Source organism: Erinaceus europaeus, chromosome 13, assembly GCF_950295315.1.
Source record: "Erinaceus europaeus chromosome 13, mEriEur2.1, whole genome shotgun sequence".
Classification (NCBI taxonomy): domain Eukaryota; kingdom Metazoa; phylum Chordata; class Mammalia; order Eulipotyphla; family Erinaceidae; genus Erinaceus; species Erinaceus europaeus.
Window position 1 is genome coordinate 32,678,517 of NC_080174.1, and position 144,179 is coordinate 32,822,695.

At 40.6% G+C, this 144,179-nt stretch overlaps 3 protein-coding genes and 1 long non-coding RNA gene across 7 annotated transcripts in view; 3 read left to right on the plus strand and 1 right to left on the minus strand.

Moving 5' to 3' along the window:
* Positions 1 to 8,069: 8,069 nt before the first annotated feature.
* Positions 8,070 to 9,439, plus strand: LOC132542496 (uncharacterized). Its single transcript, XR_009553507.1, has 2 exons — positions 8,070 to 8,130; positions 9,272 to 9,439. It is a non-coding gene; the product is annotated as an uncharacterized LOC132542496 (long non-coding RNA).
* A 23,619-nt stretch (positions 9,440 to 33,058) lies between these two features.
* Positions 33,059 to 69,135, plus strand: GABRR1 (gamma-aminobutyric acid type A receptor subunit rho1). The gene is made up of 9 exons (XM_007533535.2): positions 33,059 to 33,470; positions 53,828 to 53,934; positions 57,145 to 57,212; positions 58,775 to 58,998; positions 59,935 to 60,017; positions 61,558 to 61,698; positions 64,321 to 64,473; positions 66,475 to 66,671; positions 68,857 to 69,135. Exons 1-9 carry the CDS (start codon positions 33,349 to 33,351, stop codon positions 69,133 to 69,135), a joined length of 1,374 nt encoding a protein of 457 aa, XP_007533597.1. The 5' UTR covers positions 33,059 to 33,348.
* Positions 69,136 to 83,622: 14,487 nt separating this feature from the next.
* PM20D2 (peptidase M20 domain containing 2) lies at positions 83,623 to 99,794 on the minus strand. 2 transcript variants are annotated; one of them, XM_007533536.3, is made up of 7 exons: positions 99,215 to 99,793; positions 96,585 to 96,733; positions 92,958 to 93,100; positions 89,968 to 90,122; positions 86,574 to 86,709; positions 85,335 to 85,442; positions 83,623 to 84,800 (listed from the first exon to the last, which is right to left on the minus strand). In XM_007533536.3, exons 1-7 carry the CDS (start codon positions 99,668 to 99,670, stop codon positions 84,646 to 84,648), a joined length of 1,302 nt encoding a protein of 433 aa, XP_007533598.1. In that variant the 5' UTR covers positions 99,671 to 99,793; the 3' UTR covers positions 83,623 to 84,645. The 2 variants fall into 2 exon arrangements, 1 of the variants encoding a protein (XP_007533598.1); XR_009553686.1 differs by lacking the exon at positions 83,623 to 84,800 and adding an exon at positions 85,995 to 86,156 and having other exon boundaries at positions 99,215 to 99,794.
* Positions 99,795 to 130,090: 30,296 nt separating this feature from the next.
* The window catches only part of SRSF12 (serine and arginine rich splicing factor 12), an 18,804-nt gene continuing 4,715 nt past the window's right edge, over positions 130,091 to 144,179 (plus strand). The window contains exons 1-3 of one of the 3 annotated variants that reach the window (XM_060205481.1): positions 130,352 to 130,544; positions 142,184 to 142,288; positions 143,576 to 143,679. In XM_060205481.1, coding sequence (XP_060061464.1) covers positions 130,480 to 130,544; positions 142,184 to 142,288; positions 143,576 to 143,679 — 274 coding nt within the window. In that variant the 5' untranslated portion in view covers positions 130,352 to 130,479. Of the gene's footprint in view, positions 130,545 to 142,183; positions 142,289 to 143,565; positions 143,680 to 144,179 lie in introns of all 3 variants that reach the window. The other 2 variants (XM_060205482.1, XM_060205483.1) reach the window with 2 other exon arrangements.

The following is a 144,179-nucleotide window of genomic DNA, read 5'->3' on the forward strand; positions in this document are numbered from 1 at the left end:
ATTCCTTGCTCCTGCCTGATTGCTATGGCAAGAACTTCCAACACTATGTTGAATAGTAATGGTGATAGTGGGCAGCCCTGTCTAGTACCTGATCTGAGTGGAAATGCTTCCAGTTTTTCACCATTGAATATGATGTTGGCTGTAGGTTTGCTATATATAGACTCCACTATCTTCAGGAATTTTCCACCTATTCCCATTTTTTGTAGTGTTTTGATCATAAAGGGATGTTGTATTTTGTCAAAGGCTTTTTCTGCATCTATTGATATGACCATGTGGTTTTTGGTCTTGCTTTTGTTGATGTGGTGGATCACATTGATTGATTTACATATATTAAACCAACCTTGCATGCCTGAGATAAACCCCACTTGGTCATGATGAACAATCTTTTTGATATACTGCTGTATCTGGTTGGCTAGAATTTTGTTCAATATTTTCGCATCTATGTTCATCAGAGATATTGGTCTGTAGTTTTCTTTTTTGGTTGTGTCCCTGTCTGCTTTTGGTATCAGGGTGATGTTGGCTTCATAGAAGCTGGCAGGGAGTATTCCAGTGTCTTCAATCTTCTGGAAGACTTTTAAAAGTAGAGGTATTAGTACTTCTTGAAGGTTTTGTACAATTCATTTATAAAACCATCTGGTCCAGGACTTTTATTTTTGGGGAGATTTTTGAGGACTGTTTCAATTTCATTTGCTGTGATGGGCCTGTTCATGTTATCCACTTCCTCTTTACTTAGTTTTGGAAGTTGGTAGGTATCTAGGAAATCGTCCATTCCTTCCAGGTTCTCTAGCTTGGTGGCATATAGTTTTCATAGAAGCCTTGCATGATATGTTGAATTTCTGCAGTGTCTGTTGTCCTCTTTCATTTACTATCCTCTTTCATTTAGTCTCCTTTCATTTAGTCTCTTTCATTTAGTCTCCTCTTTCATTTACTATCCGATTTATTTGGGTCTTCTCCCTTTTTTGTTTTGTGAGTCTGGCTACAGGTTTGTCGATTTTGTTTACTCTTTCGAAGAACCAACATTTACTTTCGTTGATCTTTTGTATGGTTTTCCTATTCTCAATGTTATTTATTTCTGCCCTAACTTTAGTGATTTCTGTCCTTCTGGTTGCTTTAGGGTTCCTTTGTTGTTCTTCTTCTAGGTCTTTAAGATGTGCAATCAGGCTGTTTATTTGTCCTTTTTCTTGTTTCCTAATGTGTGCTTGTATAGCTATGAACTTCCTTCTTAGGACTGCTTTAGCTGTGTCCCAAATATTTTGATAGCTTGTGTCTTCATTTTCATTGAACTCTCGAAACATTTTGATTTCTTCCTTGATTTCCTTTTTGACCCAGAAGTTGTTAAGAAGTGTACTGTTGAGCTTCCACATTTTGGGACTGTTGCTAATCTTTTGTTGATTTTTAAGTGTTAGTTTAATTCCACTGTGGTCTGAGAAGATGCTTGGGATGATTTCAATGCTCTTGAATTGGCTGATGCTGTCTTTGTGGCCTAATATATGGTCTATCCTTGAGAATGACCCATGTGGATTTGAGTAAAATGTGTATTCCAGTTTCTTGGGATGAATGACTCTGAAAATATCCAATAGTTCTAGTTTATCTGTCTCTTCATTTAGCTCCATTATGTCTTTATTAATTTTCTTCCTGGATGATCTGTCAAATTGAGAGAGTGGGGTGTTGAAGTCCCCTACTATGATTGTGTTACTGTTAATATATTGCTGTAGCTCTTTCAGTAGAAGTTTGATGTATTTAGATGGCTTCTCATTGGGTGCATAGATGTTAATAATTGTTAAGTCCTCTTGATTGACTGATCCTCTGAGCATTAAGTAGTGTCCATTCCTATCTTTTTAAATCTTATCTATTTTAAAGTCTATCATGTCAGATATGAGAATAGCTATTCTTGCCCTTTTGTGTGGGCCATTGGCTTGTATGATAGTTTTCCATCCTTTCACTTTAAGTCTGTGTTTGTCTTGTTGAGTTAGGTGAGTTTCCTGTAGACAGCGTATTGTTGGGTTGTGTTTTCTGATCCATCTTCCTACTCTGTGTCTTTTAATAGGTGAATTCAGGCCATTGACATTTATTGATATCAAAGATTGAAGATATCTTAACACCATTCTTGTAGAGTTTTAGAGTGTTTTGATATATGTCCTATTTGTGGTGGTCTGGTTGTTTATAGGAGACCTTTCAGAACTTCTTTCAGGGCAGGCTTGGTGATGGTTGATTCCTTCAACTGTTGCTTGTCTGAGAAGTTTTTGATGCCTCCATCTAGTCTGAATGACAGTCTAGTACGATATAGTATTCTTGGTTGAAAGCCTTTCTCATTGAGCACTCGATAGATATCTTGCCATTCTCTTCTGGCCTGTAGTGTTTGTATGGAGAAGTCTGCTGCTAATCTTATGGGTTTTCCTTTGTAGGTGACTCTGTTTTTCTCTTGCAGCCTTCAGGATCCTTTCTTTATCCTTATTCCTTTCCATTCTAAGTATGATATGTCTTGGTGTCTTTAGGTCTGGGTTAATTCTGTTTGGTACCCTTTGGGCTTCTTGAATCTTTATGTCTTTGATGTTGTCTAGACTAGAGAAATTTTCAGCTATTATGGCCTGGAAAATGCTTTCTTCCTCTCCTTCTCTTTCTTCCCGTGGTATGCCAATAATGTGTATATTGTTTCTTTTGAAATCATCCCATAGGACTCTGTTGTTGTTTTCAGCATCTCTTAATCTCTTTGAGATCTCTTACTTATTTTTTAGTTGTCTCTAATTCATCCTCGATCTTGCTAATTCTGTCTTCAGCCTCATAGATTCTATTCTCTCTGCCCTCTACTGTTTTCTGGAGTTCATCTATTTTGTTGCCCTGCTCTGATACTGTTTTAGCTTGTTCAGCTAGTTGCATTCTTAGCTCAGTGATTTCAGCTTTCAGCTCTTAATAACCATGAGATAATTAGTATTTTCTTCCATATTCTCATTTGTTGTTCCTGCATTTCTGATTACAATTTTTTCAAATTCTTTACTCACTCCTGTTATTATTTCCTTAGCTAATGTTTGGATGCTGAACTCGTTATTTTGTGCTTCACCCTCTGGAGGACTTTAGCTGGACTCTAGTCCTGGTTTGATTCTCCAATATTTTTTCTTGTTGTTTTAACCATTTTATATATTATGTTATGAGTTCCCTTTATTAGTACTTTTCAAATTATTGATCACTATTGCCTGGATTGATTTGTGTCTAAGTAAGTTAATTAAAGGATTCACAGTGGTGGAAATTAACAGTTGTTTCAATCCCTGAGTTGGAGCTCAGTGGTTTAAAAGCATCTTTTTTTTTTCTTCCCTGTAGGCTATGGGAGCCTGAAGGCTTTTAAACTATCAATAGGCTTCTTAGCTTAATCACTGACTCCTGACCAAGAGATAAAGCAGGGTGTGGCAGAGATAATCCAGTGGTTATGCAAAGAGACTTTCATAACCCCTCAGCTCTGCCACCGAGGTATAGGTCTTCTCCTGAGTTTCCCGGTTAGATCTCTGTCCCCTGGTGTCCCTCCCTGTTGCTGGTCCATATTCTGAGGGTAGTAGCAATGGAGACTCAGAGTTGCACTTGGTGAGTCTCTGGGGAGTCCTCTCCTCCCTTAAGCTGTCCCCTTGTTGGTGGAGCAGACTGGAGGTGGTATCTCCACTGATAAACTGCTGAACTGTTAGCAGTCACTTAATCTCTCCTTAGGCTCCTCTCTTCTCTCTGTTACCAGCCACATGTGTTTGTACTCACGGGTGATTTACTGGGTTCCTGTGGTCATTCTAGTCCTGTCTTGTTTTGGTCCTGGGTGGTCTCCTTTGGTATTCCTAGTTCATCCGGGAGAGGAAAGGAGAGAAGAGGAGACAAAGTGATCTGCTGCTCATAGTTCTGCTTCCGGAAGTCCGCACATCGAAAAGCTACCTTTTCATAAGCTATTATTAGATGACTCTGTAATTACCTGCAGCTGACAGCTTTTATTGAGGTATGACTTATATGCTATGAAATGCACTTATCTTAAGTATATAGTTCGATGGGTTTTGACAAATGTGTATACTCTTTAGTCCATATCTCTCTCAAGAGAATATTTCTGACACCTCACCACTCATTACATATGCCTTGTTGGGAGTTGGGCGGTAGCGCAGTGGGTTAAGTGCACGTGGCACTAAGTGCAAGGACCGTCATAAGGATCATGGTTCGAGCCCCCTGCTCCCCATCTGCAGGGGAGCCGCTCCACAGGCAGTGAAGCAGTTCTGCAGGTGTTTATCCTTCTCACCCCCTCTCTGTCTTCCCCTCCTCTCTCCATTTTTCTCTGTCTTATCCAATGACAATAATAACTACAACAATAAAACAACAAGGGCAATAAAAGGGAATAAATAAATATTTATATAAAAAATATGCCTTGTCACTTCTAAGGTGAAACCATAAGATACGTGCTCTTTTGTATTGATTTTTTTCTCACTAAATATAATATATATTTTCATTTATTTATTGGGGGATTAATGTTTTACAGTCAACAGTCTAATATAATACTTTTAAGATTCATTCATGTTGTGGTCCAGGAGGTGGCACAGTGATAAGGCTTTGGATTCTCAAGCATGAGGTCCTGAGTTCTATCCCTGGCAGCACATGTGCCAGAGTGATGTCTGGTTCTTTCTCTCTCCACCTATCTTTCTCATAAATAAATAAAATTTTTAAAAAAAAGATTCATTCATGTTGAATGTTTTTGTGATTTTGCTGTTGAGTAGTTTCCTTTTATAGGCATAAACCATGGCTTCCTTCTTTCTTTCTTTCTTTCTTCCTTTCTTTCTTTCTTCCTTCCTTGTGAGACCAGGTAGTGGTACACAAGAGCACACATTATCATGTGCAAGGACCTGGGTTCAAGTCCCAAGTCCCTACCTATGGGTGGAAGGTTCATGAATGGTGAGGCAGTGCTGCAGTTGTCTCTTTACCTCTAATCTGCCAATTTCTCACTGTCCTACTAAAATAAAAATGAATAAATTTAAGAATTGATCCTTTTTCATTACTTTATTTGTTATTAGTAGTGACTTATAAGGTTGTAAGATTGTATGTTATTATTCACAATGCACCCACCACCAAAGTTCTGTGCCCTTACCCTCCCAATACTAGCCACCATAGTTCTCTCAAAGTCTTTTTTTAAAAAAATTTATTTATTTATTTATTTATTTATTGTATGAATAGAGACAGAAAAATTGAGAGGTAAGGGGAGGTAGGGAGGGAAAGAGACAAAGAAACACATGCTTTACAACTTGTGGAGCTTTCCTTCTGCAGGTAGGGAACAGGGATTTGAACCTAGATTCTTGTGCACTGTAATGTGTGCACTTAACCAGGTACACCAATACCTGGCCCCTGTTCTTTCAAAGTCTTTTTAAAAAAATTTTTTTAAATCTTTATTTATTGGGTGGAGACAGCCAGAAATCAAGAGGGTGATATAGAGGGAGAGAGACAGAGAGACACCTGCAGCCCTGCTTCACCACTCGCAAAGCTATCCCCCTGCAGGTGGGAACCGGGGGCTCGAACCCAGGTCCTTGAGCATTATGTGTGCTCAACCAGGTGCGCCACCACCCGGCCCCCCTTTCAAAGTCTTAAAGACAGTTTGATAAACCATGATTTCTTTATCCACTCTCCTGTTGATACACACTTGAAATGACTCCTTTTAGGAGAAGTACAAACTTTTATACAATCATAGCAAGCAACTTAAATTAGTAATGCACTTACAAACAAGAAAGTGGCAGGTTTATGTGTACCTGATTTAGCAGTAAAACACATTCAACAGACACAGGTACCCCTTGAACCTTATAGATGGCAAGTGTATGGTTTGAAATTTGCTTTGGAGAGATAATAGGGCTGAGTGAGGAAGTTGTGATATTTGGTAAGACAAAGCAAGAATTATCAGTTCATGTAGCTTTCTAAAAATTGTTCTGTAACAATTGTCATCAAATAAGAGAATAAGCTTGGTTTGAAAAATGCAAGTTTATGGTTCAGAGATGAGTCATTCCAGATAGGTTCTTAATTGTTACAATTTACAGTGGAGAAAGACTCACTGATGCTTAGGTTCCTTGTGTGCAAAATAGAGGCACTAATTCCAACCTAGCAAATCCCATAAGGAGGTTGTGAGACTTAATGAGTGAACACATGACCTGTCAGCTTTAAGTCCTATAGAAGTATGAGGTGGTAGTATTATGTCTGACAAATTCACAAGATTTCCATTGAGGGACTATAGTGTTTTTATATGCATTATGTAGTCTTTTTTTTTTTTTTCCCCTACCATGATTATCACCAGGACTATGACTACAATTCCTGGTGGTCATTTTTTGTTGTTGTTATTGTATAGAGACAGAGAGAAATTGAGAGAGAAGGGGGAGATAGAGAGGAAGAGAGACAGAGAGACACCTACAGACCTGCTTCACCACCTGTGAAGCCACTCCCCTACAGGTGGGGAGCCAGAGGCTGGAGCCAGGGGCTTGAACCGGGATCCTAACCAGTCCTTGTGCTTTGTGCCACATGCTTAATTAGCTACGCTACCTTCTGACTCCCCCTGGTGGTCATTTTCCCCTCTTTTCTTCCTTTTTGATAAAGAGTGAGAGACAGACAGAGAGGATAGATACCTGCAGCACTGCTCCAGTGCTAGTGAAGCCCGCCCCCCACACCTGTAGTTGAAGACCAGGGGCGTGAACCTGGGTCCTTGCACAAGGTAACGTTTGTTTTATCGGGTGGGCCACTGCCTAGTTTCTGTATCATGTACTTCTGCTGCTTATTAATTCATTTCCCTTCTTAAGAAATAAGTACTGGGGTCCAGAAGACAGTTCACAGGTAGAGCACATGCACTGCTATGCTGTACCATGAACAGCACGAGGGAGAGGTGCTCCCCAGGTAGTAGAATAGTGCACTTGTTTTTTATTGCTAGTAGGGTTATCACTGGAGCTCAGTCCCGGCACAACAAATCCAGTTTTCCTGGTAGCCATATCCCCACTTTCATTTTTCTTTCTTTCTTTCTTTCTTTCTTTCTTTCTTTCTTTCTTTCTTTCTTTCTTTCTTTCTTTCTTTCTCTCTCTCTCTCTTTCTTTCTTTCTTTCTTTCCTTCCTTCCTTCCTTCCTTCCTTCCTCCTTTCTTCTTTCTTTCTTTCTTTCTTTCTTTCTTTCTTTCTTTCTTTCTTTCTTTCTTTCTTAGGGGTGTGTGTGTCTCCTTTTTCTTTATTTTGATAGGACAGAGAAAAATCAAGAGGGAAGGAGAGATAGAGAGGGAGCAAAAGAAAGACACCTACAGCACTGCTTCACTAAAGCTTCCCCCCTATAGGTGGGGGCTGGGGACTTGAGTGCATACATTACCATGCATAAAGATGATATTTTATTTACTTTAGAGAAAGTGGAGTCATCTTAGTACTATTCTACTGGGACCAGGTGGTAACTTAGCCACTTTCTCTAAAATAAATAAATAAGTAAATGGCTGGGCAATAGCCCACCTGGTTGACAGCACCCATCACCATGCACAAGGACTGGGGTTCAAGCCCCTACTCCTCACTGGCAAAGGTCAAGTTTCAGGAGTGGTGAAGCAGTATTGCAGGTCTCCCTCTCTCTCTTCACTTCTCTCAATTTCTCTTTCTCCTATCAAAAATAAATAAGTAAATAAATAAATGATGAAAAATTGGGCCAGGGAGGCCTCTCAGCAATATTGTTGATGTGCAAGTCCCTGGGTTCATTGGTGGGCACTACACAAAATGCAGAAATGTAAGTACTGTTGTTATGGTTCTCATTTTACAAACACAGAACTCAAGATCTGAGCTGATCTACCTCCTAGAGGGGTGTCAATACATAAGAGAGATTTGAACTGGCTCCAGTCTGAGCTGTTACTAGTGTGCCATCTGCTTTTTTTTTTTTTCAGAAGATGCTGGTACACCTCCTCTTAGCAGCTGACTTTACACTAAATGTCTTTGCCCACAGCTATGATTGCCTTGTGGGAGAGTTGCTATGTTTAAATTCTTGGGTGTGTTATCAATGAGATAGAACAGAAGGAGGCTGAATGTTTGCCTTAAATACAGAGTGATTTTTCCATTTTTATCTTTCTAGAGGCTTATAGTGAGAATCCAGAGTTAGCTGAATTCTTGGTACAAGCTTGTATTTCAGGAGGTAAGGTGCTTGTCTTGCCATATTCACTGCCCTACTTGGAACCCTGGCACCACAAGGGAGTGCCACAGCACTAGAGGAGGCTCTCTCTGCATTTGTGTGTCTCTCTCCCTGGGGGATAGTATTATGGTTATACAAAAGATGTTCATGCCTGAGGAAGCAAAGGTCCTAAATTCAATCCCAGCATGACAATAAGCCAGAGTTGAGCAGTGTTCTCGTAAACCAAACCAATAGAACACTATAGGATGGTATCACTCATATGTGGAATCTAGAGTGCTGAAACACATGAACTTTCAAAAAACAAACAAACAAAAGCAGAAGTAAACAAACTGTTTCTAGGACTTTCAGAGAACTATGATGAACTTTGGTGGTTATTACTGGGATGGTGGGGGCACAGGACTGTGGTGGTGAGTACTGTAATTATAATCTCACAGTGATCTAAACTGCTATTAATGGAGAATAGATGAACACAGAATACACACTCTCCAGATTCATGGAGGTCTTTTAATCTATGTGACTGGTAGAGAATTGTATTTCCTCCGTGATATAGGGACATAGAGCCTAAGTCAGTATTTCCTCTGTGACTGCAGCTACTGTACCTCCTCCCTCCACATTCCTAAGCTAATAGGCCCAGGACAACAGTGCTTAAAGGTAAAGATGACTAGGGAGGAATCCAGCTGTCTTGGGACTGATACATACCAGGCACTAGGTCTCCCCTTCTCTGTCCATACCAAGGTCATAGACAAGAAACATGTATAGTAATTTTGTGAAAGATTGCCTTTGTCTGTTTCCTGCTTACTTTGTAATACTGGGTACTTTTGAAAGGTTTGGGGAAAACTTCCTGGAGTGATCCAGAGTCTCCTATACACCAGTGTAATAATCTCCTCTCTTTCACCAAGAACTGGCTCTAGTCTTGTGCTTTGGGGATCATTTCTGCAACACTACTAATGACAAATAAAACAATGGCCAAAAATGAAAAACAAAACAACAACAAAAAAATTCAGAGGTTTCAGAACACAAGCTGTGGGGATTTTCAAGTTAGGTGAGGCTTAATTCAGTAGCTCCTGAAACTACTGAGTGTTCAACTCAAGAAGAGTTACCCGAGAAAACCACCTGTCATTGCTATCTTTTGCTCTTTCTACAGATCGCTCAGAAACAGAAGTCATCATCAGGCCATCACCAAGGACTGGCCCACTTTATCTCCAGCTTTGGCAAAAGAAGATAGGAAGTCAGTGGTTGTACTGAAATGAACTCAAGAAGAAACCACTTACACATTTATAGCCATGTGAAAAAAACAACCCACACCAAATTACCCATATGTCCCTGTTTTTCAATTGGTAAATGAGTTAGATTAATCCAGGGTACCTCAATATCCTCTCTTCTAGTTGGAGTATTCCTGGTTCTGTAAGATGCTCAAGATAAACTGGGACTACCAATAATCAATTATTGCACCCCCTTCCCTATTCCAAAGATAACCAGGTCTTCATACATTATTTGAACTTGACTCCAGCAGTTCATATGCTAAAACCAAGTCTGGAGACAGGACAGCCTTGGGGACTCAAACCCTGTTGGCTTTGCCCTCTTGAAACAACAGGAAATCATTAGAACCCATTAGGGGCTTTGTTCTAGGAGGAAGTTTGAGGAGTCATGGCAGGAAGATTTGGGGCCTTTTGAATCTTCCATGATTGTCCTGAAATCCAGCTCTATCTTTCCAACTCTTCCCCACACACCCATATAAAAAGTTGACACTCTTTGGAGGGTGGGATCATATAAAAAGTTGACACTCTTTAGCTGGTGGGATCATAGGTTCAATTTGCAATAATGCAAAAACTAAGGTGACAGTTTGGCTTTCTGTGGCATGAAACAGTGGTCCCCAATCATCTTTACTGTGATAGGTATTTCCCTCTGGGCCATCCTAGATGTTCACCTGGTTGTGCACATGAAACAAGTGATCAGGGTGATTTCAGAAAACCTTGAGGAAAGCCTATCCTTTTTTAAAAAATATTATTTATTTATTTTACCTTTTGTTGCCCTTGTTGTTTTTTATAGTTGTTGTAGTTATTATTGTTGTCATCATTGTTAGATAGGACAGAGAGAAATGGAGAGAGGAGGGGAAGACAGAGAGGGGGAGAGAAAGACACCTGAAGACCGCCTGTGGAGCGACTCCTCTGCAGGTGAGGAGCTGGGGGGCTCCAACAGGGATCCTCACACCGGTCCTTGTGCTTCGGGCCACATGCGCTTAACCCACTGTGCTATAGCCCAACTCTCTGACAAGCCTATCCTTAACCCTCAGAAGGTGGACAGATATCTACAAATATCATTAGTTTTTCTTGTTCTTGTTCTTGTTCTTGTTCTTGTTCTTGTTCTTGTTCTTCTTCTTCTTCTTTTTCTTCTTCTTCTTCTTCTACTTCCTCTTCTTCTTCTTCTTCTTCTTCTTCTTCTTCTTCTTCTTCTTCTTCTTCTTCTTCTTCTTCTTCTTCTTCTTCTCCTTTTTAGTTTTTATTTATAAAATGGAAACACTGAAAAGACCATAGGATAAGAGAGGTACAATTCCACACAATCCCCACCACCAGAACTCCGTATCCCATTTCCTCCCCTGATAGCTTTTCTATTCTTTAATCCTCTGAGGTGCGGAAGATGGAAGGTCTGGATTCTGTAATTTCTTCCCCACTGAACATGGGCATTAACAGGTTGATTCATACTCCCAGCCTGTCTCTCTCTTTCCCTAGTGGGGCAGGGATCTGGGGAGGTGGGGCTTCAGGACACATGGTGTGCTGGTCCCAGTTCCGGGTGCCAGATGCTGGGCTAGCTTCACAGGCAGGAGAGAGACGACCAGGGACTAAAGGCTGAGCTGGGAATGCAGTTCAATCTTTACTGATGAGCGGGGATGCAGTTCAACAACCTAATCTCTAATCACAATCCTGTCCTATATATCTTCTGAGGTGGAAGTGTTAGGAAGAGGAAGTACATAGGATGGGGATGGGGAGAAGGAAAAAGCACGGGAACCAATGGGGATTAAACCAGTGCGGGCAAAACAATGAGTATGTAAATAGACCACAGCAGCAAGCAATGTAACAGAAGGGGTCTTAGAAGCAGAATTTAGAAGCAGACCAACAATGGTGTGGACACCTGCCCTGGGAAGTCCAGTTGGCATCATGGTATATTATCTGGAACCTGGTGGCTGAAAAAGAGTTAAGACAAAAGCAAAGCAAATTGTTGACTAATAATGAACCTAAAGGCTGGAATATTGTGGATGAAGATTTGGAGTCTTTGTTCTGGAAAAATCTAGTAGGTCTATTTTAGGTATATTCCAAGGGGCCCATGACCCTACTAGTTTTTGCCTGATCTTGACATCTAACATGCAGGTGACCTAAGTTATTGTCTGGGGAGATGGTGTCATATCTGGATCAGGGAAGAGAGTAGCTCCTAAATATGGGAAAAGCATACTAATATTGTTAACTGTAAACTCCATTGATTTGATCTGGGGCTCACAGTCAGCACATGAGCCTATGTAACTTCTGCATCCCTGTAGGTCTCAGCTCACATTCCATGGTCACTGCTAGGAATATTCCAGGCTGTGTCAATTTCAGGACCCATCTTCCTCGGGTGGTAGGTAAAGTATGCTATCTAACCTCCCTTTGAAGAATGGAAGTCCCTACCATTGTTGATCCACATTGAGGGCAAGGCCATATAGGGGCTCACACAGGGGTTCATTGTGTTGTTTCTGATGGAGATAACCAGTGGCAGTGGCGAGAGGGATCTGTTAGAGGTCTAGGCCTATCATGTCTGTGTGGGAGTCCCAGCACTCCCTGATTAGGGCCCTAGGTGATGGAGTGGCCTGATAGTAACTAAAGAGTCACCATTAAAGTATGCCAGTCTCTTGCCCTTATTCAGCTTTTGTAGTCCTTACTTTGACAAGGTTAGCTTTGGAGTGGTTGAGGGAGGTGCAATAGAAGGTAGGTGAGGAGGGTATCTAGGTCTAAGTAGATGCCAGTCCCTGTTCAGGGCGCCATTATGTCAGACTAGCTTTACGGGTGGAGACAGATGACCAGGAACTCATGGCTGAGCTGTATGCAGTATCTCTTTATTCATGCAGAACACAGCACAATCTAAGCCAAGCTAAGCTAAACTAAACTAATATACTTGCCAAGTAGGGTGTAAACAGGATGTGACATAGAGAGGGTGGAGTGAAAAGTGACTGGTGCAAATCAGGGTGTACTACGAGAGGGGGTAGAGCAAAAACATCATGAACTAGTGGGGATTAAACCAATGCCCTATAGGCAGGGTAGTGCTTAGTTAACAGTGGTTATGTATATAGAATACAGTGTTAAGCAGGGGGGATTAAACCAATGAAATAGAAGGGGTTTTTAGAAGCAGAATTAGAAGCATACCAACAAGTAGAAACTATTTCATTAGGTACTTTATGGTGTCTTTTTAGGTGTTTCTACTTGCCTGCTACATTTATTGACTCACTGCAAACTACTGTGCACTTTTGCTTTAAGGTATATGTTTTCCCCCAACTTCTGAATACATGTACATATGCTTTAGCTCATGGACCCTGGTCTATATCTAGGTTTTGAGGTTTGTTAAGACGTGTACCACCTTAAATGAATTTAAGGAGTCCTATGAGCTAGGAAAGGTCTCACCAGAGTAATGAAACTGGTGGGTTCACATTCTATGCCTGATGTCTCTGGATGCAGTCCGAAGTGAAACATGTCTAGGTGGTACTGGTTGCACTGATAGTTTTTCTGATTCTTAGTATCTCCTGCATCTGGGAAAAAACAGCTCAACTGGTAGAGTGCGGGATTTGCATGCCTGAAATTCCTGGTTTGATTTTAGTGCAGCACCAGGATCCCTCCCTCTTTTTCTCTCTCTTATGCCAAGCTTTCTACCTCATATAAGATAAGATAAAATAAAATAAATGTTTTATTTTTTTTAGTTTTGGAGGGCAGGGAGTTATGTTTGTTTTTTGTTAACAGGTTTCAGGTAGAGTCTCCCCTTTAAAAATAATTTGTTATTGGGGGTAAGGTGGTAGCACAGCCGGTTAAGTGCACATGGTGCAAAGTGCAAGGACTGGTATAAGGATCTCGGTTCAAGCCTCTGGCTCCCCACCTGCAGGGGGGTCGCTTCACAAGTGGTGAAGCAGGTCTGCAGGTGTCTATCTTTCTCTCCCCCTCTCTGTCTTTCCTCCTCTCTCCATTTCTCTGTCCTATCCAACAACAATGACATCAATAACAACAACAATAATAATAACCATAAAAGCAACTAGGGTAACAAAAAGAGGGGAAAAATGAAAAGCCTCCAGGAGCAGTGGATTTGTGGTGCAGGCACCAAGCCCCAGCAATAACCCTGGAGGCAAAAAAATAAAAAATAATAAAATAAATATTTTTATTAATAATTTATTACAATATTTTAAGAGTACAATGTATAGTTCCACACCACACCCATATGCTCTATCTCCTGGAACCTAGTCTATATCTAGGTTTTGGGACTTTGTTAGGAAGTGAACCACATGGGATGGAATTAGAGAATACTATGAAAAGAAAGGTCTCACCCGAGTGATGAAGCTGAAGGGTTGTTGTTCCACACCTGAAGTCTCTGGACACAGTCTGAAGTGAAGCATGCTGGGGTGGCACTCATTGCATTGGTTAGTTTGCGATCAGCAGATGCAATATTATTTGATAAGAATTGGGAGAAGCATATGGGAAAGTGGGCCCTACCCTAGGGTCTCAGGACTGGGGGAAGTTTAGGCGCTATAGTGGAAATGTGAGGTTCCTACTGTCTTCGGGTTCAAGAAGACAATGGAATAGTTATTATTATCATCACATTATTTGGTAATTGGGTTAACTTTGAAAAGTCCTTTTGTTAGACAATCAATTTTTCCCCTCTCATATTAATTAAACAGTGATTTATATGACTACAATTTAATAGGTGTGTACATAAACACCGTTCCCATCACCAAAAGATTGTGTCCCATCCTACCCACCCACCCCTACCCCCAGCCCCCTCCAGCCCAGGAAGCCGCAAGTCCAGCCCCCTCACCACAGGGTTTTTACTTTGGTGCCCTACTTTCAATTTAGTCAGATCCTGCTTTTAGTTTCCCTTTCTGATCTTCTTTCTCAACTTCTGTTGATGAGTGGGATCATCCCATACTCATCTTTATCTTTCTGACTTAGCTCAATTAACATAATTCCTTCTAGCTCTGACCAAGATGGGTCAGAGAAGTTAAGTTCATTGTTCTTAGTAGCTGCATAGTATTCCATTGTGTATATATACCACGCCTTTCTCAGCCATTCATCTGTTGTTGGGTACCTAGGTTGCTTCCAGGTTTTAGCTATTATGAGTTGTGCTGCTATGAACATAGGAGTACACACCTCTTTTTGGTTGGGTGTTATGGAGTCCTTGGGGTATAATCCAAGGAGAGGAATTACTGGGTCATATGGAAGGTCTATGTCTAGCCTTGTAAGAGTTCTCCAGACTGCTCTTCACAGAGGCTGTACCAATTTACATTCCCACCAGCAATGCAAAAGGGTTCCTCTGTCCCCACAGCCTCTCCAGCATTTGTTGCTGCTGTCCTTTTTGATGTATGCCATTCTTACAGGAGTGAGGTGGCATCTCAATGTTGTCTTTATTTGCATTTCTCTGACAATCAGCTACCTGGAGCAGTTTTTCATATGTTTGTTAGCCTTTTGGATCTCCTCTGGAGTGAATGTACCGTTCATATCCTATGCCCATTTATGGATGGGGTCATTTACTTTTTTGGTGCTAAGTTTGCTGAGCTCCTTGTATATTTTGGTGGTTAGTCTCTTGTCTGATGTATGGCATGTAAAGATCTTCTTCCATTCTGTTAAGGGTCTCTTTGTTTAATAGTTTCTTTGGCTGTGCAGAAGCTTTTCGATTTGATATAGTCCCATTTGTTTGTTTCTGCTTTAGTCTTCTTTGCAATTGGGTTTGTTTCATCAAAGATGTCCTTGAGGTTTAGGTGGGAAAGTGTTTTACCAATGTTTTCCTCTAAGTATTTGATTGTTTCTGGTCTAACATCCAGGTCTTTAATCTATTTGGAGTTGATTTTTGTATCTGGTGAGGTAAAGTGGTTCAATTTCATTCTTCTGCATGTTACAACCCAGTTTTCCCAGCACCATTTATTGAAGAGAGCCTTCTTCTTACATTTAATACTTTGGGCCCCTTATCAAAGATTAGATGTCCATAGGTGTGGGGGTTTAGTTCTGGGCTTTCAATTCTGTTCCACTGGTCTGTGTGCCTATTTTTGTTCCAGTACCATGCTGTTTTGATGATGATGGCTTTATAATAAAGTTTGAGGTCTGGGAGTGCCTCCATTTCTGTTTCTTTTCCTCAGTATGGTTTTGGCAATTCTAAGTGTTTTCTGGTTCCAGATAAATGACTGTAGTTTTTGTTCTAGTCTCTTAAAGAAGCTTGGTGGAACTTTGATGGGTATCACATTAAATTTGTATAGTGCTCTGGGAAGAATATTCATTTTGATGATATTTATTCTTCCAATCCATGAGCATGGGATGTCTTTCCATTTCTTGGTATCAGTTTCTATTTCCTTGAATAGTGACTCATAGTTTTCAGTATACAAGTCTTTCACTTCTTTGGTCAGCTTTATTCCTAAGTATTTTATTTATTTTGCTGAAACAGTGAATGGGAGTGATTTCTGGATGTCTTCTTCTTCTTCAGATTTAGTGTTTGCATAAGGAAATGCCACTGATTTTTGTACATTGATTTTGTAGCCTGACACCTTGCTATATTGCCTAATAACTTCCAGTAGTTTTCTGCTGGATTCTTTAGGTTTTTCTATGTATACTATCATATCATCTGCAAATAGTGAGAGCTTGATTTCTTCCCTTCCAATCTGTATTCCTTTAATTTCTTTCTCTTGCCTGATTGCTATGGCAAGAACTTCCAATACTATGTTGAAGAGTAATGGTGACAGTGGACAGCCCTGTCTAGTCCTCGAGCTGAGGGGGGATGCTTTCAGCTTCTGTCCATTGAGTATGATGTTGGCTGTAGGTTTGCTATATATAGACTCCACTATCTTGAGGAATTTCCCATCTATTCCCCTTTTTTGTAGGGTTTTGAGCATGAATGGGTGTTGGATTTTGTCAAAGGCTTTCTCTGCATCTATTGAGATAATCATGTGGTTTTTGGCTTTGCTTTTATTGATGTGGTGAATGACATTGATTGACTTATGTATGTTGAACCAGCCTTGCATTTCTGGGATAAATCCCACTTGGTCGTGATGAACAATCTTTTTGATATGCTGCTGTATCCGGTTGGCCAAGATCTTGTTTAATATTTTGGCATCTATGTTCATCAGAGATATTCGTCTGTAGTTTTCCTTTTTGTTTTTCCTGTTTTGTGTCCCTATCTGCTTTTGGTATCAGGGTGATGTTGGCTTCATAGAACTCCCGAGTTCCTGTTTCTTTGATCTTATGGAAAAGCTTTAGAAGTATGGGTACTAACTGTTTCCTGAAGGTTTTGTAGAATTCATTTGTGAAGCCATCTGGTCCAGGAATTTTGTTGTTGGGGAGATTCTTAATAACGGTTTTGATTTCTTTGTCTGTGATCGGTGCATTTAGGTTTTGTAGTTCTTTTTGGTTCAGTTTTGGAAGGGCATATATTTCTAGGAATTGTTCCATTTCTTCCAGATTCTCTAGCTTGGTGGCGTATAGTTTTTCATAGATGTTTCACATGATTTTCTGGATTTCTGTGGTGTCAATTGTGATATCTCCTCTATCCTTTACAATTCTATTAATTTGAATCTTCTCCCTTTTTTGTTTAGTGAGTCTGGCTAGGGGTTTGTCAATTTTGTTTAATCTTTCAAAGAGCCAGCATTAGGCTTCATCGATCGTCTGTATGGTTCTCTTATTTTCGATGTTGTTTAGTTCTGCTCAAATTTTAGTGATTTCTGTCCTTCTGGTTGCTTTAGGGTTCCTTTGTTCCTCTTCCTCTAAGTCCTTGAGGTATGCAGTAAGGTCGTTTATTTGAGCTTTTTCTTGATGTTTAATATGTGATTGTATGGCTATGAGTTTCCCTCTCAGTACTGCTTTAGCTGTGTCCCAAATATTTTGATAGGTTGTGTCTTCATTTTCACTTGCTTCCAGGAACATTTGAATTTCTTGCTTGAGTGACTCTCTGTCCCAGTAGTTCTTAAGCAGTATGTTGTTTAGTTTCCAAATTCTGTAACTTTTAATAATTTTCTGTTTGTTGTTAAATGTTAGTTTTACTCCACTGTGGTCTGAGAAGATACTTGGGATGATTTCAATGCTGTTGAATTTATTGATGCTGTCTTTGTGGCCTAACATATGGTCTATCCTTGAGTATGTGTTGTGTGGATTTGAGAAGAATGTGTATTCTAGTTTTTGGGGGGCAAAGGGCTCTGAAAATGTCCAGGAGGTCTAGTCTAACCATCTCTTCATTTAATTCTCTTGTTTCTTTGTTGATTCTCTGCTTTGTTGATCTAAGTGTGAGAGTGGGGTGTTAAAATCTCCCACTATTATTGTATTACTATTGATGTATTTTTAAGTTCTTTCAGTAGGTACGTGATGTATTTAGATGGTCCCTCATTGGGTGCATAGATGTTAATAACTGCTAAGTCTTCTTGGCTGATTGATCCTCTGATCATTGCCTATCTTTTATTACTTTATTTAATTTTAAATCTATTGTGTCAGAGATGAGAATGGTTGTTCCAGCTTTTTTTGTGGTCCATTAGCCTGTATGATAGTTTCCATCCTTTCACTTTAAGTCTGTGTTTATCTTGTTGTGTCAGATGGGATTCTTGCAAGCAGCATATGGTTGGGTTATGTTTTCTTATCCATCCTCCCACTCTGTGCCTTTTGATGGGTGAGTTTAAGCCATTGACATTTATTGATATTATGGATTTAATGTATTGTAGTGCCATTGTTCAACAAATTTTTATTTGCTCTGATATATGGCAAGTATTATAGTGAAGTTCTTGTTTATAAGAGGTCTTTTAGAATGTCTTCCAGGGCCGGTTTGGTTATGGTTGCTTCCTTTAACTGTTGTCTAAGAAGGTTTTGATCCCTCCATTTAGTTTGGATGAAAGTCTAGCAGGATATATTATCCTTGGTTGAAACTCTTTTTCATTCAGGGCTCGATAGATATCTTGCCATTCTCTTTTGGCTTTTAGAGTTTGAGTGGAGAAGTCTGTTGATAGTTTTATGGGTATTCCCCTGTATGTGACTTTTTGTTTTTCTCTTGCAGCCTTTAGGATACTTTCTTTATCCTTACTTCTCATTGTGACTATGATGTGTCTTGGTGTCTTCAGGTCTGGGTTGATTCTGTTTGGAAGTGTCTGGGCCTCTTGAATCTTAATGTCCTCTCTGTTGTTCAGGTCTGGGAAATTTTCTTCTATAATTTCCTCTAGAATGTTTCCTTCCCCTTCCTCTCTTTTTTCCTCTGGCAGTCCAATGATAAGAATGTTGCTTCTTTTTAGATCATTCCATATGTCTCTGTTGTTGTTTTCAGTGTCTCTCAATCTCTTTTTGAGCTCTTTCACCTCTTTCTTAGTTTTCTCTAGCTCATCCTCTGTCTGACTAATTTTGTTTTCTGCTTCTGTTAGCCTGCTTTTCCTTTCCTCAGCTGCTTTCCTCAGTTCAGCTATTTCAGCTTTCAGTTCTCTAATTGCCTCAAGGTAATCAGTATTTTCCTTGAGGGTCTCATCTGTTGTTTCCCTAATACTGCCATTCCTTTCCTCCAAAGTTGTTTTCATTTCTGTTATTAATAAGTTTATTATTGCTTGCATACTTTTTTTATCTACGGTTACTTCTGGCTGATTTGTATTTTCTTCTGGGCTCTTGTCTTCATTCATTGTAGTAGCAGTTTTATTTGCTCTTGATCTACCCATTTTTTTGATTAATGTGTTTCTTATTTTTATGTTTTGTTGTTCCTCAGTCGTTGTGTTTTGAGTACAAGCAAGACTGTACTAAATACCTTTATGACAAATGCAAGCATCAACCTCATAAATTACAATAGCAACTGAAGCAAGGATTGAAGCAGTTTAACCACTAGCAGTTAGTTAGCCAGACAATTCCCCCGCAGGTGGGGAGCTGGAGGCTCGAACTGTGTTCCTTCTGCTGGTCCTTGTGCTTTTTGTCATGTGTGCTTAACCTGCTGTGCTACCTCCCATCCCCTGATTTTTTTTCTTTTTAACAATTCGTTGTTGCTTAAACTCAGAACTGGAAGTGGTGCAGCTCTGCCGCCAATCTTCCAGTTTGGTGCCAGCCATCCCTGGGCACTGGTTTTTAATCCTGGGAATGACTCCATCATCCCCTTTCTGTCCACAAGCCACATGTGTCTGTACTCACCTGTGGCTTATGTGATTTTCTTTCTTTCTTTCTTTCTTTCTTTCTTTCTTTCTTTCTTCCTTCCTTCCTTCCTTCCTTCCTTCCTCTTCTTCCTCCTCTTATTCTTCCTCTTCTTCCTCCTCCTCCTCTTATTCTTCTGTTTTAAAAAATTTTTTTTCCATTTTGTTGCCCTTGTTACTTTTCATTGTTGTCATAATTATTATTGTTGTTATTGATGTTGCTGTTGTGGGATAGGACAGAGAGAAATGGAGAGAGGAGGGGAAGACAGAGAAGGGGAGAGAAAGATAGACACCTGCAGACCTGCTTCACTGCCTGTGAAGTGACTCCCCTGCAAGTAGGGAGCTGGGGGCTTGAACCGGCATCCTTACTCTGGTCCTTGCGCCTTGCCATGTTTGCTTAACCTGCTGCACTACCGGCCGACTCCCTTCTTCTTCTTCTCATCCTCCTCCTTCTCCCCCCACCTCCTCCTCCTCCTTCTTCTTCTCTAACAGTTGTTTAACTCAGCCCAAGAAGTGGTGCACTTCAGTTGCCAACCTCCCAGTTTGGTTCCAACCATCCCTGAGAAGGCCTTTTAGTCCTGGGAATCTTTCCTTTACCACTTTTCTGTCTATGAGCCACATGTGTTTACTCACCAGTGGCTTGGTGAGTTTCTGAAGAGACTCTGGTCATGTTTTCTTGAGTTTTCAGGTGATTTTCATTGGCTTTTCCTAGTTGACTGGAAAAAGGAAGAGTCTGCTGCTACTCCATAGCTACACCTCAAGAAATCCAGCTCTTTTATGCACTTTCTAAAGTCCCAGGCTTCAGCCTTCTTTTCTAAGACATGACTACATACATAACTACTTCTGGCAATACTTTTAATTACTTTTCCTTCCCTCTAGGTAAAGGAAACAAAGGGACTGACTTCCTCCTTGTCCTCCAAATTCCCTTTCCTCTCAGTGGTAGAGCCAAAAAAAAAAAAAAAAAAAAAATGATCCTGGCCACAAAAGTTCTGGGTCCTAATTCAAAAGTGGGGAGAGGATATGAACAGAATATTCACTATAGCAGAGATACAGAAGGCAAACAGATATATGAAAAATTGCTCCAAGTCACTGATTGTCAGAGAAATGCACATAAAGGCAACAGTGAGATACCACCTTGCCACTGTAAGAATGTTATATATCAGAAACAACAGCAACAATAAATGCTTGAGAGGTTGTGGGGACAAAGGGACCCTCCTGTACTACTGGTAGGAATGTAAATTGGTCCAACCCTATAAAACAGTCTGGAGAACCCTCATAAGGCTAGAAATGGACCTTCCTTAAGATCCAGAAATTCCTCTCCTAGGGATATATCCTAAAGAGTTAAATATACCCACCCAGAAAGATATGTTTATAGCAGCACAATTTGTAATAGCCAAAATCTGGAAATAATACAGGTGCCCAACAACAGATGAACAGCTGAGAAAGTTGTGGTATATATACACAATGGAATATTACTCAGCTATTAAGAATAATGAACCCACCTTCTCTGACCCATCCTGGATGGAGCTAGAAGGATTTATGTTAAGTGAGATAAGTCAGAAAGACAAAGACAAGTATGGGATGATACAACTCATAAACAGAACTTGAGAAAAAAGAACAGAAAGGGAAACTCAAAGCAGAATCTGACTGAATTTGGAGTATGGCACCAAAGTAAAAATCTCTGGGTGCAAGGTGAGGGTAGCTTTTCAGCTTCACTAAAGGGATATGGACACAGACCTTTGGTGGTGGGAATGGTATTAATAATAATAAAAAAAGTTCTGAGTCCTAATCTTCCTCTAACTGTACCAAAATTTCCTCCAATGAAGTGAGGGCCAGGCTCAAACCTGGGTCACACACATGGCAAAGCAGCACATTTTTCAAGTGAGACTTATGTTAACTGGTTTTAAGATAAATTATGAATCAAGACTGCCACATACTAAAGAAGAGTTAAGTAGTCTTCCATCAAATTGCAGGAGTATTATATCCTTTCCTGCTATGCATTCATTTACCCACAAGTTCAGCTTAAGCCTGTTTACTATAAATCCAAAGTACATTCCTTTCTTCAAGACTGAAGAGTTCCAAATGTGGCTTCTCATTTTAAGATTTCATTCTTACCACTGCCAAAAACAAAACAAAACAAAACAAAACAAAAAACCCTCAGTTTCATTCAGATGAATCAGTTACTCTAATTAACAAGGAGTAATCTGAAGCTAATTAACTGAAAGAGCTGAGTTGCCATTTAAATATTTTGAACACCATGTTAAGAAGATAGACCAAACATTTCTAGAAGAGGAGCAAATATAGAGACAATGGATAATCACAGACCCTGGGATCTGAAGCAGACACTTTCTGACTTATTAGCCACATGTCCTGGGACAGATAATATGATACTTCAGGGCCCCAATACCCACACTGATAGAGTTGGAGGTGTAATTGCTACTTTTTTCTTATCAAGAATTTCTAAAACTAAGTCCAACTAGGCCCATGAGGCAATAAACAAAACCCACAAACAGAAAGAAACTTTATTCAACATGAAATAAAATTTTAGGGACTGGCAGGAAGCTTAGCTGCAAGAGCATGCATGCATGCAGGAGTCCAGGACCACCACATGGCAGCACCCACAAAGAGTAAGCTTCAGCAGTGCTGTTACGGTGTTTCTCTTTCTCCTTTTCCTCCTTCTCCTTTACTTTCTCCCTCTGTTTTCCCCCTTTCCTTTTTGGATAGAGAGAGAAACTGAAGGGGAAGGGAGAGATAAAGGGGAAGAGAAAAAGGGACTTCTTCAGGGCCCTTCTGCAAGTAGAGAACCTGAGGCTTGAACATGGGTTCTTGGACATGGCAACGTGTGCACTCCACTGGGTGCCCCACTGCCTGGTCTCCTCTCACTCTTATCCTCTATTTTTAGAAGAAGGAGAAGGAGAAGAAGGAGAAGAAGAACAGCTCAAACAAACAAAAAACACTGATGGAGTCATGCAGATACCAAATCACAGAGGGGGGTGGTAGTCATATTTTTTGGCCAAAGGGGGGGGGGGGACAGGGAACCTGTGCTTTTCAAAAAAATGGCTCTAGTGCTCTGCTTTGTCATAGACATGACCCAGGTTTGAGTCTGGTCCCCTGCTTTGGTGCGGAAGTTTTCCCCCTCTATCTTGATCTTTCTATGGGGGGAAGGGGCAGAAAAGAGCTGGCAAAAAGAGTTCACTTGGATAGTGTGCTGTTTTGTCATGTGCACTACTTAGGTTCCAGCCTGACCACCACGTGAAGGAAGCTATGGTGCTATGGTTTCTCACTTTCGTTGCCTCTCTGCCTGTCTTTACAAAATTGAGAATTTATGGTGTTAGAAGCAGCTTTCTTTCAGCAGTAATTAAGCAGGAAGAGGAAGAGAAAATAATATAGATACTAGTTTTCCAACACAAGGGAAAACTAGTAAGGTAATGCCAACCACTACATCGATGAGGGCCCTAGGCCCCTGAGATATCACCTTATCTGCCCAGAATATGGGGGGATGTAGAGGGAGGTAGTTTGCTCATAGGACAGTCAGGTCCTGATTGCATCCTCTTGTTCAAGAAATAAATCCAGAAAGACTTAGCTAGAAATCTTGGGCCGTGGTATGAGGGAGATACTTCTGGATCTTATTGTGCTTAGAGCTGCATGGAATACACTGGGAGTGTTTTGTTAATATATAAGGATCATTCCTCTGTAACCTGCAGTTGGATTGCTTTGGAAGACAACACAAATCGCTATGTTTTAGATTCGGCCCTCAGATTATGTATATAATGCTAAAAGCCCCTCCTGCCCCCTCCCTTTGAAGCAAGCCCAGAACAGGCTTGTCAGGTCACTGGTGTTAGGCATTGATCAATCTTGAGGTCTTTCCTCCTTTCCCCACAATATCTTACACAATATTTTCAATGGACTTACTCAGTCCATTGAAAATGAACTAGAGGATGTTTTTGTAAAGTTACACTTGAACTTCATGAAAAAATGCCCCAGAAGAACAGGTTGAGGAAGAGGGTGACTAGAGATTGGTGAGAACTCTGGGTGATCTACTTATAGGAACTCTTTTGTTTAATATGTTAAAAACTAAACTTGGATACAAAAACACAACTGAGTCTCTACTTCACCAAGTCCCTGCCAATCTTGTCCCTTCAAAACAACAAAGGTTCCTTAAGGTTTATTGTGGGTCTTATTCTGGAAGGACATTTGTGGAGTCATTCCAGGAAGCAGGAAGATCTGAAAGCCTTAGACCTAAGCCCCCATATCCAGCTCTGGCTTTCCAGCTCCTTTCTGCTTCCACCTGTGTAAAAGAAAATGCCCCTTGGGGGCGAGAGGGGGAGGTTGATTTAAGTAGTATATCCCACCCTCCTTTGTGGATTTGAATGGCAAAAAGTGTCCCTTCCTGCCCTTTGTTGTTGTTTTTCAAAAGCTGGTGCAACTGTCCTCCTCTAGAAGTCTGTGTATTTCTCTTAAAAACAAAGAGTACAAGCGGCCTTAAACAGTTCTGCTATGTTTCCAGCAGAGGGAGTCAGGGCTGCACAATTTTTGTACGCACTACCATGTGATTCAAAAGGCTGACCACACTGAAGATTATTTCTCCCTTCTTTCCTTTATAGTCAGAAGACAATGGTAGTTATAATCTTACTATCTCTTGATAGATATGATATGTGGCCAATGGACACATTCCAAAATACTTGTCAAATGGATGAGCATCTCTTTAAAAATATGTTTTATTTTTTTAAACATTTTTATTGGGGGTTAATGGTTTACAGTGCAGGTCTCTCTCTCTCTGTTTTTTGTGCTTCCAGGGTTATTGCTGGGGCTTGTTGCCTGCATTACGAATCCACTGCTCCTGGGGGTAATTCTTTCTCATTTTGTTACCCTTCCCCTTGTTGTTATTGCTGTTATTGGATAGGATAGAGATAAATGGAAAGAGGAGGGGTATACAGAGGGGGAGAGAAAGATAGACACCTACAGACCTGCTTCACCGCCTGTGAAGCAACTCCCCTGCAGGTGGGGAGCTTAGGGCTGTAACTGATATCCTTGCACTTTGCACCATGTGCATTTAACCTGCTGTGCCACCACCCAGCTCCCATATATTTTATTTTAATAAGAAAGATACAGAGTGAAAGATCAGAGCTCTGCTCAGCTCTGGTTTATGGTAGTTTGGCAGATTGAACCTGGGACTCTGGAGTCTCAGGCATAAAATGCATATTATGCTATCTCCCCTGTCAAAATTATCATTCATTTTTAGCATCATAAAAATACCTTTATTTGTTTATTCATTCATTCACAAGAGCACTGCTCAGTTCTTAACATAGTGGTGCAGGGAGGAGGGGATTGAACCTGGGACCTGTAGCCTCTGAATCTATTTGCATAACAATTATGCTGGACCATGGTAATATGCATTCAACCAGGTGTGTCATGGCCCAGACCTCTTTTGTGTTTTATTTTAATGAGAGAGAAAGAGAAAGATAGAGAGAGAGACAGAGAGAGACAGAGAGACAGAGAGATCAGAGCACTGTTAAGCTCTAGTTTATAGCACTGTTCAGCTCTAGTGCTGCCAGGAATTTGGGAACCTGGGAATTTGACACCTCGGGCTTGAAAGTCTCTTTACATAATTATTATGCTATCTCCTCAACCTGGATTAGCAAGACCCCTTACAGACATCTGTAGACAGCAGCAAAGCCATGTTAGAAGTCTGCCTATAGAAGCATTTCACTGATGTTTGGCATCTATCCTCTTAAAAAAAGTAAAGTCCTGTCTACTTTTATGAGAGACCAATACACTGCTCAGCCCTAGTATCTCATGGTGCCAGCGATCAAACCTGGGCACCCAGACACGTGAGACCTGTGCTCTAACATGCTGGGTTATCTCCCCAACATCCTGTCTTCCCTATTCTGAATCAGAGTCTCAGTTTTGTTCAGACATCTGCCCAATTCCCCCTTCAGGAAGAGTTTTTCAGGACCTGACTAAGCCCAGTAGAGCTGAACAGAATATACTAAGCTTCAGACAGAAGTGTTTCTCTCTCTTTCTCTCTCTCCTCTCTCATGAGAAAATCTGTTGCTATTGGCAGCCATATTGTTGAATAAGACTTAAGCCTGGCCAGAGGATTCTGCATTCCCTTCTGAGCCAATGCAGTTGTTAGGAAGTGGCCTCTAAACTTTTTTCCCTAAAAGTTTTCTGGAAGAGATTTCTCTTTTGTTGTGTTACGTATTTAAACTGAGGACTAAGGAGGCCGGGGGGCGGGGGGTAAAAGAAAACCTCTATTCTTTCCCCATATGTACTAAAAGTAAACAACAATCCTTCTATTTGCCTTTTTTCTTCATCTAAAAAGAAGTGTTTTTCTAAAAATAAATCAAAGTGTTTTTATTCCCCAAAAAGACCCTAGTTTGAGTTCCTTCCCTGCCCCTCAACTCCCAGAAAGCTCAGAAAGGGAGGGGCTCCTCCCCCCAACACCTATTTAACTCCTGTTGAGCTCTGGCTTAAGATTGCATAAAGTAACGTACTGTAGATTAAAGAAAACTACTGGAAGGTTTTCATATATTCCTATATGTGGACTGTAGGAAACTGAAACACATGAACTTAAAAAAAAGTGTTATCCTATACAGCTATCAAGAACAATGAACCCACCTTCTCTGACCCATCTTGGACAAAGCTAGAAGGAATTATGTTAAGTGAGCTAAGTCAGAAAGATAAAGATGAGTATGGAATGATCCCACTCATCAACAGAAGTTGAGAAAGAAGATCAGAAAGGGAAACTAAAAGCAGGATCTGACTAAATTGAAAGTAGAGCACCAAAGTAAAAACCCTGTGGTGAGGGGTAGACATGCAGCTTCCTGGGCCGGTGGGGGGAGGGGGTGGGTGGGTGGGAAGGGACACAGTCCTTTGGTGGTGGAAATGGTGTTTATGTACACTCCTAGTAAAGTGTAGTCATATAAATCACTAGTTAATTAATATGAGAGGGGGAAAATTAATTGTATGCCTCGAAGTTTTTAAAACACAGACTGAGTCTTTTCAATATATAGGCTGTGTATTTGATATGCAGACTCTCTCAAAAGCCTAGACCAAGTAGATCAGAGGCAACCAGTGGCACAGCTATTTACAAGATACTGGGTACTATACAGAAAACCCTAACAAAAGGACTTTTCAAAGTTAACCCAATTACCAAATAATGTGATGATAACATTAACTATGGATTGTCTTTTTGAACCCTAAGACAGCAGGAACCTCACATCTCCACGATAGAGCCTATATTTCTCCCAGTCCTGGAACCTTAGGATAGGGCCCACTTTCCCGCATGCCCCTCCCAATCCATATCAAATAATATTACATCTGCTGATCCAAACCTAATCAACACAAAGAGTGCCACCTCAACATGCTTCAGCTCAGATTGTGTCCAGAGACTTCAGGTGTGGAATGACAACCCTTCAGCTTCATTACTTGGGTGAGACCTTTCCTTTCATAACATTCTCTAATTCCATCCCAGGTGGATCACTTTCTAACAAAGTCCCAAAACCTAGATATAGAACAGGTTCTGTGAGAGAGAGCATATGTTCACATGTATCTATAAACAAGTGCAAAATATATACCTGAAAGCAGAAGTACTCTAGAGTTTGCAGTGAGCACGCCCCCCAATACTTCCTCTCCACTATTCCAAGCTTTGGGTCCATGATTGCTCAACAATTTGTTTGGCTTTGTATGTTAACTCTCTTTTCAGCCACCAGGTTCCAGATGCCATCAGGATGCTGGCCAGGCTTCCCTGGCACCAATGTATCCTGGAGCTCTGCTTCCCCAGAGACCCACCCTACTAGGGAAAGAGAGAGGCAGATTGGAAGTATGGACTGACCAGTCAACGTCCATGTTCAGCGGGGAAGCAGTTACAGAAGCCAGACCTTCCACCTTCTGCAACCCACAAAGACCCTGGGTCCATGCTCCCAGAGGGATAGAGAATGAGAAAGCTATCAGGGGAGGGGATGGGATATGGAGATTGGGTGGTGGGAATTGTGTGGAATTGTACCCCTCCTACCCTATGGTTTTGTTAATTTATCCTTTCTTAAATAAAAAATAAATTAAAAAAAAGAGAGGAAAAATGTTATCAAACTGTCTCTAAGACTTTGTGAAAACTATGATTACTGTTGGGGGGAGGGGAGGTTACAGAATTTCAGTGATGAGTGTGGTGTAGAACTATAGTCCTGTAGTTTTATAATCCTGTACACCATTATTAAATCTAATTGGAGGAAAAAAGTGCATGCGGGAGGACTTGGGAGTGGTGTTGGAACAACTCACTTGGATAGTGTACTTCAACCCAGGTTCAAGCTCAGCCTCTACAGCATTGAAAGGACTTTAGGTGCTGTGGTCTCTCTCTCTCTCTCTCTTTATCTTTATAGTTGTCCTCATTTCTCTTTATTTTTATTTGCAATTTTAGGGTTTAAACAGTAGTTGACAGAATTTTAAGATTTCAGGGGTGGAGTTTCACACACATGCATGTGACTACATCTACCACCTAAATCATGTCTCCTCTCCCCACCCCAGGCCATTATACTGTCTCTCTAGCCCTCCCTGTGGACTTAATATACTTATTGAGTCCTCTGCATGTCTGACTGACCTTACTACCCAAATTATTCAATGCGTCACTTATTTACATGATTTTCCAGAGTAGTAGGGTAGGCCAGTAAGCTAGAACTCTTGGGCAGGAACTTAAAATGTAGCCTTAAAGTTCAGTTTTTTTCTTTTGTGAAACCTCACTTTTGCTCTTAAGATATGTCAGCTGATTGAAAGAGGCCCAGGCATTATTAAAAGCAATCTCCTTGTGGCCAGGTGGTGGTGCACCTGGTTGAACACACATATTACAATGTGCAAGGACCTGGGTTTGAGCCCCCAACTCCCACCTGTAGGGGGGAAGCTTGTGAGTGGTGAAGCAGTGTTGCAGGTGTCTCTCTCCCACTCTGTCTTCTCTTCCCCTCTTGATTTCTAGCTGCCTCTATCCAGTAAATAATATTCACCTAGGTCCTTCTCTGCCATCATATTCTAGAACCTGAACACTCCGCCCCCCAACCCCAGAGTCCTTTACTTCGGTGCAATACATCACTGTGTGTGTGTGTGTGTGTGTGTGTGTGTAACCTTTTCTTACTGGAAATTTCTTTTTATATTGTTTCTCTCATTTGTTTGAAAGACACCACTGAAATTGTCAGGTTTAGGATTAGACTTAAGACTTTATTCTGTTTCATGGGTAGTATTGGACTTTGTATTTATTCCATTGTCAGTCCCAGTTCAGGGCACCAGTATGCCGGGCTAGCTTTGCGGGTGGGAGACAGATGACCAGGGACACATGGCTGAGTGGAGAAGCAGTATTTCTTTATTCATGAGCGAATGATTCAAAAAACTAATCTAATCTAATCACAACCCAATTCTGTCCTGCCTCTCTCTCCTTGGTGGAAGAGTCAGGAACCAAGGAAGTATGTAGGATAGGGGGCAGGGAGAAGGAAGAAGCACGAACTAGCAAGGACTAAACCAAAATCTCCCGGAGGCAGGGGGAATGAGACCAAACCAATGTAAGAGAATGACCATGTAAATAGACCACAACGTCAAGCAGTGTAACAGAAGGGATCCCAGAAGCAGAACTAGAAGCATACCAACAATTCCCCCTTTTCTTTTTAACTAATTGACCATAGTATCAGGAGTGTGGGGTGAACAGAAACCTATATCATACAGGCATTTAAAAAAAAAACTGGCACAAGACATGGAAAAACAAATAAAAGAGCAACAAGAACAGAACCAGTGTGATGCCAAGGGAAGGCCTGAGGGGGGCGTTTCTTGCCTCTGTGGGCAAGGCTTATCAAGCTAAAGGACATTTCCTGCCTCTGTGGGCTTCTCTTGCCTCTGGGGCGTTTCCTGTCTCTGTAGGCATTACCTAGCAAGTGGGGGGGTATTGTCTACTGAGTCCCAAGGCAGCTGCCTGCAGTCAGTCTTTGAGGAACCCAGCAGCATAAAGGGAAGCTGCTGTAGTTTCCAAGAGCTGTACCAGTAAGTCTGATAAAAGTGCCAGTCCAAAGCAGATGTCCACGGAAGAAATGCATGGAGTGAAATGTTGCATGATGAAGGTCAGCTGCTGGAATTCTGCTTTTCTGTAGAGAACTTGACAGCTGCAATTCACTTATTTGTGAAAAAAAAACAACTTGTAACAAGTTAGAATTTTACTATAATCGATTGGTTTATAATTGGTTTATAATTGGTTTAAGTATCGTTATAAATTTGGAAGGTCTTTCTCATTTCATTTTAAGCCTCCTTAATCAATTTAAGCACAATAAAATGTGGTAAGGCAAAGAACCATTGTTAGAGCCTGAGGCATGAGAATCATTAGCATAACCATTGTGCAATCTATCTTATGCCTGGGCTGGTTCTACCTCTAAATGAGAAGGCATTTGAGGCATTTGGGCTGGTTCTACCTCTAAATGAGAAGGCATTTGAGAGCATTATATCAGTAATGTCTTTTTTTACCTTTTGTTACATGCATACAAGATGAAGCCACACCCTAGGTGTGAGCCGGTTTTTTTTAGACCAAATTAGTTAAAATATATTGATTTTTAACTAATTTTTACCTCAGACTTTAAATGTAAGTTAATTTTACCTTTATGAGAATTATGTTGAAAACTTTTTTCATTTAACTTTGCCTGGTAAGCATGTAGCCTTAAAGTTACATTTATAACCTTAAAGTTAATGTTTAACAAACTTCAAACATACATATAAACATGGTCTTCAATACACAAGGAGAAAAACTTTTGTTACAAAGACATGTCATTTTAAACACAATTTTAGATCTGTACTGTCTTAGTTGTTCAGGGGGTGCGTTATCCAGCGGTGGCCTCTTGTCCAATTTCACCTCCAGGAATTGCAGGGGTGCGATCACTGCACGGATGTCTGCATATTCTAGCTCCTCTGCCTTCAGAGCCAAGCTGGGTATCTCAGCCAGGGGACCAGTCCCGGCAGGGAGCCCGCAGTCCCCAGGTGGTCCAGGATCTGCCCAGACATCATAGCAGGAGGGTGGGTGGGCCAGCCGTGCAGAAGGCGCTGGCCGAGGTGCCCCGGCGAGGTGCCTCGGGGCGAGGGCTAGGATAGGCTGCAGCTCTGCCCGCCATGCCCACCGCCCTGCTCCCAGTGGCCGAGCAGTGCAGAGGGAGCCAGCGCCCAGCACCCATGTCACGTGGCGGCGAGCAGGCTCCAGCAGGCCAGTGGTGGGCGAAAACCAGAGTGTGAAGAGCAAAGTGTTCCAGAGACAGAGAAACTGTCTCATGAAGAAAGGGCAGAGGCCTTTGGAAACCTCTTCATAAGTAGAAAAGCAGCCCATAGTGGATAGGTAGCCAAACGTCTTCACTTATCTGGGGGATGGGCAAGTTAGGTCCCACTTTGTTGTGCCATATGTCAGTCCCAGTTCAGGGCACCAGTATGCTGGGCTAGCTTTGCAGGTGGGAGACAGACAACCAGGGACTTATGGCTGAGTGGAGAGCAGTATTTCTTTATTGGCATGGAACACAGCGCAATCTAATCTATCTCTAATCACAATCTTGTCCTTCTCTATCTTTCTTCTCTCTCCTCTGGCAGAAGAGTCAGGAACCAAGGAAGTACGTAGGATAGGGGGCGGGGAGAAGGAAGAAGCACAAACTAGCAAGGACTAAACCAAAATCTCCCAGAGGCAGGGGGAGTGAGACCAAACCAATGTAACAGAATGACCATGTAAATAGATCACAACGTCAAGCAATGTAACAGAAGGGATCCCAGAAGCAGAACTAGAAGCATACGAACATTCCATCAGTCCCAAGGAGGACAACTCTTTTTGCTTTATTCTTTTGTTATTAGGGTTGGGCAGTGACACACTTGGATGAGTACACATGGTACAATGCACCTAGGTTTAAATCTCCAGTCCCCACCTGTAGGGGAGAAGTTCTGAGAGTGGTGAATAAAGGCTGCAGGTTTCTCTCTCTCTACCTGTCCCTTCCATTTTGATTTCTTTCTGTCTCTATCCAATAAATAAATAAAATTTGTTATTAGTGACTTAGCAGTGGTTTACATAATTAAAAGATTTCAGGATAATAGTTTCATATCCACACATGGTATGTGCAAGTTAACATACCCATGACAAAAATCCTGTGGTCCTCCCACCCCCCTACATCCCCCCTCCCACCCCATCCTTGATCACCACCACAATTCTCACAAAGCTTAAGAAAAAGTTTGGCTATTTTTTTTTGTATGTGCAAGTTAGTTTGCTTTAGTTATCTATATTTAACACATGAGCGAAACCATCTGATAGTTATCTTTAAACACTTTAATTATTACACTTAGCATAATCACCTTCAGTTCCATCCATCTTATAGAATGACAGGTTCTTTATGAACCCATGTAAATAACCATACTGCAATGAAAAGTAAAGACTAGCTAAGAGTTTCTGAATTTCAAACAGGGAAATTGTGTCAGGAGACTCAAGAGGTAGCAAAGTGGGTAAACATGGGGTCCTAAGTTTGATTCCTGGCATCACATGTACTAGAGTGATGTTCTGATTCTCAGTACTATACATACATACATTTTTTCAAAGAAAAAAATTGTGTCAGTGAAATTCATAGCTTTTAGAATGTTTCAGTTTACAATTTCACAGAATTTACAAAGTCATTTGAATGACAGGGTGAGAAGAACGTAAAATGGCCTTCTTTATAAAATTTTTAAATATTTATTTATTTATTTTCCCTTTTGTTGCCCTTGTTGCTTTATTGTTGTTGTGGTTATTACTGATGTTGCTATTGATGTTGTCATTGTTAGATAGGACAGAGAGAAATGGAGAGAGGAGGGGAAGACAAAGAGGGGGAGAAAAAGACATTTTCAGACTTGCTTCACTGCCTATGAAGGTGGGGAGCTGGAACCAGGATCCCTAGGTTGGTCCTGGCGCTTCGCCCTGCGCTACTGCCCGACTCCCTAAAAGGGCCTTCTTACACATTAAGGAGCAACATTAATACAAATCAGCCATGTTCCAAATAATCTCAGATTTTTTTCATACTTCAATTCTTTCAGTCCTATGTATTAATTTCTGTTTATGAGCTTTATGAAATTGCTTTACAACCATAACAAGAGTTAGAAATCCTGACCCAGCTTACTAACATGCACTCCAAATTACTCAAGTCACATCAACCAAGCTTTAAAGAGTCAATTGCTCGAAGTTCCTGATGTTGTCTTCATTCTGGCAAGGAAACCTAGTCATTCTGTGTAAAACAAAAAGCTTCTACTCCCACCTCCTCTAGCCTCACATCAATACAGACCCCTGTTCAGATGGGGAGTCTTGAGGTCCCATGGACTGTTAATTGGAAAGGGAGGGAGGGGAGGACAGAGCTAGCAAATCCATCCCTCAGCAAGCAAATGATGATGGCTGGAGTTTAAAATAGATCCAGCTAGGAGCTCATTGACATCTCATATGAATTGGCTCAGCCCCTTGCTATTTCTCATTTTGGACCTGGCTGGGGCCCCTCCCCCTTCCTTCTTGTCACTGGACCAGAAATCATAGATTGTTACTCACAGAGTCACTGTATCTGATGATGGACTAATTTTCACCGGATAAAATAATTGACAGGGACTTCAACCTCAGTTCTGAAAATCCCTAACATCTGACGTAGGAGGATTTGTAGGTTTAGTGGAAATTGCTTTCTCCTGCTCTCCAGATTGGATACTATGTGGGTTGGGTGGGTTTTTTTTTTTTTTTAGCTTGATTTGTTTTTTCCTCATGAGTATATATCCTTCTAACAATGAACAGACCAATAATGTCTTAAGAGAGAAAAAGAGCATCCTTTTCCTTTTTGCTTTTTTTTTTTTTTTTGAGAGAGAACTGTGTGGCTATTTGCAAACTTATGTTGACTGTGCACAATATGAAAGTTGGCATCTTCCTGCTGTGGTGGGCATGGGTCTGGGCCACTGAGAGCAGAGTACATTGGCCAGGAAGAGAAGTTCACGAGATGTCTAAGAAAGGCAGGTGAGTGGACTTTAAGGACTACAGGGTTTAGAGACAAAGTGTGTCGTACAAGCTTACATATTGCTCTGGAATTTAATGCATCGTTTTGTGTGGCTGCCCTTTCCCTCCTTTCTTCTGCTTCTCTTCCTTTTAGGAAATCAGAATACTGTTTTCCTTTTTAAATAATGTTAACTTTACTGACAGTTTTATAACACAATGTTAAATCACTAATAAAAATTAAATGATGCTAATTTGGCATATCCTATATGAGAATATATATTTGATTATCATTATTTGATTATCATATGTTCTTAAGTTCTTATGAATTGTCCCAAGTGAAAGATAGATCTTGGATGAAAGACTATATGCACATAGAAAAAAATATAAAGACAGTTATTTGAAGTCTGCATCCTAGGTTGGAACAAATATGCTGATTCTCAACCAATAGGATCTCTAACTAGTGAGAATGTCTATCCCAATTATTTCTGCTAGATTTTGTAGAATCCTTTTAAGATTCTGGTAACAGAAAGCAAAGCAACTTTATTCAAATTGCTAGCTAGAAGGATCATTAGATTATTACTATTTTAAAGTATTTGTTTGATTTATTATTGTTTTCTTTTTCATTTAGTTATTTATTAGATAGAGATAGAGAGAAATTGAGATGGGATGGAGGAAATAGCGAGGGAAAGAGACAGAGATAAACCTGCAGTCCTACGTCGCCATTTGTGAAGCTTTTCCTCTGCAGGTGAGGACCAGGGGCTAGAACCCAGGCCCTTGCACACTGTAATGTGTGCACTCAACCAGGTGTGCCACCACCTGGCCCCTTATTGATTGATTTTATTTGGTAGAGATAGAGAAATTGAGCAGAGAAGGGGGGAATAGAGAGTGAGGGAGAGAGAGAGAGAAAGAGAGAGATCTTTAATACTACTTCACCTCCCGTGAAGTTTCTCCCTCTGCAGGCTTGGATCTGGGCCCTTGTGGATTGTAGCATGTGTGCTCTACCAGGTGTACCACTACATAGCTCCAGGATCATTAGATTATTGCATACTAGGAAATTGGGAGGGTACAGGATGGATCTGCTGGTTGACCAGCTGCCTGCTGGTTGCTACCAAGGTATGTGCAGCCCTGGTTGTTTCAACCTGGGCACATAAAAGGAATTTAAAGTCCTGCTGCCCCTTTGGCCTCACCACGTGGCTCTGATGATAGTTCTGGTAATCTAAGTGCATATCTGTATACCTACTTTTTAGAACCTGATCAATAAAACAATATATTTAGATACCAGTTAATCCAGCTCTTGATGGACCTGGAAATGGAGTAATAACAGTATTCTTGCCTCTCAGTTCCTTTTCAACTGAAGATCCAACTTGAACTTCAGCTTGCTTTTTTTTTTTTTCTATCTCTGGATGTAGAAACGAATTGAGGTCAGAACTATCTATTAATTTGAAAGGAAAGGCAGCTGGCAGAAGTTGGGAACATAGTGGGAGGGCCAGTTGTTTATACACACGGTTATTCTGCTGTGAACTCCCTTATTTATGTGCTCTGGATTAGCCAGCTGTGGTTCGCAGCACTTGTTTCAAGCCAGTTTAGTGGCATCCCCAAGCTGGGAGCTGAAATATCCCAAGGTCATGGTGAGCCCTGGGAACTGAGAGAAAGCTGTGCGTGAGCCATCTGCTCTGCTCCTGTCAGAGGCAGAAGTTGTTTGGGAAAACAGTAGCATTTGTGGAATGGTGAGTCATAGAGGTTCCTGAAACTCAATGTGCTTATGACCAAAATCAATAATAATGGGCCCTGTTGGTTGTTATCACAAACTTCTTAGCCTCTTTCCCAAGTGGCAACCAAATAGTAAACATCCATAATAAGAAGTCTGAAATTTATCTTCTTTTCAAAAATTCTTAAAAGAAACTTTTTTCCCTTCTCATGAAAAACATATATAACCATTATTTGAACTAAAAAGTGGAGTGGGGAGAGTATCTTGTATTCAGTTGTATTCAGTTCTCTACTGAAGGCTCAATTCTGTCCTTTACTACTTACAGCTGTACCTCTTATCCTAACTTAGTGATCCCCATATTCTTCCTTCCTTTCTAGTAACCACTAATTTATCTTACAATCCAAAAACTTATTTTTGCTTTAACTAGTTCATGTAATCATGAAATCATACAGTAGACTCCATAGTACTTTTTTTCTCATAAACAATTAGCTCATTATTCAATGCATATAATTTTATAATCTTGTATTTGATATGATTTTGTCTACATGTTTACTTATCTGAAATCCAAAATCATCATTTCAGTGGCTGCATGATAATGCATAGTGAGTATATTAATGTTCAATCAATCCTTTATTTATGGACATTTAGTTGCTTCATTTTTGTTATTATAAGTATTCCATATGACTAACTTTGCACATAATAATAGTTGTTTATGGCACTTTGGAAAGTAGTTCAGTGGATAAAGCATTGGACTCTCAAGCATGAGGTCTAGAGTTTGATTTGTGACATGGAATATGCCAGAATGATGCTCTGGTTCACTCTTCTTCCTCTTCCTCCTCTCTTTTCTCCATCTTATTAAGAAGTAAAGTATTAGACTGAATTACTTTGTAGAATGCTGGACCCAATATATACCTCCCTACCAGGCAGGTTAAGTTTGATTTTAAAAAAATTTTAAAAAAATATTTATTTATTCCCTTTTGTTGCCCTTGTTATTTTTATTGTTTTTGTAGATATTATTATTGTTGTTGATGTTATTGTTGGATAGGACAGAGAGAAATAGAGAGAGGTGGGGAAGACAAAGAGGGGGAGAGAAAGATTGACACCTGAAGACCTGCTTCACCGCTTGTGAAGCGACTCCCCTGCAGGTGGGGAGTTGGGGGCTTGAATGGAGTTCTTCCGCTGGTCCTTGGGCTTTGCGCCATGTGCACTTAACCCTGTTCGCTACCGCCAGCCCCCTAAAAGCTTCCCTATTTTTTTTTTTGCCTCCAGTGTTATTGCTGGGGTTCGGTGCCTGCACTATGAATCCACGGCTCCTGGAGGCCATTTTGTTACCCTTGTTGTAGTTGTTATTGTTGTTATAGCTTCTGTTGTTGGATAGGACAGAGAGAAGTCAAGAGAGGAGGGGAAGACAGAGAGGAGGAGAAAATAGACACCTGCAGGCCTGCTTCACCGCTTGCGAAGTGACCCCCCTGCAAGTGGGGAGCTAGGAGCTCAAACCAGGATCCATACTCCTGCCCTTGTACTTTGCACCATGTGCGCTTAACCCGCTGTGCTACCGCCCAGCCCCCAGCTTCACTATTCTTTATCCCACTTTGGGAGTACGGGCCATAATTCTTTATGGGGTATCGAAGGTGGAAGGTCTGGCTTCTGTAACTGTTTCCCCACTGAACATGGGCGTTAACAGGTCAATCCATACTCCCAGACTATCTCTCTCTTTCCCTAGTGGAGAAGAGCTCTGGGGAAGCAGAGCTCCAGGACACACTGATGGGGTTGTCTGTCTAGGGAAGTCTGGTTGGCATCATACTAACATCTGGAACCTGGTGGTTGAAAAGAGAGTTAACATACAAAGCCAAGCAAATCATTGACTAATGATGGACCTAAAGGCTGGAATAGTGCAGATGAAGAGTTGGGGGGGCCCTCCATTTTGTAGATAGTTAGTAGGTATATTTTAGTTATATTCCAAAGGGTCTGTGGCTATCCTGGTGTTTTTGTTTGTTTGTTTGTTTGTTTGTTTTCTCTGAGCCTGAAATCTGATATGCAGGTAGATCCTAATTATTGTCTGGGGAGGTGATGTCATGTCTGGCAGAAGGACCAGAAAGCTGGATCAGGGAAGAGAGTAGCTCCCAAATATGGGAAAGGTGTATAAATATTGTTGACTATAAACCCTATTGATTTGATGTGATCTGGGGCCTAGATTCAGCTTAGGAGCCTATGTGACCTCTGCATCCCTGTAGATCTGAGTTCATATTCTGTGGTCATAAGTAGCAATGTTCCAAGCTGCCCGAATATCAGGACCCATCTTCCTCAGTTGTAGCATAGAGTATATTGTCCAGCCTCCCTTCGGAGGATGGAACATTCTCTACCATTGTTGATCCAAGTTGAAGGCAAGGTCCTATGGGGGCCCACAAAGGGGTCTATTGTGTTGTTCCTGATAGGAATGACCAGTAACAATGGAGAGAGGGATTTATTCGAGGTCTAGGCCCATCATGTCTGTTTGGGAATCTCAGGACTCCTCGAATAGGGCCCCAGCTCATGACCCCCAGTCTATTCTATCTTTCCTTAGTGGGGTAAGGCTCTGGAGATATGAGATTCCGGGAAATATTGGTGAGATCATATGCCTGGGGAGGTCAGGATGGCAACATAGTAGCATCTGCAACTTGGTGGCTGAAAGGTGGTAACATATAAAACAAATTGTTTAATAAACAGGAACACAAAGAGGAATAGAACAAATAAAACTAGGAGTCTTCATGTGGAAAGAAGCCAGGAAATCTATTTTAGGTGTGTGTTCTATGTGGCCCATGACTTTAGTAACTTTTGCCTGACCCCAATAGCTAACAGGCAGGTGTATTATCTGGAAAGTATTGTCTGGGAAGATGGTGTCAGAGTTGAGATTAGGACTAGAAAGCTGGATGAGAGCAGAGAGCAGCTCCCAAATATGAGCAAAGTATATAAATACCATTAACTATGAACCCATTGATCTGACCTAGGGCCTATATCTATTCATATTTAGCACAGGAGCTTGTGTATCCTCTGAGTTGCTGTCAGTCTGAGTTGCAAGTCCATGGTAATAACTAGGAACATTCTAGGCTGCACTCATTTCAGGACCAGTCTTCCTTGAGTGGCAGAGCATGTTGACTCAGTCTCCCATTGGAGAGTAGAGCAGAGAGTTTGATTTTTATGTTTTCTAAACTTTAGTTGATTTTATTTTTTCTGAAGAATTGAATGTACCAAGGGACTTGCACATGTATGAAATTATCAAGGGTACAATGTTTTTATTTTGTTTACTTAGAGAGGTAGAGAGATAGAAAGAGAGAGGAAAACATTCAAATGAACTGTTGCCCCATGCATAGAGTTCCCATTGGTGTTGCCCATAGTGCTCCCATGTGGTGCCATGGATTGAATGCAGGTCTTCATGGTGATTTAAACTTGCAGTCTACTCTCCTAGTCATCTCCTGGCCTAGACTTTGAAAGCACTGGTTTGATTTCATACAGACTCTAAGTTCTGGTAATTTATAGGCAGGCTTCTTTCTGTGGGTTATGCTGGTAACAAGGGGGCTGAAAACTGCAGGGGATGGTGAGCAAGCTGTCTAAGGCACACCATTTATTTATTTATTTATTTATTTATTTATTGTCACCAGAGTTATTGTTGGGGCTTGAAGTGGTGGAATGAGTTTTGTGTAGGTGTGTGTGTGTGTGTGTGTGTGTGTGTATGTGTGTGAGAGACCAGAGCCTCACACATGTACACTTTAACTGCTACTCCAACTTTTTCATTCCAATTGAAAAACAAAAGGAAAGACACTTCAGCAGCAGAGCTGTCCCCAGTTCTATGGCACTCCCATGTGGTGCCAGGGTTCCACATATGTGGCAGGGCATACACTCTTCCTGGAGAACAATCTTCCTGGTTTTCTTTTAAGTTTGCAGTGTTGTCTTATGTCATTACTTCATTATGCACATAATTTGCTTGGATATTTGACTTTCCACTCCCTGTTTCTTGTTCTTGTAAAGTTATGACAAGCCATTGATCTGTTCTAGTTCCTGAGCTCTCAGCTGGCCCCAAGAGAATGTGAATGGCCTCAAGCCCATCTCACCCTTTTCTTAACTTTTCCTGGAGCACTGGCTTTCTTCCTGCCATTTGAAGCAAAGATATCACCTTCTCTCAGGAGCCTTCTTTGCCCTCTCTCCCCACCTTTCAAATCTCAGCTAGGTGATTTGCTTCTGAGCTTTGCCAGCCCTCATCTATCCCATCCCAGTAAGCTAGTCCTGCTTTGGGCACTGGAGCTCAAAAGTGCTTTAAGCATCATAAGCATTATATATATGGCCAGGTGGTGCCACATACAGTTGAGTGCACACATTATCATGACACAGGCTCAAGACCCTAGTCCCCACCTGCAGAGGGAAAATTGACAAGTGGTGAAGCAGTGCTGCAGGTCTCTCTCTTTCTCTGTCTCTTTTTCTCCCTCCTCTTTCAATTTCTCTCTGTCTCTAATAAAAAGGAAAAAGAAAGAAAAGGAAAGGGAAAAATGTTCACCAGGAATGGTAGATTCGTCATACAAGCACTGAACCCCATGAAAACCTTGGTGGCAATAGGGGGAATATATATATATTCCACCAGGTTTATTCCTGTGGGCTATTTTTATAGAGGTGAGAGAGATAGAAACAGTTATAGGGAGAGACAGTGAGAAGGTGAGACACTGGCAGCATTGATCTACCACTTATGAAGCTTCCCCATACTGGTGTTCTTATATGATATCTAGGTGTTCAAACTAGTGTCCTTAGGCATGACAACATATGTGCTCTGCAAGGTGAGCTACAGAACTCTCCTCCTTGGCACACTTTTTTGTGCCTGTTCAATGTCTTAGAGTATATCCTTCTCCTTCCATAATTTGCACTAATCCTTGTCAAATCTGAGCTCTGCACACTGCCAGGAGCTAGGATTACAAGGATATGCTAGAGCTCCCCCTTTCTAGAGCCCCCCCCAAGTGAGAAGGTTCACCAGAAAGCCTTAGCCACACAGGTTGGAACCCATTCTAGTGAAGGCATGTGAAGAAAAGTATGGGCACCCATGGGAAGGGGGAAAGACTGGCCATCTTTCAAGAGGAGGTGACATTTGATCTGGGTGTGTAAGATGTTGTCTGTGTCAGAAGAGCTAACAAGAATTGTTGTAAGGGACTTACAGACAGGACAGCTGGAGCAAAGACACAGAGGTGTGCTGGGCAACTTTATGTGGGGTCAGAGCAGGAGTTGAGGCTGGGAAGATGGAGAGGAGTCTTACTGTTAGTGGCACCATTGCAGGATTCTCAGAGAAACAGGACACTGTTTATTAGTGCCAGAAGCAGTATTTACTAGTGCCAGCATCAGCTCATTGGTTCATATCCCAAGGCTGACCCTCAATCATAGCAACTCATAGCAATAAGCTTTTTATTTTCCCTTTTCTATATTTTTATTTTCTTTTCCATATCAAGAAAGCTAATTTTGTTAGGCCCAATCAGTTGGCAGATGTAGTAGACACTTTGATAGCTGACCAAGGTCACTTTGATTAGAAATCCCATTTATGTTGAAGGGGTGTGGGGTAGAGTTTGCCAGCCAGCTGCATAACCAAGAAATTAACCCAGGTTCTCTGTCTTATTAACTTCCCTGCCTCAGCATATGTCATTTCTAGGCTTCTGCTGTGAGAGTGTAGGGTGTGGCATAATTATGATTTTCACTCCATGGTGTTGGTAGGATCAGAGAAGAATAAAGGCAGAAGTGAGGAAGCTTGAAGCCCTACCACCCACCATGTGAGAGGAATGATACACAAGGTAGAGGGAGTGGAAAAGCCAGGATGAACGTGGGAGAGAGCAAGGTGGAGGCTCAGGCAGAACTGGCTACTTGGCTAGTAGCAGCAGAATCCTCACTGGCTGGTTCTGGGCCCCTTTGTGCATCAGACAAGGGGACCTCTGGTATATATAAAACCTGTGCCCCAATGCTGGGCACACCAGGCTGTTTTGCTTTTATTTTTCCTTCCTTTATTGGGGGATTAACGTTTTACATTTGACAAAGAATACATGTTTGTAAACATGCATAGCATTTCTCAGTTTTCCACATAACAATACAACCCTTACTAGGTCCTCTGTCATCCTTTTCCAGTACCTGTACTCTCTCCCCAACCCATCTCAGAGTCTTTTACTTTGGTTCAATACACCAACTCCAGTTCAGGTTCTACTTGTGTTTTCTCCTCTGATCTTGTTTTTCAATTTCTGCCAGAGAGTGAGATCATCCCATATTCATCTTTCTGTTTCTGACTTATTTTACGTAACATGATTTCTTCAAGCTCCACCCAAGATGGGCTGAAAATAGTGAAATCACCATTTTTGAGTAGCTGAGTATTATTCTACTGTGTATATATACCACAACTTGCTCAGCCATTCATCTGTTGTTGGACGCCTGGGTTGCTTCCAGGTTTTGGCTATTACAAATTGTGCTGCTAAGGACATAGGGGTGTACATAGATCTTTTTGGATGGGTGTGTTGGGTTCCTTAGGATATATTCCCAGGAGAGGAATTGCAGGGTCATAGGGTAGGTCCATTTCTAGGCTTCTGAGAGTTCTCCAGACTGTTCTCCACAGAGGTTGGACCAATTGACATTCCCACCAGCAGTGCAGGAGGGTTCCTTTGACCCCACAACCTCTCCAGCTTTTGTTGCTGCTACCTTTTCTGATGTATGACATTCTCACAGGAGTGAAGTGGTATTTCACTCTTGTTTTTATTTGCATTTCTCTGACAATCAGAGTCTTGGAGTATTTTTTCATGTGTTTCTTGGCCTTTTGAATCTCTTCTGTGGTGAATATTCTGTCCATGTCCTCTCCCCATTTTTGGATGGGGTTATTTGTTGTCTTGTTGAGATTTGCAAGTTTTTTATATATCCTGGTTATTAGCCTCTTGTCTGATGTATGGTATGTAAAGGTCTTCTCCCATTCTGTGAGGGGTCTCTTGGTTTGGGTAGTAGTTTCTTTAGCTGTGCAGAAGCTTTTAAATTTGATGTAGTCCCATAGGTTTATGCTTGTCTTAGTCCTCTTTGTAATTGGATTCGTTCCATTGAAGATGTCTTTAAAATTTATGTGGAAAAGAGTGTTGCCAATATTTTCCTCTAAGTATCTGATAGCTTGTGGTCTAACATCCAAGTCCTTGATCCACTTGAAATTTACTTTTGTATTTGGTGAAATATAGTGGTTCACTTTCATTCTTTTGCATGTTTGAACCCATTTTTTCCAACACCATTTGTTAGACTCTGCTTTCCCCATTTAATAGTCTGGGCACCTTTGTCAAAGATTAGATGTCCATAAGTGTGGGGCTTACTTCTGGGCTCTCAATTCTATTCCATTGGTCAGTGTGTCTATTCATGTTCCAGTACCAAGCAGTTTTGTTTACAATGACCCTATAATGCAATTTGAGATATGGGAGTGTGATGCCTCCAGTTCTGTTCTTTCTTCTCAAGATTCTTTTGGCAATACTAGGTCTTTTCTGGTTCCAGATAAACATTTGTAGCATTTATTCTATTCTCCTAAAAAGTGTGGTTGGGATCTTGATAGGGATAGCATTAAATTTGTATATGACTCTATGTAGAATATTCATTTTGATGATATTAATTCTTCCAACCCATGAACATGGAATATCTTTCCACTTCTTTGTGTCTTTTTCAATTTCCTTGAGTAGTGACTCATAATTTTCAGTATACAAGTCTTTCATTTCTTTGGTTATGTTTATTCCTAGATATTTTATTGTTTTTGTTGCTATAGTAAAAGGAATTGATTTCTGCATTTCAGCTTCTTCTGACTTACTGTTTGCATAGAGGAATGCCACTGACTTTTGTGTGTTAATTTTGTAGCCTGACACCTTACTGTATTGCCTGATGATTTCTAAAAGCTTCTTGCGGGATTCCTTAAGTTTTTCTATGTATACTATTATGTCATCTGCAAATAGGGAGAATTTGACTTCTTCTATTCCAGTCTGTATCCCTTTAATTCCTCGCTTCTGCCTGATTGCTATGGCAAGAACTTCCAACACTATGTTGAATAGTAATGGTGATAGTGGGCAGCCCTGTCCAGTACCTGATCTGAGGGGAAATGCTTCCAGTTTTTCGCCATTGAGTATGATGTTGGCTATATATAGACTTTGCTGTATATAGACTCCACTATTTTGAGGAATTTTACACCTATTCCCATTTTTTGTAGTGTTTTGATCATAAAGGGATGTTGCATTTTGTGAAAGGTTTTCTCTGCATCTATTGATATGACCATGTGGTTTTTGGTCTTGCATTTATTGATGTGGTGGATCACGTTGATTGATTTACATATATTAAACCAACCTTGCATCCCTGGGATAAACCCCACTTGGTCATGATGAACAATCTTTTTAATATACTGGCTAAAGGTTTGTCTAAATTTTCACTCGTTTGAAGAACCAACATTTACTTTCCTTGATTTTTTATATGGCTTTCTTATTTTCAGTGTTATTTATTTCTGTCCTCACTTTACTTATTTCGGTCTTTCTGATTGCTTTAGGGTTCCTTTGCTCTTCTTCTAGGTCTCTAAGGTGTGCAATTAGGTTGTTTATTTGAGCCTTTTCTTGTTTCCTAATGTGTGCTTGTATGGCTATGAACTTCCCTCTCATACTTCCTTAAGCTGTGTCCCAAATATTTTGATAGCTTGTGTCTTCATTTTTGTTGAACTTTCTAAATATTTTGATTTCTTCCTTTATTTCCTCTTTGACCCTGTAGTGTACTGTTGAGCTTCCACATTTTGAGACTATTACTAATCTTTTACTGATTGTTAAGTGTTAGTTTAATTTCACTTTGGTCTGAGAAGATGCTTGGGATGATTTCAGTGCTCTTGAATTTGCTGATGTTGTCTTTGTGGCATAAAATAAGGTCTATCCTTGAGAGTGACCTATGTGCTTTTTTTTGTTTTTGCCACCAGGGTTATCTGTGGGGTCTGGTGCTTGTACAACCATTTCACTGCTTCTGGTGGCCATTTTTTTTCATTCTCTTCTTACAGAGACAGAGAGAAATGGGGGGGAGTTAGACATTTGCAGCATTGTTTCACTGATTATGAAGCTTCCCTTTGGGGGTAAGGACCAAACGCTTGAACCTAGTTGTAATGTATGCTTTTCAATTCCAGACTATTCTCCCTGCCCTGGGAGTGGGTATTGGAAGAATCAAGGATGATTACCAGCTTTTTTTTTTTTTTTAAATGAGTATTGACTGATTGATTTAATAGAATGAGAAAGACCAAAACACACTGTATTCTGTCATGCATGGGGCTGCACGTATATAAGTCCTCCACTTTCTGAGCCACTTCCTTGAAAATTCTTGGTGGCATTCTTTTGTTTGTTTGGTTTTATAGTATGTCTTTATTAATGAGAGAAAGAGAGAGAGAGAAATGAGCTCCAACATATGTGGTGCTAGGAGGGAACCAGAGGCCTCATACATGTAAGTTCTATGCTCTCCCTACTGAGCCTGCATCTCCTTGGCTGATTTTGATGTCATTCTTGGATCATCCTTGAATCTTCTCTATGGCAGGTAAAGCATGACTAGGTGCGCTGTGTCACTTGGGCATCCTTGTCCCCTGGCTTACAGAGTTAGGAAACTGGGTTCTGGTAGGAGATGAAAAGGTAGGTGTCTAGTCCTCATTCTTTCTCCACCTCAGTGCCATGATCTGGGAATGTCTATGTTGCTCCCGTATTGTAACATCTTCACTAAGCTCTGATGGCACTATCTCACCTGTGGAGATATGGGTAGCCAAGGCTTCCTGCCTTGGTAGGCTTGGTTGGTTCCCTGAGCGCTGCCTGCCCACACAGGGAGGAGTCCTTTTTTAAATTTTTTTATTTATAAAAAGGAAACATTGACTAAACCATAGGAGAAGAGGGGTGAACTCCACAAAATTCACACCATCAGATCTCTGTATCCCATCCCTTTTTTGATAGCTTTCCTATTCTTTAACCCTCTGGGAGTATGGACCCAAGGTGATTGTGGGATGCAGAAGGCTGAAGGTCTGGCTTCTGTAATTGCTTCCCAGCTGAACATGGGAGTTGACAGGTCTACCCATACTTCCACCCTCCACTCTTTCCCTAGTAGGGTGGAGCTCTGGAGAAGTGGAGCTCCAGGACACATTGGTAGAGTTGTCTGTCCAGGGAAGTCTGGTTGGCATCATGCTCCTGGAACCTGGTGGCTGAAAAGAGAGTTAACATACAAAGCCAAACAAATTATTGACCAATCATGGACCTAAAGGCTGGAATAGTGCAAATGAAGAATTGGGGGGGGGGTCCTCTATTTTGTAGATAGCTTGTATGTGTATTTTAGTTATATTCCAAAGGGCCTGTGGCTATACTATTTTTTCCTTTTATTCTATTATTCACTAAGCCCTTCTGAGTGCAGTGTTTCCTGCCTGCACTGACACAGAGGGACATGTGGAGACCAGTGCCTTGGGATTATGTCTTTGGCAGCAAATGAAACAGACATGTGTGAGCTCTGCCTGACTGGGTCCCAGGGCTGGGAGAAGAGCTTGGGCTGGGGATGGATCTGCTCTCTGAACAGTAGGCCAAGACAAGTGAGGGTCAGCAAAGACAGGATGGGTGCACAGGTGACAAGTGGTGGACCCCTGTGTCACCTTATACATTTTCCAGTGCTGGATCCTCTGGGGACTCTCAGCACTTGTCAGCTGAAAAAGAAAAAGTAAATAAACAAAAAAAGAAAAGTGACTTGTCAGATGAGAAACCAGCCCCTTAAAAAGACTCTTAAAAAGGGAGGTAGGGTGGATCAGACCAGGGCTTGAACTGGAAATTGAGCTTGACCCAGTTCTCACTTGGGTTCTGGGAGAGCCCAAAATAGAATATGGCATCAGCTAGTTGCAGGTTTCCCTTTACCTTCATGAAGCTGGGCTGCCAGCCTAGGACAGACCAATAAGCAGGATCCTTAAAGCCTTTCTTATCATTGTGTAATATTTTAAGTGATGTCTTTGCTATACATCCACATGAAACATTTTGGAAAATAATTTTAAGATGAAAAGTATCCATTAATAGCCTGTGCCTTACCTCATAGATCTTTACAGTCCAGAGAGAGAGAGAAAGAGAGAGAGAGAGGCTATATTTATTTATTTACTATTTTTTATATTGCCACTAGGCAATATCACTGAGGCTTGGCACCTGTATAATGAATCTACCCATCCCAGCAGCCATTTTCCTTTCTTTCTCTCCCCTCCCCTCTCGCTCTTTCTCTCTCTCTTTCTTTCTTTTTTCTTTATTTTTATAGGACAGAGATAAATTGAGAGAGGAGGGTGAGACAGAGAGGGAAAGAGACAGAGAGACACCTGCAGACCTGCTTCCCTACCCGTGAAGCCTCACTACCCCCCACAGGTGGGGAGTGGGAATTCAAATCAGGTTCCTTGCATATGGTATATGTGTGCTTAACCAGGTGTACCACCACCTACCCCCTGTAATTTGTCTTTAAACTCAAGTAAAATACATCATGAAAGTTTTGTTTTGCTTTTGCCATCATGGCTTCACCTCTCCTGGCTGACTTTTCAAGATAAGAAAAGAGAGACTGAGATGAAGCAGAGTGTGAGGGGGATTACTATCACAACACCTAAACATCTTCCATTATGGTGAAGGCTGGGCTTGAACCTGGGTCACACACATGAAAAAGCAAGTCCACTGTCCAGGAAGGCTAATTTATCAGCCTCAATGAAATATTTTTTATGCCATTGGTATCCTTTTGCCACCAGGGACATAAAGCTTAGTCTTGAAATGAAGTCTGACACACAGTAAATAATAGTAATCATTAAGACTACTTATGGCTTCACTCCTGCTAAAAGTTCCAACTTGAGTCTGTTTTCACATCTCTGTGGGGTAGGGCTGATCATTACCCCTATTAGCAGGAGGAGACCAAGACATTATCTGTCTCAGAGACAAAGATACAGAGGGAAAGACACTAATGTATTGAAGCTTCTTCCCTCAACGTAGTGGGGATTGGGCTAAAATTTAGTTCAGGTGCATGGGAAAGCAGGTGCCTTCCCAGGTGAGCTGTCTTGCTGGCTTTGGGGGTATATACTTTGTTTAACACCTGTTTTCATTCTACCCTGTTGGGCAGAATGAAAAATGCTGACTTTTTAACTCTCAACCAGTTTGTATGTGGGTAATGCTTCCCCAAAACATCTCTTAGAGGCTCAGTAGAGAGGGGGCAGGGCCTGTTGTGATGGATCTGCTATGAGGCTCACTCAGTTGGCAACAGAGCACCTGGCAAGATTACTCTGCCTCTCGGAAGATAGAGAACTTAATTTTGACAGGAAAATGAGAACTTGGAAATGGGCTTCCTTTCTTGCCATTTTTAATATTTCAGGAAGGAGATCCTGGTATGTAGTTTAAAATACCTGAATTTTATAGCCAGGAAGGTGAGTGGCAGTGGAGCACTGGACTTCCACGCCTGAGGCCCTGTGTTTGAGCCCAACAGTGCATAGTCCAGAGCAGAACTCTGATCTCTCTCTCTCTCAAATTAATAAAGAAAGGCTAAAACCAACCAAACAAAAATGCCATCAAGAATGGTGGGGGTCTCAGGCCAAAGTTGAAAAACAAGATTAGAAAAGAAAACACAAGTAGAACCTGAAATGGAATTGGCATATTGCACCAAAGTAAAAGACTCTGGGGTGGGTGGGTGGGTGGGGAGAATACAGGTCCATGAAAGATGATGAATGATATAGTGGGGGTTGTATTGTTAAATGGGAATCTGGGGAATTTTATGCATGTACAAACTATTGTATTTACTGTTGAATGTAAAACATTAATTCCCCAATAAAGAAATAAATTTTTTAAAAAAGGTAACAGCAGCAAATGCTGGAGAGGTTGTGGGGTCAAAGGAACCCTCCTGTACTACTGGTGGGAATGTCAATTGGTTCAACCTCTATGGAGAACTCTCAGAAGGCTAGAAATGGACCTACCCTATGATCCTGCAATTCTTCTCCTAGGGATATATCCTAAGGAACCCAACACATCCATCCAAAAAGATCTGTGTACACATATGTTCTTGGCAGCACAATTTGTAATAGCCAAAACCTGGAAGCAACAACCCAGGTGTCCAATAACAGATGAGTGGTTGAGCAAGTTATGGTATATATATATATTCTACTCAGCTATAAAAAATGGTGACTTTACTGTTTTCAGCCGATCTTGGATGGACCTTGAAAAATTCATGTTAAGTGAAATAAGTCAGAAACAGAAGGATGAATATGGGATGATCTCACTCTCAGGCAGAAGTTCAAAAACAAGATCAGAAAAGAAAACACAAGTAGAACACCTGAACTGGAACTGGCATATTGCACCAAAGTAAAAGACTCTGGGGTGGGTAGGTGGGGTGAATACAGATCCAAGAAGGATGACAGAGGACCTAGTGGGAGTTGTATTGTTATATGGAAAACTGGGAAATGTTATGCATGTACAAACTATTGTATTTACTGTTGAATGTAAAACATTAATTCCCCAATAAAGAAATTTAAAAAAAAAATTGAGAACTACTAAATGATCACAAGACAAAATAAAATGTATTAAAAAAAAAAAAGAATGGTGAGGGTGGGTGGTAGCGTGGCTCAGAAGGTAGAGGACCCCAGATTCAGTCTTTTACCCCACCATGACAGAATAGTGTGTGTTTTGTTCTTTCTCATGCTAAATAAATAAATATTTAACATTAAAAAAGCACAATGGGGCCCAGGCCACCACACACTGGGCTAAGCACACATAGTGCAAAGTTCCAGTTCCAGTGCAGGGATTCAGGTTTCAGGTCCACACTCCCCACCTGCAGGGGGGTTGCTTCACAAGCCTTGAAGCAGGTCTGCAGGTGTTTATCTTTCTCTCCCCCTCTCTGTCTTCCCCCTCCTCTCAGTTGCTCTCTGTCATTTATTTATTTATTTATTTGTTTATTTATTTATTTCCTTTTGTTGCACATGTTGTATTGTTGTAGTTATTGTTGATGCAGTCATTATTGGATAGGACAGAGAGAAATGGAGAGAGGAGGGGAAGACAGAGAGGAGAAGAGAAAGGTAGACAACTGCAGACCTGCTTCACCACTTGTGAAACGACGCCCCTGCAGGTGGTGAGCCAGGGGCTTGAACCAGGACTCTTTTTTAAATTTTTCCTCCAGGGTTATTGCTGGGCTCGGTGCCTGCACCATGAATCCACCGCTCCTGGAGGCCATTTTTCCCCCTTTTGTTGCCCGTGTTGTTGTAGCCTCGTTGTGTTTACTATTATTGCCATTGTTGATGTTGTTAGTTGTTGGATAGGACAGAGAGAAATGGAGAGAGGAGGGGAAGACAGAGAGGGGGAGAGAAAGACACCTGCAGACCTGCTTCACCGCCTGTGAAGCGACTCCCCTGCAGGTGGGGAGCCGAGGGTTCAAACCGGGATCCTTATGCCGGTCCTTGCGCTTTGAGCCACATGCGCTTAACCCACTGCGCCACCGCCCAACCCCCTGAACCAGGATTCTTAGACCGGTCCTTGCGCTTGGCGCCACTGCACTTAACCCGCTGCGCTACCCCCCCGACTCCCAGTTGCTCTCTGTCCTATCTGACAGCAACAATAACTGCAACAACAACAGAAAAAATATGGCTGCCAGGAGCAGTGGATTCGTAGTGCAGGCAATGAGCCCTGTATGCAAAAGATTCTCATGCTTCAGGCTTTAAGACCCCGGTTGCCCCAGAGCTAAGCAGTACTCTGGTGCGGCTCTCTCTCTCTCTCTCTCTGTATCTTTCTCTATAGATTTATCTCTCCCATTAAAATTAAACATTAAAAAAAAAAAAGCAGGCAAAATAGCTCACTTGGATAGTGCACTGCTTTACCATATGTATGATTCAGATTTGAGGCCAGCACCTATGGCATTGAAGGGAGCCTCAGTGTTGTGATTTCTTTAATGCTCTCTTGCCTCTTTGTCTCTATCTAAATGAAAGGAAGGAAGGAAGAAAGGAAGGATGAGAGGCAAAGTGGCATCAGTTTCAGGCCTAGGTAGACCAATGGAAGAATAGGTAGTTTAAGTTGGACCTCTCTAAATAATGCCTCTAAGTTACCAATTCTCCAGTCTCTGCATCTGTGGGTACCAAGAAAATACTCATCAAAAATTTAAAGAATATAAATATATGTGTGGTGCCAGAGTCTTGCAAGATTCTGTCACTCCCCAGCTGAATTTCTCATCCTTTTATTTAGGATATATGTATGTATGTTTGTATAGAGAAAGAAGGAAAAAGAGGAGGGAGAGACCATAAAAAGCACTACACTCTTTTTTCTTGACTGCTGTAGTTCTTCCACATGGTATTGAGGTTCCAACCTAGGGTATCATGTGAGGAGCATGTTCTGCCAAGTGAGCTATTTCCTGGCCCCAGGTTTAAAAGAAATTAAAGGCCAGATCAGTGCCCTAAAGCTTGATCTTCCCAAACTGCTGCTGCTTCTCCTTCTTTTTCTTTTTTTTTTCTTTCATGTTTTATTCTGGTTAGATATGAGGCAAATCTGAGTGGTGAAGGATGTGTTGGTTTGTGCTCCTAGAATGCCTTTGTTTTAAATGTTCACAGGAGATGAGCCCAGAAGCACATAAAGCTGAGCACAAATTAGGTAGGCAGGGCAGTAAATGCACATGTCTCCTTCCCCACAGCTTAGCTGTTTAACAATGGTCCCACCTTTGGCCATGGAGCAGGAAGCAGAGGGTGGGAGATAAGAGGAAGGAGGAACAAAAGGTGTGGGTGGGTGGGGCTTCTCATTCCACTTGGGAGTAGGGGAAGATGTGATGAAGATGGGTCTTCTGCCTTACATGCATAGGCAGCATATATCAGCCCTGATTCATGAATTCAGAGTTTCCCAGAGCCATTTCCCCAACTGCCAGCATAGTCATTCACAAGGAAACTTCCTGCTGACTCAGTAATGACGGCACCTCCTCACCTATGCACCATTTTAGAAAATTACTGAAGCACACAGGGTCTCATTTACTCCTTGCTGGGTCTAAGAATTTCCCTTTTTCTTTTAAGATTTATTTATTCTGCCAGGTCTTTACTGGGGGGTTTGCACCTGTGTGATTCCATTGTTCCCAACAGACTCTTCTTCTTTCTGGGTAGATGGTGAGAGAGACTGGGAGAGAGAGAGAGAGAAGGGGAGAGAGAGAGAGAGAGAGAGAGAGAGAGAGAGAGAGAGAGCCCAGCTTATACTGGTGCCTGGGACTGAATTTAGGAACTCTGGGGCTTCAGGCATGCAAGTCCTGTGCTCTAATACACTGAACTGTCTTCTGAGCTTTACCTTTTCCTAGCTTGAGGAAACTGAATCTTGGCAAACAAGTGACTTGAAGACAAAGAGCAGACAGTGTCAGAGTAGCAGTCTGCATCCTGTGGTTGTCTCCCATCCACAGTGAGAGTAGTTTTCTTCAGTGTTAGAGACCCCCAATTTTGTGATGTCCATTACTTGTTGTTGGAGAACCTTAAATTATAATACCTCACGTGGCGCAAAGCGCAAGGACTGGCATAAGGATCCCGATTCAAGCCCCCGGCTCCGGCTCCCCACCTGCAGGGGAGTCGCTTCACAAGCGGTGAAGCAGGTCTGCAGGTGTCGTTCTCTCCCCCTCTCTGTCTTCCCCTCCTCTCTCCATTTCTCTCTGTCCTATCCAACAACAACAACATTAATAATAACAACAATAATAACTACAACAATAAAAAGGGCAACAAAAGAGAAAATAAATAAATAAATATTTTAAAAATTATAATACCTGCTACTTTTTCACTTGAGCTTATTTTCTGCTGTACTGTTCCTGAGATGCTATGTACAGAACAAAAGATGGATGACTATTTCTTTTTTTTTTTTATTTAAGAAAGGATTAATTAACAAAACCATAGGGTAGGAGGGGTACAACTCCACACAATTCCCACCGCCCAATCTCCATATCCCACCCCCTCCCCCGATAGCTTTCCCATTCTCTATCCCTCTGGGAGCATGGACCCAGGGTCATTGAGGGTTGCAGAAGGTAGAAGGTCTGGCTTCTGTAATTGCTTCCTCGCTGAACATGGGCGTTGACTGGTCGGTCCATACTCTCAGTCTGCCTCTCTCTTTCCCTAGTAGGATGAGTCTCTGGGGAAGCTGAGCTCCAGGACACATTGGTGGTGTCTTCAAGATGGATGACTATTTCAAGGGCAAGTCTGTCCTTCCTCCATAGGACAGACCTTCAGAGTCTGGGACCAAGTTCTGTCAACACACAGAACTTCTGTCCTCTAGTTCAAACCCTCTCCAAATGGGCAAGGCATATCTGGGGCTAGAGTTGCTAATAAGACCAGGGCCAATGATTCTCAGACTTTGTCACAAATGACAATCATTTGGGGGCCAGGAAGAGAGCATAACGGTTATGCAAACAGCTTTCATGCCTGAAATGGGGTCCTAGGTTCAATCCCCAGCACTACCATAAGCCAAAACTGAGCAGTACTCTGGTCTCTCTGTGTGTATCTTTATCTCTCACCCTCTCACACTAAAAACAAAACAAAACAAAATTCTAAAAAAATTTAAAAGGAAAATCATTTGGGAAACTTCTTAAAATATCAGTGTCTAGGTTCCATTTCTAGATTTCCCATATCTAGAGGTGGATTCTGGGATTACTGTTTCTTTTTTTTAAAATTTATTTATTTAAGAAAGGCGACATTAACAAAACCATAGGATAGGAGGATTACAACTCCACACAATTTCCACCACCCAGTCTCCATGTCCCATCCCCTCCCCTGATAGCTTTCCCATTCTCTATCCCTCTGGGAGTATGGACCCAGGGTCATTGTGGGTTGCAGAAGGTGGATTACTATTTCTAAGCCAATGCCTGGGAACCTTTGGGTCAGTTTGTTTATCCAGAAAACTAGAGAAAGGAAGAGGGGATACTTAGTAGCCTGGAAGAAGAGATACTATATATCTGGTTAAACTGACTGGTAAAGCATGTTTTTTGTCATCACCAGAGCCTCACAGTTCTAGCTTGACTTTTCTTGCCCTTCCCCTCCCCTTCCCTCCCCTCCCTGCTCTCCCTCTCCCCTCCCCGCTCCTTCTCTCCCCTCCCCTCCCTTCTCCTTCTCTCTTCTCTCTTCTCTCTTCTCTCTTTCTTCTTCTTCTTATTTATTTTTATTTTTTGTCATCCAGGGTTATTACTGTAACTTGGTGCCTATACAATGATTCCACAGTTCCTGGCAGCCATTTCCTCCCTCATTTTATTTTCTTTTATTTGATAAGACAGAGAGAAATTGAAAGGGGGGATGAAATGGTGATGGGAGAGAGAAACACTTTATTTATAGCTTGTGAAACTTCCCCCCGTACAGGTGGGGACTGGGAGATTGAACCCTGGTTCTTCCACACGGTCAGAAGGGTGTCCCACTGTGTGACCCTTGGATCAACTTTTCAACTAGAGAGAAACGGAGGTAGAAGGAGAGAAAGTTTTCTGCAGTGCAGTGGGGGCCAGGTTCTAATCTGGGTCACACTCATGACAAAGCAGGTACACTATGCAAATGGGCTTTCTTGCCAACCAACACGTGGCTCTTTTTGTTTTGTTTTATTGGTTTTTATTTTTATCTTAATCTGACTTTATTGAATACATAATTGGTATGTTGCTTTATCACCCACCCTTCTATTCTCTCCCCACTGCCTGCTCTCCTCCACAGCCCAGCTCTGAAACGAAGCCCTGACATCACCAAATCCCCACTGACCAAATCAGAGCAGCTGCTGAGGATTGATGACCATGACTTCAGTATGAGACCAGGCTTCGGAGGTAGGGAAGAACCTCTTGGTTTCTTTCTTAGGGTCTACCGAGCCAAAGAAATGCCCAGCTAACTTCACTTGCCCCTGAGAGGGCTATTCTAATCAGAGTGACTCAGGAGGACTGAGGCCAGGGCAACTGCCTCCTGAAAATGCACCAACATAGCTGGATTTGTTCCTGTCTGTCTGCCTGCCAGAGGCAGCTGTGGACCCATATCTGAGGGCAAGATGCAGTCTGTTGGGCTTAATGTAATGAGTGTGACTGAGAGAGTGACGGCTAAGTGCAGAGGCCTGGCTGTCGGGGTGCTTGGCAGCTCCAGCTGTATCTGCCAGATTCCAGCCCTCTTAGTGTCACAGAGGGTTTTCATCCTTACAGGGGATTTATTTTTCTGGGGCCTGGGGGGAGGGGTGAGGGCGGCACATGATTTTAGAACTCATTTTTATGCCTTTCATTTTTTTTCCAGTCCCCTTCAACCAAAGCATATACAGATTCTAAAAGGAGGGGGGATAGTCTCTGCTCATCCTTTTCACTCCTAATACACTCCAGGGTTCACTGCTCTGGGCCAACTTTTCCAGAGAAAGAGACAGAGGCAGAGAGACAGAACACAAGGAAAAAAAACACCATGGCATCAAAATTTGCTCCCATGCAGTGGGAGCCAGGCTCCAACTTGGGTTGCGTACATAACAAAGCAAATACACTATCCAGGTGAACTAGGTTGTCATCCTGAGAAGGCTTTTTAAAATTTCTTTATTGGGGAATTAATTTTCTTACATTTGACAGTAAATACATAGTTTGTACATGCATAACATTTCCCAGTTTTCCATATAACAATACAACGCCCACTAGGTCCTCTGTCATCCTTTTTGGACCTGTGAGAATGCTTTTTTAAAAAAAGCACTTGTAGTTATTAATTTTAAATTTTTTATTCATTTTTATTTCTTAGGACAGAAAGAAACTGAGAGATGATAGGGAGGGAGAGAGGCAGAGAGACTCCTGCAGCACTGCTTCACTGACCTTGCAAGTGAGAACCAGGGTCCTTGTGCATGGTAACATGAGTACTCAATTGGGTGCACCACTGTACAACCCCTATTTATTTTTCTAGATAGAACCAGAGTGCAAGAACGAGAAGACGAAAGAGCAAGAGAGACCACAACACCAAAGCTTCCTTCAATGCAGTGGGAGCTGATAGAACCCGAGTTTGAGTAGCAGAACTCACTATCCAAGTGAGTTATTTCATCAACCATGAAAGTACTTATGAACAATAAGGTTTTATGGCCCAGGCATGGGGGGGGAAAGAAGTTTGACATTTTTCAAGGCCACGCTGGCTTGTTTCTGTCCACCTAGGAGCTGCTCCATCGTGTGGTAAAGCCATAGATCACTGTTTCGTTCAATGGCCTGAATATAACTTTGGTTCTGTACACCTTTGACCAACCAATGCTTTTCTCATGGTATGACAGAGGTACTGACTTCCAGGAGCTGAGAAAGGGAACACAATTAGTAGGGCCATAGGATCAAGTAGGTGAGTTCATTTTGAGGAGTCAATCCCTTTGGTCACCTAACTGTGACTTGACGTTTCATCAGACCTGAGAGCGCACTCACTTTACCTTGTGTTGGGCCCTCCTCAATTGCTATAGAACAGGCCATGGCCGGTGCGCCGCTATGTTCCATCGCTGGGGAGCCAGAGACGACCCGAACTGCCCCTGCGGCTACAGACAGACTATGACCCACATAGTCAACGACTGCCACCTCTCCAGATTCAAAGGAGGGCTCGAAACTTTACATCAGGCTCAACCTGACGCTGTTGGCTGGCCCTGGAAGAAGGGCAAATGCTAGAAGAAGAACCATGTGTAGGGACCTGAGTTTGAGTGCCCGGCCACCACATGAGAACACCTGCATGGGGGGAGTGGAAGAGTGTTGTGGTATCTCTACTATCTCATTCTCTCTGTCCCACTCAATCACCCTCTCACCCTCTATCTAGGAAAAATAATAATAATAAGAGTCCATTGAAAATGCTGAGAGGTATCAATCACAGTGGCCAGAAGTAAGTGTTGTAGTTAAGAGCATGAGGTCCCAAGTTTAATCCCAGGTAGTGAATGCACCAGAATGATGTTCTGATCTCTCTGTCTCTCTCTCTCTCTGTCTGTCCCTGTCTCTCTCATTAATACAGATATCATTTAAAAAAAAAGTCCAGGCCAAATAGTTGACTTGGATAATGTGCTTCTTTGCCATGTACATGATCCATATTCAAGTCCTGCCACCACTTCACTGAAGGAAATATCATTGCTGTGGTCTCTTTCACTATCTCCCATTGCCTCTTTGTCTCTATTAAAAAAAAAGAGAGAGAGGAGGAAGAAGAATCATTAAGTGTAGTGCAATTGGGCAGGGGAAGATAGCACAATGATTCTGCAAACAGACTCTCATACCTGAGGCTCCACCAAGAGTAGTGCAATCATGGAGGCAGGAGCCCTAGCAATAATTCTGGTGGCAAAATAAGAAGTAAGATAAGGAGGAGGAAGAGAAAGAAAAAAGAGGGCATGTGTAACCAGAAAGAAATCCTAATAACTGGAGTTGGTGTTTTGCACCAAAGTAAAAGACTCTGGTGTGGGTGGAGGGGAGAGTACAGGTCCTGGAAAAGGATGACAGAGGACCTAGTGGGGGTTGTATTGTTATGTGGAAAACCGAGAAATGCTATGCATGTACAAACTATTGTATTTACTGTCGACTGTAAAACATTAATCCCCCAATAAAGAAATAATTTTTAAAAAGACTGAGGGAAGTGAAGTAGGGGGGAGAAAAAAGAAATCCTAATATTAACTTCATTATTTTAAAATCAACTGAACAATTCAGGCCTCCTCCCCCCATTTTTTAACTTTTGCCAGAATATTCTAGGGAACCAGCCCATGATTCCATCCTTTCATCTCTTGTTTGACTTCAGCTTGGAATATGGGAACACCAACCCTTCAAATCTTTTAAGATACCAAGGTCCCAGGAGAGAGGCTTCTGCACATATTATAATGTACAAGGACCTGGGTTTGAGACCCCCGTCCCTACCTGCAGGGGGAAAGCTTTGTGAGTAGTGAAGCAGTGTTGTGGGTGTCTCTCTGTCTCTTCCTATCTCCCCATTCACCCTTAATTTATGACTGCCTTTATCCAATAAATAAATAATAATAATAATAATAATTTGAAAAAATAAATGACTGTCTTACTATGTCCTATCCCCAGGCCCAGCCATTCCTGTTGGCGTGGATGTTCAGGTGGAGAGCCTGGACAGCATCTCAGAGGTCGACATGGTAAGTACTTCTCTTACTATGGTAAGGGTGGTGGGTGTCCTTGAAGGACCCAAGCCCAGTAAGACATTGTGCACACCTGAACTCACTGCCTCTTACAACTCTCTAGGCGGTGGAAATACCCACACTCATTTTACATATAGTTCAAGGAGCTTCAGACACTTCCCTCCAATTTTCCCATTGATCCAAAACAGAACCAGATGGTCAACTTGACCTTCCACCTTCCAGTTCCCAGGCTCTTTTCTTTTTAAAAAAAATATTTTATTTATCTATTAGATACAGAGAAATTAAGAGGAAGGAGGGAGTAAGAGAGACATCTGAAGTACTGCTTTACTACTTGTGAAGCTTTCCCCCTGCAGGGGGAAAACAGAGACTTGAACTATCTTTGAGCATTGTAACGTGTGCTCAACCAGGTGCACCACTTCTTGGTCACACCCAGGATCTTTTCCTGAGGATGCCTTCCTTCCTTGCTTCTTTGAGAAGACTCTGAAACATAAACAGTAGGTCCAAGCTCATGGCTGCCAAGTTTCCAAACACAGCACACTGCTGTGAATTCTGTATCTGGGTATAGAAATGCAGAAGAAGCAGAAAGTCTCTCTCTTTAAGAAAATTGCAGTGAGTTTTAAAGAAAAAGGGTAGTGCTTCACCTGGTTAAGTGCATACATTTCCATGTGTAAGGACCTGATTCACCAGTCACCTCTTGCAGGGAAGAAGCTTCACAAGTGGTGAAGCAGTGCTGCAGGTCTCTCCCTCTTTCCTCTTCCCTCTCAATTTCTCCCTGTCCTATCAAATTAAATAAATATATTTATTTTAAAAAATGAAATGTTAAACAACCACTTGACTACCAGAACTTTTTTTTTAATTTAAGAAAAGAGACATTGACAAAACCATAGGATAGGAGGGGTACAACTCCACACAAATCCCAACACCTGATCTCATAGAGAAGCAGACTGGGAGTATGGATCTACCAGAACTTTTTAAGGTCTTGTCTTAGGTTGAGTTCCTCAAGAAGCAGACCTGAGACAAGCAGTCTAACACAAGTAGATTAAGAAGGAGGTGACCCCAGGAAAAGGGAGAAGAGGTGACCCAAGAGAACTGCCATCAAACCAGTTATGGAACCTAGCTCCATTGGAAGTACTCAGGGAGTCAGCAAAGAACACACCTCAATGGTTATCCCAGTGGTGGAGCCGGGTATTTAGACTCCTCTTCTCCACAGATACCTAATCCCACCCTCCAGATGAAGGCAGCTTCCAGAGCAGACAATGGTGCTCTGACACTTCCAACTTGCCCTGTGTGGGTAGGGCAGCTTAGGTAGGGTAGCAGTACCCTTCATAGTGTGGAGGCAAATGCCAGGGACCAGGTGGCAGCTCCTGGCTGAGTTCTTCCTGGCAGCAAACCTCTAGAAGCTAGAAAGGAGATCTCAATTGGCCCAGCATCCTTCCTGGCTCTCTCTTTCTCTCTCTCTTTCTCTCTCTCTCTCTCTCTGTGTGTGTGTGTGTGTGTGTGTGTGTGTGTGTGTGTGTGTGTGTGTGTGTGTGTTTTCTCTCTGTTCCCGTGTGCCCCAGGACTTCACCATGACGCTCTACCTGCGGCACTACTGGAAGGATGAAAGGTTGTCCTTCCCCAGCACCAACAACCTCAGCATGACGTTTGATGGGCGGCTGGTGAAGAAGATCTGGGTCCCCGACATGTTCTTTGTACACTCCAAGCGTTCCTTCATCCATGACACCACCACGGACAATGTCATGCTTCGGGTGCAGCCTGATGGAACAGTGCTCTACAGCCTCAGGTGGACTCCCACACTCTCCTCTCAGCCCACTCCTGAAAAGCTCTTTATGGCCAAAGCAAGGGGAACAAGGCAGAGAGTCTGTCTGAATGAAGAAAGATATTGACTCTACAGGAGGCTTTATTTTTGAAGCTGGGTTTGGTATATTGCACCAAATCAAAGGAATCTGAGGAAGGAAGGCAGAGAGAGGACCAAAGAGGAAGAAAGTTGGGGTGCTTTGGGTTCCTGGTGAACGATGATGGAAAAGGACCTAAGTAGATGAGAGTCTTTTGCAGACACCTGCCACAGGGAGATGAGAAATTGTACCCATGTGTCACCGAGAGCACTGTAAAAGATTAATTTGTTCAGCGGGGAAGCAATTACAGAAGCCAGACCTTCCACCTTCTGCAACCCACAACGACCCTGGGTCCATGCTCCCAGAGGGATAGAGAATGGGAAAGCTATCAGGGGAGGGGATGGGATATGGAGATTGGGTGGTGGGAATTGTGTGGAGTTGTACCCCTCCTACCCTATGGTTTTGTTAATTTATCCTTTCTTAAATAAATAATAATAATAATAATAAAAGATTAATTTGAGAAAGAGAGATCATTCTGGCACATGTGACGATGCCAGGAATTGAACTTGGGATCACATGCTTGAGAGTTTAATTCTCAATCCACTGGGTCACCTCCTTGGCATCCAGCAATACCATTGAGCTGTCTCATGAAACCCTCCCTTTTTTAAATATAGTAAGGGGGGAGGGATAGCACTGCACTGCCCCATCATCCATGGAGCTCCCCTGTTGCCTTCCACAGTGTTGCTTTGTAATGGTAGGACTCAGACCCAGGCCTTGACACATGGTACTGGGTCAGCTGTCTCCCACCCCTGTACTTCCCTGAGCCCAGGTCATTCTTACAATAGTTTGGGAAAACAGAGAGGCCTGTCTTCTTGTGTTTCCAGGGTCACAGTGACTGCAATGTGCAACATGGATTTCAGCCGATTTCCTCTGGACACTCAAACGTGCTCACTTGAAATTGAAAGTTGTGAGTACCCATGTGCCCAGACCCTGTCACCCTTCTGCTAACTCACTTCCAACACTTCTGGTACTTAGGGGTGAGGAGAAGATATGCTTCTCATTTGTCTAAGCTTTTAATGATCTCTTAGAGTTAAGCAGAAACCAAGGTAATATAACAACTAGGAAGAATTAGGACTAATAATTCCTTTTATTTTGGCCACCGAGGTTATTGCTGAGGCTTGGATAACTCACCTGGATAATGTGCCTGCTCTGTCATGTACATGACCCAGGTTCAAGACCAGCCCCCACCATACTGGAGGAAGCTTGGGTGCTGTCCTATCTTTGTCTCTTTCTATCTGTCTGTCTTTGTCTATAAAAATCAATCTAGGGAGTCAGGCAGTGGCATAGCGGGTTAAGCACACGTGGCGCAAAGTGCAAGGACCAGCATAAGGATCCCGGTTCGAGCCCCTGACACCCCACCTGCAGGGGAGTCGCTTCACAGGCGGTGAAGCAGGCCTGCAGGTGTCTATCTTTCTCTCCCCCTCTCTATCTTCCTCTCCTTTCCTCTCTCCATTTCTCTCTGTCCTATCCAACAACAACGACATCAATGTCCACAACAATGTTAAACAAGGGCAACAAAAGGGAAAATAAATAAATAAATATAAGAAAAAATTAAAAAAAATTAATCTAGGGGCCAGAGCAGTAGTGCAGCAGATTAAAGGCACATGGTTCAAAGCACAAGGGCTGGTACAGGGATCCTGGTTCAACCCCCCGGCTCTCCACCTGCAGAAGGGAGGGTCGCTTCACTAGCGGTGAAGCAGGTCTGCAGGTGTCTTTCTCTCCCCCTCTGTCTTCCCATCCTCTCTTGATATCTCTCAGTCCTATCCAACAACAACAGCAATAATAACAACAATAATAAACAAGGACAACAAAAGGGGAAAAAATAGCCTCCAGGAGCAATGGATTCATAGTACAGGCACCGATCCCTAGCAATAACCCTGGAGACAAACAAACAAACAAACAAACAACAACAACAAAAGTTAATCTAGAGCAGCGGAGTCCTGGTGATGACACAAAAAAAATGCTGATGGTTGGGGATGCTATGACAATAGGGCCATCATTTCCCTCTCTCTGTGAGACACTAGAATATTTAGTAGAGAGAGAAAGAAGGAAAGAGAGAAGGAGAAAGAAAAAGAGAGAAGTAAAGAAAGAAGAGAGGGAGGAAGGGGGAGAATGAAAGATGAAAGAAAGATGAAGGAAGGAAGGAAGGAAGGAAAGATGGAAGGAAGGAAAGGATTTACTCCACCATCTATGGATTTCTACTTGTTTAGTCTCTGATGCTCCCATCTAGTCCTGGAGACTGAACCCAGGACCCCATGAATGGAAAAAACACACTATAGCTGAGCCACCTCCTGGTCCCCTTGCTTTGTTTAGACTGTGGTTAGCATATTTTGGCCATTTTAGAGCAATCCCAGGAGTTTGTGTGGGAAATGGGGATCAGCTTCTATGGAGCCCCCTCTATTGTCACACCTCTTTGCATGTACCTGAGGCTTCCCTCGTCTTTTCAGATGCCTACACAGAAGATGACCTGATGTTGTACTGGAAAAAAGGTAATGACTCCTTAAAGACAGACGAGAGGATCTCGCTTTCCCAGTTCCTCATTCAGGAGTTCCACACCACCACGAAGCTGGCCTTCTACAGCAGCACAGGTGGGCTGCCTGGAGCACAGGAGGACATGTACCTGGCTTTACTGGGTCATCCTTTGTCTCCAGAAAGGGTGGCTTGACTGCCCAGTGGGCACACTCTTGAAACCATATACAGAAGCCTGAATCAGGTCTAGGGCATCTCCAGCATGTCTCTCTGTCTTATCAAGTAAAAAGAGGGGGGGCAAAGGCAAAGAAAAAGTACAATATGAATATTTGGACTTAAACAGAAACCACATGAGGAAGTCTGAGATGACTGCATTGCCATCTTAGCTGCTGGCATGTTGCTCTTTGTAGCATTTCCAGAGCCCCTTCCTCTGCAGGCAACCAACAACCCACTTCCAGGTCTGTTACTTCCATTCCCAGTCTCCCTGCCTTGGTCAGTCCCTGGGGATCTCTACTGTCTAACCTAAACTGTCTCCTCCTGAGCTACTGCCTACACAACTGCCTTCTTCCTTCTTGTAAGCCTTGGTGTAGGAACTACTGGTCATTTTCCTATAGGCAGCATTGCTGCTTTTTAATAGCAAGATTCTGGACAATATTGCTTCTCAAATGTTAAAATACATATAAATCATGCTGGAGAATATTGTTAAAAGAAGATTCTGGCTTGGTTGATCTGGGAAAAAGCCTGAGGTTTTTGTTTGTTTGTTTACTTTTTGGGGGGTGGGGTTTAATGGTTTACAGTACTGTTGTCACATAGGTACAACCTCTCATCTCCCTGTGATAAGTATCTGCAAGAAACTGACCCTCAACTAAGACCTGCCCCAAGACCCCCAGAACATATCCATTCCATCCCTCTTCCTCTTTCTCCTTCTCCAGTCTTTTGCTTTTTAGTGCAATACACCACACCCAGTCTAAGTATCACTTTATGTGCTTGCTTCTTAATTTCCACCTATGGATGAGATCATTTGGTATTTGTCTTTTTCATTCTAGCTTATCTCACTCAACACAATACCTTCAAGTAAGGAGAGTCCTGGAGAACATTAGTGGTGATGATACTCAGTGGAGTGTGTTGAGAAAATTGATTTTTTTTAACCAGAAAACTGCTCAACTCTGGTTTATGGTGGTGCTGAGGCTTGAACCTATGACCTCGTAGCCTGGAACATGAAAGTTCTTTATAAGGGGCCTGAATTTCTTTTATTAACGATTTAATAATAATTGACAAGAATGCAGGATAAGAGTAGTACAATTCCATACAACCCCCACCATCAGAGTTCTGTATCCCATCCCTTCCATTTGAAGTTTCCCTAGTCTTTATACTTCTGGGAGTATGGACCAAAGATTTTTATGGGGTGCAGAAAGTGGAAAGTCTGCTTCTGTAATTGCTTCTCCGCTGGACATGGGTGCTGACAGGTCAATCCATATCCCCATCCTGTTTCTATCTTTCCCAACTGGAGTAGAGTTCTCATGAAGTGGGATTTTAGGACACATTGGTGAGGTCATCTGCCCATGGAAGTCAGGTTGGCATCATGGTAGGATCTGCAACTTGGTGGTTGAAATGCATTAAGATATAAAGCAGAGCAAATGGTTTGATAATCAGAAACCTAAAGGTAAGAATAGCAGAAGAGATTTGGAGTGTTTATGCTGGAAGAAGCTAGGAAGACTATTTAGGGTATATTCCAAGGGGCCCATGACTTTACTAATTTTAGCCTGAGCCCCACAGATAACATGCAGGTATATTAAAAGTATTGACTTGGAAGATAGTGTCAGAGTTGGGAATATGACTGGAAAGCTGGATCAGGGCAGAGAGAAGCTCCCAAATATGGGGAAAGTATATAAATACCATTAACTGTAAACCCCATCAATCTGACCTAGGGCCCATATCTATTCATATTTAGCACAGGAGCCTGTGTAGCCTCTGCATCCCTGTTGATCTGAGGTTGCTTTCCATGGTCGTAGCTAAGAACATTCTAGGATGCACTCATTTCAGGACCAATCTTCCTCAAGTGACAGAGTATGTTGACCCAGCCTCTTTTCAGACAGTGGGGCAGTTTCTACCATTGTTGTTCTACATTGAGGGCAAGGCCCAGTAGAGGCCCACAAGAGGGTTTATGATGTTCCTGATGGAGAAGACCAGTGATGATAGAGAGGGATATGTTAGAATCCCATCATATTTATGTGAGAACCTGACTAGAGGACCTGAATTTCCAACAAGTTCATGATGACAGTGCTGCTAGACCCAGTACTATCATTTGCATAACAAGAGTCTAAACTGACCTCTGGTTGGCAAGGGGGTTCCTATGTATAAGACAAGGGCCAGTGATTGATTGCTTGAGGTCATTTCACTCATCAGTGTGGGTTATCATGCAACCACACTGTTAAATTCTTTCAGAAATTAATTTATACAAGAGAAAGGACCACAGTATCACTCTGGTACATGTGATACCATGGATCCAACTCAGGACCTCATTCTTGAGAGTCCTTTGTTTGTCCACTGTGCCCACACACCACACCAGGCTGCCCACACAACCTCTCTGTTGCATAGTCTCTCTCACCTCCACTTAATACAAGTATGGTAAGTCTCTGGTGGACTATTGAAGGCAAATGTCTTTCTCCAAATGACATCTGTTTTGTGAGGTTGCTGGGCAGGTATAGTGTGTGCTGTCTTTTCTCTTCCTGTGTCACCAGGCTGGTACAACCGTCTCTACATCAACTTCACGCTGCGGCGCCACATCTTCTTCTTTTTGCTCCAAACCTACTTCCCTGCCACCCTGATGGTCATGCTGTCCTGGGTGTCATTCTGGATCGACCGCAGAGCTGTGCCTGCCAGGGTCCCCTTAGGTAAGGAATTCAAGTCCCTTTGCTGGGGAGTTAGCATAAAGGTTATGCAGAGACATTCATATCTGAGTCAAAAGAGCTTCCAGGTTTAATCCCCAGGACCACCATAAACCAGAGCTAAGCATTACTCTGGTAGTCTCTCTCTCTCTCTCTTTCTCTCTCAACATCTCAAATAAACACTCCAGGCACTCTTACAGATAAAACCATTCATTTAAAATTGGCTTTGTCTCTGGTGACATGGTAACTAAACGATACTTCAAGTTCTTTCACAGGTATACTGCTATTGAAAGAAATAAAGATAGCTGTTCCTAAAATTTTTTTTAGAATTATGGTGGTTATCTTTGGAAGGTGGGATGGTGAGGTGGTGAGTACAGTATGGAAATATACTGTTAATCACAAATAAAAAAATCTAGGTAGCCAGTCTGTTCCCAGATGTCCATAAAACCAGTGTGGTTCCATCTTGTGGAAGCCTAGTTCTAGGTTGGTTGGCCTTGGGAGGTGGATTCTGCTCTGCCCACCTGCTTGAGTAAATTGTATTCAAAAGGTATCCCAAGAGACTCTTGTGACAGATGCTTTAGGGGAAATTGTTTAAAATTAAGAATCTTATGGTTAAGGTGGAGACTGTGTTGGTCAGAGTCCAAGATTTTGACATGAAGAGGGCTTGCCAGGTGGGGGCATAGAAACTTCAGAAAGGCATAATCAGGGCTGGGTGATGGTGCACCTGGCTGAGCACCAGGTTGCAATGCACAAGGGCCAGGGTTTAAGCCCCCAATCCCCACCTGCAAGGGAGAAGCTTCTCAATCTGTGAAGCAGGTCTGTAGGTATCTATATTTTTCTCTCTCCCTCTCTATCTTCCCCACCCTTCTTAATTTCTCTCTGTCCTATCAAATTAAAAAAAGAAAAAAATGCCCATCAGGAGCAGTGGATTCATCATACAGGTACTAAGCCACAGCTATAACCCTGGTGGTAGTAACAAACAAAGCAAAATGAAGGAAGATGAGTATGTGCTGTCAGACAGAAATGGAATATTCTAGGCTGAAGGAGTAGGAGGAACAAAGGCATGAAGCTACCTCATGTATTTGGTGAAAGAGACTTATCTTCCCTCCCCTCCCTTCCCTTTCCCCTTCCTCCTTCCCCCATTCTTCCCTCCACCATCCTTCCTCCCTCCCTTCCCCACCCCTCCATCTCCCATCCTTTCCTCTACTGTCCTTCCTCTCTCCCTCCTCATCCTTCCCTCCCTTCCTCCCTCCCTCCCTCTCTTTCTTTCTTTCTTTCTTTCTTTCTTTCTTTCTTTATTTATTTCTTTCTGTCTTCTGCCTGCACTACTGCACAGCTCATGGTGGTCATCTATTTTTTGCCTCTAGATCAGGGATAGGAAACCTTTTTTCCTACCAGGGTCACCTGGGAATTTATAACATTCATTTGAAGGCCATACAAAATTATTTACTTAAAAAATTAGCACTTATTCAAAAATCACAAAAAAAATAGTACTTAATGTTGCTATGAAGAAAGCTCCTAGGTTTATTGAATTTTTAATCCTACCTGTCATTGCCTTGAGAGGGCCAGACCAAATGATTTCATAGGCTAAATAGGGCCCATGGGCTGGATGTTCCCCACCCTTATTAGAGAGACAGAGAGAGAGAGAGACCATAGTATCACTCTGGCATATTTGGCTGTGGAGGTTGAACTCAGGACCTCATGCCTGCAAATTCAGTGCTTTACAGCTACAGCATCACCTCACAGGCTGTGTGTATGTTCATGCTCAAGCACACATTCTCTCTCTATATATATCTCTCTATCTCTATCTCTATCTCAATACAATGCTAAGGAAAGATCCCAGGGTCAACATTTTCATTATTTTTCTTAGAGAGGAGAGATACCACTGCAATGCTTCAGTATCCAAGCATCTCCCCCCCAGTACTGCCACGTGCTCCCATGTGGTACTGGGACTCAATCTAGGGTCTCATGCATGAATTGCATGTGTTCCACTTGGATGGTTTGCAGGTATCACCACAGTACTGACCATGTCCACCATCATCACGGGTGTGAACGCCTCCATGCCTCGCGTTTCCTACATCAAGGCCGTGGACATATACCTCTGGGTCAGCTTTGTGTTCGTGTTCCTCTCGGTGCTGGAGTATGCGGCTGTCAACTACCTGACCACTGTGCAGGAGCGGAAGGAGCGGAAGCTGCGGGACAAGGTGACTTGATCATGCACTGAAGTATCCACTCAGAGATGTAGCCTGGCTTAGCCTTGAAATTGGGGCAGGTCACTTCTCTAAAGTTGGTTAATTACACCTCTCTTCCACCCACCTTACATAGGCACTAAGTGCAAAAAAAAAACTATGTGTGGAACTCATGTGAAATTTACCCTGGGATATACAGGCTTCATCATGCAGGTATCTTAGTGCCCCTCATGGAATAAGAACTGCGGAGTCAAGCTGAGGAAGGCATGGTTCCTTTCATCTTGGGGGTGGTGTTCATGGTTGAGGGATGGAAATAAATATCACACATGGTGGAACAAATCACTTATGAATATAGAGGTGTGAGGAAAGAACATTTCAGGGAAGCACTACCTTCATTCTAGAAAATTCTCCCTCATATATCTCCTGTTATTTCTCAGCTCCCTTCTCCTCCCACCTGCTTTTCTTCTTTTCCCCAACTTTATTGTGGAGGGGCAGGGTAGTGGTAAATGGTTTATAGTACAATTGTAGACTCAGGGGTACAATCTCTCATTTTCCTATGCTAGGTGTCTATAAGATACTCTCTTCCTCAACCTAGGTCCTTTTCCACCATCACCTCTCTATTCCCATCCCTTCTTCACCTTCTCTTTTACTTTGGTGCAATGCACCCAGTGCAAGTTTCGTCTTATGTGGTAATTTTGGGGGTGGGGTGGGGAGCTGATTATGGTTTACAGTACAGTTGTTGACACATGGATACAATTTCCCATCTCTCCATGATAGGTGTCTATAAAACAGTCTCACCCCCAACTAAGGACTCCAACCCCCCACTGCCCCTCTCTTCCCTTCCCTCCCTAGAGCCCTTTGCTGTGGTGCAGTACACCAAGTCCAGTCCAAGTTTTACTTTGTGTTTTTCCTTTCTGTCCCTGTCTAAGTTTCTTCTATGACTGAGGTCATCCTAATATTCAGGACTATTCCTTCAAGCTCCATCCAAGATGAGGCAAAGATGGGGAATGTTTTCTTCTATATATTTTAGAGTTTTTGGTCTAATATCCAAGTAATATCCATTTTTATCTGATTTTGATGCATAGTATTAATGGTGGCCTCATTTTGTTTTTGTACATGTGGCTGTCCAATTTTCTCAGAACCATTTGTTGAAGAGATCTTTCCCTGATTGAATGGTCTTGTCTCCTTTTAGGTGTCTGTGTATCTCTAGTCTCTCAATTCTGTTCCATTGATCCAAATACTGTTTTAGTTATTATTGTTTTGTAGTATAAACTGAAGTTGGGGAGCATGATACATTTATTTTAAAATCAGCTCTTGCTGCTGTTTTAGTTTGTGCTCTGGCCTCAGGAAACCTGCTGGCATATCCTGGGCAGGCCACACAGCTGCAGTTTTTGACCAGGGTTTTCCAATACATTTCCTGCCTTCTTGTCCCTGACCCTGTGCTGGCACCAGCTGCTAGCACAAGCTTTTTTTTCCCCCCTTTGTCCTAAGAATCTCTCTCTCACCTCTTTCTGTGCATGCCTGTACCCACCTGTGGCTTGGTGAGTTTCTTCAGAGGTCATAGTTTTAATTTGTGGAGGTTCTAGGTGATTTTCTGTTGCTTTATCTAGTTGATCATGGAGTGATCTTTCTATGGCTGCTACTCCATGGCCACACCTCTGGAAGTCTCCTGTCTTTGCTTCTTAAGTTCTGCCTGTGAGTGAAATCATCCAGTATTTATCCTTCTCTTCCTGGCTTATCTTACTCAGTGTGATGCCTTCACATTCTGCCCAAGATAGACGTCTGCTTTCCTGTCTGTAACTCAATGATTATGTGCTTTAGAAAACTCTAACTATATAGGAGTTAGTGCTTTTCAAACCCCCAGTCCATCTTTCTCTCTCTCACACACACCAGTGTTGTCTGTAAATATTTTTACCAAGTCTCATATTAGTTTAATGATAGTTCATGATTATCTGCTCATGGATGTTCTTGTTGGTCTCTGGTATGAAGGGTTATTTCTAAAGAGCTGCCATGTAAGCTTGAATTAAGTCAAAAATCCATAGCTCTTATTTTAGAATGTCTACAATGCCACCACCCTTATTTTCCACCCACCTCCACTCCTAACTAGAACTATAAGGAAAAAAGCATCTCCTCCATTACATACTGTCTTTTATTGATGAAGCCGAGCTCACTTCCTGACGTATGTTGGTTGTGTTCACAGCTTCCCTGCACATGTGGGCTGCCTCAGCCACATGCTGTCATGTTGGATGGTAGCTACAGCGATGGGGAGGTAAATGATCTGGGCAGCTACATGCCGGACAATGGAGAGAAGCCAGACAGGATGATGGTGCAGCCTGCCCTGGCCCCAGAGAGGAAAAGTCAGAGGAGCAACTATGTGAGCATGAGGATTGACACCCATGCCATCGATAAATACTCTCGGATCATCTTCCCAGCAGCATATATCTTATTCAATTTAATATACTGGTCTATCTTCTCATAGACGCCCTTGAACCTGTAACTCACATTCTTCATGGTATGTACTAACAGAGATACTCTTACATAATGAGAAATAATGTAAGATTATGATGAAAAATCAAGTTCCCAGTACTCACCTCTCTTTATCTTTCCAAAACTACATCAATAGGACACTTGTGGTTTAATTTAAACTTACTGTTATATCCACAGCATTATACTCAGTGCCTCAGGAATAGCAAACCTATAGATAGTAGATAGAGATTTTTGGGGATCTCCTGGAGTAGCACAGTGTTGGTATTGTGGGAACACCGTAGTTCAACCTCTTTTATACTCTACATGCTAATTCATATAAATGATTTTCTTTCTGTGAGTATCATTAGACCCTCTGGATTAAGGGGAATTGGGACACTCCTAAAGCCCATTTGCATTGAAAAGTCCCTCCTTTGCCCAAAAATTATTCTTTAGTTTATAACCTATGCATCTCTTCACGTTTATTTTCATAAAATACAGCAATAATATTAGTATTTTATGTATTTGGATGGTTCACAATATTTCACCTTTTAAAAAATTATTTTTATTTTGGTACAAAATAAAATTGAGAGGAGAGGAGGATTAGAGAGGGAAAGAGACAAAGAAACACCTGCAGCTCTGCTTTACCACTTGAGAAGCTTCTTCCCTGTAGGGACCAGAGACTTGAATCTAGGTCCTTGTGCATTATTACATGTACACTCAATCAGGTACACCACCATCCAGCCCCAGATTTCACCTCTTTATAAGAAAATATCTATTTTGGCTGGGAGTATGGATCAACCTGCCAATTACAGAAACCAAACCTTCTACCTTCTGTACCCCGTAACAATCCTGGTTTCATACTCCCAAAGTGATAAGGAATAGGAAAGCTTCCAATGGAGGGGATGGCATGTGGAACTCAGGTGGTAGGAATAAAGTGGAATTGTACCTCTGTCATCCAACAGATTTGTTGACCATAATTGAATCAATAAAAATTTTAAAAAAGACTTGAGGGATTTACAAGTTAAAAAAAAAGAATGTCTGTCTTGCTTTATTCATTTTAATTTCTAGAAAAGCTCAGTTTATTTTATAAGAGGCAGAAACAAGAATACCACACTGGCATATGCAGTGTTGGGAATTAATAAACTCAGGGCCCTGAGGTCCAGGAGGTGGTACAGTACATAGAGCATGGACTCTCAAACATGGCATCCCTAATTCAGTCCCAGGCATTGCATGTGTCAGAGTGATGCTCTGGTTCTCTCTTACTCTTCTCTTTCTCTCATAAACAGTTAAATAAATGATTAAATAAATAAGTAAACCTAGGGCCTTAGGATGCAAGTCTTGTGCTCTACCCACTAAGCCAATTCCCAGGCCACAAGAGAAATTCTTGGGTTAGTACAATTGGGTGGAAACTTCTCTGATATGGAAACTTCAAAGATGAGTTTACATGAATACAATTTGTCAGTTTTTTCAAGAGTCACTCAGGCTGGAAAAACTTGTGGAAATTTTGTGATCAAGTGTCTCCTATCTTATAATCACTGCTTCATATATCTATCCTGTCTTGGAGAAAGTTTTCATTCAAAATGAAATCTGAGGGCAGAAGATAGCTCCTGCAATATGGTGAACACTTTACCATACAGCTTGACTAGTCTTTTGAGCTGAACAGTTGCTTTGGTACTCTGCTGTTTGAACATTACTGTTCCTCTCTAAACTTTGTGCTTCCCCATTGTGTAAACATTCTGTAGATAAATCTAATTTATTATGAGCACTAAAAATAAGACAAGAATCACAGTGCTATTTTTAATTTTTTATATTTATTTATTTTCCCTTTTGTTGCCCTTGTTGTTTTTCATTTTTGTGTAGTTATTGTTGTTATTGATGTCATCGTTGTTGGCTAGGACAGAGAGAAATGGAGAGAGGAGGGGAAGGCAGAGAGTGGGAGAGAAAGATAGACACCTGCAGACCTGCTTCACCGCCTGTGAAGCGACTCCCACTGCAGGTGGGGAGCCCGGGGCTCGAACTGGGATCCTTATACCGATCTTTGTGCTTTGCGCCACGTGCGCTTAAGCACTGTGCTACTACTGCCTGACTCCCCACAGTGCTATTTTTTAAAAGTCCTCTCAAATTTTCATCATTTCCTTTGGTTTAAATTTTTGACTGTCAGGGGCCTGGTGGTGGCACACCCAGTTAAATACGCATAGTACTATGCTCAAGGACCCTCGAAAGAACTCGGATTCGAGCCCCACTCTCCTCCCCACTTGCAGCAGGGACACTTCAGGAGCAGTGAAACAGGTCTGCAGATGCCTTTCTCTCTCCCTCTTTATATCTCCCTCCCCACTGAATTTCTATCTGTCTTATCAAATAAAATATATAGAAAAAAGGGGGGTGGGGAATGGTTGCCAGGAGCAGTGGGTTTGTAGTTCAGGCAGAAAGCCTCAGTAGTAACCCTAGAGGCAAAATAAGTAAGTAAGTAAGTAAATAAATAAATAAATAAATACATAAATTTTAACTGACATTCATAAAAGTTGTATTAACAGCAGGGGAATCTTTTGATGCAAGAAAATACATTTTGTCAACAAATGTAAATAAACTCTAGTTTCTCGTTGCAATATAGAATCTATATGAATATAAATCTAAAATTAGATGAATTCTAAGGAATAAGGGTTTTTTTTTTTTGCAGACCAAGGTATCAATAGAATTATTTGATAGAGATTAGATAAAGAGGCTCAGAAGTTGCTTTATGAGATTTTGCTCACTGCAATAACAAGATTTCCTTTGTCCAAATGTTTTTTTAAATCTAGCTCAGGCATGTTTTTATAGGACTTCACTTGTAATTTTCCAGTAGATTTCCTTTTTGTATACCTTCTGTTGGAAGGTATACAAAAAAGGTATAATCAGCATTAGTATTACCCGGTGTAGTGATATGTCCCCAAATAGTTTAACTAAGTATGATAAAGAGGAAAAGCGATCTCTAGGAGTTTCTCAATCTTCATCTCAAATTGCCACCTACTCATGTTGTATCTCTGCTTTTATTCAAACATCAATGTTAAGTTTTCTGGATCCTACCCAAATCCCAACTCTCTTAATTTTGAAATATTTAATTTATTAATGAAAGAGAGGGTGGAGAGAGAGAGATAGAGAGAACACCAGAGCATCACTCTGACACATGCAATACCAAGGTATCAAACTCAAAAATCACATTTTTGTTTTTTTTTTGTTTTGTTTTGTTTTCACTGCTACCAGGTTTATTGCTGGGGCTGGGTACTGACACTACTAATCCACTGCTCCTGAAAGCCATTTTTTTGTCCTCTTCCCCCACTCTATTTTTATAGGACAGAGAGAAATTGAGACAAGTGAGAGATAGGGAGAAAGACACCTGCAGATCTGCTTCATGCATCCCCCCTGCAGGAGGGGAGCAGGGACTTGAACCTGGGTCCTGTATATAATGTATGCTGCCTATGACCACATGCTTTTAAGTCCAACTCTCTGCTCTGCCATCTCTCAGTAACCCACACATGAAGAAGTACCCACTCTGTTGGGTGAGACATTTCCCAGCCCCTGTCTGGAATTTTCTACAAATTCTTTTATTTTCATAGGAGACCTTTCCTTAAAGAATACACAACCTAATCTCAAATTTTATAAATTGAGATGTATGGTTAAAGTCTGAATTAACTAAGTAAGGTTCTTTTTTTTTAATTATTCATTTATTTACTGGCTAGACAGAGAAATGGAGAGAGAACAAGGAGAGAGAAACAGAGACACCTGCAGCATTGTTTCAGTGCTTGAGAATCTTGAACTTTGGGTCTTTGTGTATGGTAACTAGTGTACTCAACTGGGTGCACCAGTGCCTGACTCACCTAAATAAAATTCTTATTTAAGATCCTGATCTGATAGACTTTTTAAATTTATATTTCTAAGGTTTATTTTAAAGGCAATAACATATGTTGATCCACTGAATTACATTTTATTCACGGGATTGGGGAAGGACAGATTTGGGCTTTATTTATTTTTGGATAGAGTCAGAGAGAAGTTGAGAGGGAAGGGAGATAAGAGAGGGAGAGACAAAGACAGACACCCAAAGCACTTCTTAAGCACTATGAAGCTTCCCCATGTTGGTGGGGACCAGGAGCTCGAACCTGATTCCTTGTGCTTGGTAATAGATGCACTTAGCCAGGTGTACCACAGCCCAGGCCCTTGGGCTTTATTTTGACGGCTAGGTTAAAGAAAACAGATACTTGTAATTTTCCTCATATAAGGTAGTATTCTTTAGCTATTTGTAATAATCTGAGAAACCATATGAGAGCTGAGGAGATAGCATAATGATTCTGCAAAATATTTTCATACCTGAGGCTCTGAAGTCCCAGGTTCAATCCCCAGCACCACCATAAGCCAGAGCTAAGCAGTGCTCTGGTTCCTCTCCATCTCTGTATCTTTCTCTCATTAAAATAAATTAAAAAAAAAAACCATGAACAATTTGCACAACTACTTAAAATATGGGTCAAAGCTGAAAAACGTTTAAAGATAATTTAATATTCTGTTAAGTGCTTACCATGTGCTCTAAAACTAATGAAACATTAATTTTTGAACAAGAGGACTTAATTGTTCTTTGTAAAATTCTAATTACATAAATAATATTTATGGTTTAAAAGCAAACCAGTATCTATAATATTGATGAATTAATAAGACCATTGTGTACAGTGTACTGTCATATAAAATTTCATATATTTTCATTTTACTTGTTGAAAAAACATAAGACAGTTCAATTAGTTGAACACATATAGTAATATTTTAATTTTTATACATATTTCAATGCATTATTATGTTGAAATATTACAAAAAAACCTACTAAAATCTGACAGTAATTGTCACTTACTTGAAAATATTAACTTCACGTGTACCAAAGCACACCACACTCAACTATATCTATTACAAAATCATTGCCAAAACAAGTAAACAATTTTTTCTCATTACCTTTCAGCCTACTGAGTTGGAAGATGATTTTATGATAATTTGCTTTTGCTTAAAAGCTGGTACTACCTAGACCATTTTCCAGAAGAGAACAAAAGGATGCTTAAGGTATAAAGAGACGTATAACACATACACACACACACACACACACACACACACACAATCAGAAAGGCATTTTTAGAAAACTAGCTTATAAAACTAGATAATTCTTAATGTAGCACCATGGAATGAACTCATGGTCTTGTACAATACTACTGAGTGCAACATTCCTCAACACAACCCACCCCACCTAATTTTCCACTCATTTCTTCAGAGAGATGAGAGGGAAAGAGAAACTTGAGACTCAAGAACAATGCTCCAGCAGCCATAGGGTTTCCCCCGTGCTGTTACTTCTGCTCCCATATGGAGCGTATGCTCAAACCCAGAGTCTCGCTCACAGGACAAGCACTGTGCTCAGGGGAACTATCTCCCAGCCCCACACAATTCTTTTTTGTTGTTGTTTGCTTGTTTGTCTTGCCACTCAGTGCAAATCCACTGCTCCCAGTGGCCATTTCCCCTTTTTCGTTTTATTTTATAGGCTAGACAGAAATTAAGAGGGGGAAGGGAAAACGGAGAGAGTGAGAAACACCTGCAGCGCTGCTTCACTGCTTGTGAAACTTCTCTCCCAGCAGGTCTAGAACTTGGTCCTAAGGCATAGTACCATATGTGACTAACCAGGTGTGCCATCATCCATCCCCAGTTTCTTTTTTTTTTAAATTTATTTCTTTATTGGGGGAATTAATGTTTTACATTCAACAGGAAATATAATAGTTTGTACATGCATAACATTCCCCAGTTTCCCATTTAACAATACAACCCTCACTATGTCATTTATCATCCTTCATGGACCTGTATTCTCACCACCCACCCACACCAGAGTCTTTTACTTTGTTGCAATACGCCAATTCCATTCCAGGTTCTACTTGTGTTTTCTCTTCTGATCTTGTTTTTCAAATTCTGCCTGAGAGTGAGATCATTCCATATTCATCCTTCTGTTTCTGACTTATTTCACTTAACATCCAAGGTCCATCCAAGATCGGCTGAAAACAGTGAAGTCACCATTTTTAATAGCTGAGTAGTATTCCATTGTGCATAGTATTCCATTCCAACTTGCTCAGCCACTCATCTGTTGTTGGATACCTGGGTTGCTTCCAGGTTTTGGCTATTACAAATTGTGCTGCCAAGAACATATGTGTACACAGATCTTTTTGGATGGGTGTGTTGGGTTCTTTAGGCTATATCCCCAGGAGAGGAATTGCAGGATCATAGGGAAGGGCCATTTCTAGCTTTCTGAGAGTTCTCCAGACTGTTCTCCACAGAGGTTGGACCAATTGACATTCCCACCAGCAGTGCAGTTTGACCCCACAACCTCTCCAGCATTTGTTGCTGCTACCTTTTCTGATGTATGACATTCTCACAGGAGTGAAGTGGTATCTTACTCTTGTCTTTATTTGCATTTCTCTGACAATCAAAGACTTGGAGCATTTTTTCATGTGTTTCTTGGCCTTTTGGATCTCTTCTGTGGTGAATATTCTGTCCAAGTCCTCCCCCCACTTTTGGATGGGGTTATTTGTTGTCTTGTTGTTGAGTCTGGCAAGCTCTTTATATATGTTGGTTATTAAACTCTTATCTGATGTATGGCATGTAAAGATCTTCTCCCATTCTGTGAGGGGTCTCTTGGTTTGGGTAGTGGTTTCTTTTGCTGTGAAGAAGCTTTTTAATTTGATGTAGTCCCATAGATTTATACTTGCCTTAGTCTTCTTTGTAATTGGATTCGTTTCATTGAAAATGTCTTTAAAATTTATGTGGAAAAGAGTTCTGCCAATATTTTCCTCTAAGTATTTGATAGTTTGTGGTCTAACATCCAGGTCCTTGATCCACTTGGAATTTACTTTTGTATTTGGTGAAATACAGTGATTCAGTTTCATTCTTCTGCATGTTTCAACCCATTGTTTCCAACACCATTTGTTGAAGAGACTCTGCTTTCCCCATGTAATAGTCTGGACCCCTCTGTCAAAGATTAGATGTCCATAGGTGTGGGGCCTCATTTCTGGACTCTCAATTCTATTCCACTGGTCAGTGTGTCTATTCATGTTCCAGTACCAAGCAGTTTTGATGACAGCGGCCCTATAATATAGTTTGAGATCTGGGAGTGTGATGCCTCCAGTTCTGTTCTTTTTTCTCAAGATTGTTTTGGGAATTCTAGGTCTTTTCTGGTTCCAGATAAACGTTTGTAGCCTTTATTCTGTTCTCCTAAAAAATGTGGTTTGGTTGGGATCTTGATGGGGATAGCACTAAATTTGTATATGACTCTGGGTAGAATATTCATTTTGATGATGTTAATACTTCCAACCCATGAACATGGAATATCTTTCCATTTCTTTGTGTCTTTTTCAATTTCTTTGAGTAGTAACTCATAATTTTCAGTATACAAGTCTTTCATTTCCTTGGTTAGATTTACTCCTAGATATTTTATTGTTTTTGTTGCTATAGTAAAAGGAATTGATCTCTGGATTTCAATTTCTTCTAATTCAGTGTTTGTATAGAGGAATGCCACTCATGTTTGAATGTTAATTTTATAGCCTGACACCTTACTGTATTGCCTGATGATTTCCAAAAGCTTCTTGCTGGATTCTTTAGGTTTTTCTATGTATACTATCATGTCATCTGCAAATAAGGAGAGTTTGACTTCTTCTCTTCCAATCCGTATCCCTTTAATTCCTTGCTCCTGCCTGATTGCTATGGCAAGAACTTCCAACACTATGTTGAATAGTAATGGTGATAGTGGGCAGCCCTGTCTAGTACCTGATCTGAGGGGAAATGCTTCCAGTTTTTCACCATTGAGTATGATGTTGGCTGTAGGTTTGCTATATATAGGCTCCACTATCTTCAGGAATTTTCCATCTATTCCCATTTTTTGTAGTGTTTTGATCATAAAGGGATGTTGTATTTGTCAAAGGCTTTCTCTGCATCTATTGATATGACCATGTGGTTTTTGGTCTTGCTTTTGTTGATGTGGTGGATCACATTGATTGATTTACGTATATTAAACCAACCTTGCATGCCTGGGATAAACCCCACTTGGTCATCTTTTTGATATACTGCTGTATCCGGTTGGCTAGAATTTTGTTCAATATTTTCGCATCTATGTTCATCAGAGATATTGGTCTGTAGTTTTCTTTTTTGGTTGTGTCCCTGTCTGCTTTTGGTATCAGGGTGATGTTGGCTTCATAGAAGCAGGCAGGGAGTATTCCAGTGTCTTCAATCTTCTGGAAGACTTTTAAAAGTAGAGGTATTAGTTCTTCTTGGAAGGTTTTGTAGAATTCATTTGTAAAACCATAAGTCTGGGTTAATTCTGTTTGGGACCCTCTGGGCTTCTTGAATCTTTATGTCTTTGATGTTGTCTAGACTAGAGAAATTTTCAGCTATTATGGCCTGGAAAATGCTTTCTTCCTCTCCTCTTTCTTCCCCTGGTATGCCAATAATGCGTATATTATTTCTTTTGAAGTCACCCCATAGGACTCTGTTGTTGTTTTCAGCATCTATTAATCTCTTTTTGAGATCTCTTACTTCTTTTTTAGTTGTCTCTAATTCATCCTCAATCTTGCTAATTCTGTCTTCAGCCTCATAGATTCTATTCTCTCTGCCCTCTACTGTTTTCTGGAGTTCATCTGTTTTGTTGCCCTGCTCTGATACTGTTTTAGCTTGTTCAGCTAGTTGCATTTTTAGCTCAGCGATTTCAGCTTTCAGCTCTCTAATAACCATGAGATAATTAGTATTTTCTTCCATATTCTCATTTGTTGTTCCTGTAATTCTGATTATAATTTTTTCAAATTCTTTACTCACTCCTGTTATTATTTCCTTAGCTAATGTTTGGATGTTGAACTCGTTATTTTGTGCTTCACCCTCTGGAGGACTTTTAGCTGGGCTCTTGTCCTGGTTCGATTCTCCAATATTTCTTCTTGTTGTTTTAACCATTTTATATATTATGTTATGAGTTCCCTTTATCAGTACTTTTCAAATTATTGATCACTATTGCCTGGATTGACTTGTGTCTAAGTAAGTTAATTAAAGGCTTCACAGTGGCAGAAGTTAACAGTTGTTTCAATAGTATTTAAATCTCCGAGTTGGAGCTCAGTGGTTTAAAAGCCTCTTTTTTTTTTTCTTCCCTGTAGGCTATGGGAGCCTGAAGGCTTTTAAACTATCAATAGGCTTCTTAGCTTAATCACTGACTCCTGACCAAGAGATAAAGCAGGGTGTGGCAGAGATAATCCAGTGGTTATGCAAAGAGACTTTCACAGCCCCTCAGCTATGCCACCGAGGTATAGGTCTTCTCCTGAGTTTCCTGGTTAGATCTCTGTCCCCTGGTGTCCCTCCCTGTCGCTGCTCCAGATTCTGAGGGTAGTAGCAATGGAGACTCAGAGTTGCACTTGGTGAGTCTCTGGGGAGTCCTCTCCTCCCTTCAGCTGTCCCCTTGTTGGTGGAGCAGACTGGAGGTGGTGTCTCAACTGATAAACTGCTGAACTGTTAGTAGTCACTTAATCTCTCCTTAGGCTCCTCTCTCCTGTCACCAGCCACATGTGTTTGTACTCACGGGTGATTTACTGGGTTCCTGTGGTCATTCTAGTCCTGTCTTGTTTCGGTCCCGGGTGGTCTCCTTTGGTATTCCTAGTTGATCCGGGAGAGGAGAGGAGAGAATGTGATCTGCTGCTCATAGCTCCGCCTCTGGAAGTTGAATCCCCCCAATTTTTTTTTTTAAAGAAGAAAAACTTTTCATATCAGTTCCTTTTATTCAAAAAAGTAGACATGACTCAGGTATTTAAAAATATTTTAGAAACATTTATCAGATAGTGTTCCTTTTCTTCTATTTTTTTTTCTTTCCTTTTGCCTCCAGGGCTATCACTAGGGCTTGGTGCCTGCCCCATTGCAACTGGAGGCTATTTTTCCCATTTTGTTGCCCTTGATGTTGCCCTTCTTAGGAAAGAGAGAAATCAAGAAAGAAGGGGAAGACAATGAAGGGGAGAGCAAGATAAGACACTTGCAGACCTGCTTCACCACCTGTGAAGCAACCCCCTGTAGGTGGGGACTTAGGGGCTCCAACTGGGATCCTTACACCGGTCCCTGTGCTTAAAAAAAAAAGTTGGCCTGCATCAGCAAAATAGCTCACTTGGATAGTGTGCTGCTTTGCCATGCATAAGGCCCAGGTTTGAGTCAGGTCCCCACCACACTGAAGGAAACTTTGGTGCTGTGGTCTCTTTCTCTCAACTTCTTTCCTCTGTGTCTATTTAAAAAAAAACAAAAAACGTTGATCTGGAGCAGTGATGATCAAGTAAAATCCCACCCACCACAGAGAAAACTTTTCAATCTGTTAATTGAATTTAAAACCATTAATTCTAGTTATATTTTTAAAAGTCTATTAATTTAACATAGATAACAAGAAGCTGTTACTTAAAAGAAAAGGCTTTCAGTCCAGGGTGTGAAAAATGAAAGGGGGTAGATAGCATAATGGTTATGCAGACTCTCATGCCTGAGGCTCTCAAGGTCCAGGTTCAATCCCCTGAACCACCATAGCTATGCAGTGCTCTGGTTAAAAAACAGAAAATAGACTGCAAAAAGCATGGAATATAACCACTTTCCATAAAAACAAAGATGCAGGTCCACTTATATCTCTAGTTTATAGGTTTTTTTTTTTACAAAAATGAACTGTTTCCTTTCTTTCTCAGATTTATTTTTTAATGAGGGAGGAAGGGAGGAAAGTAAGGAGAGAAGGACAGGAGAGAGACAGGATGCACACACACCAGAACATGCATGGCACATGCAATGCAGGGGATCAAACTCAGAACTTCATACTTTAGGATCCACCACTTCCCGGGCAGCTAGCTCAATGCTTTAAAATCACAAACTTTAAAACTTTGCAGTAAATTAGCTGGATCTTTTTCTTTTTTTTTTTAATGATTCAGGTGTTGATGTATGTAAAGCAAATTGAGCATAATTCAATGACATTGACTCAAATGAATACAAACTCTATTGGAAAATAATCTATATGTATGTACATATAGATTATCACTGAATCTAAGTGATGACAAAATATCACGATTCAGAACAATTCAGATTGGAAAAACTTATAGTTGCCTCCCTCTTTAAAAACAGGATACATGTCAAAAATTTCTAAAATTCCCATTTGTCTGCCTCAAATAGGCATTCATCTTTTAAGATAGTTAAATAAAACTCTTAATTAAAATAGCATCATTATTCACCTATAAACTTCTAATGTATTTGAAATTTGATCCAAAATCATCAGGTGATAATTTAAACTAAATGTTTATGACAATTTATCATGTTTCTTGGAAAGTATGAGGATATGAAGTATGAGGGTAAAGAAGTAGCTTAATTCCCAAAAAAGCCATCATTACAGGGGAGTTAGGGAGTAGCGCAGCAGGTCAAGCCCACATGGCACAAAGTGCAAGGACCGCCGTAAGGATCCCAGTTCGAGCCCCCGGTTCCCCACCTGCAGGGGAGTCACTTCACAAGTGGTAAAGCTGATCTGCAGTTGTCTATCTTTTTCTGCCCCTCTCTGTCTTCCCTTCCTCTCTCCATTTCTCTCTGTCCTATCCAACAACAATGGCATCAATAATAACAATAAAAATAAAGTACATTAAAAAAACATCATTACAAAGGAAGCAGTTTCCTACATTCAGATAACATAATAAAAATGAACTGTATAGTTGTTCCTTTGGACATGAGAATTTGATTCTAGGACTTATTTATATTATCTATTTATGCTTTTTATAATAACATGGCCCTATTAATTCACTAGTATATAAAGTTATTTTCAAATCTGAATTATGAAAAAGAACCCCCCCAAAATCTGAATTAAGTAACTGTTAAAGTAAAAAATAAAGGTAAAATGTCCAAGATTTGAAAACAATAACCACCATACTTCTTAGCTGACGTTAGACTATCAGTTCTAATTTTTTTCTGACATGTTAACAAACCATAATATATTTCAATGGATACACCAATATTTTGATCAAAGTTTAAAAAATTGAAAGGGAAATTAAAATATTTCAGAACTCTAAAAGTGACACAAGCCTTAGTGTTACATCAAGATTAGTTCTTCACACTAGGTTGCAGTTAGTTCTAATTCAATATACCTGTTTCCTGAGCACCAGTTTCAGCTCCAGTTTGTTCTTCTTTGCATAAAACAATGCTTATCAGAAGACAAGTGAGTCAATAAGAATAGAATGCTAACCATGAACATTCTCTAATTTATATTTATAGAGGCACACCTGGGTAAATGCATGCATTACTATGGGTAACCTGGGTGAAAGCAAGGCAGCTACCTCTTTCCTTTATCTCCCCACAGACCCTTATTATTATTATTATTTTAATATTTATTTTATTTATTTATTCCCTTTTGTTGCCCTTGTTTTTATTGTTGTAGTTATTATTGTTGTTGTCGTCGTTGGATAGGACAGAGAGAAATGGAGAGAGGAGGGGAAGACAGAGAGGAGGAGAGAAAGATAGACACCTGCAGACCTGCTTCACTGCCTGTGAAGCAACTTCCCTGCAGGTGGGGAGCCGGGGTTCGAACCGAGATCCTTATGCCGGTCCTTGTGCTTTGCGCCACCTGCGCTTAACCCACTGCGCTACAGCCCGACACCCTATTATTATTTCTTAAAAGACTTTATTTAATCATGAAAAAGCTAGTCAGAGAGAGAGAAAAAGAACCATACATCACTCTGGTACATGAATGGCTGAGAATCGAACTCAAGATCTCATGCTAGAGAGTCTGACATGTTAGCCACCGTGCCACCTCCCTAACTCTCCCCCTGCTCCTCAGTTTCTCTGCCTTGTCAAAAAAGGAAGGAAGGAAGGAGCAATCACAAATTAAATATAAATACTCTGTATGAGAAACAGTTCACTATGACCTATCAAAAGACAGAATACCCAAAAGACATAATATGTTGAGTACCAGTGAACAATAACTGTTCAAGAATTTTATTAAGGAAGGCTTAAACACACATTCTTAAGAGTATAGCAATTTATATATGGAATTGAAATTTGTAGTTGATAAATTGATCAAAGTGATAATTAGGAAGTTAATTTTGTTTCTATACACCAGAGGTCTCAGACATATTCCATTTTAAGTTTGAGGCCTCCATAGATCTCTCTCAGCCTATAAAACACATGCCAACCATGACTATTTGAAATCAAAAGTAAAAAGACAAAAATCAGTGTGAATGAACAAGTTCTAAAAAACCTATAGGTGACAGATGACCTAATGGGGGTTATATTGTTATATGGAAAACTGGGAAATGTTATGCATGTACAAACTATTATATTTACTGTTGAATGTAAAACATTAATTCCCCAATAAAGAAATTAAAAAAAAAAAACCTATAGGAAGAGTTAGAGCAGCCAGACAGGAGGTTCACCAGCAGAGTGCAGAACCTGTCTATCCGAGGCCCTGAGTTTCATACTTTGAATTGCATGTGCCAGAACCATGCTCTAGTTCTCTTTGTGGTTAACAGATAAATAAAATATAGAGAAGACCGATTTGCATAGGGGAAAGTTTTAAGGCAGCAAGGCAGCCAGATCCCAGCATGAAGTAAATACTACAAGGAAACTCACAAAGTACCAGAACTTCAGCAAAGCAAGACATTACCATCTACATCTTTTTCCAAGGTTTATACTAGAAGAGATGAGTATAAGATAAAAGGAGGCAGCGTTTGTTCTACTGTTACCCAGAATAGAGATTAGTGAATTGCTTTTGTAAAGGGTTAGAATAAATATCTTAAATATCTCAGGTTTTTCAATTCACATCATTTGGTCTCTACTGTTTTCCCCATACAACCTTTATATTTAAAAAAAAAATCATTTTAGAGCACTAGTTACACAAAACCAGGCTGCTTGTCAAATCAGGCCAGGGGTTGCAGACTCTTGGTAGAAAAGGAAAGCAATTCAGAATGACCTCTCCCTAGGATCATCTTCTTTTTTTTTCTTTCAACTTGAAATAAACTTCAGATAGAACAAGAATTAGAGATTCAAAGGACTGTAAGAATAAGTGATATAACTTTCCAAATGGGGAGCTAAAGGCACAGGGTCCAAGTGACTTGTTTATAATAGATAGCCATATGCTTACTTTTCTCTCTCTCTTCCATTTCTGGAATGATCACATTCTAATTTGTAGATTTCTTTAAAACTTACAGAAACTGGGAGTCAGGCTGTAGCGCAGTGGGTTAAGCGCAGGTGGCGCAAAGCACAAGGACCGGCATAAGGATCCCGGTTCGAACCCCAGCTCCCCACCTGCAGGGGAGTCGCTTCACAGGCGGTGAAGCAAGTCTGCAGCTGTCTATCTTTCTCTTCCCTCTCTGTCTTCCCCTCCTCTCTCCATTTCTCTCTGTCCTATCCAACAACGACAACAACAATAATAACTACAACAATAAAACAACAAGGGCAGCAAAAGGGAATAAATAAAATAAATATTTAAAAAAAAACTTACAGAAACTTTCCTATATTCACAGTTTATTTGTTGCATCAGATACTTTTCATGTTCAAGAAATTCACATTAAAATAAGGCTACAGAGAACTTATAATACTTTAAAATCAGAATTAAACTAGAAAAAGACTTAAGGAGGCTTGAACTTCTGTTCTGTAAAATTCAACTTAATATATATTATAGTCAAGCTGGACAGGCTGGCTTCTGTTTACAGACAGATTATAGCCTGAATAGGGTTCCTAGGTTACCTAGTTATATGACATTAACTGAGTTTAGTGGGTGAAGCCACAAGTTCTCTCTCAGAAAGTCCTTCAAAAACATATCAGGCTACCAAGTAAACACCATACTGGAAGAGTTCAACAATACTTGCCTAAAATTTCTCTCATTATAGTAATATTGAATTATAAATAGCATCTTTATGCCACTTCTTAGAGTTAATTCTATAAAAAGAACAATGTCAATTTCCTTCAAATAGTAAAACCAAGGTTCTTTATACCTGAGTTTCCTGTTGTTACCCACAGCATTTCTGATTAGAAATCTACCTTAATTATAAAGGAAGAGACTCTATAAAAACAGGAAAGAAATGGACATTTAAATGAGATTTCCTTAAATTCAGAACTTGAGTTTTAAAACTACAGAATGTCACCACTCTATACTAAAAAAAAAAAATCTTTCACATGTCAACCCTCAATACAAGGTCTGAGACCTTGTGTATCTCTTAAAACACAATTAAAACATATGCATTTATAAAATATCACCAACAAACATGTCCACTAGGTTAAGAAATGTAATCATACATCTGCTCCTGAAAGATTACAATATATATATACAGGCTTTTGAAAAATTCTATTTTATATATCAACTGTGTTTTTTCCATGTTATGTCCTCACTTTTTTAGGTTACAGAAATTGATTCCTTTATGTTTGAAAAAGCAAGCATACCCCTCTCATTCATTAAAAAGAATTAAGGGGGGAAATCACTTCTTCATGGCTCATAGGTGGCTCCAATGTCTTCCTTTTATTCTACTGTATTTATATACTCTTCCTCTTGAAGTTTCAATTTAAAGTCTTCTCTAATTTTTTCTAGCAAGTCTGGTTTGAAAATAATATCCAATGCAGTCATTGCCAGAGCTTTCGCTGTACGCAAAGTGTAGAACTGAGCTTCCTGTGATCCTAAAAGGCAGAGACAATAAATAAATAAAATTATAGCCTTATTTATTGCAAAGTAACTGACTAATTTTCAGCTCAGCACTCTATTATAAATTGCCTCTGCAACTATCCACTACAATATGGTATTTTCTGAGGTAATATCAGGTAATGAATTAATAACAGGCTAAACCAAATAGAAAAGCAGCTACTACTACAAAAAGAGTACATGCCAAAACATTCACTTATTTATTTTTTTTAACTTTTAAAAATATTTATTTATTCCTTTTTGTTGCCCTTGTTTTATTGTTGTAGTTATTATTGTCATCATTGTTGGATAGGACAGAGAGAAATGGAGAGAGGAAGGGAAGACAGAGAGGGGGAGAGAAAGACAGACACCTGCAGACCTGCCTCACCACTTGTGGAGCAAACCCCCTGCAGGTGGAGAGCTGGGGGCTCAAACCTGGGTCCTTCCACCAGTCCTTGCGCTTTGCTCCACCTGCGCTTAATCCAATACACTACGGCCCGACTCCCAGAACATTCACTTCTAATAACACTCACCAGCAGCTTCTGTATACTCTTCTGTATGATTCAAGGCATTAGATCCAATGTAAAAATATGGATGAATACCAGGAACCACAAAAGTTACATTTCCAAAATCTGTAGACCCTGAAAAATAAGACAACCCATGAATTTCAAATTCAGTTCTATTATGGACATACTCAGTCTCCACAGCCCTCACATGATTATTCCCTCCCTTCCAGAAATGGTCTACTCCTTTGTTTCTCATGACTTTATTCTCTCCTGCTTTTCTGGCTTTCTCTCCAACCTATCTCCTTTTCTACACTACTTCCTTTGCCGGATGCCAAGTGCTGGTGATTTCCATTCTGTCTTCCATCTTTGGGTTCCTTTGTCCTGTGTACTTATGTAACTTCATCAATATCTGTGTATTCAATTACCTCTCAGACATTGACAACTCTTAATTGTGACACCTGAGAAAGAATTAAAATTCTGCTTCCCCTTTAAGTAAAATTTACTTTCAAACTAGAAATAATCAAATTATGTAAGTAAAATGCTGGCATTTAAAAAATTGTTATTAATAGTTTCTTATAAGATTATAAGATTAAAACATATAGTTCCACACCACACCCACCACCAAAGTTCTATATCCCCACCTACCCACCTCCCAAAGATAACAACCATAGTTCTCACAAGTCTTACAGTTTGCTTGCTTCTATTTTGTTTGGATTTTTTTTTTTGGCAAGTTCATGTAAATCAGATCTCTAAATTCCACATATGAGTGAAACCATCTGGTAATTGTCTTTCATCTCTTTACTTATTTCACTAAGCATAATCACCGCCAGCTCCATCTGTTGGCAATTTCTAAAAGTACGAGTCTACAGTCATTGAAAAGTTCAGTAGTTTAAGTTTGTATTATATCATATAATCTGTCTTCCCATATAAGTGCATGAAAAACTTCTCTCCCCTCAGCCCTCTCCCAAATATTACAGTAGAACAATTCTTGCTAGCATATCATAAAATTAAAACATATACTCCCTTCCAAATTTGATACTGATAATTCTATACACTAGCTTCTATATTTAATAATTTACCAATCTGGTATATTTTGCTTTATTTTTTCAGTAGTTCCTTTTCAAGAACTATTAAGTTCCTGAGAAATCATTAAAACATCAGCTGTACCTTTCTATTTCCAAAGTCATTAAGCAAAACCATTTAACCAAAGATCATATTTTTCTTCCTCAAACAGTTCAATGTAACCATACAGAAGAACTCTGTTACCTGAAGGGCCATTCAACATTGAACCTTCTGAAATGAATTCTATTCCCAGCTTCTTCCCATTTTCCATATAAGCTTTCCACAAGCTCTTATTGGGAAGAACATTGTAATAATCATGGGCATCACCTTCAATCTCTACCTAATTGAAAACAGTAAGCAGAAAATTCAAATTCACTAATTTTATTTCTCTCCTTCAAATGTTTTATTTTTTACGATAGCTTTATTGAGGAAATGTTGACTTATATGGCTGTTGTTGTCACAAGAATACAGTTCCACCCACATCTCCCTAAAGCAGCTGTTACCACCCTTCACCATGACCACCTCCTCCTCCTCCTCCTCCCCCTCCTCCCCCTCCCCCTCCCCCTCCACTACCACCACCACCAAAGGACTCTAGGTCTCCAACCACTCTCAATAACACCCTTCAAATCCCTGGATCTACTAAAATAGACCAGAATTCATTAAAGTTTCATCCTGCGTTTCCCTTTGTTTCATTTTTTTGCCAAAAATATGAGAGGGATGGAAGACTGAGGAGGGGGAGAAAGAAGGAGAGAGATAGAGGTGGGGGGGATAGTGTGCAAGTGAGCATTGTAGCACTGCATCACTGCTTGTGAAGCTTCCCTCTGCAGGTGGGGCCAGGGGCTCGAACCTGGGTTCTTGCATGTGTGCTCAACCAGCTGCACCACTGCCTGACCCTCCCCTTTGCTTTGTTTCCTAAGTTTTTTTGTTTTTTAAGTTTATAGGAGTGATATCATCTATCCTCCCTCTTCCAGTTCACTATATAATTTTCAATCCAGCAAAGTTTCTCTAACAGAAATGTTTAAGAGGCAATCTTTTCCCTTCCCAAGAGAAATTCTCTTAAATTATTTTACCTTAAAAACATATGTATCGGGAGTCGGGCTGTAGCGCAGCGGGTTAAGCGCAGGTGGCACAAAGCATAAGGACCGGCATAAGGATACCGGTTCGAACCCCAGCTCCCCACCTGCAGGGGAGTCGCATCACAGGCGGTCTGCAGGTGTCTATCTTTCTCTCCCCCTCTCTGTCTTCCCCTTCTCTCTCCGTTTCTCTCTGTCCTATCCAACAACGACGACAACAACAATAATAACTACAACAATAAAACAACAAGGGCAACAAAAGGGAATAAATAAAATTAAAAAAAATTAAAAAATATGTATCTTTATTGATCTATAATTTAAAGATTTGTCTATGAGAAAGATGAAGAGAGAATCATATCATCAGTCTGGTACATGATCATGATGCTGGGGACAGAACTCAGAACCCAATGCCTTATTTACTGTGGCACCAAAATAAACAAATAAGTACTTTTTTTTTTTTTTTTAAAAAAAAGAGAGTTCCTAGGACTCTTTCTCCTTTCAAATCACATATACACCAAACTACACAAGGTCACACTAGATGTGTCTGTGAGTCTCAACTTCTTTCACCTAAATGGGATACGGAGAAGGCTCAGGGATGTTTTGGGGTGTTTTATATGTCACCTCCAAGAAATTTTCACATAGGTGGTCTGAAAACTACACTCTGAGGGACACTACTCGAGGCTAGTCTCTAAAAGGAAGACAGCCATTGTTACTAGTATTCAATATACAAACCCAAACTGATACTTTTGTCAGTCTAAAACATATAAAAGACACCCCACAAGAAAGATTCATAATGAAAAAGGGTTAAACTGGACCTCACTTATTCATTTCAGTGCCTGAAATGCACAGCAATTTCTATATGCCCAATTAAAAGGATTTACAGATTAATCCTTATTAAATCAAAGTAAGCAATATTGCCACAAACTAAATATATTACTAGCAAAAGTCGACTATAAATGACAGAGGTATTTCTTCCATTCTTAGCAACATATACATTAGAACAATTAAAACCTAATCAAATGTTACAAGTCAGACAAAATATAGTTATTGAAAGATTATTGGGGCCAGGAGATGGCACCTGGTTGAGTGCGCACTTTACAATATTCAAGGACATAAGTTAAAGCTGTAGGGGAGAAGTTTCAAAAGAGATGAAGCAGGACTGCAGGTATTTCTCAGTCTCCCTATCTCCCCTTCCCTCTCAATTACTCCCTCTCTTTATCCTATAAATAAAATATTTTTAAAAAATCCATTAAGACTATTAAGAATATAGTTTGAAATCCAAACAATAAAAATAATATACCTTGAGACACCAGCCAATGGCATGTTATTCTATAGATCATGTACTTATTCTGTAAATATTTATAATTATACAGAGTAAATGCTTTATGTTTTAACTTTTTGGATACAACACAGACTATGACGATGACTCCTCAGTCTAGGAGGCAGGGGAAAAAAATGGAGGACCTAACTCTTCACAAATACTATTGAATTATTATCACAAGAACCCTAACATAGATTCTAATGTCCCCATTTCTCAAAGGAGAAACTGGAGGTCTAGAAGATATTAAATAGCAGTGTTTCTAAAGGTTACACCATCAGTGGGTGTGAAAGGCAAAGATCTTTCCAAAGCCTTCCCCCCCAACTACACTCCCTCTAAGATGAGATTCATATTTTATATAATCTGAAACTTCTTATTCCACTGTTCTCTACAGGATTATTACACAAATGTTACTTAAATTAAACTTCCTAGCTAAGTTCTGCATCTATTTTAACGTCTATTCCAGCAAACAGAATGTATTTACATTTCTACTACACATTTTTAATTTCAGCAAAAATAGTTTTGCTGATTTTTGCCATAAAATTCCCCACCTGGGGGGGTCAGGTGGTAGCACAGTGGGTTATGTGCACATGGCACAAATCACAAGGGCTGGCTTAAGAGTCCCAGTTCAAGCCCCTGGCTCCCCACCTGCAGGGGGGTCACTTCACAGTCAGTAAAGCAGGTCTGCAGGTGTCTATCTTTCTCTCCTCCTCTGTCTTCCCTTCCTCTCTCCATTTCTCTCTGTCCTACCCAACAACAACTGCATCAGTAACAACAATAACAACCACAACAACAATAAAACAACAAGGGCAACAATAGGGAAAAAATAGCCTCCAAGAGCAGTCGATTCGTGGTGCAGGCACTGAGCCCCAGAAATAACCCTGGAGGCAAAAAAAAAAAAATCCCCACCTAGGAATTATACAGACTAATTCTAAAAGTATAACTGTCAATAAACAGTGAACAAACTTGGAAAAGAGTTGGAACCATTTTAATTACTGCAATTAAAAAGATGACCACAGGCATCAAGTAGATATAAAAACAAATTAAAGCTTTCACATTAACTTTTCAGTCAACTGATTTTTACCTAATTAAGACATCACTAAGTGAGGAGAGACAAATCAGATTTTAATCTAACTTAATATAAATAACATCCGCTCACATACACACCACTGATCACAAAAGAAGATCAATTCTTAAAAGTTCTTACTGTGCATCCTGTAGCTGAAGCTGCAGCTCTGAAACAATCTTCTGCTTTTTTGGTCAAAACTCGAAGTTCTTTTATTGAGGGTGCACGGAAGTAATAGACCAACTCAGAGTAAGAGGGAATGATATTGGGTTTTACACCACCATTTTTTATTATACCTATAAAAATAAGCCCCAAATTACAGGAATTGAGCTTAGAAATTATTTCTTAAAGTTTAAATATATCCAGGTAAGTTTCTTAGCCAGTATATACATAAAGGAAAATAGTTTATATTTATTAGTTGCATACAGTGTGGGGTTCAGGCAGTAGGTAGCACAGTGAGTTAAGCGTACATGGTGCAAAGCACAAGGACAAGTGCAAGGATCCTGGTTCAAGTCCCTGAATCCCCACCTGCAGGGGGGTCGTTTCATAAGAGGTGAAGCAGGTCTGCAGGTGTCTATCTTTCTCTCCTCCTCTCTGTCTTCCCTTCCTCTCTCCATTTCTCTCTGCCCTATCCAGCAACAACATCAATAACAACAATAATAACCACAATAACGATAAAAACAAGGAAAACAAATAAATATTTTTAAAACTGTTATATAGTGAAATTTTCTATATATAGGGTGACATTTTATAACTGATAGAAAGATAATTCTTATATGTACTTTATTCCAAGGAATTTATACAATGTTAAGCAATTATGATTCTCTTTGGCCCATATACTCTATTTTCCCCTCCTCTCTCAATTTCTCTCTGTCCTGTCCTATTAAAAAAAAAAAAAGTGGCTGACAGGAGCAGTGGATTTGCAGTGCCAGCACCAAGCCCCAGCAATAACCCTGGAGGGGAAGGAAGGAATGAAGGAATGAAGGAAGAAAGGAAGGAAATAAGGAAGGAAGGATATAAGGAAGGAAGGAAGGAAGGAAGGAAGGAAGGAAGGAAGGAAGGAAGGAAATAAGGAAGGAAGGAAAGAAATAAGGAAGGAAATAAGGAAGGAAGGAAGGAAGGAAATAAAGAAGGAAGGAAGGAAATAAGGAAGGAAGGAAAGAAATAAGGAAGGAAATAAGGAAGGAAGGAAGGAAGGAAATAAAGAAGGAAGGAAGGAAATAAGGAAGGAAGGAAGGAAGAAATAATAGTCAACCCATGTCTGTGGCCTTGGGAGAACTACTGCAATTTTCCAGTGAAGGAAATGGGGACACAGAGTTCTGGTGGTGAGAACGGTATGGAATTATACCCTTATTGTCTCACAATTTTGTAAATCAATATTAAATAACTAATAATTTTTTAAATTATGATTCTTGAATATAAAGAAACTGTTGCCATTTTCTATAACTACAAAAAATAAGCAGCTCTATCTTAAACTTTCTTAAAGAATTTTATTTCTGTAGCTTTTATTAACTGTTATATATTTTGATAAACATAGCATAAATAAAAATAAAAGATTAGTGGTATAAGATTTGCTATTGACACTTGCACCTCAAGAATCTCAGGAATATTTTAAATGAAACTTGACTCTGGGGCAATAATTTTCACACCAACAATAAACCAATGCAGGTCACAGATCACTCAGTATCAGCAGTTTTCAAACAAATGCATTTATTTATAGCATAAAAATAATATTTACCATTCAAATTAATAATTTAATTGTAGAAAATCTAATTTTATGTGACCCATTTTTAAAATATATTACTTTTATATATCCTGCTTATTCCTTTTAATGAAATTCAGGCAGGAAATTAGTTAAAGTACAATCCCAGATTGATTTCAACCTACAACAAAATTATGTAAAGAACAAATATTAAAGTATAATAACTGGTTAAGATCCCATCCTCACAAGCTTCATGAGTGGTGGAGCAGGGCTTCAGGTCTGTCTCTTTCCCTCTCTAGTTCCCCCTCCCTTCTTAGTTCTTCTCTGTCCCCATCTACTAAATAAAATAAATAAATAAATAACTTTTAAAGTATAACTTTCTCAAATAATATGTAAATGAAAAATAAATGTATAAAGATAGTACTTTATTACTCTGTGTGTGTGTGTGTATATATATATATATATTTCTTTTTCTTTTTCTATTTTTTACCAGAGCACTGCTCAACTCTAGTTGATGGTGGTACGGGGGACTGAACCTGGGACTTTGGAGCCTCAGGCATGAGAGTCTATTTGCATAACTATTATGCTAGATACCCACCACCATATATATATACATGTTAAAAGTTACTCAAAAGTTAATAGCAGTTGAATAAATAAAACCAGTAATCATAAGGCCTATTTCTTAAATTGAGAAGTAACAAAATTTTGTAGCTAATAAGACTTGAAACTCGAGTCCCAATTTTCAAATACCCCAAAATATAGAAGAAACATAGGTCCTTATTACCATGCTCAACAACCTAGGTTCAAAGCCCTGGCCCCCACCTGCAGTAGAAAAATGGTAAAACAAGTCAGCAGTTGTCTCTCTCTCTCCTTCACAATTTCTCTCTGTCCTATCAAATTAAATAAAGTTAAAAAATCTTTAAAAAATAGATTATTAAAAAAAAAGTACTTACATAAAACTATCTCAAGGCTCACAACGACCAGTTCATTTTGTGTAATTTTGTCTTCTTGGCCAGTATACAACCATCCTAGTATACTATCACATGAATATCTGAACATTTATGAAAACTTTAGAAATTTTAGAAGATCTGATTATTTATTAATTAATGAGACAGAGGGAACTAGAGCATTTCTCTAGGATATTAGATGCTGGGAATTCAACTTACGACCTCATGCTTCAGAATCCAATGCCTTATCCACTGTGCCATCTCCCAAGCCACAGAAAACTTTAGGATATTTACATAAAGTATATTAAATGCCTCCAGAATTTTTTGGTGGTGCTAGGGGTTAAGGCTAGGGTGTCATATATGCAAAGCATGCATTCTAACAGTGGTTTACAGCTCTCCCAATTCCCAAACATTTAAACGAAATATTAAATAATCATTTTGCACCAGTACCCTCTATTACACAAAGTATTTAACATTCATACCATGAGCCCTCCATGTTGGTTTCATTTGCTGTCTAAGCACAGATACATTGTTGTAAGCAAGAACAGCAGCATCTAAGGCATTTACTCCTTCCCAGGGATAAGCAGCAGCATGAGATGCTTTTCCATAGTATTTCACAGTCACACTAGGAAACAAGACATCTTTGGTACAGTTTTTTTTTTTTAACTAAAGTAAGAAAATGCAAGCAGTTAAGATTGCCCAGCTATCATTTTAATTCATACCACTGGAACTTTTATCTGCAAAATGTTTGTAGCAAAAACCAACTTACATATGTTAGTTGTAGTTCATTATTATATAATACAGTGAATGTCACAAAGAAGTCATTCCTAAAAAGAGAACTTTATTCAACTGACCTCCTATATGAATAAACTCTGTACACAATTCAAATACACATGTAATACTTTACTAGATGCTAGAACTATGAGAAAGAGATACTATCTTTGCACTGTAACAGTTCTTTATCAAAGATCTATAAAAAGTAAAGATATCTGTGTTTTAAGGAGTGCAAGATCCAGGAAAGACAGAAAGGTGATTTATTTGAAATGGAATAAAACAAAACTTCTGAAGATAAAGTTAGGTTATATTTACAATGTAAAATATGTTAGCATTAGTCAGATGTTGTTTATCAATATTTTATAAAGTTCCAAACTGCCTGTATCATTACTACCATAAAATTATGTGAACTAGGGACAGGGGGATAAGCATAGTGGTTATGCAAGACTTTAATGCCTGAAGCTCCAAGGCTCCAGGTTCAATCTCTGGTACCACCATAGAGCTCAGCAGTGCTCTGGTTAAAAAAATTATAAAATCCTTAAAAATCATCCACTCCCAAATAGTCCTCAACCAAGTCTAATCAATCATATACAATTAAAATACTAAAGTTAAAATAAAAAATGACATGTTATCTATAGATTACTTGTTTAGATAACATTTTAAAAAAGATTTTATTTATTATGAGATCATACATACATACATACATACATACATATATGGTAGATAGATAACCAGACATTACTCTGGTTACATGTGCTGCCTGGGACTCAACTTGGGACCAGATGCTTGAGAGTCCAATGCCTGATCCACTGTGCCATCTCCCGGACTACTAATTACCTAATTAGTATTTCTTACATTTAGATTATTAAGCAATAACAACAATGTTCTAGACTTGTCTGATTTGTCTAAAGCACCACTCACCTCTGCTTACTGGTAGTTCTAAGGACTGAACTTGAGACCTCCCACATGTATGTCCTATGTACTGCCACTATGCTCTCTCTCCAGTCCTAAACTTGTTTTTATATGGGCTCTTTTCAGGAGTCCTTTAGAATACTTTTATTTCTTGACTTATTCTAAATAAATTGTTAACCAAAACTATAAAAATACATAAGAGCTTCCAAATACATTTGTAAGACTTTATATATACTTGTTATTTCCTCCATCTATAGCTTATCACCATCACCTTGAACTGGAATTTAAATAAGACTGGTGATAAATATTGTAAAATGGGGGATATTCTTTGTGAAATGTCTTTCCACTTCTTAAAAAGTTCAATTCTATAACTGAACGTCATTAAAGAATGGACTAGATACAGAAAAAGTGATCATTAGAGATGTCTCGCTTTATTTTACTTATCAGAGGTTAAGTAAGAAATAGTAAGAAATAGATTATTAGTTAAATGTTTTAAAAGTTCTTACATTTTTTTTCCAGTCTCTTAAAGATAGTAAATGGGGAAAAAAATCTAAGCACTCAAAACACACACACACACACACACACACGAGGTCAATGGGCAGACTTTAGGATCACAAACAAGAGGCCTAACCCTAATTACAAGAGTACTGACAATGAAATCTGTCTGAAGTTATAGGACCCTCTGGCAGAGCTGTAATTGCTAAGGTTTTCTAGATGTGTTCACTACCCTGAAGTCAAAATTTATTCTTCTTACTGTCATATTATCAACTCTCAGGGATAAGAACCAACATATCAGAACAGTTAAAATAATCACCTTCTATGTAAGGTGACTGAGTATAATTCAGAAGCACTGCCAGAAAAATCCTATGTGAAGAACACATAGTTCTTCATTTCCTGAGGCAGGTAAACAGTAGATATCTGTGACTGGCCCACTAGTTGAAGCATTAACTACTATATCTAAAATTTCTGATGTAAAAAAAAAAAAAATCAAGCCAGGACATAGTTCACTTGGTAGAGTGTACACTCTGTTGTGGCTGAGGCCCTGGGCTGGAGGTCCAGTACCATGTGAGAGCAACACAGATTGCACAATGTTACTGTGGTCACAGATTGCACAATATTAATGTGGTATCTCTTCTCTCTGCTGTCTGTCTCCCCCTTTCTTCTCTCAAAAAAAAAAAAAAAAGGAAAAAAAAAAGATAATGGGAAAAAATTAGGTCATGGAGGCAGTTCAATGGCCCCAGATTCATTTCCCAGTACATGCGAGCACACACACAGTGCAAACCACTTCAATGATGCACCCTCACTCAGTGAGGTATGTGTCTTGCCATGAGTAAGGCCAGGTGTAGTATGAAAGTGCCATGATACAGGGCAAGTTTTCAGTGCAGTGGTGTCTCTTCCTCCCTATGTAATTGAAGTAAAAAACTTGTGAGAGTAGTGAAATCAGGCATGTATAAAGCCCTAGCACATTAAATTTAAAAAAAGAAAGAAAGGTTTCAAGGGGCCAGGTGGTGGCAGACCCAGTTGAATGCATGTCTTACCATGCTCAAAGGCCCAGGTCCCCACCTGCAGGGGGGAACATTTCATGAGCAGTGAATCAGGTCTTCAGTGTCTTAACTTTCTCCCTCTCTCTGTCTCTTACTCCCCTTTCAATTTCTCTGTCTTATCAAATAAAAGAAAAAAGGGGAAAAAAGGGCTACCACTGGGAGCATTGGCTTCACAGTGCCAGTACTGAGCCCCAATGATAACCCCAGCAATAACAAACGATTTTAATACCAGACAAATCAGAAGAGCCAAATTAGCAAACTCCACTAAAATCAATAGCTACTCAGTTTCAAAATCTCTCTTGAACATAATTTAACCTTTTGTGCAGCAAAATCAAATTAAAGGATAAAGGATGTGGGGGTGAGGGTGGTGGCTCACCTGATTGAGTGCACACATCACAGTGTACAAGGGCCAGGCTTCAAGTCCCCAGTTCCCACCCCAAAAAGGAAAAGTTTCATGAGTGGTATTGCAGTGCAATATGTATATATCTCTCTCTCTGTTTCCCCCTTCTCTCAATTTCTCTATCTCAACTCAAAATAAATAAGTTATAAAAGCCTCTAAGAGAGAAAGAAAGTTTTTTTTCCTGTCTAGTAAAACCCTTTCTTGAGAGTCTAGTCAGTTGTAAAGATAATACATGTCAAAGGATTATTTTTCAGAAACCAGATTATTCTCAGTTCAAAACAGAACATATACTTATGCTTTTAAGGCACTATTTTAAGACCATCCATTCAAATAAGTTACTCAAAACTATTCAATGGAAACCAAGCAAGATACTACCTTGCCATCTTTCAATTTTTTTTAAATGTGCTTTTGTCTTCAATAGTAGTCTACAGTTTGGTTTCTACTATGAAGTGTATCTCATGCTTATCTTGAGTACTTACTCATGTTCAGCCACATCAGGTAGATAAGCAGCATTCTCTTGGGATGGGTGGGCCATAAAAACAACATCAAGATCTTTAAAAGCCCCTGCTTCAATTAAATCAATTTTACCACCACCATCTTCTTCTGCAGGGGTTCCCAAGACAATTACCTACAAGGAAAAACCAGTGTCAGAGCAAAACAATAATTTTAAAAAATCCTAGTAGGAAATTATGAAATGTGTCCCTTTTGTGTGTATTATAATCTATATTGATGTCCTTAAACTATGGAGAGGTTTGTTCTGACCCTTAAGTTAGGCAATGGACATAAATATACAGTGTTAAATTAATCACAATGTGAAGTTCACATCCTTACACCAGTTTGGCACTAAATAGCACTGAGCCGTGGTAGGGTACTTTTCCTAATTTTATAATTCAATTGTTTCTAACTAATGATAAAGAGAAAAATATTAAATAGTACATGTTAAGCTCCTCAAAATTCATTAGCATTTCTTTTTCTTAAATTGTTTTATTTGGGAAGTAATTTATAAGACAGTTGTCACATGAGTAAACACTTCTCATCTCCCCATGAAAGGTGTCTGCACACCACTACTACCACCACTTACACCATTGTAGACTGGATCCCCTGTGCCATTATAGCCCCCTCCAGCTCCCCGAGTCCTTGGCTTTGCTGCTACAAACCACACCTAATCCAAGTTTCACTGTTTTTCTTTTCTCTCCTTGTTTCTTAATTTTCACCCATATGTGAGCTTATTTTTCTTCTCAAGTCTTTTAATATGTGCATATAATTATTTATAAATACTTTACTGGCAAGGAACTTTCCAGTTATCTATTTGTTATCCTCACAACAACCCTGTGAGGTAGGTGAGCTATCTCTTTAAGGAGCAGGTGTTTGTGAAGCAGAGAATGAATGCCTCCGGTCACAGAACACTTACAGCTAGAGATTAAATGTCTGGGCCTTCAGATGCCTCTGATGCCTGATTGAGGTACCTCATTGAAAGGTCTTAACTAATTAATCCTTTGTGAAAAGCAATAACTAAATCTTAATACTACAGTTAGAAAAGGCCAACTATTACACAAACTTACTAATTCGATTCCACCAGTTCAACCAGGCAGATTTATTGGTCACCAAACACCTAATTAAACAAAAAAGAACTTTACAGAATAAACATTTTACTTTGATACTTAACCACTTCAATTAATGTTTTAAAAGCAAAGAAAAATTATCTATAAGCAATATACTTTCAAGGTCATGTAAAAGAACACAGGGAATCAAGCTGGTAAATGTCTTACCTAGCAAAAAGGGACTCAATATAAATTCCATTTCAGATAAAATAATATTGGAGAAAATAATCTTGCTAATATTAGAAGTGTGCTATAACAGTATTGCCATTCAAAATTTCCCAAAGCCTCTCTTTAAATTTATAAAGCAACAAACTCTTAAACTGTTCTTTACTCTTAACCCTGGGCTCATTAAATTTTTTAACTTCTCAAGTTAAATCTTGCTGACTTCCATGAACCTTCAAAAATCTGGTTAAAAGTAACTTTCTCCAAGAACGTCATGAAGTGAAAATGAGAAAGCCCAAATAAAACAAAGTCATAACAAGGAAAAAGAACAAAAAACAAAAACAAAACGAATGAACAAACAAACAAAATACCAGGTGCCCTGAGGCAAAGAAGAGAAAGCAACTAAAGAGGAAAGTCTCAAAGATGGAATTAAGAGAGAAAGACTGGGGTTGGGTAGTGGTGTACCTGGTTGAGCACACATAAGTACTAAGCACAAGGACCCACGTTCAAGCGCCCTGTCCCCACCTGCAGGGGGAAGCTTCATGAGCAGTGGAGCAGGACTGCAGGTGTCTCTCTGTCTCTGTCTCCCCCTTCCTCTCAATTTCTGGCTGTCTCTACCCAATGAATAAATAAAGATCATAATTTAAAAAGTTTGAAAGAGAGAAAGGTTTCAGGAGCTAAAGGTCATTCAAATAAACCATCAGTCTACCCTTTAATCTGAATGGTGATGACTTATTTTTATCAATAGCTCACAGAATGGAGACCATATACCATCTGGAAAAACAGAGTAACACAAGATTAAATATCCCCTAAGTGAAATGGAAACATTTTCCCACTTAAAGAATCGGGATACCTCTTACAATCAAATAAACATTAGCACTTGAAGATCAACACATCTGTGTTAATAAGCGTTCATTCATTCCCCGTTGTCTGTAATGAAAATTCCTACTCAAACACTTGGATCACAGCAGCACCAGATGAGTGCCATAAAACAACAGGTTTTTTTTGTGATAACTGTTGCCTCCCACAAGACTGCACAATCTCAAGTTGCAGTTGCCTGTTTCCAAAAATAAGCAGTAAACGAGAATCAGGTTCTATATTCTTTCCTAAGGGGAGGGCCCACTCCATGACTTCCAACTGCAGAAGAGGATACAAATAAATGCATGCAAAATGTCTTTATTTAGGTCGGCAACTCAGGAGATACTGACTTTTATTCTGGGGTCCAGCTGTGGGATGCCACCCCCTGCCCCAGGTGGAAGCTCACTGGAGGTGCCAGGTACGTTCGGGCCCGGGCACCCCGGTTTGGTCTGACCCAGGATGCGGTGCGCTTCCGGGCCCCACCTCACCTTCATGGACGGAGGCGGCCCAGGGAGGCCCTCCAGGGCAGCCTTCACGCCCAGCGCGGCCGCCGCCCCGACCTCCGCGATCAGGTTGTGGCCGCAGGCGTGCCCGATGCCAGGCAGCGCGTCGTACTCGCAAAGGAAGCCCAGCTGCAACGGGCGCAGCCCCGCCCTGGCCCCTGGCGGTTCCCACTCGGCGCGGAAGGCCGTGGCCAGGTGGTAGTGAGGCTGCACCGCCCAGGAGTCTGCCGGCTGCTCCAGCTCGAAAAAGCGCGTCAGGACGCGGTGCGCCTGGTGCTCCTCGTAGGCCAGCTCTGGCTCGCTCCAGATGGCACGGCTCAGGGCTCCCAGGCGCTCGGCCGCCTCGTCGATGCCCTCCGCCGCGCGCAGCTTCAGCAGCTCTACCTCGGAGCTGCCCGCGCACGCTCCCCGCTCTGCTGGCCTCTCCTCTCCCGCTCTCATCGTGCCCAGCACCTGTGAGTGTACAAAGTGCAGTGGTTCAATGGCTCCAAGGCTTCCACCTAGCCGCTCGCTGCAACTGCGCACGCGTGCGTGGCATCTGTGAGAACCCGGGATGCGCGCGCAGACCTTCTTCTTGCGTCCTGGGGAACCGACCCTGACCTCCCTGAAGCCACGCCCCCCGGTCTCGGTTCAATAGGCAGCTGCCAGGTGCTCCGCCCTGGGCCTAGGGTCCCTGGACGTAGCGCTGGGAGAAACACAGGGCTCAAGGACTTGTCTCTTGGATCTCCTTGGCTGCCCTCTCAGCTGTATAACGCTCTGAAGTCATTATTACTTTTCCGTGTTAGTTATTTCCCACCGCTGCAGATTGAGACCGATTTAATGGGTTAGACACAGACTAAGTGGAACACTGCTCTGAAAAAAAACTTTCTCTTTTCTAGTAATAGCAGTAAATAGTATACAACGTTTGAGTTGGTTACAGTTAGTGTTCTCTGTACAAAGAACAGACCTGTATACTTAAATTTGCCTTACTGCCCCCACTTTCTTCTCGAGGTTGCTCTGTTACCTGAATTAAGCAGCAACTATTCTCTGTGGCTTTCTTGTGTGAATCAAAACTTAGGTGAGGTGTCACAGTGGATAAAGCACTGGAATCTCAAGCATGAGGTCCTGAGTTTAATCCCCGGGAGCACATGTACCAGAGTGATGTCTGGTTCTTTCTCTCTTCTCCTACCTAATAAATAAATAAAATTTATTTTATTTTATTAAATAAAATTTATTTCTAACAAATAAATAAAATATTTTTAAAACTCAGCACTGTTTCAAACCCCACAATGGGCACTCGATATGGATAAGTCATTGTAGTCGATTTGAGTAGAGCTAAGAATTTTTAATGCGTTTTTTAATCCCAAAAAATTAGTTTAAAAAAGTATGAGATGTATGATCATAAATATTCATACTATTTTTGTTGATGTAGATGTTTGTTTTGTAGAGTAACAGCGTTGAAAGAGAACAGATGACTAATTTTTGTTTGTAGATTTAATTGAGGCTGAACTCGAGTAACATGATATGTGCAGCTGGTGTTCACATTATGACTGGGTTTTAAATTACCCCGTGGAGAAACTCAAGATGCTGTACTCTTGCTTTTCTCTTAAATGAAGCACAAAGACTGAAGTCACTGGTAGTTTACCTGTTAATAGCACTGTAGAATTTTACATTCTGAGGTATTCCATATGTTAAAAGCTCCCATTAACTTTTCACATTCTGCCATCTCTTTGCTCAGCTGGTCATAGCTCGGTTGAAAGGGACACAACAAATTCATACAATAGATTAAATTAATTAAAATAAAGGGTTAAAGGAAGTTAGCATATATGGAGACTACTACTGTTATTCACACTGTATATGCTAACAGTATGTTTCACATTCTAAATCTGAGAATACTATCATTCTCAGTCTACATGCTAACTGAAATTCAGCTCTAAAAGTGAAAAGAGGTAACATTAAATTCCTGGACTCCCTTGTCTATACTATTTTAATAAACCTCACTCCATATACTTGTGACACCTCCCTCCCCTCTGAGATTAACTCATTGTTTTCAGTTGTTTCACTTTAAAAAGATCTTGATGGGGCTGAGGAATTTGCTCAGTTGCAGAGCAAGTTCCTTAAGACTCAGGGTTTCATCCCCACATGCTATTTTTAGAAATATCAAAGTGTTGTTCTGTTTTGTTTAGTTTAGTTTTCCTTCTCTCACTCAATGAAAACAAAATGTAAAATAGTTCTTTAGGTCAAGGAAAATACTCAGCCTATTAGAGCACATAACTTGCTTAGCCCAAAGCCCCAAAGGCCACAAAGGCCTCATGTCTTATACCAGGGCTAAATAGTATTCTGATCGCGCTCTCTCTCTCTGAATGAAATATTATATTATATTATATTATATTATATTATATTATATTATATTATATATTATTATGTATAGTTTTTAAAGGAATATATCTGGGCACTGAGAGACAGCTCACTTTGGCATGCATGAGGGCACAGGTTTAACCCTGCCTCAGTACCACATAAGAAAACCAGTGTCAGCACCAGAAGAAGTTCCATGAGTGGTGGTGCAGTGCTTTGGTGTCTCTTTCTCCCTCTCTGTCTCTCTCTATATGAAATTAAAATAAAACAGAGTTCATCCAAGATAGTAGAAACACACATGTACAGGAAAAGGAAAGACTCTGGTAGGAAAAAAGGAGAGAGAGAGATGAATGGAAAATACTTTGAGTGAACAAAAACAATAGATGTCAACTGTAGCACCCTTACTCTGAGGCAGGCACTAGATGTGTGTACATTAACTCATTTAATCCTCATAATAATCTATGAAGCAGTTAGTGTATTTGTTTATTTTCATTTTTAAAGATATCGTGTGTAAGATTACACACAGCTAGTGAGTAGTGGAACTGTCCATAATATAGAACAGAAGGCAGTCTAGATTCAGTGGTCAGCCTTTACCCACCAGTCTCTATTGCATTTATATAAACAGACATCCAACTTCATAAATATACCTGTAGCCTTTCAGTTCACTTTAGAACCCACAACAATCACCCATTTTGAATAATTTTACTCAGCAGCTCTGGCTGTTGACATAGGAGAATCCATGATCACTTATTATCAGGCAGTAATAACAACAGAAAGGGGTTATAGTTCTCTAAAAGTTCTTTATAGAAGCTACTATTTGTATTGCTTGTTATGAATTAAGAAGCTGCTCAGAGGGACAGGTGGTAGTGCATCGGGTTAAGCGCACATTGCCACATTGAACCAAGCACAAAGATTAGCATAAGGTTCTAGCCCCTGGCTCTTCACCTGCAGGGGGGGGGGGTCACTTCACAAACAGTGAAGCAGGTATGTAGGTGTCTATCTTTTTCTCCCCACTCCCGTCTTCCCCTCTTTTCTCAATTTCTCTCTGTCCTATCCTATGGTGTGTATAATACAACAAATCCTAACAAAAGGATTTTTCAAAGTTAACCCACTTGCCAAACAATGTGATTATAGCAATAACTATCTATTGTCTTCTTAAACCCTAAGACAGCAGGAACCTCCCACTTCCTCTGGAGAGCTTATATTTCCCCCAATCCTGGAACCTCTGGGGTGGGGCTCACTTCCCTGCATGCTTCTCTCAAGTCATACCAAATGATATTGCATCCACCAATCCCAACCTAATCAATGCAACAAGTAACATCTCAGCATGCTTCACTTCAGACTGTGTCCAGAAACATCGGGCATGGAATGCCAACCCTTCACCATCATCACTCGGATGAGACCTTTCCTTTCATGGTATTCTCTAATTCCATTCCAAGAGGGTCACTTCCTAACAAAGTCCCAAAACTTAGATATAGGCCAGGTCCCATAAGATAGAGCATATGTTCACATGTATCCATAAATTAGGGCAAAATATATACCTGAAACCAAAAATACACAATAGTCTATAGTGAGTCAGTATCAAGTTCATAATGAAATAGTATCTACTTAGACTTGGATACCCTCCTCACCTACTTCCTATTACACTTCCTTCACTCACTATAAAGCTAACCTTATCAAAGCAAGGACTGCAAAAGCTGAATAAGGGCAAGAGACTGGCATATTTTAACAATGACTCTTTAGTCACTATCAGGCCATTCCACCAGCTGGGGCCCTAACTGGGGAGTCCAGAGATTCCCAAACAGACTTGATGGGCCTACAACTTGAATAAATCCCTCTCTCCATTGTTACTGGTCATTTCTATCAGGAAAAACAAAACAGACCCCTTTGTGGGCCCCCATAGGATCTTGCCCTCAACTTGGATCAACAATGGTAGAGAATGTTCCATCCTCCAAAGGGAGGATGGACAACATACTCTATGCTACACCTGAGGAAGATGGGTGGATACTAGGGCAGCATGCAGTGTTCCTACTCATGACCACAGAATGTGAGCTGAGATCTAGAGGGATGCAGAGGTCACACAGGCTCCTAAGCTAATTATGGGCCCCAGATCACATCAAATCGATGGGGTTTATAGTCAACAATATTTATACCCCTTTCCCATATTAGGGAGCTACTCTCTTCCCTGATCCAGCTTTCTGGTCCTTTTTCCAGCCATGACATCATCTCCCCAGACAATAACTTGGATCCACTGGCATATCAGATTTCAGGTTCAGGGGCAAAGAGAAAAGGGAAAAAAAACTAGTATATCCACAGACCCTTTGGAATTTAACTAAAATATGCCTACTAGCTGTCTACATAATGGAGGACCCCTCCCCCAACTCTTCATCTGCACTATTCCAGCCCTTAGATGATTAGTCAACAATTTGTTTGGCTTTGTATGTTAACTCTCTTGTCAACCATCAGGTTCCAAATGCTAGCAGGATGCCAACCAGACTTCCCTGGACAAACAACCCCACCAATGTGTCCTGGAGCTCTGCTTCCCCAGAACCCTTCCCCACTAGGTAATGAGAGAAACAGACTGGGAGTATGGATTGACCTGTCAACTCCCATGTTCAGCGGGGAAACAATTACAGAAGCCAGACCTTCCACCTTCTGCATCCCACAATGACCCTGGGTCCATACTCCCAGAGGGTTAAAGAATAGGAAAGCTATGAGGGGAGGAGATGGGATATGGAGTTCTGGTGGTGGGAATTATGCGAAGTTGTATCCTGTGGTATTGTCAATGTTTCCTTTTTATAAATAAAAAATTTAAAAAAAAAGTGAAGCAGGTACTCAGGTATCCATCTTTCTCTCCCTCCCCCCCCCCCGTCTTCTCCTCCTCTTTCGATTTCTTTCTGTCCTATCCAACAACAACAACAGCAACAATAACAACAACAAGGGCAACAAAACTGGGAAAAATGACCTCCAGGAACAGTGGACTGTAGTGCAGGCACTGAGCCCCAGCAATAATCCTGTAGGCAAAAAGAAGAAGGAGAAGGAGAAGGAGCAGGAGCAGGAGAAGGAGAAGGAGAAGGAGAAGGAGAAGGAGAAGGAGAAGGAGAAGGAGAAGGAGAAGCTATTCATGTAAAGTAGAAAAAGGATTCATTCAAGCACTATTCTGTATGTAAATGAGTGTATGTGCTGGTTGGGTTTCCCTTGTTGGACCTCTACATATCTGATACAAGGTACTTTGTGTCCTTAATTTATGTAATAAATTGTATGGCCTGATGAATATATATTTCTCCACCCAATTTTTAAATGTACATAGTTTTCAGTTTTTATTTTTATTTATTTATTTTTAAACTTTTTATTCTTAAACTTTTCATTCCTTTATGTATTTATTCATTTATTTTAGATTTCTTTACTGGATAGAGACAATCAGAAATTGAGAGGGAAGGGGGAGATAGAGAGACAGAGAGACACCTGCAGCACTGCTTCACCACTTGCAAAGCTTTCCACCTGTAGGTGGGGACCACGGGTTTGAACCTGGGTCCTTGTGTATTGTAACATGTGCACTCAACCAGGTGTGCCAGGTGGTTTTAAACCCTTTATCTTCTTATCAATTTCTCTAGAACTTAGCATGGTTTGGTTATAATATTTCCATTATGTTCAACAAATATTTATTGGTTGTTCTTATTAAATATATAAATTAGTTAAATAAGCATAGTAATTAACTACTATACTATGCCCACGACCTATAGTCACTTATATGTTGATGTTATGCTTCCTCCTACACTTCTCAGTCCTTTACTTGTGGGAGCTTTGGAACAAGAGTGATTTTTGGAAGCTGGTGGAGTTGAGTGTATAACTGTCTTGAATCTAGTCTGCTCAGTGACTCTTACTACTATTTTCATTTGCTGGAGATATTCACACAATTATCTAACTGAGCTTCTAGTAAGGAGTATAAAAGTTATTTTTGCTAGAAACAAAAAAAATGAGAATAACTCCTTCACTATATCCTGTGCTGTATCTTAAGAAATAATACAATATCCAGAGTTTAGTATTAATGCATTATTTTTAAAATCTCTTTTCCTTTGAAGGAGGTAGTGATACTTCTCATGAGAGGTGGTGTTATTTTTATTTATTTATTTTTAAGAGAGCTAGTTTTAAAGTGTGAAGACATCTCTTCCTTGCAGCTCAAAAACAAAAGCCAACCATCATAAAATATAACAGAATAATTTTAGAATAGGAAATTCATGACAAATGAGTGTTTTGGTGGAAAGATAGATCAAAGATTTCCTCTATCCAGTAAAAACATGTTATTCACAAAATACTAGTTAATTTATACAAGTCAAATCCATTTTGAATTTCAGATTCAAAATTCCTTTTTGGAAAACAGCAGAATTTGGTATGACTTTTTTTTTCTTCAACAATTCTTACTTTATTTTATTTTTCTTTATATTGATAGGACAGAGAGAAATTGAGAGGGGAGGTAGAAATAGAGAGGAAAACAATGAGAGACATTTACAGTATTACTTCAACATTTGTGAAGCTTGCCCCTGAAGGTGGGGACTGGAGACTTGAACCTGTGTCCTTGCACACGCAACCAAATGTGCCACTGCCATCTTTAACTCAATTTCTTATAAATATTCAATAAGATTAGATTAAATTAGCAACACAAATTAGCAATGTATACCCTAAATGAGAAAGAAAACTACTTTAAGAACATAAGAAAAATCAATGGAATTAAAGTTAAGTGAAGAAAATTAAAGGAAGCTCAAAGACAAACAGAAAAGCTAGAGGGGACCTTACCCTGACTACAAACTAACAAGGGTAAGGACTGCTCCACTCTCTGAGGGGAGGTTGGGTCATCCTACTCTGTCACTCAAGGAGGACTGGTCCTATAATGTTGGTAGTATAGCTGTAACCATGGACTGAGCTCAGCCTGACAGAGGTCCAGAGGTTATACAAGTTCTTGTGGTAAATATAAATATACATGGGCCCTGGGACAGATTGTTGTGGTACGCAGACAGTTGTGTTTATATGTTTTCAAGTTTGGGAGCCACTCTCCACCCTAACCTGGCTTTCAAGTTCTATTCTCCACTCAGACACCATCCTCCCAGACAATATTTATAGTCTACTTCATGTTAGCTATCAAGCTTCAGCAAAAACTACTAAAGTCTTGGGCTCCTAGGAACACACCCAAACTTTCCACTTTTCCCTACTCCCACTGGCTCTAGTCCTACTCCTTGGTCCCTGTTTCTTATACATTTTGTCCTGCTTTATATCTTACTGCCTTCCAGCCACCAACTTCCAGATGCTACTATGGTCCCATCCTGACATCCCTGGGCAGATGACCTCGCCAATGTGTTCCAGAACCTTACCTCTCCAGAGGTGAGGGGGAAAGCAAGGATATAGAACTTTGGTAGCAGGAATGGTGTGGAATCACACCCTTATTATCTTATAATCTTATAAATCACCCATATAAAAATATTTTTTAAAAAACATTTTTTATAAAAATGAAAAGAAAAATGTGAGAGACAATGGGAATAAAATGTGCTAAAATAATTCCATCCATGGATAGTGCAGATATTTTACCAGAAAACAAGACTTACAATTAAACTTTCAAAATAAAAAATAAGGGGAAAACTCCCCAAACCACTGGTGGGTCCTACATAGTGCCCTTTCATTTTAACAGTATTTGAATCTGAACTATTTTCTTGTTTCTTATTTAAATTTTTTTTGTTTATTGGAGGATTAATGTTTTACATTTGACAAAGCATACAATAGTTTGTACATGTATAACAGTTCTCAGTTTTCCACATAACAATACAACCCTCACTAGGTCCTCTGTCATCCTTTTCCAGGACCCCACCCCACCCACCCTACAGTCTTTTACTTTGGTGCAATACACTGAATCTGAACAATTTTATTCAGAACCAAACCCTTGTCACTGCATAATTTGGAGGCTATCACTGCCTGCAAACTGAATAAAAGACAATACAGTTTCACTTCAGGATACTGATCATTCACAGCACCCCCCTAATTACCCCAACCTACTCCAAATACTTAGTTATCTCCAGAGTGCTCTCTAGCTGAAATAAACAGGCAACTTGAAATAGGTAGCATATTAAGACATCACTGATCTAAGGTAAAGGAAAAATTGACTACACACATGGCAGAAAGCAGTAAACTAGCAGAGGTCAACAGAAAGATGCTTTTTTTTTTCTTTGAGTGCTGTCATAACCCTACTATTTTAAAGATTTACATATAAAAGAAAACATAGTATTTGTTATTCTCTGACTTGTTCCATTTAATATAATGCTTTTATAGTCCATATATGCCATTGAAAATCACAGAAAAAAAATGCATTTTCTTTTATATATTTATTTGTGGTTTATAAGATTATAAAATAGTGCATGTACAGTTTGACACCACTCCCACCACTAGATTCAAGTCCCTGGTTTGCACCACCAAAGTTCTGCACCCCCACAACCTCCCTTAATCAATGTGACAGGACACACAGAAACTGTACACATTACAAAGGAAATGGAATTTTACTCCAAAGAATGAATTTTACTCCAAAGAATCATATGTTATTAAACAGGAGAAAGACTAGGCTTTTATTCTAGAAGACTAATCCGTGACTAAATGGAGAATAAACTGAAACAGACAGACTGCTAAGAAACTATTGTGACAAAGCACGCCAGCTCACAATAGGAATTTGGACACAGCATACGGATGATATCAATCTGACTATGGAGCATACTCACAAGGGATTGTGGGTACAAGAGACTATATAAGCAAGGGCCTGGAGCAACTCAGCCTCTTTTTGGGACATCTCCTTTGCAGCACTCTCCTGCTGGCGTAGCTCCTCCTGATCTCTTCATGTTTGTGGTATTCTGGGTAGCTAGGTGAAGGACTCTTGGCTTTTGTCATTTCTCTTGGCTAGACTTTTCTTCTCACATATTCGCAGTGATTTTTATTGAACAAACCTCCTAGTTGTTTCACCCTGGATGAAGCCACATGTTGATTTTCAATAAGAAACAAACAAAAATCTTCCTATTAAGTTCCAGAATTCCAGAAATATACCCCAAGCAGAAATGCCTAATAGAATGCCTGCATTTGAAGGAATGGAGTAAGGTGGAAGAAAGAAGAAAAGATGGTGGAAGAGACAACTAAAAAAGAAGTAAGAGATCTCAAAAAGAGATTAAGAGATGCTGAAAACAACAACAGAATCCTATGGGATGACTTCAAAAGAAACAATATACGCATTATTGGCTTACCAGAGGAAGAAAGAGAAGGGGAGGAAGAAAGCATTCTCCAGGCCATAATAGCTGAAAATTTCTCTAGTCTAGACAACACCAAAGACATAAAGATTCAAGAAGCCCAGAGGGTACCAAACAGAATTAACCCAGACCTAAAGACACCAAGACATGTCATACTTAGAATGGAAAGGAATAAGGATAAAGAAAGGATCCTCAAGGCTGCAAGAGAAAAACAAAGAGTCACCTACAAAGGAAAACCCATAAGATTAGCAGCAGACTTCTCCATACAAACACTACAGGCCAGAAGAGAATGGCAAGATATCTATAGAGTGCTCAATGAGAAAGGCTTTCAGCCAAGAATACTATATCCTGCTAGACTGTCATTCAGACTAGATGGAAGCATCAAAACCTTCTCAGACAAGCAACACTTGAAGGAAGCAACCATCACCAAGCCTGCCCTGAAAGAAGTTCTGAAAGGTCTCCTATAAACAACCAGACCACCACAAATAGGACATATATCAAAACACTCTAAAACTCTAAAAGAATGGCGTTAAGATATCTTCAATCTTTGATATCAATAAATGTCAATGGCCTGAATTCACCTATTAAAAGACACAGAGTAGGAAGATGGATCAGAAAACACAACCCAACAATATGTTGTTTACAGGAAACTCACCTAACTCAACAAGACAAACACAGACTTAAAGTGAAAGGATGGAAAACTATCATACAAGCCAATGGCCCACAAAAAAGGGCAGGAACAGCTATTCTCATATCTGACATGATAGACTTTCAAATAGATAAGATTAAAAAAGATAGGAATGGACACTACTTAATGCTCAGGGGATCAGTCAATCAAGAGGACTTAACAATTATTAATATCTATGCACCCAATGAGAAGCCATCTAAATACATCAAACTTCTACTGAAAGAGCTACAGCAATATATTAACAGTAACACAATCATAGTAGGGGACTTCAACACCCCACTATCTCAACTTGACAGATCATCCAGGAAGAAAATCAGTAAAGACATAAGGGAGCTAAATGAAGAGATAGATAAACTAGAACTATTGGACATTTTCAGAGTCATTCATCCCAAGAAACTTGAATACACATTTTACTCAAATCCACATGGATCATTCTCAAGATTAGACCATATGTTAGGCCACAAAGACAGCATCAGCCAATTCAAGAGCAATGAAATCATCCCAAGCATCTTCTCAGACCACAGTGGAATTAAACTAACACTTAACAATCAACAAAAGATTAGTAACAGTCCCAAAATGTGGAAGCTCAACAGTACACTTCTTAACAACTTCTGGGTCAAAGAGGAAATCAAGGAAGAAATAAAAATGTTTTGAGAGTTCAATGAAAATGAAGACACAAGCTATCAAAATATTTGGGACACAGCTAAAGCAGTCATAAGAGGAAAGTTCATAGCTATACAAGCACACATTAGGAAACAAGAAAAGGCACAAATAAACAGCCTGATTGCACATCTTAAAGACCTAGAAGAAGAAAAACAAAGGAATCCTAAAGCAACCAGAAGGACAGAAATCACTAAAGTTAGGGCAGAAATAAATAACATTGAGAATAGGAAAACCATACAAAAGATCAACGGAAGTAAATGTTGGTTCTTCGAAAGAGTAAACAAAATCGACAAACCTTTAGCCAGACTCACAAAACAAAAAAGGGAGAAGAACCAAATAAATCGGATAGTAAATGAAAGAGGAGATATCACAACAGACACTTCAGAAATTCAACATATCATGCGAGGCTTCTATGAACAACTATATGCCACCAAGCTAGAGAACCTGGAAGAAATGAATGATTTCCTAGATACCTACCAACTTCCAAAACTAAGTAAAGAGGAAGTGGATAACATGAACAGGACCATCACAGCTAATGAAATTGAAACAGTTATCAAAAATCTTCCCAAAAATAAAAGTCCTGGACCAGATGGTTTTACAAATGAATTCTATAAAACTTTCAAAAAAGAACTAATACCTCTACTTTTAAAAGTCTTCCAGAAGATTGAAGACACTGGAAAACTCCCTGCCAGCTTCTATGAAGCCAACATCACCCTGATACCAAAAGCAGAAAGGGACACAATCAAAAAAGAAAACTACAGACCAATATCTCTGATGAACATAGATGCAAAAATATTGAACAAAATTCTAGCCAACCGGATACAGCAGTATATCAAAAAGATTGTTCATCATGACCAAGTGGGGTTTATCCCAGGCATGCAAGGTTGGTTTAATATATGTAAATCAATCAATGTGATCCACCACATCAACAACAGCAAGACCAAAAACCACACGGTCATATCAATAGATGCAGAGAAAGCCTTTGACAAAATACAACATCCCTTTATGATCAAAACACTACAAAAAATGGGAATAGATGGAAAATTCCTGAAGATAGTGGAGTCTATATATAGCAAACCTACAGCCAACATCATATTCAATGGTGAAAAACTGGAAGCATTTCCCCTCAGATCAGGTACTAGACAGGGCTGCCCACTATCACCATTACTATTCAACATAGTATTGGAAGTTCTTGCCATAGCAATCAGGCAGGAGCAAGGAATTAAAGGCATACAGATTGGAAGAGAAGAAGTCAAACTCTCCTTATTTGCAGATGACATGATAGTATACATGGAAAAACCTAAGGAATCCAGTAAGAAGCTTTTGGAAATCATCAGGCAATACAGTAAGGTGTCAGGCTATAAAATTAACATTCAAAAGTCAGTGGCATTCCTCTATGCAAACACTAAGTTAGAAGAAATTGAAATCCAGAAATCAGTTCCTTTTTCTATAGTAACAAAAACAATAAAATATCTAGGAGTAAACCTAACCAAAGAAGTGAAAGACTAGTATACTGAAAATTATGAGTCACTACTCAAAGAAATTGAAAAGGGCACAAAGAAGTGGAAAGATATTCCATGTTCATGGGTTGGAAGAATTAACATCATCAAAATGAATATATTACCCAGAGCCATCTACAAATTTAATGCTATCCCCATCAAGATCCCAAGCACATTTTTTAGGAGAATAGAAAAAAATGCTACAAATGTTTATCTGGAACCAGAAAAGACCTAGAATTGCCAAAACAATCTTGAGAAAAAAAAACAGAACCGGAGGCATCACACTCCCAGATCTCAAACTGTATTATAGGGCCATTGTCATCAAAACTGCTTCTCTTCTCTTCTCTTCCAATCTGCTTGGTACTGGAACATGAACAGACACACTGACCAGTGGAATAGAATTGAGAGCCCAGAAATGAGGCCCCACACCTATGGACATCTAATCTTTGACAAAGGGGCCCAGACTATTACATGGAGAAAGCAGAGTCTCTTCAACAAATGGTGTTGGAAACAATGGGTTGAAACATGCAGAAGAATGAAACTGAATCATTGTATTTCACCAAATACAAAAGTAAATTCCAAGTGGATCAAGGACTTGGATGTTAGACCACAAACTATGAGATACTTAGAGGAAAATATTGGCAGAACTTTTTTCCGCATAAATTTTAAGGACATTTTCAATGAAACGAATCCAATTACAAGGAAGACTAAGGCAAATATAAACCTATGGGACTACATCAAATTAAAAAGCTTCTTCACAGCAAAAGAAACCACTACCCAAACCAAGAGACCTCTCACAGAATGGGAGAAGATCTTTACATGCCATACATCAGATAAGAGTTTAATAACCAACATATATAAAGAGCTTGCCAGACTCAACAACAAGACAACAAATAACCCCATCCAAAAATGGGGGGAGGACTTGGACAGAATATTCACCACAGAAGAGATCCAAAAGGCCGAGAAACACATGAAAAAATGCTCCAAGTCTCTGATTGTCAGAGAAATGCAAATCAAGACAACAATGAGATATCACTTCACTCCTGTGAGAATGTCATACATCAGAAAAGGTAACAGCAGCAAATGCTGGAGAGGGTGTGGGGTCAAAGGAACCCTCCTGCACTGCTGGTGGGAATGTCAATTGGTCCAACCTCTGTGGAGAACAGTCTGGAGAACTCTCAGAAGGCTAGAAATGGACCTACCCTATGACCCTGCAATTCCTCTCCTGGGGATATATCCTAAGGAACCCAACACATCCATCCAAAAAGATCTGTGTACACATATGTTCTTGGCAGCACAATTTGTAATAGCCAAAACCTGGAAGCAACCCAGGTGTCCAACAACAGATGAATGGCTGAGCAAGTTGTGGTATATTTACACAATGGAATACTACTCAGCTGTAAAAAATGGTGACTTCACCGTTTTCAGCCGATCTTGGATGGACCTTGAAAAAATCATGTTGAGTGAAATAAGTCAGAAACAGAAGGATGAATACGGGATGATCTCACTCTCAGGTCGAAGTTGAAAAACAAGATTAGAAAAGAAAACACAAGTCGAACCTGAAATGGAATTGGAGTATTACACCAAAGTAAAAGACTCTGGGGTGGGTGGGTGGGTGGGGAGAATACAGGTCCATGAAAAATGATGAATGAAATAGTGGGGGTTGTATTGTTAAATGGGAATCTGGGGAATGTAAAAAAAAAAAAAAAAGAAGAAGTAGAAACGCAAAGCAGAAATTGACTGAGTTTGGAGTATGGCACCAAAGTAAGAAAGCAGAAGTATACTAGAGTTTGCAGTGAGTACCTCCCTAATACTTCCTCTCCACTTTTCCAAGCTTTGGGTCCATGATTGCTCAAAAATTTGTTTGGCTTTGTATGTTAACTCTCTTTTCAGTCACCAGGTTCCAGGTGTCATCAGGATGCCAGCCAGACTTCCCTGGATTGAAGACCCCACCAATGTGTCCTGGAGCTCAGCTTCCCCAGAGACCCACCCTACTAGGGAAAGAGAGAGGCAGACTGGGAGTATGGACCGACCAGTCAACGCCCATGTTCAGCAGGGAAGCAATTACAGAAGCCAGACATTCTACCTTCTGCAACCCACAATGACCCTGGGTCCATGCTCCCAGAGGGATAGAGAATGGGAAAGCTATTGGGGGAGGGGGTGGGATATGGAGATTGGGTGGTGGGAATTGTGTGGAGTTGTACCCCTCCTACCCTATGGTTTTGTTAATTAATCCTTTCTTAAATAAAAAATAACAATAAAAAAAAAATCATGTTGAGTGAAATAAGTCAGAAACAGAAGGATGAATATGGGATGATCTCACTCTCAGGCCGAAGTTGAAAAACAAGATTAGAAAAGAAAACACAAGTCGAACCTGAAATCGAATTGGAGTATTTTCTTCTTCTAGCGTTTGCCCTTCTTCTGTAGCCAGGCAACAGCATCAGGTTGAGCCTGATGTAAAGTTTTGAGACCTCCTTTGAATTGGAGTATTGCACCAAAGTAAAAGACTCTGGGGTGGGTGGGTAGGTGGGAAGAATACAGGTCCATGAAAGATGATGAATGACATAGTGGGGGTTGTATTGTTAAATGGGTATCTGGGGAATGTTCTGCATGTACAAACTATTGTATTTACTGTTGAATGTAAAACATTAATTCCCCAATTAAAAAAAATATATGCAAATGGAAAAAAAAAAGATGGTGGAGTTTCTAGAGTAAACATCTGGGTGTACAATAAAGTCATGAAACAAAATAGGTCCAATTAGGAATGTTGGAGCAAATGGATACATATGAGTTAGACATGTGACAGGTTTCAGCTGCTGTCTTTCAAGAAGATACAGGAATGCTAAAGAAAAATGTAAGAGCTAAAGAATAGGAGAGGGACATATAGAGGTAGTTATGATGTCATGAGTGGTTTAGAGGGAAAGAATTGAAGGATTGAATCAGGAAAAGAAGGGGCAATTTTGTATAAATGTGGACAGATGTAGAGAAGATGGTTGCCCCATGTCTAAAACTTTAGGGGAACTATGGTGGATTGCAGTGGGGAGAGTAAAGATTCAGAACTCTGTTGGTGGGAATGGTGTGGATTCAAACCCCTGTAATATTCAACCCCCTGTAATTCTGTAATATAAAAATATAAAAAATAAAAATAAGTAAATAAATAAAAAGAAAGTACATTTCAGGCCAGGTGGTGGTACACCTGGTTGAACATACTTGTTACAATGTGCAAGGACCCAGGTTCGAGCCCCCGCCCCCACCTGCCGGGGAAAGCTTTGCAGTGGTGAAGCAAGACTGCAGGTGTCTCTCTGTCTCTCTCCCTCTCTATCTCCCCCTTCCCACTTGATTTCTGGCTATCTCTATCAAATAAATAAAGATAGTAAAAATTTTTTTAAAAGAAAGTATATGTCTATGTCTCTAGTACGCATGTTGGTTATATCCAAGGAGAATAAAATCACTAGGAAAATACAATTATAACGTTGCCAATGGTCTTCTGCGTAAGTGCCTTTCCTCTTCTGTTTTGTTAAAAGGTGAGAGACAAAAAGGACAGAAGGGATACTGGTTTTAACACACGCATATATCTTCCTCTTTCTTTAAAAAAGTGAATAAAAATTTTCACTTCCATCCCCATTCTCCCTTTTGCTTTTATTTTTAAAATACCGTGTTTCTGATTTTTATTTTTTTTATCGTTGTTGTGGTTATTGTTGTTTTTGATGTCACTGTTGTTGGATAGGACAGAGAGAAATGGAAAGAGGAGGGGAAGACAGAGAGGGGGAGAAAAAGGTAGACACCTGCAGACCTGCTTCACTGCTCATAAAGCGACCCCCCTGTAGGTGGAGAGCTGGGTCTCGAACCGGGATCCTTGCTCTGGTCCTTGCGCTTTGTGCCACGTGCGCTTAACCTGCTGCACTACTGCCTGACCCCCCCCCCCCCATGTTTCTGATTTTTAAATGATACATTGGAAAAGTTTTCTCATCTGTAAAATGGAAATATAAAATATAACTTCAGCAGTCTCACAAGACATGAGAGTTAAATGAAATCAGTATATGTGAACACTTGGAACAGTTCTTGGCATGCTCATATAAACCCTAAACATGTTATTTATTGTTGGTGAAATTATAGTATCAACAAATGTGTTAGTTGTTAGTGGAATTATAGTATCAACATTATTTATCTGTTTTAAAAATATTCAATTAATTTTTATTTTTGAATAGAAAAATTGAGGGGTGAGGAAGAGAGGGAGAGAGAAAGAGAGAGAGAGAGAGAGAGCTACCTGCAACACTTCACTGTTTGTGAAACTTCCCCCTTGCAAGTGGGAGCCAGGGGTATCAATCTGGTCCTTGTGTTTGGTAACATGTGCATTTAGCCAGGAATACCACTCTGCCTCCAACATTATTTTTTCTACATGTTTACATGAAACACCAGTAAAATACAAAAGAATAATAAAGGTGATTTATGATCCCATCCACTAAATTATTATTATGGAATAATTACTAGTATGGTAGATCTCTCTCTCTCTGTGTGTGTGTGTGTGTGTGTGTGTGTGTGTGTTCATGTCTGTGTTACAAATAAGTTTGTAGCTGAGCCCCTTTTTCTGCTGCTTCTTTTTGCTCCGTTTTCATATTTATACCAGACTTAAGCAAATCCAAATTACCAGTGGTTATCACACATTTTACCAAATGTTTATACCTGCCCTATAAAGTGCCTTTGAAACATGTTCACCATTTCTATTTTCTTTCCAACTCTCTCTTCCTATAGCAGCTGTCTCATCTCTCCTTTCCCACCCATTCTCCTGCTTTCAGACATTTGGGCACCACTGATCTTCACAGCACAGCACAGCACAGCACAGCACAGCACAGCACAGCACAGCACAGCACAGCACAGCATAGCACGCCTCACTGTAAGCAGACTTGACTCAGTGAAGCATTCAACACAGGGCTCTTTCAGACAAATCTCTAACATCCTTGACTGCACTGGGGTAAGCCAGTTCATCTGTGCGCATGAACACTGACAAACACCAGTGAGAAAGGATGGTGTCAATTCTTAAGCTTAACGATTGTCTTTCAAATCAGGAGAAAAGAAAAAGAACCTGCCCAACCCAAGCAGTAGGAGTCAATGTGCTGATTCTCTGAGTTCTCTCTGGGATCTGCACAGGGAGGCACTTGCTTGGAGAAGCTTCATTAAGTGGTCTCTTCTTTGTCTCTATCTCCCACTTCATCTTTATCTCTGTCACCCTCTACCTGAGAAATAAATAAACAAGAGTCAAGTAGGAGTGGAGGAGTAGTGCAAACATAACCCTCCCTAGTGTTAACCTCCCTCCCCTGAAAAATTCTGTCATTCAGGTGAGGTAATCTCTGGTATTTTGCCTGAGATTAGCCTAAGAAGGAGAGTAATTATACATATGTACTTATGTCTAAATATTTTTACTTTAAAGTTGTCTGCAGAGGAGCTGGGCAGTGGTGTACCAGGTGATGTGCACATTCAAATGCAAAAACCTGCATTCAAGCTTCATAAGTGATGAAACATATCTCTGCAGGTCTCTCCCCACCCCCAACCCTTTACTTCTCAACTTCTCTCTGTCATATCAAATAAAAAATTAATTGGTTAATTTTTTTTAATTCCTTTTAAGATTTGACTTGGGAATGAATTTACACTTGAAATTTCAAAGTTGTCTGCAGTAATTACAATAAAATACACGCAAGATGCACATGTTTTATCTCATAAATTGAGCGCTGAAGGTAAAGTTTAAGAAAAACAAACTGAACCAGAGAGATAGCTCACCAAGTAGGGTGAGTGCCTTGCCATATGCACAGCCCAGGTTTAAACCTGGGCATCACTTGTGAGATGCCATGGCAACAGAGGGAGCTCTGATGCTGCATTTTTCTCCCTCTCTTGGAGTCTCTCTCTCTCTCTCTCTCTCTCTCTCTCTCAATAAAGAAGTAAGACCCTGGCTCCACATGCAATCAAAAACCAGAAGAACCAATTGACTTGAATGAATGAATGAATGAATGAATGAATGAATGAATGAATGAAGTAAATAGCATGAGGGGCCAGGCTGTAGTGCACCAGGTTAAGCCACATTGAACGAAGCACAAGGACCTGCACAAGGATTCCAGTTTGAAGCCCCAGCTCCCCACCTGCAGGGGGGATCGCTTAATTTCTCTCTGTCCTATCCAACAACAGCAATCACAATAATGACAACAATAACAAAAATAACAACAAAAATGGAAAAAAATGGTTTCCAGGAACAGATTTATAGTGCAGGCAAACAATTCATGATTAGCCTATTTTTCTATTTCAATTAATGGCAAGTTAGTTTTACATAATAATAGCATATTAAACCTAAGCTTCTACATTACATGGTACCCTCATCCACCAGAGCTACTAATCCAGTAAAGCCTGATCTTCAGATACCCACGGATGTAAAATAAACAAATTCTATATACTTTAACCTAGATTCCAATGTCAAAGTCACAATATCTAAAAAAATATTTTATTAGCTTATTATTTATTTATTGGAGAGAAACTGTCAGAAATCGAGAGGGAAGGGAGAGGAGAGAGAGAGAGAGACAGAGAGACACCTACAGCAATGCTTCACTAGTGAAGCTTTTCCCCTGCAGGTGGGAACCAGAGGCTTGAACCTAGGTCCTTGTGCAGTGTAACATGTGAACTCAACCAGGTGTGCCATTGCCCAGCCCATCCAACTTTTTTATATATATATAATGTGCTTCTCATGTCTCTTTTTGACTTCTGGAGAGCTAATATATTCTGTAGCCCTATTTTATATTCTTTAAATCAATGCAGAAACTTAGCAAGTACATACTAGTTATCTTTGAAATATCAGTTACTAGTTAACCTTCAGTAGTGTATACCAAAAATCACATTGTTCTATAAAGAATTAGCTGAAGCAAACTGTTGTTGAGACTATGTGTAAGCCTGACAGAGCTTAGGGAGAACCACACCCATCCTTGGATGGAGGTCTGAGAAGATAACCTCTTGGTAAGTCTCTCTCAACCGAGGTGAGCATAATGGGGGAAACTCAGACTTGGTTCTTTCCTTCTTGACTCTCAGGCCCACAGAAACCCCAGTACTTCCCTCCATTAACTGCAGGCCACATGGCCGCAGATTCACTTATTCAAAGTCACCTTCTGATCACACACCTTATCACACACCTTAGACCCCAGACAAGAGAAATTCCAAACTATATGGCTTTTTGATATTCATCTTCTCTCTGTCTCACCCTACGGGTTTAACCCCTATGCGTCTCTCAAATACCTTTGGATAATTAAGTTGTTTGTGTCATGGAGAATAACTGTCTTGTATCTCATCAATTCCTGTCATACCAGCCCCCTACCTTAGGGGCATGCCGACTGTTAAGAAACCTGTAATTTCTGACATATTTCAGTAATATTCCCTTCATTTTTTTTTCTATTTAACTCATGTCTACCTTGTTAATAAATGAGTTCTGAGTTCAGAGTTAACACGCTGAGGAGCTCCCTGGTGTCTTTTACTTTGTGTCACCCCTGTTGTGAGCGAGAAAGAACCAGTCCGTTGCCTTTCCCCTGGAGATCACCCCACCAGAGAGACCCCAATAAACTGTGATTCTTTAATCATATACCATGCCTCTGACTCCTCCAAACCTGAAACTTTTTTTTCATGCCCTGCCTGATAATTCTCCTCAATATAAAGAATTATTTGCCTTTTATCTGGCACCTCCCTGGTCCTTTTAACCTTTTCTCAGACAGCATTTATGTGGTTAATCTTATGCCCTGGTTGTCTCATTCTTTTGTTCCACCCTCCTTTCTCCATTATTAATTCAGGTATCTACCATCCTTACTAGTAGAAAAGAGCTCATTTATATCCAACATATTAGGGCTCACGGCCCCCTCCCAGGGCCCTTGTCACATGGTAATGCTGAAGCTGACCAGCTGGCCTCCATAGGAGTTATTACATCCTCCCTTGAGGATGCACAGTCCTTCCATGAATTAACACATGTCAATCTCAAGGGTTTACAATTTAAATTTCCAGACATCCCAATATCCCATCTTAAGAGAATTTTGAAAACTTGCTCCTCCTGTGCTTTTATAATTAACACTCCTGGTATTCAGAGCCCTGGGGTAAACCCCCAAGGCCTTAAGATTGATGTTACTCATGTTCCTAGTTTTGGTAACAAAAATATGTTTTTGTGTCTATAGATACTTATTCAAACTTCATGTGGGCCACAGCACAGACTGAAGAGAATACTAAGAAACTTGTGGCTCACATGCTTTCATGCTTTGCTGTTATGGGGTTACCTCAACAAATAAAAACAGACAATGGGATGCCTTTACTAGTGCATGGTTCAAAGACTTTTGCTCTCTTTGGCATATAATCCATTCCACAGGAATTCCCTATAATCCTCAGGGAAAAGCCATACTGGAAAAAGCACATCAAACTTTAAAACATCATATAATTAAAGAAAAAGGGGGAATATACCCCCAAAATATGCAATTAACCATGGCTTAACTACACTCAAAATATACAATTAACCATGGCTTTAACTACACTACACTTTTTAATATTTACAAAAATTTCGATCAACCTCCCATGGTCATTCATTGGCAATCTCCAACCACAAACCTCCCCCACAAATCTCCCCCATGGGTCAAATGGAAAGATCCCCTAGATGGCCTGTGGAAGGGGCCAAACCCCTTTCCTAACCATGAGAAGAAGGTTTGTTTGCGTTTTTACACAGGAACAACCAGCCCAAAATGTCAGACACCAGCCCACCTACAGACAAGATGGCCAGACTCTCCATAAGTCAAAAGCCCAAGAATTGGAAAGGTCAAAGGAAGACAGTGACCCAAGTGACGTGGAGGGACCTCCATGATCCCATCTCCAAAGCTAAGGCTATTTGCCCCACACCCAATCCTTCCCCCACTGTTCTTCTTGCTCTGATTACTACACTTAATGCTAATTCAGCCATGGCTATCTGTTACTCCCACATTACCTCCACCCTTGCTGGCACTCTAATTACCCTGCCTTCCCTGACTACCCCCTCCACAGTGCTTTATTGGCAGTTTCCGGTCACAGAGACTTATAAAAATGGTCAGACCCAGATCTCTAATCTGATTGGCACCAGAGACTGTTCCCTAGCAGGATGTCAGTCCACTGTTATTAACCTTATCACCCCCAAGTCTATTACCACAACTTACCAACCATTTGTCTGTTTCCCATTCAAGAATGAGGGCTCCTGCCTTAATGATCTAGAGATTTATGAAGGATGTCGATGGTGGACATGCACTACCCATGAAGGATATCAGGGGCAGTGAACAGGACTCTTTGGTATTACAAACAACAAATTCCTTATAAGGATTTCAGATCCTTGGAATGAACGATGGGTACAAGGAGTAACTTGCAAACTCTATAACACCAGCTATAGTTCCTACCCATCAGGGACCGTATATATTTCTAGAGAACTTGTCCAAGCACCCCCAGCATGCACAGCTAGCTCACAATATTTTGGTATATGAGAACGCCTTAGAAAAGAGTCTTGCTCCTAAGAAACGGACACCCCTCACATGGCCACAATACATTCAGTGTGCCCTTTCACTCCTTAACCTCACCTCATCTTCCCCTAATGCCTCTTATTGTTTTGTGTGTGCCTCTCTCCAAAGACCCGTTCTTGCTGCTGTACTCATTAATTCTTCTATTCCTGTCTCTACTAATCGCTCTTTTTGCTTCCCCCAACCACTTGATAACATTCCACTGTGGGAAATTAGGTCTCCAGAGGAGACGCAGCTTACATGCTATGTCCCCAGATCATTCATAGCCTCCCCATTCCTGTGCCTACGTAATATTACTATCAATGACACGACAGCTGCTACTTCACTGACAAAGTTCTGGTGCAATGGCACCCTCTCTCCATGCATTTACAGCTCCACCACAGGTTCCTGCATCCTGGTGTCTGTGGTCCCCCAATCCACACTCTATAGGGAAACAGAACTCACCTGGCTGCTCCCAGGCCCTAGGCGCCCCAGAGCAGTCTTTCTCCCTGTTCTGGTTTAACTGCCTCTGTGGGCTTGGCCAGTGGTGCTTTAGGTCATAGTCTCATTACAGCAGAAGATTTTACCATGAGAATCCAGTAGATAGTGGACTCCACTACAGAAACCCTGGCTTCCCTCCAGCACCAGATCACCTCCCTCACCAAAGTCAACCTGCAGAACCACAGTGCACTGGACCTGCTGACAGCGGAAAAAGGCATAATCTGTGTCTTCCTGCAGTAAGAGTGCTGTTTTTACATGAATGATTCTGGACTGGTTGAACAGAATATGCAGACTCTGACCAAATTGAGTGATGACCTTCGCAGCTGCTATGCCCTTGGGTCTTCCTCCTGCAAGGCATATTGAGCACCTAGCTCCTCCCCCTTGTGAGACCCCTGATTATGATTTGTTTGCTCTTTCTCCTTGCCCCTTGTCTGCTTAAGTTCATTTGGCTACGCATTTGTGACATGACTAGACTAATTGTTAATCAGGTCCTCATTCACCCCCATGAGCCCTTACCTACTGACCCCCAGAAATCCTTTTTTGACTCCGAGCTCTAAATATCTCTACTATGTGTCTACCCCTTCATTTTTTAATAAAAAAAAAATGGAAGACATGTTGTAGAATAGGGTCCACTGTCCTGGGAAGTCAAGGCCATTGTTTCCATTGAGGTTCAAGTGGGTTGACCCCCAACTCTCCCTTTAGGTTGAGAGAAGGGCAGGTTCCCCTGACCTCTTGAACTAATGATGCATGACTTCCCTGGAAAGGGGCCTACCTTTCTGCACATGCCTCTCCCCTCCCCTTAAAACAAAGGCAGTGGATTACTGTACATTGTGTTTGGCCTAACTTGAAAGCCACCACATACGTTGTTGCTCAACTGCCCTCTCCTCTTCCCCCTTCCTCTGAAGTGCTTGTAATTTACCCTGAGATACCTGTAATTTAAAAATATGCATTGTGAAGCTTGTGATCAAATCTTGTATGGTAATTCTTCATTTGTGATCAAATAGTTTATAGGTCAACATGCAGCTATGCATTGTGTTGCTCTGTGCTTGGGTTAATGACTACCTTGACCTTCTACTGGGCAATGGGTATATGTACTTGCTTTCTCTCCTAAATAAATGAATCACCCTCTGAGGCTTTTCCCAGGGCTGACTGAGAGTTTGTCTCCCTGCGCACATAGCCCTCAACATGCTGAGCTGCTCCAGGACCTGCAGGAGCCACTCTTGAACTCCGTTTCCCAAAGGCCGAGGAGTCAGGCAGATCCAGGGGTGGGCCTGCAATTCTGATGAGAAGGCATGACAATGAAAGTTGAAAAACCATTAAAAGCTGATAGAATAATCTGGTAGGGGAAAAACTTTATAAAAAATGTCAACCAGACTGTAAAATGAAAAATAAGTACTGAATTCCACTTTTATTAAAGATGTATTTATTTATTAACATGAGAAGGGGGGAGGAGAAGGAGAGTGGGAGAACCAGAGCATTACACTGGCACATGTGATGCCAGGATCAAACTTAGAACTTCATGTATTCAAGTCCAACACTCCAATCACTGCTCCACCTCCTGGGCCCTGTGATTTCCAGTTTTAGTTTCTGCTACACATAATGGAATTTGACTGCTATCCTTTAGCTAAACTGCCACTTTTTAAAATGACTATGATAAAATGTAGAATTGATAAAAAAAATAATAACTCTATTCTGAGGAAATTTATAAGACCAATAAGTGTATTTTTGGGCTGTGCCATGGAGGATAGAGGAGATCTGGAGCGAAGATGGAACACAAATCTTTATTCACACGGGCACCTCAGAGTTGGGTGAGAACACAGTGGTTCTGGCCACGTGGAGCTAGCAAAAATGGCCGCCTTGCATAGCACCCTTCCCTGCGTCTAATCACCGAGGGCAAGAGAGAGAGAGACAGAAATAGGAGGGCTTTATAGGGCAAAAACCAGAAGTGACGAGTTGGGACAGGGTTGGTTGGGAAAGGCACTCCGAGAATATCGTATTAACTCTCGTGGAACTGGCAATAACCTGAGGGGACAACATGGTGGCTGTGACTGCATCTGCACAATTTCCCAGCAGTGTATAAAATGTAGAATCTTTCCAAATGTGAAGGATATATAATGTGTCTTGTTAGATATCATATAAAGGCGAAGGATATGTATATATTTGGGAAATACTTCATATGTTAGAAATAAATTGCACTGAGAAGACGTGTGCATGATTCACTTGATCAGGATGTGTGTTGGTGGAGAAGACATTTAGGATCACAAGTCTATGAAAGAGAATGGGACTTCACATTCCTACAAACACAAGAAAGAAGATAGAATTTGGGAGCAGAATCCTGTAATTAAGATAAAAGAGAGAAGGCTGGTGAGATGTGCAGCAACAGTACACAGGATTTGCACTCAAGAGGTTCCAGGTTTTATCCCTAATACAACCAGTGCCATACTGGAGAGGTGCTCTGGTAAAAAACAAACAACAACAAATCAATCATGGAAAGGGATCAACCAATCTGTGGATAAGATGATATTCCCAAATCCTTTCTACTCAAGAATAATTTGAGCATACTGGCTTTTATGTCTTTTGGTGTTGTGGTTACAATACTGTAAATATAAACTCAGTGTTCCAGGATAAATCTTATTTCACTTTGTCCTAGCCAAAGGCAGCTATACTATAAGCTGAATGGAGTTTCAGCTACAGACTCTTTCCAAGACCTAGTAAGGAACTAGAAATGGTTTCACATGGTCACTAGTTTGAGTTAAATTAGCAGAAGATATCAGGTCTAGGGTAAAGAGCACACATTAACATGTGCAAGAACTCAGGTTCAAGTCCCTGGCCCCCACTTGCAGGGGAGAAGCTTCATGAACAATGGAGTAGTGTTGCAGTTATCTTTTGACTGTCTACTACCCTCTGTAAGAAATAAAGAGAAAGAAAGAAAGAGAGGGAGAAAGAAAGAAGGAAAGAAAGGAATCAAAAAAGAGAAAGAGGAAATAATGGCCACCAGGAACAGTGAAGAAATTTTCAGAAGATATTTCAATCACAATAAAGTAAAACACTATGTCTTTCCATTCTGACTTCCCCTCCAATACACTTTGTTATTCCCCTTGGTCATGTCCCAATGGAATAACGATCTAATTAATGGGAAGCTGGATGATATATACTTGGTTTGAGTTTAATACAATATCATTATGTGTCCCAGTCACTTCCAAATAGAGGTAAATATTACTAGCTATGCAGACTAGAAAGATGTTCATAAATAGCATAATTGTTATATAAAGAGACTCATGCTAGAGGCTCCAAAGTCCCAGTTTTAATTGCCAGAGCTGAGCAGTGCTATGGTAAAATGAAGGAGGAGAATGACATGCAGGAATATTCCTACCACTTGACATTCTGTCATGTGAAGATGCAGGATCAGAAGTCATACTGCAGTGTGAATTTGTCCTACAGTGGACAGCTCTGTAAGTATCTGAGAAGTGAAGAAGAAACAAAGTTTGAAATGGAGGGAAAGTCAGTTTATCAGAAATCCTTCCCAGATACAGCTATATAAACTTTCTAAGAAATAAGTCCATTTGCAACCTCTTAGTCAAAAAGAAAATTCTAGCCTGCCCAGAACAGACCTAGTAGTACAATAAGCACAATTATAAATGTATCATAGTTTCCTCCTCCTTTTGAAAGAAATTGTACAACATAGTATTATTTGTGGTGTACAAGCTAAACAACTGTACACAAAAAGCCATTCCAAATGCCTCTCACAGTATGCCAACTATGCCATATCAGCAAGACAGAAATAAAACAGAGGAAATCCAAGGAATTACAGATTTAGAGAGACTCTCAGGGACAGACTACACAGAGCCTATTATGAAGACTCTCCAAGAAATTAAGCAAGAATTAAAAGCGCATGTTGCTATGGCATTAACATGCATGAGAGAAGAACTTATAACAGAGATCACTAAGAATCTTCAAATCTTGAAAGAAGAACTTCAGTCAGAACTCCAGGGAGTAAAAGACACTCTAACTGCAATCTATGCCCAGGTAAAAGGCTTAGCAAGTAGATCCACACATTCAGAATAAATAATCTCCAACCCAGAAGATGTGGCCAGCCCACTCTTTCAATTCAAAGATGAGGGAGAGGAATGGTTTAGAAAGACTGAAGCAACTCTCTGTGAAATTGCATACTCCATCAAAAGATCGAATATAAGAGTGATAGGTATATCTGAAGAGAAGGACAAGGCCAAAGACCCAGAGCCCACTTTCAGAGCAATTTTAGCTGACAACTTCCCTCATTTAGGAAACAATCAGAACATTCTCATTCAAGAGGCAGAATGATCACCCAGATTTATAAATACAAAAAGACCAACACCAAGGTGCATTATTGTAAAACTATAAAAAGTCAACGACAAGGAAAAAAAATTTCAGGCTGCTAGGGAAAGGAAAGAAGTTACATATAAAGACAAAGCTATAAAACTTTCATCAGATTTCTCTTCACAAATTCTAAGAGGCAAGGAGAGAGTGAAATGACATATTTAAAGTTCTAAAGGAGAGGGAATTCCAGCCACGAATATTGTATCCTGCAAAATTATCCTTCAAATATGAGGGAGAAATAAAGGTTTTCTCAAATATTCAAGAACTAAAGGAATTTGCCACAATCAACCCCATCTTACAAGAACTACTGAACCGAGTCCCACAAGACAGGAGGAAGCAAAGGAATACACATTCCAAACACCAAGCTGCAGATGCTACCATGATGTCAACCTGACTCGCCTGAACAGACAACCTCACCAATGTACCCTGGAACCCCACCTCTCCAGAGCCCTACCCCACTAGGGAAAGATAGGGAAAGGTTGGGAGTATGGATCAATGCCCATGACCATCAGAGAAGCAATTACAGAAAACAGACCTCCCACCTTCTGCACCCCATAATGATCCTGGGTCCATGCTCCCAGAGCGATAAAGAATATGAAAGCTTCCAATGGAGGGGATAGGATATGGAATTCTAGTGATAGGAAATGTATGGAATTTCACCCCTCTTGTTCTATGGTTCTGCTGATATTTTCTATTATTTTTATTTTAAATTTTTTAATTATCTTTATTTATTGGGTACAGACAGCCAGAAATCAAGAGGAAGGGAGGGACAGAGAGGAAGCAAGACAGAGAGACACCTGCCACCTGCATCACTGCTTCACCGCTCGTGAAGTTTTCCCCTGCAGGTGGGGACCGGGACTTGAACCTGGGTCCTGGTGCATTATAACATGTGCGCTCAACCAGGTGTGCCACCACCCGGCCACTACTTTTTATCTTACAAATAAATTAAATTAAAAAAAAGAAAAGAAATAGAGGCAGGACCATAGAAAGAACTGCCAAATATATATATATATATAACAAGAGATAGATAGCTATAGAAATAATAGTCAATTTATATCTGTAACCTTGGGAAAACTTCTGTAGTTTCCAATGGAGGGAACGGTGACACAAAATTTTGGTGGTGGGAATGGTGTGGAATTATACCCATGTTATCTCATAATTTTGTAAATCACTAATATATATATATATATATATATATATATATATATATATATATATATTTGAAGTTAAAAGGCTTCCTACCTACAGGAGGAAGCTTCAAGAATGGTGCTGCTGGCAACCACAAACTGTTTTTTGTTTCTATCTGTTTGGTCTTTATTATTTATTTTTCTCTTCAGTGCCGGAGTTTAGGGTTTCATGCATACACCTCTCCTGCTAAGCTGATTCCCCAGAAGTATTTTATTTTATTCTAAGGGAGATAGAAACAGAGAGAAGGGCTGGGGGAGTAGCATAATGGTTATTCAGAAGACTCTCATGCCTGAGGCTTTGAAGTCTTAGGTTCAATCTCCAGCACCACCATAAGCCAGAGCTCAGCAGTGCTCTGGTGTCACTGTCTTTCTCTGTATTTCTTTCATTAAAATAAAGTAAATAAAATGTTTAAAAAGAAGAAAGGACACAAAGAGAAAGCAAAGCAGTGTTCCACCATCCATAAATTTTTCTTTGTTTCTCTCAGACAGTAAACAGATCAATCCCATTCCTCACACATGCAAGGCAGGCACTCTGCCACTGAGCAACCTCCGGGGACTATTGTATTCATTCAGTATTCATTCATTCACATTTGGTGCCCTGGAGCTATGAACCTGCATGATCCCACTCATTATACACACACACTCTCTCTCTCTCTTTTTTAAGATAGTGAGAGACAAAAAAAGAAAGAGGAGAGATATCTCTGTATCAGTCACGCAGTGTGTGTCCCCATGTATTCAAATTTGGGTCCTCATAAATGGCAAAGTGTGCACTCCCCTGGGTGAACTATCTCTCAGCCTTGTTTTGCTTTAGGTTCCACATATATGTAAGATCATATAGTTTGTCTTTCTCTGACTTAAGAAAAACTTTTAAAGAGAAAAGATGTCAGATGCAAAAATCTCTTAACTATTTTGCTTGTATTTCTCTACTTGCGCTTTGCACCACCTGTGCCTAACCCACTGCGCTACCCCTGGCTCCCAAATACATGTATTTTTATCTAAATATTTTGCATAGAGTCCAGTGAATTTCACAATGTGTCAGGTGACAGGCTTATTAACTCTCACTACCCATCATGTCATGTTTTTCTCTGCAAGATCAGGTACTGAATTGAAAGGCGCCTTCTTCCACAAAGATATACCTAAAGTCCTCCCTTGCCCCAGCCGTACAACCTTACTTGAAAAAATTGTCTTTGGAGATATAACAACATGCGGGGAGATAGCATAATGGTTATGCAAACAGACTCTTTTTCTTTTTTTTCCTCCTTGCTGGGCTCGGTGCCTGCACCATGAATCCACCGCTCCTGGAGGCCATTTTTCCCCCTTTTGTTGCCCTTGTTGTTGTAGCCTCGTTGTGGTTATTATTATTATTACCATTGTTGATGTTCTTAGTTGTTGGATAGAACAGAGAGAAATGGAGAGAGGAGGGGAAGACAGAGAGGGGGAGAGAAAGATACACCTGAAGACCTGCTTCACCGTCTGTGAAGCAACTCTCCTGCAGGTGGGGAGCCAGGGGCTCGAACTGGGATCCTTACGCGGGTCCTTGCGCTTTGCACCACGTGCGCTTAACCCACTGAGCCACCGCCCAACCCCCGCAAACAGACTCTTATGTATGCATGAGGCTACCAAGTCCCAAGTTCTATGCCCCCATCCACACCACCATACACCAGAGCTGAGTAGTACTCTGGTAAAAAAAAAAAAAAAAAAAAAGATAGATAATTATATTAACTACATTGAGATCTGCCTGGGTTATGAGTAGACCCATAGGCCACTGAAAATATCCAAATGTGTGTGATTTCACCCTTCCAGGCCACTTTTCCATTCAGATAGTACCAGGACTTTCTCAGGTGCTTGGCGCCTCTTATGAGGTGCTGGGTCCCTAACCTGGGTCCTATCACTGAGCCACCTCCCTGGTACAACTTTATTTTCAGGAAGAAAGATAGCACAAAAAATTGTTCCACCCTCCGTGGAGTCCCACTGCTGTTGCCCTTGGGGGCTCCCAAGTTGTGTGGTGATGGAACCCAGGGCTGTGTAGGAAGTAAATAAGCCAGTATACCAGCTGACCTCCGCCTTGGCCCCAGGAATACAACATCCAGGCGGTGGGTGGGGGGGGGGGGGAATCATTCAAATTTGTCAAATTGCCTCTGCATTGCACTTTCTCTTTTTCAAAATATTATTTTTACTTATTTATTTATTGGATAGAGTAATGAGGAAACAGGAGAGAGACAGAGAGACACCTGCAGCTCTGCTTCACCTCTCGTGAAACTTTCTGCCTGAAACTAGGGGCTTGAACTCGGGTTCTTGCGCATTGTACCATGTGAGCTTAACTAGGTGCGCCACCACCCTGACCCTCGTTCGCATTTTCTCTGATTGCTTATTCACTTGTTCCTTCCATCACTGTATGATAGCTCCTTCTCTCTAGAAGGTTAACTGCTAGGAGGGAGGCTTAAGACGTGGCAGGGTAGGTGCGTAGCTGCATCACACACAGAACAGTGCACAGCAGTGAATGAATACCCTCACAGTTGAACGTTATGCAGGGAGCAAGCAAAGGAGAATCAAAACACTGAACACACACACACACACACACTCGTGTGAGACCCCACAGTTTGAAAGCTTGACAAGGATAAGAACTAACAGAGCTGCAGGCGGAATGTAGGCGGCAGCCGGGGGCCTCGGAGCAGCTGGACACCGCCTTCAACTCCGCCCAACACTTTCAGCCGCCGCCCTCTCCAGCCCCCCGCCCCTCGGAGCCTCGCTCACGCTGCACTCTCTCTGATCCCGGCCGCCCCCTTGGGATCCGCAGAGCCCAGATAAGACCTGGAGTCAGGCCTCGATCGAAGCCCCCTTCCCAGAGTCCTTAGGACTCCCGTGTCCCCGCGCCCCTTCACGGGATTCCCTCAAAGCCAGGTCCCAGACCACCCCCGATTCCGCCGGGACCCCAGACCCCGCGGCATCCCGGGCCTAGACCCCCAGGCCTCGAGCCGCGAGCCGCCAGCGACGCCCCCGTGGACCCCGGGCCCCGACGCACGCCAGCTCCGCCCCCGCGCGGCCCTGCTCGCGCAGCGCCCCTCGGCGCCCGCCTCTGCGGCTGCGCGCTGGCGGGCCGGGGCCGGGGCCGGGGCCGAGGGGAGGGGGTCGTACCTGGGGCCGGCGGAGCTGCTGTGGCGGCAGCGGCGGCATTCAGAGGCCGAGCGGGCCCGGCGGCGCGGGCAGAGCCAGACGGAACGGAGGCCGCGGTCATGTCTCGCTACACGAGGCCCCCCAACACCTCCCTGTTCGTCAGGAACGTCGCGGACGCCACCAGGTGAGTGGCGGCCGCCGCAGGTTGGGGCGCGGGGGAGGGGCGGGGTAACGGCCACGTCGAGGACGGGGCCGCGGCCTGAGGGGCCGCCAGGCGCCTCTCCGCCTCCGGGGCCGCTTTCCGCGGCGGCATCCTTCCCGGGGGCGGTGCGAGCTCTTGGGCTGCTCGGGGCCCGGTGGGGAGGCTCCGACCAGCGTCCGGTGGGTGTGAGGGGCGGCCCGCGGCGCCGAGCTCAGGGGGTGCTCAGTCCCGGCTCGCGCCCCTCGCGGCCTCCCCGCCTCTGGCCCGAGCGCTCCCGCCCGGAGGACGCCCGCGTTTCTGCCCCTTTGTCGCGGCGTCCGGACGGAGGCGCGCGCCTCATCTCCGAGATGAATGGTCGTCGGGGGTGCGGGGAGCCGCCGTGCACACGGTGCGGGCCGGGCCTTCGCCTCCCCTTCCCTGTGTGCGGCCGCGCCCAGGTGCTGCCGAGCAGCCGCCTCCCCGCGTTTCCGCGGTGTACACAGGGTGACTCCAGCGGGCGCCGCGTCGGCCATCCCTTCAAGTCCTGGGCGCGCTTCTGAGCAGGCCCCGCCGCTGTGGCGAGTTGCAAGAACTCCCCACCGCCACCCGCATTGAGCCTCTCCAGGCTCGGTGTCTGAACTGAAGGAGTGACTTCATCCAGACAGAGGCCAGGAAAAAATAATGGGTTGGGGTAGAGTCGCCTTAGGTAGATATTTCCATTTAACTGACCCCCCCCCCAGTATTTCTGGGGATGCAATATTGTTTGATTTTACATAAGGGAGAGGTGAAGTGAAGATCAGGAGTTGTGGTGGGGTCCTTCACAGCTTAAAATGTATTTGGGGCCCTCAACTCCAGAGCTAAAGTGAATTGCGGTTGAGAGCAGACCTTGGAAGTGTTTCTCTATCTGATTCCTTGCAGGCACATGTGCCGGAACTATGCAGTGGGTAGCTAACTAGTATCAGAAGGACTCCTGTGTCGGCATTTTGAGAGCAGTGTGTCCTTGCCTTGCAAAGGAAACATGCATCATTTATGTAGTGTAGGTAGGAAACACACAAAATTCCCACAGACTACTTGTATCCTTTGGGACAAAATGGATGGAACTGGAGGTGATTGTATTAAGTGAAGTAAGAGGTGAAAGACAACTACTGGATGATTTCACTAACTTGTGGGATATATATAGATAACGGAATTAAGCAAACTTGTAAAATGAAATAGTAACCGAATTGTCTTTTAAAGACTTTTTGCTTATTAATGATAGAAGTAGAGCATCAATCTAGCATATGTGATACGTGGGCTCAAATACCAAGCTTTATGCTTGTAAATTTGGTGCTCTTGGCACTGTACCACTTCCCTTGCCCCAAATTATTTCTTAGCATTGGTGGTGCACGTATGCACTCACACACACGTAAGTGTGAGACGATGCTCCTGAAGATTTAGACTTTTTATACCAGTGTTAAATCAGTGTAATTAAACAAGTAAACAGCAACAAAGAAAACCAGACTACTTGAATAGCGGGTATCAAGCCTCTCAAGTGTAGGAATTCTAGTGACCGCAGGGACCAGTCAGGTTAATTAATACATTAAGGGAGGTTGTCAGGTTTGAAGGCATAACTGGACTGTAGCAGATGACACAGAGCATGTCTCTTCTAGAGGGGACAACAGCTGCTTCTAAACTCCCACTAACTGCTCTGCTGATACTTGGAATTGTTACAGCTTATTTTCTTTAAAAAGAAACCAGAAATATGTATGTATAAACTCAGTTTCAAAATGTTGGCATTTATTAAGTTGAATTAGGGTGAAATCTCCACATTTACAGTTTTAAAAGCTGTAAAATATTGCCACTTAGAAGCTTCAGAACATTTTAATGGTTAAGTGTGCAGGCCAAATAAAATAATCTGCACATGACACATTTCCTTTGATCTAAATCTACCATTGAATAGTGAAGATTGAAGCTTACTGATTTCCTTTTCTATTTTTCACTACTTTTTAGCACTGCCGCTAGGGGGCACTCAAATCTATTGATACAAGATTTGTATTAGAGTTATTGTCACTAACCTTGGCTGAATCTTGACTTTGCGCTAGGTGCTGTACTCAAAACTTTGCATACATTATTAAAATTTCATAATATTGAAGTAATGTATGCCACTTTTAAGTTTCATTTTACAGATAAGAAACAGGCTTAAACAGATTAAATATGTCGAGTGAGCTAGAAGTGTTAGGAAAGTAGAATCATCACGTGTACTTTGAATTACTTTTTCTATCCAAGAGGGCATACCATATAAGTTCACTAATAATATGAATTAGTTTTAAACAGTTAATAAGGTTATAAAAATTGTAGGAGTAAACAGTAAAAGCAAATAGCATAAAATTGCATATGCAGTATAATTTAGACCATATATATGTGTGTGTGTGTGTGTGTGTGTGTGTGTGTGTGTGTATGTTTTACTTTTCCAGGCGAGCTATTTCAGATACAAATAAACAGGGGAAGAGGAAAAACAAAACTCTATAATAAAGATAAGTCTTAAAGAAATACATTTTCATTTTTCCAGTTGAGTTGTTCTCAGATTTTATTTAATAAGTTTAACAAAATGAAATTTTATTTAAAATACTTCTTAGGAACCAGGGAAATGGCTCATCACTAGTTCATATGCCTTTCATGTGTGAGGCCCTAGGTTCCCTTCCCCAGAACTTAATGAAAAATTAAAAATAAAAAAAAAATTGAAGTGATCCTTTTAAAACATGTACCATAAAGTATTCAATATTATGCCTTAGTGTAATATTTGTTTAGGACTGAAATTGAGCATAAAAACAGAAATATTTAAAACATTTTATTATTATTTGTCTTGTTTCTTTTTACTGATGAATTATGATAGGGGTTGGGAAGGAAATTTTAATATCTTTGCTTTTCCACTGTATGGATGAGTAATTTTTAATGTCAGACATAGTTTCATTTTATTTTATTTATTTATTCCCTTTTGTTGCCCTTGTTTTATTGTTGTAGTTTTATTTTATTTTTTGATATTTATTTTTATTTTGGATACAGACAGAAATTGGAAGAGTAGGGGGAGACAAGAGGGAGGAAAAGGGGGAGAGAGAGTGAGGAAGAAAGATACAAACTTGTAACACTGCTTCACCATTTGTGCAGCTTCCCCCCAACCTTGTAGTCAGGGCTAGGGGCTTGAACCTATGTCTTTACATATTGTGACATGTGTGCTCTGCCAGGTACACCACCACCTGGCCCCCAGACATAGTTTTCCAATGGAGCAAAGTAATATCTAAATCTCAAATAGAACTTTCCCTTTTAAATTTTTGTTCATTTTGTTGTTGCAAGGGATTCACCTCTCTGGGCTGACTTTTTCCAGGTAGAATCAGAGAGAAAAGGAAAAAAGCTTCAGCACTGAATCTTCCCCCAATGCCATCAGGGCCTGATATGAACCTAGGCAGCACACACTATATTTTGCTGGATCAATTTTTTTGCCTTAAAAAACAAAAACTATGGGAATGGGTGGCTAGCCTTGATCTTAGGCACATACACAAAACTGAAAACAGACTAAAATGATAGAGTGGGACCAAAGAAGTAACTCTTTTGGTAGGACTGTGCCTTGCTGTGCACACAGCCCAGGTTTGGGGCCCAGGATAGCACATGGAAAAGCCACTGCCCTCACTGAAGCCCCCCCCCATCTCTTGTCTCTCTGAAAAAGTCATCCCAGAGAGGTAAAATTGTGCATATGTGCAACACCCTGGTGGAGACAGACACACACACACACACACACACACACACACACACACACACACACACACACCAAGACAATGTGGTATGGGCCTAAAGACAGACAAGTCGATCAATAGAAGAGGATAGAGTCCATAAATAACCCACATTTAAGAGTCAATTGATTTTTGAGAAAGGCATCAAAACAACCCAGTGGAGAAAGGAATGTTGTTGTTTTTTTTCTCAGCAAATGATGCAGTAACAGTTGGATATCCATATAAACAAAGAAGGTGGGGGGACCCTGCAATCTCTACCTTACATCACAATTAGAGTTGAATCAGTGATCAAAAAGTAAAGGATGGGGTTGGAGAGACAGCACAATGGTTATGCAAAGAGTCTTTCATGCATGCCTGAGACACCAAAGGTCCCAGGTTCAATCTCCATCAACACTATAAGCCAGAGCTGAGTAATAAATACTCTGATATATACCATAGCACATGAAAAAAAAATAAACTTTTAAAATATTTTCTGTTACAGGTTTATATATTTCACAAGAAAGACTGAGAACCAGAGTATCTATCCACTCTGGCATATGCTATGCTAGGGTTCAGACTTGGGGCACCACACTTTTACGTCCAGAACTCTGCTATTGTACCACTTTCATGAAAGAAAAAGAAACCAGAACACAGAGAAACCTTATGAATGTAAACTATGAAGTAAAGCATTCATGGAGTCTTTCTCTTCAGTTACATGATAGGACTCACAGTGGAGAGAAAGAAACCTCATGAATGTAAACAATGTAGTCAAACATTCATTTAAGTCAATGTTCTTTGGATACATGAAAGATCTCACAGTGGAGAGAAACCAAGTGAAAGTAAACAGCAAAACATTGATTGAAGTCATTCATTTTTGTCAAAATGAAATAACTCACAATGGAGAGAAATTTGATAAATGTAAGCAGTGTTGAAACCATTCTGTTATTCTGGTCCTCTCTGTGGACATGAAAGGATTCACAGTGAATCAAAACCCCAAGAAAGTCATAAACATTTCAGATGTTCCACTAACTTTCAAGCACATGAAAATATTTGCAATGGATATATGTAAGTAAATATATCTAGATAATTGTAGGGATCACAGTTCATGATAAAAGTGAACGCATACCTCTGAATATTCTATAAATGTAAGGAATATGAGTAAATACTTTGATTCTTTATCATAAATTCTAATATATGAAAAAATCCACTTGGTACTGAGAACTTCCTGATGTCAACAATGCTTTGATGTATTCAGTTCGATAACACATTTTTACATATGAAATCACTGGCATTAGAAAAACAGTTTTTGTGGTCTGGGAGGTGGCGCGCAGTGGATAAAGCATCAGACTCTCAAGCATTAGGTCCTGAGTTCAATCCCCAGCAGCACATGTACCAGAGTGATGTCTGGCTCTTTCTCCTCCTATGTTTCTCATTAATAAATAAATAAATAAAATCTTTAAAAAAAAATAAAGTGTAGACACTCTAGACTGAATTTACAAACTACTAGTAAGGAACTTGTACTGGAGAGACCAGTGAATGTAAAACAGTGGAATAACACTGGATGCTATAATATGTGGATCTTTATTTTCTTTTTGCATAAATTGTATCTGTCTAGTTCAAAAAAAAAAAGAAAGAAAGAAACCAGAACACTACCAAGGTCTAGCATATGAAGGTACCAGGAATTAAACATGGGACCTCAAGCATGCAATCAGCCATGTTATCTCTTCCTGGCCATAAAACTAAAACTTTTTTTTAAGCTTCCCAAATTATGTATTTATCTATTTGAAAACTGAAACTTTTTTTAAGCTTCCCAAATTCTACGTATTTATCTACTTGTTTACTAATGGATAGAAACAGATAGTAATTGAGAGAGGTGGGGGAGATAGGGAGATATACAGACACCTGCAGTTCTATTTTACCATTTGTGAAGCTTTCCCCTTGCAGATGGGGACCAGGGGCTTGGAACCTGAGTCCTTGTGCACTGTGATGTGTGCACTTATCTAGGAACACCACCACCTGACCCCCAAACTAAAACTTTTGAAATTAAACACAGAATAGCTTCCCGACTTGAGGATAGGCAGAGATTCCAATAGGACAAAAAGTTATTTTTTCTCACCTAGGCTTAGCTACCTGCATGATGACCACTCCTGGAGAACTTTTTTTTTCCTTCCTCCTTTATTTTTCCAAGAAGAGACAAAGACAAAGCACTGTTCTATCACTAGTAAAGCTTCCCCTTTGCATGTTTCTCCCATGTGGTGACCAAGGGCTTGAACCCAAGCCCTCATGCATAGTAAACTTTGTATTTTATTGGTTTGAGAGATTTCCTGGCTCCATAAACAAAATTTCTGTTCTTTAAAAAAAAGTGCCATTGTGGGAGTCGGGCTGTAGCGCAGCGGGTTAAGCGCAGGTGGTGCAAAGCACAAGGACCAGCATAAGGATCCCGGTTTGAGCCCCCGGCTCCCCATCTGCAGGGGAGTCGCTTCACAGGCGGTGAAGCAGGTCTGCAGGTGTCTATCTTTCTCTCCTCCTCTCTGTCTTCCCCTCCTCTCTCCATTTCTCTCTGTCCTATCCAACAACAACAATAATAATAACTACAACAATAAAAACAAGGGCAACAAAAGGGAATAAATAAATAATAAAATTAATTTAAAAAAATGCCATTGTAGGGGGGCGTGCACTGGGTTAAGCACACATAATGTGAAGGGCAAGGATCCTGGTTTGAGACCCTGGCTTCCCACCTGCAGGGGGGTCGCAAGCAATGAAGCAGGTCTGCAGGTGTCTGTCTTTCTCTCCCTGTCTTCCCCTCCTCTCAGTTTCTCTCTCCTATCCAACAACAGCAGCAGTGATGACAACAATGGAAAAAAGATGGCCACCGAGAGCAGTGGATTCCTTGTGCAGGCACCAAGCCCCAATGATAACCCTGGAGGCAAAAAAAAAAATGCCATTGCAATCAGAGAGATAGATGCCTCAGTGGGCAGAGCACAGAGCTTGCATACATAAGGTTCCCTTTTGATCCCAGCACTACATATGACAGAGCAGTGCTCTAATGTCTTTCATAAAATAAATGTAAAAAATACAAAATGTCAGGGCTGGGTAGTAGCTCATTGGGTTGAATGCACATATTACAGTGCAAGGATCCAGGTTCAAGCCCCTGGCTTTTCCATACAGAGAGGATGCTTCATAAGTGGTGGAACCAGTCTTGCAAGTGAGCTTCTCTCATTCTTCTCTCTCAGTTTCTCTGTCTCTATCCAAAAGAAAATGAATAAAATATTTTAAAAAATACAAATGGCAAATCAAGTAAGGCTGCAAGAATATAAATGTTCAAAATACACCTGACAAGACTTTTCTCAGAATATATAAAGAACTTTTGTGACTCTAATAAAAGAACAGCTATATCTCACAAAGAAAAATAATGACCAGTTAGCAAATGAAAAAATGCCCACCACCACAATTTGTCAATAGGGAAATTCAAATTAAAGCTACAGTAAGATTCCACTTAATACCCACTTGGTTGGCTAAAATTAAAAAAGGGACAGTAGCAAGTGTTGACAGAGATTGCCAAGGCTGTTAAAAAATTCACACAAAACTGGATTATATCAGTTATTTTACAAAACTACTTGGCAATTTCATAATAAAACATAAAATCTCTTTAATCCAGAAATTCTACTCCTCTAACACAAAATAAATGACATAAATGTGAAAAGATACTGCACCTTACTGATGATTAGTAAGTTAAAATTGAAATAGTACCAGTTAATTTTTATATACTGAAGTATGTCAATTTAAGAGATGTATATTAAAGAATGGAGCAGTAGGAATTTTCATGCATGTTTTGAGGAATAGAAAGTTTTGGTCACTTTGGAGAACATGCAGTTTAATCCATGAATTGTCATCTGTCTCCCTATATTATATGTATATGTATGTATGTATGTATGTGTGTATATATATATATATGTGTGTGTGTGTGTGTATATATATATATATGTTTAGTGGAAGAGAGACAGAAAGACCAGCACTGCTCACTCTAGCTTATGATAGTGCTGGGAACTCAGAGCAGCAGGCATGAGAGTCTTCTGAATAACCGTTATGCTATCTCTTCAGCCTAAATTTACAACATGTGAAAGAAACATCTTATAAATTAATTCACAGAAAAATGAATAAATAAGATGTGTCTTAACTCATAGTATTGCTAGTAGAGTTAAAGTGAGTGAACTAGTTTTACATGGAGAAATATGAAGGGAGGGGAAGACGGTGTAAAATTTACACAGTTGGTCTGAATGCTGTTTATGTAAAAATCGGCATATGTAAAGTATATTTATGGTAACTAAAAAGTGGCTCAAGGTGGGGGGTCAGGCGGTAGCGCAGCAGGTTAAGCGCACATGGTGCGAAGCACAAGGACCTACGTAAGAATCCTGGTTTGAGCCCCTGGCTCCCCACCTGCAGGGGGTTAGCTTTACAAGCTGTGAAGCAGGTCTGCAGGTGCCTGTCTTTCTGTTTCTCTCTCTCTGTCTCTGTGTCTCTCTCTCTCTGTCTCTGTCCTATCCAGCAACAACAGCAGCAAGTACAACAAAAATGGGAAAATTGGCCTCCAGGAGCATAGGCACTGCACCCCAGTGATAACCCTGGAGGCAAAAAAAAAAATGCTGAACATCAGTAATTGTTTCTTAGGGTAGATGGTTGTAATGGCTTATTTCTTAAAAATACTAATGATTATGGCAAATGGGGCATAAGTCTTGTTGGTAGATCTTAGGTATTTTTGTTCTTTATGTTTTTCTGGATGTCTAAATAAATCACACCAAAAAAAATTAAAAATAATTGAAAGCAAAATAACAGCTAGTAAGAGAGGAACCAGAAACAATGGGATTCAGTTTGAGATTTGCTTCTTCAGTCTGCTGTCACCTTTAGCTTCCCAGGCTCCAAGCCTCAGATACTCATTGCTCCTTCCCTTTATTTTTCTGTCCAGCATCTTTTTCCCTATCAGACACTCATATTTTGTTGTTGGACTTGATTACCTCAGCAGACATTCATTTCAATTCTAGCTTTGCTGCTGGCTGTGTGTGCCTTTGAGCAAGGTAGCTCCTCTCACTCTGTCTCCTTGGCAACAGTCTCAGACTCCTTGGTAACAACAATGTGTTGTTCTTCACTCATTAATACAGGCTTTTTTTTTTTTTTTTTTTTTGCCAGAGCACTTCTCAGCTCTGTCTTATGGTGGGTTGGGGGATTGAACTTGGGACTTTGGAGCCTCACGCATGAGAGTCTGTCATTATGCTATCTACCCCTGCCTCATTAATACAGTTGGTACATATTGAGCAGGTACTATCATGCAGCTATGCTAGATACTGAAATACAATGGTGAAGACACTTTCTCATTTTTTAATATTTAATTAGTGATTTAATAATGGTTTACAGGAGGACTATTTCCTCATCACACACACCACCAAAGCCTCCTCTTCAAAAAGACACCAGCTTTAGATATTCAACTGAGTTTTAGAATTACCTGTGAGACCCATAAAGATACTAATTAGGGCAGGGAGTAATGTGTCAGACTGGAATGCCTTTTTTTTAAATATCCTTTCACACATAATTCCAATATTCAAAAGTAGTTGAGAATCTTTACCCCATAATTATGGGAACAGGAATTGTGTTTGTCTGCACCATGTTTCCAGGGCCTGATACATACATAGTAGGTGGTCAGTGAATGTTTGTTGACTGGAAAGATGAGAGACAAAGACACGATTTCTACCCCCCCCCCCAAGCTAATAATCTGTCAAGGAAGGTATACAGCCATGTTATAATAAGTATTAAAAAAATTGCCACCAGGGATACCACTGAGACTCAGTGCCTACATGATTTACTGTTGCAGTTTATTTATGGATAGAAGGTGAGAGGCGGGGAGACAGAAGCATCTGCAGCACAGTTCCACCACTGCAAAGCTTCTCCCCTGTAGGTGGGAACTGGAGATTTGAACCCAGATTCTTGTGCATATGCATGTACTCTACCTGGTGAACTACCATCCAGTCCCTTAAAGAAAAATGTAAAGACAAATGTATGTTAAAATATGACTGCTCTGTCTGACATATGGTGGGTGATAAAGTTGAATCTTTACTGACATCTAAATATATGTCTCTAGCATAAATCATTGACTTGTATTCTTGTGAGTTAGGTTAATGTGATTTGTTGGCTAGGGAGATAGGATCAGCAGTTGCACCCAAAGTTGTATGCCTGAGATCCCAGGTTCAATCCTCAGCACTGCCATTTGTGGGACCAGGAAGATAGCTCACCTGGAAGGGTGCCAGCTTTGCTACTGATATTTGCATAACTAGAGTTCAGGCCTCCATACAGAGAAGGTGCTGTGATAACAGGAAATTTTTTTTTTTTTAAACAGGATTTTTTTTTTTAAATATTTATTTTATTTATTTATTCCCTTTTGTTGCCCTTGTTGTTTTTTATTGTTGTAGTTATTATTATTGTTGTCGTTGTTGGACAGGACAGAGAGAAATGGAGAGAGGAGGGGAAGACAAAGAGGAGGAGAGAAAGATAGACACCTGCAGACCTGCTTCACCGCTTGTGAAGCGACTCCCCTGCAGGTGGGGAGCCGGGGTTCGAACCGGGATCCTTATGCCGGTCCTTGTGCTTTGCGCCACCTGCGCTTAACCCGCTGCACTACAGCCCGACTCCCAATAACAGGAAATTGTTTGCTGTGGTGTATCTCCCTCTTCTTTCTATCTGAAAATGTTAGCCTGGTACAGTGAAGTTCTGGCGATGACATAAAAATACAGTACAGCTTTTCTAAATATGAAAAGTTTTCTCTTGTTACTCTCCTCCCTCTTCACTCTCAGCTCTCTTGTCTAGCTATCTAATTTTTATAACTGATGCCATCTTTTGTTCATTTGCCCAATCTTGAAGCTTTGTGGCTATCTTTAAAGTTTTTATTTCCTGCTATGTTCTGAAGCACTCTTATGAGGCCGGCTTTGTGTTAAAGATCACTGTGAGGTAGTGGGTATAATAATTCAGAACATAGACACACAGACAAGTGTTAGACTCTGGAGTTTGATTCCAGTTATTACTTACTGGCTTGGTGACTTTAGATTAGTTCATCTGTCCATGTCCTTATCTGTAAACAACCATAGAATGGTTATGAGAATGAAATCTTATGATAAACAGTGACTGATATATAAACTGCACTATAACCATTAGCTATTAGTAGAAATTATTTTTCCAATTAAGCTGTAGCATGTGCACTTAACCAGGTACACCACCACTCGGCCCCTCAGTTAAGCTGTAATTATTAAGACAGCATGTTAGGTATTTCTTTAGTAGTTATCCCAGTAGAAGATGCATAGGTAGCTCAAGAATACTTGTCAGATTTGAGGCTATAGTATATAATTATTTCGGTTCATGCTTAATTATAAAACATGTTTTCCTATAAAGTCTAAGAATACTTTTCTTATTTAGAATTTAATTGTTGCTATTGGAAAACACAGTTAACCCAGACATAAAATTGTATTAAGACAAGTAAACATGTTTCTAGCAAAATAGTTCATTAGAACTCTGTATTAACACTTGAAAACTCCTGTAATGGGAATCACTTTCAAAGGTGAATAGACTGGGTCAGTGTTTTGCCAAACTTACAAATTAATAGTCACCTAGAATGCTTATGAAAATATGCATCTCAAGCCCATAAGTCTATTATGTCTTGAACCAGAACCTCTAAGAGTGAGGCCTGCAATTTTTTTTCCTTCCTCTCTAAACTCAGAGTAGTTCTTATGAGAGACAATTTGAGATGATCCTGGTCTAGATAATGTTCTTTCTTTTTAAAAGTATCAACTGGATTTCTATAGGCAAAATATTGTAATCCAGCCATTCATATTTCTTTGCCTTATTTCTAAAATACTTCAGGCCTGAGGACTTGCGCCGTGAGTTTGGTCGGTATGGCCCTATAGTAGACGTTTACATTCCACTTGACTTCTACACCCGCCGCCCGAGAGGATTTGCTTATGTTCAATATCCTTTATTTTATTGTGTGCATGTGAATATACTGCATACATGTGTGTATACATTTTTATATATATTCAGCAGTGTATGAGATTAATATTTCCTAATTAAATGTGTTTATTTCTTTATCAGAAAATCTAAAGCAGTCCACAGTAGCTGGCAAGCGCCCCCCAGTTTTAATCAACCTGTAAGCTAGAATCCAAGCATAAACCGTGCAGGCGAGACAAAAGCCACCTAAAGTTCAAGCATCAAGGAGTAAAGAGGGAGGGTGGACACAGATATAAAGACCTGGAAGAGGGGAAGTCTTAATCAAGCAAAAGACAATGCCAACACCAGGTTGAGACTTCGGCTTTCCTACATTTACTCAGAGTTCCAGAGTCAAAGCCAAGTCTGATTTTGTTGGTTCTACGTCTCTTATAAAGTCCATCTTGCAAGCCTTAAAGAGTAAAGGTCAAGGTTCAAGATCAAGTGACATTGAGGTAATTGCCAAAGTCTCATTTTGTATTGTATTTCTTGAGCTGTTTGTTTTTTATTTAAGAAAAAAAAATTAGTGAACAACCTCCTAAAATACAGGTATTCATTTTATCTAACTATTTCCGTTACAGCTAGGTTTAATGTATAATTTACATAGATAAGGGAGTTTAGTGGATTTTTCGAGCCACATATGTAATTCCAGATATTCAGAGTGCCTTATGTTTCTTTTATAATTATAGACCAAGTAGTAAAAAGATAAGGTATTTTAAAGTATAGGTTTAAGGTAAATATGATTACTTTTGAAAGACTAAATCATATTTTAAAATATGTCTTAACTACAGTGTATAGTTTTGATTATGTTATTTTTTCTAAATGGCATAATAAAAAGTCTTTTAATGAAAAAATAGTTTTAAGTTCAGAATAGAGGCTTCTGCATGCTGATTTTTTTCAGTGGCAAATCAATCTAATTAGTCTTTTACTTGAAAAAGGGGGTGAGTCCTAAACAATATTTTATACTAGCTGTCAGACTTACTTTTTTTTATAATGTGTTTAAATTATACGTGCATGTTACACTAATGTATACAAGTACACATACATAGTTTACATTTGCTTCTGTTCTTTTTCTTTTTAGATTCACTCTGAATCATAATGGGACATTTGTTTTCATAATACAAGTGAACATTTTTCTGAGTATTCATATAACATTGGAGATGTGAGCTTAATAAGTGACTTACTTTTCCTGTTTCATGTTACATGTAAATAATTCATTAAAAATATTTTACTTGGTATCTGATATTCAAAGTGTCCTTAACAGCTAGTCATATTTGAAGATGTTCGAGATGCTGAAGATGCTCTTTATAACCTCAATAGAAAGTGGGTATGTGGCCGCCAAATTGAAATACAGTTTGCACAAGGTGATCGCAAAAGTAAGTGTGATTAAACATTAGTTCTTCCTTACACAACAGAGTAAGTTTCAGCAATGACAGGTTGTTTGAATTTAAAGTTCTATGTGAGAGTAATGTTGTAAAATGGGAAATATTATGGTTTCTTTGTGTGTGGGGGGAGAAAACTTAGTTCTTTCCTACTGTGAATTTCCTTCCTGTGTGTCTCCATTACTTTCACACAGAACATTTCACTTATGGCGACTAAATATGTAGAGGCTTTCCTGTACATCAAACAATTCTCTCTGACATCAATGGGATGTCCTACAATTTTAATCCAATTCTGACACTATCTGCCCATAGATAGTATCAGATTCCATAGGTTAAGGTCTCAGTCCCATATAATACTACCTCTCCTTCCACCCTCACATTCATTCAAATGCCAGTCACAAGTCACTAGTGTTACTGACCAACCAGCTATTGATGGAAGGTTCCAAGGACTGCCTACTTGGATTTAAATAATTCTCTCTTCTCTGCCCTGTCTC

Excerpts from the sequence above, each read along its gene's own strand:
- GABRR1 (XM_007533535.2), top strand. The coding sequence starts at position 33,349 with ATGTTGACTGTGCACAATATGAAAGTTGGCATCTTCCTGCTGTGGTGG. Across the intron at positions 33,471-53,827 it reads GAGATGTCTAAGAAAGGCAG|CCCAGCTCTGAAACGAAGCC; the intron begins GTGAGTGGACTT and ends TCTCCTCCACAG. Across the intron at positions 58,999-59,934 it reads ACAGTGCTCTACAGCCTCAG|GGTCACAGTGACTGCAATGT; the intron begins GTGGACTCCCAC and ends TTGTGTTTCCAG.
- PM20D2 (XM_007533536.3), bottom strand. The coding sequence starts at position 99,670 with ATGAGAGCGGGAGAGGAGAGGCCAGCAGAGCGGGGAGCGTGCGCGGGC. Across the intron at positions 86,710-89,967 it reads CTTCAGCTACAGGATGCACA|GTAGAGATTGAAGGTGATGC; the intron begins GTAAGAACTTTT and ends GTTTTCAATTAG. Across the intron at positions 85,443-86,573 it reads AATGTTGAATGGCCCTTCAG|GGTCTACAGATTTTGGAAAT; the intron begins GTAACAGAGTTC and ends CTTATTTTTCAG.